Source organism: Pituophis catenifer, unplaced genomic scaffold (assembly GCF_029215685.1).
Source record: "Pituophis catenifer annectens isolate HBS135680 unplaced genomic scaffold, rPitCat1.0.hap2 SCAF_1, whole genome shotgun sequence".
Taxonomy (NCBI): domain Eukaryota; kingdom Metazoa; phylum Chordata; class Lepidosauria; order Squamata; family Colubridae; genus Pituophis; species Pituophis catenifer.
In genome coordinates, this window is record NW_027256881.1 from 346,615,593 (window position 1) to 346,759,771 (window position 144,179).

Here is a 144,179-nt window from a genome sequence, read left to right on the forward strand (position 1 = left end):
CCGTCTCCCCGCTATCAGAGATTACCTCAGCCCTCAGGAATGTAGCATAAGGAGATGTCTCTGCCTTTGCAAATACAGTCTATGTTCTGAACAAAGAGAGAACGAATAGGGCCCTTCAGAGAGTATCCATATGAACCCGCTTTTTCCACTCAGATTATTTCGGTGCCAAGCTCCATACATGTGTCCAACCAATTAAATTGGTCTACACATATACTATGGCCACCGCATTCCCACAAAATTTTCTCCAGAGAATAGTGGGAGGAACTCTGTCTTTTTTTTTTATTAAAAAGTTTTACAAAAAAAAATTTTTTTTACAAATATTCCCCCCTCCCCCCTCCCTTCCTTACCCCCCCCCCGAACTTCCCAGAACAAAATACAGGGTATAACAGTTGACAATCATATACTAAACTAATCTAACTATCTATGGATTCCTATCCCATCCTTGACACTTTAACTCCCCTTTTACTTAACTAAATATGAATACTCTTAATTTTTCTATTCATTCATAAGCTATTTGATACTTTTTAGACCGATATTTGTTTTGAATATAATCGATCCATCTTCTCCATTCCAATATATATCTTTCTTGTGAGTGATCTTTCAAATAAACTGAAATTTTTGCCATTTCTGCTAAATTCGTTACTTTTAATGTCCATTCTTCAATAGTAGGCAAATCTTCCTTCTTCCAATATTGCGCCACCAAAAGTCTAGTTGCAGTTATTAAATTTAAGATCAATTTAGTCTCTATAACCGTATAATCTGTGATTATACCCAGCAAAAACAACTGTGGAGTAAACTTTATCTTCTTTTTAAGGATATTTTGGATAATCCACCATATTTTGATCCAAAATGCTTTAACTTTTTTACAAGTCCACCATATATGATAATAAGTGGCATCATCACAATCACATCTCCAACACTTAGATTGCAAATTCGGAAACATGCAAGCTCACTTTTTAGGATCCAAATGCCATCTGTAAAACATTTTATAAAAATTTTGTTGCGTAATTTTAAGGATCAGACTCAATAATTGATTCTTGAATAAAGTATTCAAACATAACACTGTTTATTTACAGTAGGCATTCTATATTCACTGAGTAATCACAGATAGAAGCAAGGAGGAGGTGCATACAGCTCCTTTTATATTCACAAGGCGGAGTAAAGTATGGGAGTGGTTACATATGAATATATTAAGAGAGGAAGAATAAATTAACCCCTAATACCCCGAGTATATACAGTTTCCATATTGGAGAATAAGGCATTTACTTGTGACAAATCCCCCTCTAAATGCCGATTCGATATACAACAATAATTACATTCAGATTCAGAACAATACAAAACTTGCAATTTGGAAGTTAAATATTTGTGTTGTTTAGAAGGCAAAGGCTTTGTCAATATGTCAGCTATTTGCTCTGATGTTTCGCAGTGAACTGCTTTGATAAATCCATCTTGAGATAATTGTCTCACGTGCTTGAATTTTATATCTATATGTCTGGATCTCTGACCAATAGCATCAGACCTAGATATCTCAATAGCAGCTTTATTATCTTCGTGTATGATAAATGGTAATGAAGGTTTCTTCCAAGTATTTGACAAAAAATCATTAAACCATACAAGATTGTTGGAGGCTTTAGACAAACAAACATATTCTGCCTCAGTTGTTGAAGTGGCTACTAAATCCTGTTTTCCAGTGTACCACTAAACTGGACAATCATTAAGAAAAAATATATAACCTGATGTGCTTTTTTCTACATATGGTATCACCTGCCCAATCCGCATCGGCGTAACAGGTGAGGATGGGCTCTTTGACGTTATTGGGTTCCAATAATAAACAGAAGTCTAAGCTGTGCTTTAAGTACCTTAATATTCTTTTAACAGCTTCCCAATGATACATTAAGGGTTTGCTGACGTACCTGGACAACAAATTGAGGGGCAAAGCAATATCAGTTCTAGTCCAATTAGAAATATATAAAAGGGAACCAATAACTGATCTGTAGAGTGTATTATCCTTAAATTCAGGGGATGATTCATCTATGTTCCTTAAGAAATCAGTTTGCATAGGAGTATCACAAGGCTTAGCATTATTTAAATTACACTTGTTTAGGAGTTCTATAATCTTATCTTTCTGAGAAAGTTTGAATCCTTTTTTGGTTTTACTGATTTGAACTCCAAGATATTTATTTACCTTCCCTAATGATTTTAAAGAAAAATGTTCATTTAGTTTTGTTACAAATGTGTCTCTTTTTTCTTTATGTTTACCTATATACAAAATATCATAACGACTATAGTCATCTACAATAGTCAGAAAGTATCGTTTTCTATATGTGATTGATGGTGTTAATGGACCAACCAGATCCATATGTACCAAATCAAAAATTTGATTAGTTGATCTTGTTGCCTTTCTTGGTTTGGGATTAGTTCTGAGTTTTGTGGACTTACATACTGAGCATTCCAAATAATTTTTACAATTTTTTAATTTAACACCTTCAGCATGTTCAATCATTTTTTGTACTACAGGAAAACTAGCATGTCCCAATTTTCTATGTAAAATATGTGCACATTCATCGTGGATTGGCTTTCCAATTGTAGGTTTTTTGTTATTGGATGTGTCATTAATAGATGTGTTTTTGTGATTATGAATTGTTTCATGTTCCTCATTATCACTATTGCTATTGTCTTCATTTTCTATGTTATTGTCATCTTCCATGTTAGAATCAATATTGTGTAACCATTTTTCTTTTATAACCAAATATGGTAGACCTCCTTTGATAATCACACTACCCAAGCTTGTTTTGTTTTTCTCCAGTGTTGCTTTTCCTTTTGAGAATACTATATTTATGTCAGAATCTCTACTTAGTTTTATTGCACTAAGTATGTTATGAGGTATTTCTGGTATTAATAATACCCCCTCTATTTTTCCTAGACTGGGTAAGTTTACATTTCCTCTACCAATAACTTGGACTTTTTCTTGATTGGCTACCTTAATTACAAATTTATCTTCTATAAATGAAGATAATATATTTTTGTTATGTGTAGTGTGATTAGTTGCCCCAGAATCAATGAGCCAATCATTATCCCCTGAATGTTGTAAGTTAGTTGTATTATGTTTATTTAATCCATTTAGTGATCCTGATTTTCTATCTCTCGAATTATCCCTGCCCCCTCTATGTTCTCTATAATTAGGTGAGCTTCTATATCTATGTCTATCAATGGATGATTGTCTGTTATGGTATCTACTTCTATAGTCATGTTTTTGCCTTTCTCTAAGGAATTTAGGACAATCTCTTCTACAATGTTCTTTGGATCCACAATTGTGACATTCAATTGATTCTCGATATTTCTCTTGAAATACTACTCTCTTGCTTTGTCTATGTTCTATGTGATTATTACAGCTACTCCTTCTTGAATTATCTTCAGCTATTAGCTTATTTGATAAATTCTCTATGGATAAGTATCCTAAATTAATTGTGTCTAAATGTGATATATAGTTATCCCACGATGGGTCTAATGAGTTAATGATAACACTTTTCATTGTTTGATCTGAAATTATCTCTCCCCTTAAATGTAGCTCTGCTCTGATTTTGTTTAGGGATATCAAATGTTCACTTATAGTAACCCCAGGTTTTATCCTAGCTGAGAAGAAATCTTTAGACATTCTTGTAGTGGTTGCTACACTTTCACTATGAAACAATTTAAACATGCATTGAATAATTTCTGAGACAGTCAAGTTATGCTTAATACTATGGTACATAGCAGGAGATATACTAGATATTAATAAGTAGAATGCTCTGTGGTGCAGGCAGTCCAATTTTAGAGTCCAAGGTCTTTTGGGGGGGTTAGTTATAAAGAATAATAAGTTCTCTTTTAGAAAAACAACCTGAAGTTGTTGACACCATTCCTGCAAATTAACACCATCTATTCTCAGTTTTGGGAAATCATTGGGCAAGTTCCCAATATTATTTGTTCCATTACTAACAACTGGAGGTAGTCCGTGATCTTGCAAATGTTGATAGTTGCAGAATGGTGTGGGTATGCTTGCAATGAGTCTGAATGGCTCTCTCTGCTCTTCATGTCCTCCGTAGTTGTCTGCGTGTGTTTGGGCATGCGCGTTGCTCATTTCGCTTCTGAAGCTGTCGGAAGAGGTTCTCGCTGCTGCAGCTCCCTCGTAGTGTTCTTCTTCCGATGACTCGGTCTCCGGTTCAATCTTGGGTGTCCAGGTGACGATTGGCGCTTGTTTCTTTTCACTGAAATAGTTCTTGTTGAGATCTCTGGTTCCTGGAATCGTCTGTGGCGTGGGGGAGTATTTGCAGGGTTCTCTGGGTTCAGGCGTCGGTGCTCTCGTCGTTTGGATAGAAGCGGGTAGATTCTGAGATGTTTGCTTGCTTGCTTGCCTTTTCTTTATTCCTTGATTGCTAGCTTTCGTAGATTCTTTTGTAATTCTTAATTTTGGACTGAATGTTGCAAAAAGAGTTTTCATTGCTGATTCTATTTGCATTTCGATTGAAGTCTCTTCGATGTCTGTGTCAGATTCTTCTGAAGAGTAGATTTTTTCTGTTTTGCTTTTTGCATTATGTAGGGCTTTTCGCGCCAGACATTTTGAATTCTGTTTTCTGATTGGCTCTGCTTCGCTCATCTTAGTGGTCTGTTGAAACCAAGATGGCTGCAATTCAAAATTTTGTGCGGGACGGTTAGTCTTCTTTTTTGTTATATTCTTGTCTACAGGCAATTCGCTCACCATTTTTAGTTCTTTAGATTCATCTGTTACGATGTGTTTTTCTCTCGCTGCTCCGCTGTTTTTTATGATGTCTTGGAGGTTCGCGATGAGATTTTCGTCATCCTTTTGGCTTTTTAGAAGTCTCAGTATCTCTGATCTGAGTTTGTTGTTTTCTATCTCGTTCTCTTCTTGGTCATCAGTTTCATCAATTATCTCCTCATTGTCTGTAGTGCAGTCTTCAGATTCTTTTGTTATTATAGTTGTGGATTCATCGATCATTTCTTGATTCGTTTCCATCTCTTTATTGTGTGCCCTGGTGTTGGGTCTTTCTCTTTTGTTTCTGGAGTTTTCTCTCTTAGGCATATCTGATTTTTATTGAGTCAATTCAACCATCCTCTGCTACCAGATTGTTACGTAATTTTTAAGGATCAGACTCAAATGATTCAAGAGTGAAGTATTCAAACATAACACTATTTATTTACAGTAGGCATTCTATATTCTCTGAATGATTGTAGATAGAAGCAAGGAGGAGGTGCATACATCTCCTTTTATATTAACAAGGCGGAGTAAAGGATGGGAGTGGTTACATATGAATATATTAAGGGAGGAAGAATAAATTAACCCCTGATACCCCGTGTATATACAATTCCTCTATTAGAGAATAAGGCATTTACTTGTGACAATGCCAACTAGGACTTCTACTGACTTCTGGAAGCTTCTTTCTCAAATACATCCAGATTGTTCTTTTGGTCTCAGCTGACATCTACTCCCTGTCATGTTTACCTCCTGAAACTCTGGCAACGATTGAAACCTTTTAGGACTTTACGAAGGTCTTTCTTCTATGGATCTTATGGACAGCTCATTTGGTTTATTTCTCTTCTCCCCCTCTCCAAACTCTTCCAACAAAACATTATTCTTATTTCATCTCTTTCTAATATTTGTTTTTAATACATTTTCCTTTCTAAGGAAGCCACAGAAATTACCTGCCATGACTGGACATTGGAGATCCTCTTTCCATGCCTCATCATGGTTGGTTGGGCTCTGGGTCCATACATTGCATGTAAAGCATGTGCCACAGTATAAATGGCATTGTAGATATTGTAACTTTCAGCTGTCATGCTTGTTTCAAAAATGTAATTTGGCAGATTCTGCAGATTCTCCTTTTCTGTACATATTTTTGCCCCCTTTGGAGGGATCTTGCCTGGTTCATGAATCTTGCAGTGAAAGACATTTTCCCACCATGGACGGAGAAATATATCCCCTTGTGGGTTTAAGGGGTCTAAAGACAGAACAAAATGTTTGAATTCTGAGACATCCCCAGTGTGGTCCCTGAAATGCAAGACTCCATGGAAAGTCTTTAGAAATAGCAAGGTGTCTTTAAATTCCCTCGCACTAAGTTTCCAATAGGAGGTTAAGATCCAAACATTCTGCAATGCTTTCTTTAATTTTTTATGGACAAACAAAATTGCCTGTACACTGACACTACAATCGACATCTCCAAACAGAATAATCACTTCAGTTTTTGACCAACTCTTTAAATTGAGAAGTAATTTTTTCATTATAATCACAAAATAATCTAATTTCAACCTTTCAGTGAAGGCCAGGCAGATCTCCTTTTCCTGGAGCATTGGCATCAGAATTGAAATGAAATGTTCTCCCCTGTCATCTTCAGGGGCCATAAGACCAACCCAGTTCCATTGGATATACAGGAGCAGCTGCACTAAACCCACATACTGAGGAGATTCCTTGGGATTCATCCGGATGAAGAAAGGATACATTCTTCTCTCCCCCTGAGAAAACTCAAAGCCAACACCGAGCTGGACAAAAAGAGATTCTTTTTTCAAAAACAAAGTAAAGTTAGATATTTGACTTTAGGGGTCACCATTGTGTGGTTTGTGGCCCCAGCAGTCAGGTTGTCTCATTTTGAGTGGCAAGCTTAATCTCCTTCCCTTTTTAGGAAGATCTCCCAGCAACACATTTTGATGTCACATGTTCGTTATATGCCCCCTCCCAGAAAAAACTACCTCTTTCGCTTCTGAGTATGCTTCTGATGTTTGTGTCGAGCCCAGCCATGGCTTCTCACGAGAACGTTCACACACACAACGCTCCTGCAATGATTCCAGGAGGGGATGTGCAGTGGGTGGCTAGGTTTCGGTTGTGGTAGAGGCACTAGTGGACTACTGGTGATGCTAGAACGGGTGCGAGATGAGGGGATATGTGGCCGACAAATCAACATCATTGTAGCTTCAGGAGCGTCCTCATCCCATATCCTGGTTAGAGTGAGCAGGAAGTGGCTGCCAAACAGCTGAGACGCATTATGAGGGTGAGGCGCAGGTGGTGCAGCTTGTAAAATTGTGCTGAGGTGATTGCTCTCAGTGCCAACATTGTATGGAGCATTCTTGTCTTTTCCTGATTCCCGTGTATAGCGAATTAAACCAAACACTGATCATCCAAACACAGTGAACTGGCTTTGATTGTTTCAGCGTTCACATAGATGTGGTTTGGAAAGCCGAGAGTTTGTCTATTCCATACTGTATCCAAGAGAGCTCCCTTACCTGTGACACCTTAAAGATGCTGAAGATGGAGGCCATCTGCCTCGAGGATTTGGCACTGAGACCACCAATGACGGAGAACAGAGTGTCCTTCAGGTCACATTTGTACCCTGGAACCATTTGGCCTCGTGAGGAGAGCATGGAGAGGCTGTTTAAGGAAATAGACCTCTCCCTCTGGAAGTGGCATAGATGTTGAAGCCAAGGGTGATGTTGGGGAGCAGAAGAAAATCCTTATTGACCTGGGAGACAGCAAACATCAATGCAAGGAACTGCTGGTAGTTACTGGGTACGAGACTGTAGTGAGAAAAACATTACAGAACATTACAGGAAAGCTTGTGCATAGCTCTAGAATTTGCTTCACTGTTTGGGGGAAAATTTGGGAGCAGAAACTCCCAAATTTTACTGGGTTTGGGTATTTTTCAAAGGTTTCCCTTGGCTAAACTTGGATGACTTTGTGAGAAAGGAGACAAGCCTTTCCATCAATATCATGGACTCTTTTATACTCTCTATCATCCCTGCCATATTGACTTTGCTTCGGTAGCTGAAGTCCTTTACAATTGCTCCCATTTCAATGTAATTCTTTCAGGTCTCTCTTGGAGCAGCTTCTTCAGGTGGGGTAAAGATTGCTTAGCACAGGAGTACAGTGGGGGTCACCTCATAGGTTTACTGAAGGCCATTATTCATGAGTAATGCTGATTCCAACACTGAGAGGGATCTTTGTAACTCCTGAACACTTGAAGAGTGTTGACCTTTTATTTGAATTTTCTACCAGAAGTTACTAATCAGATTAATATTATAATTTGACTTCTTCATTAGGTCAGCATAGCTTCCCTCCTTATTTTTGTTGTTTTTTCATCTTCCTGATGAAGATTGAGAATTCAAGTTTATTTGAAGAGCTTGCTATTTTATCGAGAAAAGCGCAACATGTGCACTACACCAGGACAGTACAGACTCTAGAAGTATTTCTGAAAAACTTCCTGAATTTAAAGCAAAATTATCTGTATATTTCCTCTCCAGTTGAAACTTACCCACTTTTAATAGGAAAATTCATTGTATCAAAGGCTGGGCCAACAGACTTTACAATGGTTCCCAAGGGCAAATTCCCACCAATAATGAGATCACCAGGCCTATAGTAGCTTTCCTTTAAGTCGATATAACCCCTGAACACACAGATGGTTTTCAAACTCTTTGCTGTAGTTGGAGCCAGGAGCCAGAAAAGCATCAGCAACAGCAGTAGCATGACTGTCAGTCTCGTCTCCTTCCCTCCTAGAACAGAAATCAAGGTTTATGCAGAAATCTCACTGGACCTTTAGCAGATCAGACATCACCTGTGCCTCCTGGATGGCACCAGGACAAATTTATAGCAACTATGCTTCCTCTTACCTGTGTTTGGGCTGTGACCATAGAGGAAACAAAGGCATGTGAGTCTCTTCCAACCCAGGAATGAGCTCTTTGCAAGACAGGCTAAGGTGACACGATCTGCCCACCCCATCTGGGGAACTCAGAGATTTTTTTAAAGCAAATTTTATCTTGGAAGATTTTTGTGCCTAGAAATCCACAGGGGATACATGAAGCATGTATCTCTTCTTCTGATAATTGCAGGGAAGAGCCATTGTCCTATCCCCTTAGCAACAGCTTCTCTTCATGCAGGAGAATGGAAAACATGTTTGTGTCTCTTGTAATTCACAGAGCAGATGGAGTCATGGGGAAGCTGTCTAGTTGACCTATGTGAAAGTGACCCCTGCACACAAGATGGATTTTGGCTTATGCCCTAAATTTAATAACAGCAGCCAGACTCTTGGTGGCGCAGTATTGGAAGAAGGAAGACTTGCCTACTATTGAAGAATGGGCTCTAAAAGTAGTGAATTTAGCAGAGATGACCAAAATTTCAGCGTATTTAAAGGACCATTCAAATGAAAGATATATATCGGAATAGAGAAGATGGATTGACTATATTCAAAAAAAATATCGGACTAAAAAGTTTCAAATAGCTTATGAATGAAACCAATATTTTCTTCTTGAATTATGTTTTGTTAGTTGAAAGGGGAGTTAAATAGCAAGAGGGAGTTTGGAGACTACAGAAAGTTAGCTTATTTTAGCTTATGTTTATTATGCTATACCCTGTTTTTGTTCTGGGAAGTCCAGGGTGGGTGGGTGGGGGGAGGGTGTTGGAGGGAGAGGGGGGATGAGGGGTGGGTAGAGGAGGGAAGGGGGGAGGAGGGATGGGGAAAATTGTTGTAATACTTGTTAAAACTTTTTAATTAAAAAAAAAAAGATGGATTTTGGCTTATGCCCTAGTTGGGTCAGATAATATGAAGGCTACTTGGAAATAGGGGCACAAGGCAGAAATGTAATTTGAGGAAGAATCTCAGGATATTAACTTTTTGCCAATTTTATGGCAAGACTTGCAAATTTGTGTTGCTGTAGCAATTGTCATCCAGGTGTCTCTTTTGGTCTTTTTGGTGTGCTGCTCTGCAAGTTGCCATGTCTGAAATTCTTTTCTTGAAGATTCATTCACAGGACCGGTTGGGATCGTTGCCACTGTACCAACCTTCGCGCTGCATAGTAACCTCCATGTCTGAGCCTCTGGAGAACATTTCACAGTTGACTGTGGGGCTCCCCAGACTGATGGTCTTGAGAGATGTCCATTTGCTATCCCTGAGGCTGGCGATACAGGCATCTCACCATGGCCACCATCATTCCTGGCTCAAGTCAAAACAATGATGACACACCCAACATGGTTTTCTTGACAGACTACTAGAACGTGATCTGAGAAGGAGCTATCCTTGTCCTCTTTGTCCTGGCCAGATCATGGCCTGATGACTGCGAGATTCTTTTAGGCTGCCCTTCTCTGCAGGGAGACAAGATCCGAGGAACTAAGGATTATACCTGAGGCTCTGCTGAGGCCTCGGTTACTGCCTGAAATAGGAAAGCTATTGTGGCCTTGCATAGGATTGCTTGCATGCAACCTCTCCTGATCCTTTGCTCCTAACATGCCCCATGATTCAATAGATGGATCACAAAGGATCAAGAGGCATCTAGAGCTCTGCTGAAGGAATGAGGGATGAATCTGACTCAACATGAGCTAGAGCTTCTATTAAGGCCCACCTCATGGCAGTAGAAACTGCAAAATGTCTATATTTCTCCATTCTTGTTGCACTTTTTATTGCACTAAGTGCCACCCATGGCCTTTTAAAAGATTATCCAGAACCTTCTGGGTAAGGGTCACATGAAGGTTTACCTTCTGACCTCCCCGAGGAATTCTCTGTGCATCTGGTTGTTAAAATTGCTTGGATCTGTTCCCTGTTGGAGGCCAAGCATGGTATAGATCCAATGGACATGGCTGGGGAAAGAACTTACCCAATTATCTAGGAACAGTTTGATCCAGTTGAACCCAAGGAAGTCATCCTAGGGATGTGGATGTGACCACCTGTGAACTAGATCCATGCCCCTCTTGGCTGGTCAAGGCCACCTGGAAGGTCACATGTGGGTGGATCCTAATGATGGTTAATTCATCCTTGAGGAAGAGGGTCTTCCCAGCATCATTTAAAGAACTGCTGTTATGGCCTCTCTTCAAGAAACCTTTCCTGGACACACCACCATGCTGATTATTTCATTCAGTCTCCCACCTCCTCTTTTAAGAGAAGGTGATTGAGATTGAGGTGATTATCTAGACTATCTAGACTTCATCCGGTCAGATTTCAGGTCTGAAATGGGACAGCAACACCATTAGTCACCCTTTTGTATGATCTCTGGTGGAAGCAGGACAGAGGTCATGCATCCATTCTTGTTCTTGCAGTCTTAGCCATGTTTTTTGGCATGATTGACCATGTATACCTTTGGGTCAGTCAGTTTGATCCAGTTGAACCCAAGGAAGTCATCCTAGGGATGTAGATGTGACCACCTGTGAACTAGATCCATGCCCCTTTTGGCTGGTCAAAGCCACGTGGAAGGTCACATGTAGGTGGATCCTAATGATGGTTAATACATCCTTGAGGAAGATGTTGGCTAAACTCCTTGGCTCGCCCCCACAAAGGGTCCTCCCCTGCCTCTGATACAGGAGGGAGCGTGATACGTTAAACAGGGCAGCCGGGTGATTATCTGCGGGCGCGATGAGGGCATCCTCCAGGTAAGACTGTGTGAACGATCTTAGCTGGGCTCGGTCAGATTTGGAACAACTAGTCCTCCAACAGCTCTCTAGGCCTCTCCTCCTGTGCTTCATCCCCCGGAGCTCCTCAGTATACCAAGGGGCAAGCCGGGGTCTGTGCCGGGTCAGAGGCCTCAAAGGCACGACATGGTCAAGAGCCCCAGGGGCCGTCCTATCCAAGGCCTCCACCAGGGTCTCGACCGAGGAGTGGAAGAGAGAGAGAGGGATCATCCCAAGTTCCATCTGGAACCTCTCCGGGTCCATCAGGTGCCTGGGGCAGAACCAGATGGTCGGTTCTGCATCCCAGCAAGGTGGGGCGGCATTCTGGAAGTCCAACCGGAGGAGATGATGGTCGGTCCATGACAGGGGGGAAACGACAAATACCCCCCCACCGAGCATAACACGCCGCTGCTCCGATATGAAAACAAGATTGGGTGTGTGCCCTCCCTCATGCGTCGGTCCCTGAATAATCTGAGTCAGGTTCATGGCTGCCGTGGATGCCATGAACTCCCGAGCCAACACCGACCCCCTGCCCAGGGAAGGCAGGTTGAAGTTCCCCAGCACCATAAGTCTGAGGAGCTCTACCACCAACCCCAACAGGGCGTCGAGTAGGCCAGGCAGGACCGCTGCCACGCAGCTGGGAGATAGGTACATGATCAGCAGGCCCAACTGACCCTGTGGACCCCATCTCATGAGGAGGGTTTCACATCTGTCTATCTGTGGAACAGTGACCTCCTGCGGACTACGGGCTTCCCTGAAAACAACCGCCACCCCACCTACCCTTCTCTGGGCCCTTGGTTGGTGCAGCACCCAGAAACCTGGTGGGCAAAGTTCAGTCAGAGGGACACCTCCCTCTGAGCCCAACCAGGTTTCCGTAATGCAAGCCAGGTCTGCGTTTTCCTCCTCAATCAAATCCCGAATGAGGGGAGCTTTGTGAACCACAGACCTGGCATTAAAATAGACCAACCGGAGCCCAGTGTCCTCATCTCTCAAACCCCCAGGAAGTCAGATAGAACCAGGAGGGTCGGAGTACGCCACTGCTCAAAGACAGCGGGGGCGAGCTCCCAAGTTTTGATATGGCCCTTCGTTCATCCACCTGCCTCCATTCCCAATCACAACCAGAATATGAGCTCCCACCCTTTCCCTTAGGGCACCTGGGGCCCCCCATCCTGTCCCCCTCCACTGTTCTCCCCCCAAAGCCTGGACTGCCACTGGCCTGACAGAGCCCCCCCAGTCACCAACCAGCAATATCCCTCGCCCCTCCCCAGTCCCCTTAAAAATTTCGTTAAAAAACAATACAAGTTAATTTTTGATCACCCTTGGACAGAAGGCGCTGAGAGGGAAGCGGGGCAAATCACAGGGCATTCAAGAGGGCCCTTCTTTGGAAGGAGCCTCTGATCTAGGAAGCACTCTATATGAGTCTCCATCTGACTCATCTCCTGCCTTTGCTGGCCTTGCTGGTGGACTGAGCCTGTTCCTGGCTGCAGTCTGCCTGGCCCCAATTCTTCTTTGCCAAGAGCGACTATCACGTGGGAGGAGATTAAAATATGGGGAGGGGCCCTCAATTCGAGGAGGTGGTGGAAGAGGAGGAGGAGGTCAATGTGGTGGGAAGGACATTCTGGGACCAGTTTTGTTCTGGGAACAGTTGAGACACATGCAGCTAATTGTTCCATGTGGCAAATCTGCCAGGTCAAATTGTACTGTGGCAAAATGCCTGGGGCAAGGCAATAGGGGAAGGACTGATGGGGAAGGGCTGCCAGAGAAGGGTGGTTGTAGTGTGTTGGTTGGGATGGGGGTAGGGCGAAGTGGGATGACTGGGTGAGATGACTGCGGCCAATTGTCCCATTCCCATGAATGTGATGTATTGCAAAGTTACTATTTCATCCTTGTTGCTAAACAAGGTCTATCTGTCATGTTTATATGGCTATTACAAATGCTTAATCCTTAATCCTCCCAAAACCACAGTGGATTCAAATGCAGCACCAAAAACCAATAAGTCTCACAGCAGAATTACTTGTTAAGAGTGTGCCCAGGATAAATTTTCTCCAGAGAATAGTGGGAGGAACTCGCTTTTTTTTTTTATTAAAAAGTTTTATAAAAATTTTTTTTTTACAAATATTTCCCCCTCCCCCCTCCCTTCCCTAACCCCCTACACCCCCCCCGAACTTCCCAAAACAAAATACAGGGTATAACAGTTGACAATCATATACTAAACTAATATAACTATCTATGGATTCCTATCCCCCCCTTGACACTTCAATTCCCCTTTTACTTAACTAAATATGAATACTCTTAATTTTTCTATTCATTCATAAGCTATTTGATGATTTTTAGTCCGATATTTGTTTTGAATATAATCAATCCATCTTCTCCATTCCGATATATATCTTTCTTGTGAGTGATCTTTCAAATAAGCTGAAATTTTTGCCATTTCTGCTAAATTCGTTACTTTTAATGTCCATTCTTCAATAGTAGGCAAATCTTCCTTCTTCCAATATTGCCCCACCAAAAGTCTAGATGCAGTTATTAAATTTAAGATCAATTTAGTCTCTATAACCATACAATCTGTGATTATACCCAGCAAAACAACTGTGGAGTAAACTTTATCTTCTTTTTAAGGATATTTTGGATAATCCACCATATTTTGATCCAAAATGCTTTAACTTTTTTACAAGTCCACCATATATGATAATAAGTGGCATCATCACAATCACATCTCCAACACTTAGATTGCAAATTCGGATACATGCAAGCTAACTTTTTAGGATCCAAATGCCATCTATAAAACATTTTATAAAATTTTTCTCTTAAATTTTGTGCTTGCATAAATTTCACATTTCTAACCCATATTTTTTCCCCAGTTTCCATCATTATTTGTTCTTGAATATTTTGTGCCAGTGGGAGGAACTCTTGAAGACCAAAGAATACACTCATGTTCATACATTTGAGAAAGAAGGAGAAAATGATATATAGATGATGTAAGCATACCTATTCATAATTAACAAACTATCAATTATGCTGTCACTCGTCTAGTGTTACTATCTTCAACAGAGAAATATTGTCTTAATAAAAAAGTATGTCAGTTACGTTGCCATAGAAATTTTGATAAACCTTATTGAAAACCAGAGAATTTGAGTTTGCTATTTTATGGGCCAATTTGCACACATTCCTCCATTGTTTCTATTTCCCACATGAGAGGCCGTCTGATGGAAATGGAGCTGTTATCATCAACATACCAATTGTGCACTAGCCAGGATTAAATGACTACATGTCACAGGACTCTGTGATTTGTAGGTGTCTCCTGACTTTGATGACTGTCATACCTTGGCACACCTTGAATGAGGTTACTGGGAATTTGTTCTCATTAAGGAAATTTAATTGTGATGTTGGGCATGGATAGAATGATTCCAGTAGAGACCTTCTGTGCACACAGATCTCATGGAATAGCATAGTTTACCATGGAAGTCCACAAGATGAAATGTCACAAGAGATGATTAATCTACTCCATACAATTATGACATTCTTTGCTCATTCCTCTCAGGGAAATTCTGCCCAACATTGATGAGGCAGTATTGCAGATCTGGATGGGTGGGGGGATTTAAACTCTGCTATTTCAAAAATAATTGAGTAGTGGTAGGGAAGTTCTATAAAGCCTCAAACATCTAAGGAAACAGCCATATATGTTTAAAAACAACGATATTGAATCCAATCCTTTAAAACACTACCTTAAAAATACACTACATAAACTAAGGAACAAAATAAGAATATTTCCTCCTTGAAATAATAAACACATCTTTTTTCCAGTTTAACATTTTTTATTAGGGTATAAGATAAAATACAAAATACAAAAGTAAATAGGAAGACAGAGTGTATTGAGGGGGAAACTGAAAGAGAAAAGTGAGAAGAAATTGGGGAAAAGAAAAGGAGAAACATTGCCTTCCGACTCCCTCTGTTGCAGTAAAAAAAAAAGAAAAAAAGCATTAACATCAAACCACAAGGTTTTGTTTTCCCATCGTAATATAAACTATCCATTTCTATAAAAAACATATCAATCTAATTGGTAAAACCCAAAATCAAAGTTTAATTTTTTTCCCTACTTCAGGCACAAAGTTCAGAAGCAGTCTCCATGTGGAAACAAAGGTACTTATATTCTTTCCTTTAACCAAAATTGTCAATTTAGCTATTTCTGCCAATTCCATCAGCTTCTGTAGCCATTCATCCATAGTGGGAAACTAAGAGTTCTTCCACTTTTGTGTGTATAATAATCTTGCTGTGGTCAACATATATAAGATCCAAGTTCCAAGTTTTTTTCTCCAAGTCCTCTTCCATAAACCCAAAAGAAAAGTTTCTGCTTTCATTTTTATTTTCATTTTAAGAATATTCTGTATTATAATATGAATCTTACTCCAAAATTTCTTTTCTTTATCACATGTCCACCATAAATGGGAAAAATATTCCTTCTTTGCTTTTACACTTCCAACATTCATTTGAAATAGCTTTATACATTCTGGATAATTTTTCTGGTGTTAAATACCAGCGATACATCATCTTATAAAAAAATCTTTTAAATTATAGTTTATTTTAAACCTTTCATCCACATATTTTCCCTTTGTTCACGCATCACATTATATCCAAAATTCCTTGCCCATTGAATCATACAATGTTTTACATGTTCACTTTTCAAATTCAATTTCAATAATGTTTTATAAAACTTAGCAATAATATGCTCATCACTCCCACACAGTAATATTTCCAGTTCATTTTTAGCAAAATCAAACTACAATCCTTTTTATTTGATTTAAACCATTCTTTCAGTTCTCGATATGTAAACCAATGATAAACATAATTCAAGTTCTTCCCTCAACTTTAATGTAGGTTCACCAGAGTTGAAAGATAATATTTTACCACACGTCCAGCAGTCTGGCTTTGCCACAATTTTTTTTCTAAAAAAAGCTTCTTGGGGGGACACCCAAAGAGACAACTTCATATAGAACCTTGTTTTATATTTATTCCAAACTCTTAGTATGGGACGTCTAGCAAAGTGATTATTAAAATCAACATTAACTTGAACTTTATCATAAAATAAATAATGGTGCCATCCAAACCTTAATTTGTGACCCTCTAATTCAAATAGACTCTTATTATGAAAGTTCACTCAGTCTTTTAACCAGGCCAGACAACATGACTCAAAATACAGTTTCAGGTCTGGTAAACCCAAATCTTCTATTTCCTTAGCATCTTGCAATTGCTTGTATCTAATTCTTGTTTTTTTTTCCCCTTGTCATATAATATCAGAAAGAATAAACACATATTTAATAACAAGTTTTCCTTCCATACAGCGCATTGGATCTCACTAAGGACACGTTGAAAACATGAAAAAAAAGCTGACCACAGGAATATTGTAAATTGCAGAACTTCATAAGGAATTCTTTTATTGACAAATTCCTCCTTCACGTCATCATTTATTAGAAATCTTATCACATTCTAAACCTACCACCAAGACAAATAAAAATGAGGCCAATCCTTGAATTAATTAGAAATTCTTGCTTCTTACTATATTTTCTCTGCAATTCAGATCGGGCCTCAGCAGAATAATGTAGCATTTGGGAAAAAAGATACAAGCCAAGAGAGCAGCTCCAGAGGCCAAAATGGAGAAGATCTCCACAGCCACCATGGACTTCCCTTTGGTGCTCAGGTAGGTGGGGAGGAAGGAGATCCAAACACTACAAAAGACCAGCATGCTAAAAGTAATGAACTTGGCTTCATTAAAACTATCAGGCAATTTCCTAGCTAGAAATGCCACTGTGAAACTGACTAGGGCCAAAAGTCCTAGGTAAGAGAGGACACCGTAAAACATTACAGTTGAGCCTTGCTTACATTCCAAGATGGTCTCTCCAAACGAGGAGTGAAAGTCCAGGTTAAGAAACGGGGGAAAGGTTATCAGCCAAGTGGCACAAAGGACTGCTTGGATCAGGGGACAGGCTATGACAATGAAGTTGGTCAGTGGTTTTCCTAAGAGTTTCCTTGTCTTGTTCCCTGGTTTGGTGGCCATGAAGGCCAGAACCACCATGACAGTTTTTGCCAACACAGAGGAAACTGCCAGGGAAAAGAGGATGGCAAAGGCAGATTGTTGGAAGAGGCAGGTGATCTTTTCTGGTTGACCAATGAAGAGGAAGGAGCAGAGAAAGCAGAGGAGGAGGGAGACCAGGAGGATGTAGGTGAGTTCTCTGTTGTTGGCCTTAACAATTGGTGTGTCATGATGTTTATAGAAAATCACCAGGACTGCAGATGTGCTCACAGAGAGAAAAAGAGTGAGAGAAACTAAAGTGTATCCCAGGGTGTCTTGATAGGCAAGGAAGTGGATCTTCTTGGCAATGCATTGGTCCTTGTCCTTGTTGGGATATTGGTCTTCTGGGCAAGGTTCACATTGAGCTGCATCTGAAATCAAGAATTTTGTTTAAGAATTCATTCATTCAAGTAAATCATGCTGCATTTATAATTCTAGGATAGATTAGCCAGTGACGAGGATTAGTTCAGTTCTAGCTATCCATTCACTATGCACTTCCATGAATAATGTGGCTTTCAGTTTGAGATTGCTGCCTGTTTTCTCCCCTACTTTATATTGGAACCCACAGAAGATCGATAGACCTGTTATCCAGGAATGTTGCTTTTTTGTTTATGTGTACATTATCCTTGCCTTAACCTCTCTGCTTTGTGCTTCAAATGTGTTCATTCAGACTTACTTGATCGCTCCTACTCTATCAAAGAGACACTGATAGATGAATCTCCTCTTTCTCTGGCAGGTCTATTTCCTCAGAGTTTGAGAGTATAGATGGATGAAGCATGCCCTAAGTAATAAGAATTAAAGCTTGGACTGAAAACCCCACTTCCTCAGGAAAAGATTAGAATTTGGGTTTCACAATTAGATATTAGGGGAGGAGTTGAAATGCAAGTTGGAGATTCATAAATTCTGCTCTAAAACTATCCTGCATGAAACTGCTGAGGATTGGGAAAGGTGACTTCTGTGGCCAGGGCAATTTAGATCCATCAACTGAAAAGTTCTAGTGAAAAGTATGAGTGCATGCCAATCATATCAAAAATGATCACAATAAAGAAAATAGATTTAATGAATGTCTTCTTTGATCTTGGAAGATCTACTTTTGAAGTATGGTCTACCTGTCTGATTTGCATAATAGATATGGCAACCTCAAACATACCAACTACTATTAAATCAACCAAGAAAATACCCCCAACCCAAACACTATTGGTGGCTTCCCCGGTCCAGCAGAAGACAGGGGAAACAACAGATAAAGAAAAGACCAACATAGGTATTCAAAACATCCAAGCTGCCCTTGCAATGATCCAGGAGGGAATGAAAAGGATGGAAGATAAGATGACCCTGAATCATGATGAAACGAAAAAGAACCATGAACAAATGCGATTGGATGTAGGGGAAATTAAAGATGAGATTAGAAATATAGATGAAAAAATAGAGAAAATTCAACAAAATATAACCGAAAACGAACAGAGAATCCATAAAGTTGAGGAAAAGGTGGAAGCCACAGCTACCAGGTTGGAACAGATGGAGAACCAACAAGCGACAAGAAGTCGAGACACAGAAGATGCATTGACATTTCTTGAAATGGAAAAGGCATCTTTCTACTTAAGATTTCAAAATATAGAAGAACAGAGAGATGAAGACTTGGGCGAAATTATGGTTGGAATCTTGGCAGAGGTGACACATAAGGATAAAGATGAAATAAGAGGTGGTATCGACGAAATTTACAGGGCCTTCACAAACTATGCCAGAAGAAACAAACTCCCTAAAGAAGTACACATCAGATTTACAAAAAAAACAATGAAAGAAGAAATATACCGAAAGATGAGAGAGGAGACAGTTATGTACAAAGGGAGGGAAGTTCTGACGCTAAAACAAGTACTGAGAAGGGCCAGGGATAGGAGAAGAGAATATAACTTCTTAACCCGACAGTTAAATAAACTCAAGATAAAATTTAGATAGCTTAGTCCAGAAGGAGTACTCATTTCTTGGGAAGGAAGAAAATTTCGAATCGACACCATAGAAAAAGCCCAGGACTTCGCAGATCAACATTTAGGATATGAAGGAGAACAGGAGAGCAGAGGAGGCAGAGAAGATTCAAACCCCAGTGACCAAGAAGAGCAACCAACAAATAAGGAGGACAAGGAACGGAAGAAGGGAAAGCTGGGGAAGGAGGAAATGACGGGGATCACACAAAGAGTCACAAGAAACACAACAAAACTCAAAATAACAGACAAATAAACAACACCAGGAATGGAAGAAGAACTAAAACTCATTTCTATAAATATAAATGGTCTAAACTCACCAAGCAAAAGACATCAGATATTCACTAAACTGCAAAAATTAGGAGCAGATATAATCACGTTACAAGAGGTACACATAAAAAAACAACAGAAAAAATTACTCGAAAATAAAAAATTAGGAGTAATGTACACATCCTTAGGCGACTGTAAAAAAAGGGGAGTGGTAATATATGTTAGAGACCATATAAGAACAAAGCCAATATATGTGGACAAAGAGGGTCGAGTTTTAATAATAGAAGTAAAACTGGAAACAAAAATAATACTGTTAGTAGCCATTTACGCTCCAAATGGAAACCAAATAGATTTCTATAAAAAATTACACGATAAATTAAAAGAGCTGGATTACGAAAATATCTGCATCATCGGGGATTTTAATGCAATTGTCAACACACGAGAAGACTACTATAGTAACAGGAAGAATAAAATCAAAAGGAAGACACTGCCACAAACATTCAAGGATTTGGTACAAGAAATGAGTCTACATGACACTTGGAGAGAATTAAATACTAAAACCAAACAGTATACATACTTTTCTGGCCCACATCAATCATGGTCAAGATTGGATATGGCTTGGATGACACCCCAACTAAGTAAAGAAACACACGGCGTAGAAATTATGCCTAATATATGGGCCGACCACAATCCCATTAAAATAATTTGGAAAGGCTCCCGAAAACAAAAAAGATGGAAAATGGACACAAGTATTATAAAGGAAAAAGAGTATCTACAAATGATAGAAAAGGAGATCAAGATATTTTTTCAAATTAACACAAAGGACCAAACGTCGTTACAAAATTTATGGGACACGGCAAAAGTTTATATTAGGGGCTTAACCATTGCATACGTGGCAAAAAGAAAAAAAGAGAAACAAAGAATCAGGAACGACTTATTGGAAGAAATCAGGATAGAGGAAACTAAATTACAACAGCACCCCAATAACAAGATAGCACAGCAAAAACTTAATTTGGCTAAACACAAATTGAATTTGACTACAAAAGTTGATTTGGCACAAAAAATAAAAATGGCAAAACAGACCAATTTTGAACATGCAAACAAAACTGGACGCTGGTTAGCTCATAAATTAAAAAAACAAACAGACAAAAGAATTATACACCAACTCCAGGATGAATCAGGAACTTTACTCCACACACACCTAGATAAGAAAAACATAGTCAAAACATTCTTTCAAAACCTCTATTGACAGGAAGATGTCCCGGAAGACCAAATTCGAAAATATCTTAGTAAAATTAATATTACACAATTCGAAGAAGAGCATAGAGAGACCCTGAACCGCCCCATAACAATGATCGAATTGACTGAAGCTCGCAAAAAACAAAAGAACAATAAAACCCCAGGACCAGATGGAATTCCTACTGAATTTTATAAACACTCCCAACAAGAAATAGATGAAATATTGCTACAAGTCTTCAACGCAGCGTTATTGACAGCTGAAATTCCAAAATCATGGACAGAAACCATTATTACGTTAATACACAAAGAAGACTTAGATCCGACCCAAGTTAGAAACTACAGACCCATTTCATTACTCAATGTGGATTACAAACTATTTATGTCAATATTAGCGCAGAGAATTAAAACAATAATTCATAAATACATACACACAGACCAAAACGGCTTTATACCCAGGAGGCAGATTAAAAATAATTTGAGAACTATTATAGATATTCTGGAATATTACGATAAGAAGATAGACAAGGAAATAGCTTTAATATCTCTCGATACCCAGAAGGCCTTTGGCAACTTAAATTGGTCCTTTCTCACAATACAACTCGAATTGATGAATTGCGGAGAGAAATTCCTTAAATTGATAAGAAAAATCTACTCCTGTCAAACAGCCAAAATTGCAATAAATGGTGACATGACACAGACTTTTGACATTCAGAAAGGAGTACAACAAGGCTGCCCCATGTCACCTCTATTATTTATAATCGCACTGGAAGTTCTATTAACGAAAATTAGGAAGGAGGAAGACATAGAAGGCCTTAAGATCCGGGGAGAGGAGTATAAACTACTTGCCTTTGCAGACGATGTGATTTTCATACTGGAAAACCCAATACAATCTGGAACCAGGTTGATGACAATGATAGAGGAATACGGGGAAGTTGCGGGCCTCAAAATAAATAAGCAGAAGACGAAAGTATTGACGAAAAATATGACCCAAACACAGAAATCAAAATTAGAAGAAGAATTAGGACTTCAAATAGTAAAGAAAATAAAATACTTAGGTATTTGGTTGACAGCAAAAGCAACTACAATCAAAGAAGATAATTATACCAAATTGCTAAAACAAATCAAAAAAGACCTGGAAATTTGGAGTAGATTACAACTCTCATTGATGGGCAGAATTTCCTCAATAAAAATGAATATATTACCAAGAGTATTATATCTATACCAAGTGATACCAATACACCCTGGAAAAGATTTCTTTAAGAACCTCAACAAAACAACAATGAACTACATATGGCAGGGAAAGAAGGCCAGAATTAAAATCAAAGCTCTACAGGATTCACGAGACAAAGGAGGCCTAGCAATACCAGATTGGGAACTCTACTATAAGGCATCAGGACTGACCTGGATTAAAGAATGGATGAAACTGGACAACAAAAGAACTCTATATTTAGAAGGCTTTGACTTAATAAGAGGATGGCACGCTTTCCTATGGGACGGATCGGATAAACGACACATGTACTTCCAACGTCATATAATTCGAGCTTCATTATTCAAGATCTGGCAGGATATTAAGAGAACTCACTATACTAGAATACCTAAATGGTGGTCCCCGATGGAAGCATCGATATACCCGAATACCCTCGAAATAGGAAAGATGATGCGGTACCAAGATTTATTGAATCATGAAGGCGAACTCATCTCAAGACAGCAACTCCAAAACTCTGGCATAAATATCGATTGGTGGCCCTAAACACAAATACACTCAAGACACATAGCAGACAAAAAGCAATATGGAATCTCGAATAATTTGAATGAATTGGACAAGATTTTACAAGGCCCAGAACAAAAGATGATAACCAAAATATATAACTATCTTCTTAGATATAAATTATTGGAAGAAACAGTAAAAGAAAATATGATAAGGTGGGCCAGGGACATAGGGCACAACATTCAATTGGCAAACTGGGAGAAATTGTGGAAACAGAACATCAAAATGACAAGAGCCATACCCTATAAAGAAAATCTCATAAAAATGTTTTACAGATGGCATTTAGCACCAGCCAGATTAGCCAAAATATACCCGAATGCCTCCCCACACTGTTGGAAGTGCAAAACAAAAAAGGGGACATACTACCACGCCTGGTGGAAATGTATAAAGGCCCAACAATACTGGTAGTCTTGAGCAACTACCATGAATATTATCCCTCCCGTATAAATGATATGAGTGCTGCCTTTCTGCTGTTGACCTACCCACAAAGGGAAGAATGAAAGAATCCACAGGACAATTTATGGGACATCAAAAAAGAGCAAATCATCCTTCATTTATGATGATCTTGGGGGTAGATGAGCCAGAGACAAGGATCTATTCAGTTCCAGCTGTCCATTAACTGTGCACTTCCATGACTATTGAGGCTTTCAGTTTGAGATTGCTGCCTGTTTTTTTTTCCCATTTTATAATGGAACCCACAGAAGACAGACAGATCTGTTATCCAGGAATTCTGGAGTTTGGTTTGTGTCTACATCATCCTTTAATCTTATAGCCTTAAAGTCTCTGCTTTGTAGGTCAAATCTGTTCATTCCTCCCTCCTGCTCTATCAAAGAGACATAAATAGATGGATCTCCTCTTTCTCTAGTAGGTCTATTTCCTCAGGATTTCATAGAGATGCTGGAAGACACTCACTCTAAAAGATCAAATAAGAGCTTGGACCGCATACCCCACTTAGTTTAGTTTAGTTTAGTTTAGTTTATTTGATTTGTATACCGCCCTACTCCCGAAGGACTCAGGGCGGTGAACAGCCAACAATAAAATACATAAATACACAAAATTTAAAAAACCGATAAAATCAAATTAAACTTTTTGGCCCAGACAAATTAAAATACCCCAATAATTTAAAAACAGATTAAAATTTACATATTTAAAAAGGGAAGAGATCAGGCCAAGCCCGCTTGATGGAATAAAAAGGTCTTCACAGCACGGCGGAAGGAGCGCAGATCCGGGATCCTCCGTATCTCCGGGGGGAGCTCATTCCAGATGGTAGGTGCCCCCACAGAGAAGGCTCTCCCCCTAGGGGCCGCCAGTCGACACTGTTTGGCTGACGGCACCCGGAGGAGTCCCTCTCTATGAGAGCGTACTGGCCGGTGGGAGGCTATTGGTGGTAGTAGGCGGTCCCATAAATAACCAGGCCCTAAGCCATGGAGCGCTTTAAAGGTGGTAACCAAAACCTTGAAGCGCACCCGGAAGACCACCGGGAGCCAGTGCAGCTCGCACAGGAGAGGTGTTACATGGGAGCGCCATGTCGCTCCCATTACCACCCACGCGGCCGCACTCTGCGCCAGTTGGAGCCTCCGGGTGCTCCTCAAGGGGAGCCCCATGTAGAGAGCATTACAATAGTCCAGGTGGGAGGTGACGAGGGCATGAGTGACCGTGCGTAACGAGTCCCGATCCAGAAAGGGACGCAACTGGCGAATCAGGCGGACCTGATAAAATATCCTCCCGGTCACGGCCGTCAAGTGCTCTTCTAAAGACAGCCGTGAATCCAGGAGGATGCCCAAGTTGCGAGCCCTCTCCGTGGGGGCCAATGATTCGCCCCCAATAGTCAGTGATGGCGTCAACTGGCTATATCGGGACGTCGGAAACCACAGCCACTCGGTCTTGGATGGGTTGAGCCTGAGCCTGTTCCTCCCCATCCAGATCCGTACGGCCTCCAGGCACCGGGACATCACTTCAAGGGCATCGTTGGGGTGATCCGGGGTGGAGATGTACAGCTGGGTGTCATCAGCGTACTGATGGTACTCCACCCCGAAACCACGGATGATCTCGCCCAGCGGCTTCACATAAATGTTGAACAGGAGAGGTGAGAGGACCGACCCTTGCGGCACCCCACATATGAGGGGCCTCGGGGTCGACCTCAACACAGACTGCGACCGGTCAGAGAGAAAGGAGGAGAACCACCGCAACACAGTGCCTCCCACCCCTAACTCTTCCAACCGGTGCAGCATGATACCATGGTCGATGGTATCAAAAGCCGCAAGGCTTTTCCTCAGGAAAAGACTGAATGTTGGTTTCCCAATTGGAGGTGAAAGTAGAAGCAGAAATGGATGTTGGGGACTCATAAAATGTGCCCTCAAACTATTGTTGCTGAGGGTCAGGAAAGGTTTTCTCAGTGGCCAGGGTAGTTTAGATCTATGAACTGAAAGTACTCCTGAAAAGTGTGAGTGCATGTCAATCTTATCAAAAATGACACAATAATAAAAATATATTGATTTAATGAATTTCTTCCTTGATTAAGATTTAGATTTGAAGTCTGGTCTACCTGTCTGATTAGAAATTGTCCCTTCTGGACAAGCGTCACACTGGTAGCAGCAAACCTGCTCGCCCTCTGGAACTCTTCTTCTCTCTCCGGCATGGCACCTCTTCATGCCACACCTGGCAAAGGGCACCTTCTGAAAGAGAAAAGGCAAATACATGAGATGACCTAAGCAATGAACCTGCTGCATTCATTCATTTCCCTTCCTTATTCTTACTTCTATGTTCAGAATCTCTTTTAAAGAAATAGATTGCCACTGTCTATCAGAAATCAAGAACAGCCCTGAGGTAATCAGGCCAGTGGCATTTCTGACAAACTCATGGATATGGGAGATTGGATCTGGAATCTCAGCATGCAGAGGAAGTCTTGTGATGGGACAAGAGAATTTCTAAAAGAAAGAACCATGAGGATACAACTGAATGGAAATGGTCCATGGAAATCACTATTCCTGGCTGTAATTGCATCCTGTCTTTCAAGCAGACATTGTTCTCAAGCCTAACTCTTTGCAGAATGACACAAACCAGACCTCAACCAGACCTTGTTACATACAAAGCAGATTTTTCACCAAATTATTGAGTTAATTTCTGAGTTGATTTATTATTTTTCAAGTTAGGAAGGTGTTCTGCATCCCAGGAAAAGAATCAATCTTTCCCTGGACTTACAACATTTCCTTGTAGCTCACCTTTGTGGCCCAGACAATTCTGTCAGATTTAATGGTGAAATCCTGGCCTGGGGGAGCCTCAGGATTTACTTGCCCAACCTTCATGGGGACAAAAGATTGATTGGGGAGGAAAAGCCAATTGAGAAGATCATAATGAGCAGATCTCAGTCCATCTTCTGAGAAGGAGACTTCCTCTCCAGCAGTGTTGTTGAACTGCACATTCCTCAAATAGGGAAGAATCTGGAAGAAAGGAGACCTTCAGAAATCGGAGTATTTGGGCTAAAGCTACAAATGGGACATCATGGCTTCTATCATCACATAATGGCCATCTTGAGAATATGTTTTTATATTTGAGAAGCTATTTCCATCTCTTGATGGCGATCTGAGGAATCAGGTGTATTTAACTCTGAAACTAAAAGTTTCCCCTTTATCTCTGGGCATGATTCCCAACTCCAATTTGATCAAAACAGAATTTTAGTTCCACAATCTAAATTTAATTTTAGGCTTTTCCTCTTGTGATACCTGGCTACATGCACTTTCCAATAGTTTGTTTGTCCCAAGTTCTTGTTATCTGATAAATGAATGTTTGAAATGAATAAATTATTTCTATCAGAACCATGGAAAATTCTGCTGATTTTCTGGATCATTGACAAAGGCAGCAGAATGCAGGAACCAGGTTTGATCTACTGGGCCATGTGGAAGGAAGCATCTGAACTGGTTGGTCACTTCACTATTCAGAGATGTCCAACATTTTAGCCTTTGATGCAGAAAATTCTGATGAATTTCAGACCAGGAACCCATTAGGATCCCTTTGAATCTTGCTCTGTGCTGTGGTTGTCATAGAAAGAGAACCACAGTATTGGAAGGGACATTGGAAGTCTTCTAGTCCAACCCTCTGCTCAAGCAACAGACCCTCTACAGTTTTATACAAGTGGCTATCCTGTCTCTTCTTAAATGACTCCAGCTATGGGGCACCCACGACTTCTAAAGATAAACACTCCCTTAAGAAATTTCTCCTTAGTTCTAGGTTGCTTCTCTCCTTGGTTAGTTTCCATCCATTGTTAATCAGAAGCTGTTTTTACACAGCAAACTGAGAAGCCCAACAAAGGGTAAACTGAAAAAAAGGGCAGGGTCTCAGATGAGTTGGTATGGGAGTACACAGACATTGAATTAGTAATTGAAGAAATTCATACGGGGAGCTTCCAATCTAAGTGTCTGTGGACTGAGTCAAAAGACCCAGAAATTACCTGCCATGACTGGACATTTGAGATCCGCTTTCCAAGCCTCATCATGGTCAGTCCAACTCTGGATCCATGCATTGCATGTAAAGCGTGTGCCAGAGCATAAACAGCATTGTAGATATTGTAACTTTCACCTGTCATTCTTTTTTCAAAAGTGTAATTGGGCACATTCTGCAGATTCTCCTTTCCTGTACATTGTTTTTTCCCCTTTGGAGGGATCTTTCCTGATTTACGGATCTTGCAGTTAAAGACTATTTCCCACCATAGAGGGAGAAAGACATCTCCTTGGGGGTTCAAGGGGTCTAAAGACAGGAGGAAGTGGCTGAATTCAGAGACATCCCCGGAGTGGTCCCTAAAATGCAAGGCCCCATGCAAAAGATTTATATATTGCAATGTTTCTTCAAATTCTTCTATGCCAAGTTTCCAATGGGAAGTGAAGATCCAAACTTTCCTAAATGATACTTTTTCGAGTTTTTCAAAAAAACATACCACTGATATTAAACTGGCACAAACATTTGAGTCTCCAAATATAATAAACACTTCTGTTTTAGACAAGGTGCGGAAATTGAGAATTAATTTCATCACAGTGATTTGATAATTATCTGATTTCAGCATTTCAGTAAAAGCCAGGCAGATCTCCTTCTCCTGGAGCATTGGCGTCAGAGTTGAGACGAAACGTTCTCCCCTGTCATCTTCAGGGGCCAGAAGACCAACCCAGTTCCACTGGAAGTACAGGAGCAGTTGGACTAAACCCACATACTGAGGAGATTCCTTGGGATTCATCCAGAAGAAGGAAGGATAAACGCTTCTCTCTCCCTGAGAGAACTCAAAGCCAACACCGAGCTGGAGAAAAAGAGATTCTTTTTTCAAAGACAAAGTAAAAGTTTTATGTTGACTTTAGTAGTGACCATTGTGTGGATGATGGCCCCCCAGTCAGGTTGATTCACTTTGACTGGCAAACTTAACCCTCTTCCCTTCTTATTGGTTGTGGTACATCAAAAGACAAGAGAAGAAACCAACAACCTGATACAGAGAATAAATGGCACTAAAATGATGTTTACCCTTTAATAAAGAATAATCTAAGAGTCAAAACTCATTATATGCCCCCACCCCACAAAAAAACTACTTTTAGTTTCATCTTGGCTTTTGTGTGTGCTTTTGATCTTTGTCTATTCCATACTGTATCCAGGAGAGCTCTCTTACCTGTGGAATCTTAAAGATGCTGAAGATGGAGGCCATCAGCCTTGAGGACTTGGCCCTGAGACCACCAATGACGGACAGCAGAGTGTCCTGCAGGTCACATTTGTAACCTGGAACCACTTGGCCTCGTGAGGAGAGCATGGAGAGGCTGTTTAAGGAAATAAATATCTCCCTCTGGAAATGGCGGTAGATGTGGAATCCAAGGGTGATGTTGGGGAGCAGAAGAAAATCCTTATTGACCTCAGAGACAGCAAACATCAATGCAAGGAACTGCTGGTAGTTACTGGGTACGAGACTGTAGTAAGAAAAACATTGGAGAACATGACAGGAAAGCTTGTGCATGGCTGTAGAATTTGCTTCACTGTTTGGGGGAACTTTTGGGGGCAGCAATTCGCAAATTTCATTGGGTTTGATTTTTTTTCAAAGGATTCCCCTTGACTAAACTTGGATGACTTTGTGAGAAAGGAGACAAGCCTTTCCATCAATATCATGGACTGTTTTATACTCTCTATCATCCCTGCCATATTCACTCTGCTCCAGTGGCTGTAATTCTTTCCAATTGCTCCCCTTTCACCGTAATTATTTAAGGTCTCTCTTGGAGCAGCTTCTTCAGGTGTGGTAAGGATTGCTGAGCACAGGACTACAGTGGGGTCTCCTCATAGATTTACTGAAGGCCATTATTTATTTATTTTTAATTTAGTTAGTTAGTTTGTCAAACATATATAAGATAACAGATATAACTATAAACATGATTATGAATACAGAAAATGGATGCAAATAAATGGGGACAGTAGGACAGGGATAGTTGGCACATTGGTGCTCTTATGCACGCCCCTTACAGACCTCTTAGGAATGTGGTGAGGTCCACGGTAGACAGTTCAAGATTAAAGTTTTGGGGGTTTGTAACAACAGAGTCAGGTAGTGCATTCCAGGCATTGATTACTCTGCTGCTGAAGTCATATTGTCTGCAGTCGAGTTTGGAGCAGTTTCCCTTATGTTTGTATCTATTGTTTGCCCATGTGTTATTGTGGTTGAAGCTGCAGGAGTCATTGAAAAGTAAGACGTTGTAGCAGACAATTTTGCGTACTATGCTTAGGTCAGACCATAGGCGGTGTAGTTCTAGGTTGTCCAAGCCCAAAATTTCATGCCTGGTGGCATAAGGTATTCTATTGTGAGCAGAGGAGTGGAGTTCTCTTCTCGTGAAATATCTCTGGACTCACTCAATTGTATTAATGTCTGTCGCGAGAATATCCTGATAATCCTGATGGTTTCCTGATTGCTTATTTGTATCCTATGATTATCATTAAGTGTTGTACCTTAGAATTCTTGACAAACGAATCTTTTCTTTCATGTACACTGAGAGCATATGCACCAAGACAAATTCCTTGTGTGTCCAATCACACTTGGCCAATAAAAAATTCTATTCTATTCTATTCTATTCTATTCTATTCTATTCTATTCTATTCTATTCTATTCTATTCTATTCTATTCTATTCTATTCTATTCTATTCTATTCTATCCTATCCTATTCTATAAAAAACCCAAAGAGGAAACCACAAGCAATAAATCTTACTTTAAGATCAGAGGTTTATTTTCTTTTCTTTTTTTTTAAAATAATATTTATTGAATTTCCAAAAGTTAAAATACACAATAGAAAAAAAAATCACAATACACAAAAACAACAACAACAACAACAAAAATGAAAATGAAAAAATATAAAACACACAAAGACAAACACGTCAAAATTACATTACTCATAACAGCTTTTCCTACATCGGTATCTCTTATCCTATTTAACCTCTATATACAGATTCTACTTCTTTATTTATTTATTTATTTAATTTAATTTCTATACTGCCCTTCTCCTGCAGGACTCAGGGCGGTGTACAGCCAAGATAAAACATAGCATATAAAATTTAAAAAACAATTTAAAAAACAATTAAATAATTTTGGCCCAAGTTTAAAACAACCCAATTAAAACCGAATTCAATTAAAAACTAAGAGGATGGGATCAAGCCCAATACTTCTAAGTATCTCTATAAACCAACATTCTTATTTAAATTATTTTAACCTCTATTCAGAAGTCAGTCTCATGAGAAAAATTTCCCTTAAGTTTTATGCTTACTGTCCAGCCAGGAATACCATCTATTCCATGTTCGATAGTACTCAGTATCCTCCCTCTCCTTCATTTCCATCGATAATCTGTCCAATTCTGCACATTCATATATTTTTTTATTATAATTTGATCCGGTGGGATATCCGGATGTTTCCAATTCTGTGCTATCACAATTCTACATGTCATCAATATGTGCAATATGATATATTGTCTCTTTTTTTCCATTTTCCCTTCCAGAATGCCCAATAGGAATAGTTCCAGGTTTTTTTCTATTTTCTGCCCTATTATTTCATCCAGCCAGATTTTTATCTTCCCCCCCCAAATTTCTTAATCTTAGGGCAGGTCCACCACATGTGGTAGAATGTCCCTTGTTCGTGACCACATCTCCAACAATTCGGGGACCTATTTGGAAACATCCTGGCCAATCTCGCTGGTGTCAAATGCCATCTATAAAACATTTTGTTTTCTTTATAAACAGCTGACATCGTTAGTTTGTAGTTTCTCTCCCATAATCCCATAATCATACTGACCAGCAGTTTAACGCATACTCACATGTACACATGAAATCTTTTGTCATCTGTTATTCTTACTTCCTTTACTACCGAACGTTTCTTAATTTCCTTGGTTCAAAATAGCTTCTGAGACTATCTACTTAAATTTAAGATTAATTTATGCCAAACCAGCTGATTACAAATATTGCTTTCCCCTTGCAAAATCTCTCTATCTTGCACTTTTAATATATGGCTATTAAATTTGAGGCCTACCTAATTTTAATCTTGATTCTTTCCTTTCACAAGTCCAAATACAGTGCGGATTCCAGACAGATGAGCTGTATTCGAGAATTGGTCTAGCAAAGGTTTTGTGTGCCCTAAAGTTATTTATTTATTTATTTATTTATTTATTTATTTATTTATTTATTTATTTATTTATTTATTTATTTATTTATTTATTTATTTTTTATTTATTTATTCATTCATTTATTTATTTATTTATTTATTGGTTTGATTTATATGCCGCCCTACTCCAGAGACTCAGGGCAGCTTACAATGCATTAAGCAATAGCCTTCATACTTTTGTATATACCTGCTTAGTAGGGCTTCCCCCGCCCCCCAAGTGATGTTCTTTTTTATACAAAGTCAGTTTATTGCCCCCACAATCTGGGTCCTCATTTTACCTACCTCGGAAGGATGGAAGGCTGAGTCAACCTTGAGCGTGGTGAGAATTGAACTCGCAGTAATTGCAGGCAGCTGGCAGCTAAGTGCTACTTAACAGCACTTTAGTCTGCTGCACCACCAAGGCTCTTTTACAATATTACCAGAGAAGAAACTTTGCAAGATTAGGTTAACAACTCTTAATGCCTTTTTGGCAATTCTGTTACAGAGGGCTCTGGTGCTTAGATCATTTGAGATGAGTACTCCAAGGTCCTTGACAGAGTGAGGGTTGTCTACGAGGTCATATCCGCCCAGCTTATATTTAGTGTTCAGATTTTTTTTGCCAATGTGTAAGACAGAGCATTTGTTGGTTGAGATTTGGAGTTGCCAATTGTTTAATCATTCTGACGCATAGTCAAGGTCTCTTTGTAGGGCAGCAGCATTGTTGGAAGTGTTGAATAGTTTTACGTCGTTAGCGAAGTGTACGCAGTTGCTTATAATATGATTGCAAAGGTCATTTATGTAAAGTATAAAGAGTGTTGGATCTAAAATGCTGCCTTGGGAGACACCACTGTTAACAGGTGCAGGGTTTGATAGGGCGCTCTCTATTTTGACTACTTGTTGCCTGTTTGACAGGAACGCAGTTATCCATTTATGCAGGGATCTGGAAATGCCATAAGATTTTAGTTTTAACAGTTGTTTGTCGTGTACTACTGAATCCAAGGTTTTGCAGAAGTCTATGTAAATTGCGTCTATTGCTTTACCTTGGTTGAGTTGTGTAGTTCATATGTTTTTGCAGTGCAAAACAGGATGAAATTTACCTGAAATCAAACTGCTTGTTAGAGAGTAGGTTGTTTGTCTCTAAGTGGCAGGTAATTGGTTTATGATTGATTCCATGACTTTGCAGGTGATACAACACAATGAGATTGGTCTGTATTTTTCACTAGACTGGGGTTACCCTTTTTGAAAATAGGGATGACCGTGGCTAGTGACCGTAGGTTGGGCAAGGAGCTGGTTCTGAAAGATATTTCCTAGATTATGCTTAGAGGTTCTGCTATGACAGTGGAAAGCTTTTTAAAGAAGTAGGCACATAATCCATCAGGGCCAATAGATAGAGATGGTTTTAGGCTGCATGGTGCTTTTTCAATGTTATCTTCTGTAAAATCGATATGTAGTAGATAGTTGAAATTAGTTGTGTTACGACTAAGAAATGTGGGGCATGGGTCATTGCTGTTTACAGAGATTGAACTGAAGAATGTGTTGAAGAGGTTGGCCACAGCTTCATCATTACAGTCTTTCCCGTTAGGCCCTTTTAGTGGTGGGATGGATCTCGAGTCTTTAAGTTTGTTATTTACAAAACTATAGAAGGCATGGGTGGATTTTGTGCATAGAAGATTTTCCTCTTGTTTGCTGCAGTAATTGGTGCATTCTGCCTTTATCTGGTAGCATAAGGTTTTGTAGCAGCTTTTAAAGTTAGCTACTTAGCCAGGGTTTTTTTTTTCACCAAACATAATTTTTTTTTTTGGATTGAAGCTTCCTTATTGTTATGGGTAATTTGTCTAGTATAGTTTGTTACTAGTTGATCCAGTCCCAGATTAGTAATGGCATTGTACAGGTTTGTATGTATGGGTTCAGTTGTACATTCGTTTAGGGTCCAATTAATAAGAGATAGATTGAGGTCACCAAGAAAGATAAGAGGGTGTGGGCAGGAGGCTGCCCACTTTAGTAGTGAAGGTAGCTTGTTCGCATGTACAAGCTTATTATTTATGAGCAATGCTGATTCCAATGCCAAGAGGGAATTTTGTAACTCCTGAACACTTGAAGAGTATTGAGCTTTTATCTGAATTTTCTACCAGAAGTTACTGGTCAGATTAATATTATAATTTCAGTTCTTAACTAGGTCAGTATAGTTTACCTCTTCATTTTTGTTGTTGATCATATTCCTGTTGAAGAGATTGAGAATTCCAGCCTATATTAAGAGTTTGCTAATTTATTGAGAAAAGTACAAAATGTGCACTATACCAGGACAGTACAAATACTAAAAGAAGTAATTCTGAAAAAAGTCACCGAATTTAAAGCAAAGAGAATAATTATCTACATATTTCCCCTCTAGCTGAAACGTACCCATTCTGTAGACGATGATTCAGTGTATTAAATTCTGGAACAACAGACTTTAAAATGATTCCCAAGGGCAAATTCCCACCAATAATGAGATCACCAAGCCTGTAGTAGCTTTCCTTTAATGGGATATAATCCTTGAGCACACAGATGGTTTGCAGCCTCTTTGCTGTAGTTGGAGCCAGGAGCCAAAAGAGCACCAGTATCAGCAGTAGCATAACTCCTGCCCAGTCATTCTTATCACCTTCCCTCCTAGAACAGAAATCAAGGTTTATGCAGAAACTGATTTGAAGGTTGCTCCTGAAATCTCACTGGAATTTTAGCAGATCAGACACCACCTGTCCTACCTGGATAGCACCAGGACAAATTTATATCAACAATGGTTCCTCTTACCTTTGTTTGGGCTGTGACGATAGAGGAAGCAAAGGCATATGAGTCTCTTCCAAGCCAGGAGTGATCTCTTTGCAAGACATTTCTGCCCCCCAGCTGGTGAACTCAGAGATAATTTTTAAAGCCACTTTTATCCTGGAAGACCTTTGTGTCTAGAAATCCACAAGGGATACATGAAGAATGACTGTTCTTCTGATAATTGCAGGGAAAGGCCATTGTCCTCCCCACTTAGCAACAGCTTCTCTTCATGCAGCAGAATGGAAAATATGTTTGTGTCTCTTGTAATTCTCAGAGCAGATGGAGTCATGGGGAAGTTGTGTAGTTGACCTACATGAAAGTAACCCCTGCACACAAGATGGATTTTGGCTTATGCCCTAGTTTGCTCAGATAATAGGAGTGCTAGTTGGCAATAGTGGCACAAGGCAGAAATGGAATCTGAGGAAGAATCTCAGGATATTAACTGCAATTTTTTGGGGGATACTTGCAAATTTCTGTTGCTGTAACCGAAGGGTAGCAATTGTTATCTGGGTGTCTCTTTTGGTCTTTTGGGGTGCTGCTCCCCAAATTGCCAGGTCTGAAATTCTCTTCTTAAAGATTCATTCACAGGACCAGTTGGGATTGTTACTACTATACCAGTCTTCCTGCTGCACAGCAACCACCGTATCTGACTCTCTGGAGGGCATTTCACAGTTGACTGTGGAATTCCCCAGACATCTTAAGAGATGTCCATTTGCCATCCCCATGGCTGGCCTTAGAGGCATCTCACCATGGCCACCATCATTCTTGGCTCATTCTCTTCAGGGAGCCCGGATCTCTTTGACCAGTCCACTCTTAGTGATTGATAGGGTTCCAAAAGGAACTGAGGATTATACTCCAGGCTCTGCTGCATGGTCCTTCTGAGACCTTGACCACTAACTAGCCTTCCCTGGACCCGGCAGTATTGGCTAATTATCATCCAGCGAAGGTTGTTGAGAGTGTGGTTGCGCGACAGCTTCCCCAGTACCTGGATGAAACGTCGTATCTAGATCCGTTCCAGTCGGGTTTCAGGCCTGGGTACAGCACGGAAACGGCATTGGTCACGTTGGTTGAAGATCTCTGGAGGGCTCGGGACAGGGGTTGCTCCTCTGTCTTGGTCCTGTTAGATCTCTCAGCGGCTTTTGATACCATCGACCATGGTATCATGCTGCACCGGTTGGAAGAGTTGGGGGTGGGAGGCACCGTATTATGGTGGTTCTCCTCCTTTCTCTCTGACCAGTCGCAGTCTGTGTTGACAGGGGGGCAGAGGTCGACCCCGAGGCCCCTCATATGTGGGGTGCCGCAGGGATCGGTCCTCTCGCCCCTTTTGTTCAACATTTATGTAAAGCCGCTGGGCGAGATCATCCGTGGTTTCGGGGTGAAGTACCATCAGTACGCTGATGACACCCAGCTGTACATCTCCACCCCGGACCACCCCAACGATGCCCTTGAAGTGATGTCCCGGTGCCTGGAGGCCGTACGGATCTGGATGGGGAGGAACAGGCTCAGGCTCAACCCATCCAAGACTGAGTGGCTGTGGTTTCCGACGTCCCGATATAGTCAGCTGGTGCCATCGCTGACTATTGGGGGTGAATCATTGGCCCCCACGGAAAGGGCTCGCAACTTGGGCGTCCTCCTGGATTCATGGCTGTCTTTAGAAGAGCACTTGATGGCCGTGACCGGGAGGATTTTTCATCAGGTTCGCCTGATCCGCCAGTTGCGTCCCTTTCTAGATCGGGACTCCCTACATACGGTCACTCATGCCCTCGTCACCTCTCATCTGGACTATTGTAATGCTCTCTACATGGGGCTCCCCTTGAGGTGCACTCGGAGGCTCCAACTGGCGCAGAGTGCGGCCGCGCGGGTGGTTATGGGAGCAACGTGGAGCTCCCATGTAACACCTCTCCTGCGCGAGCTGCACTGGCTCCCGGTGGTCTTCCGAGTGCGCTTCAAGGTTTTGGTTACCACCTTTAAAGCACTCCATGGCTTAGGACCTGGTTATCTATGGGACCGCCTGCTACCACCAATAGCCTCCCACTGGCCAGTACGCTCCCATAGAGAGGGGCTCCTCCGGGTGCCGTCGGCCAAACAATGTCGACTGGCGGCCCCCAGGGGGAGAGCCTTCTCTGTGGGGGCACCTACGATCTGGAACGAGCTCCCCCCGGAGATACAGAGGATCCCGGATCTTCGCACCTTCCGTCGTGCGCTTAAAATGTTTTTATTTCATCAAGCTGGCCTGGCCTAAATCATCTCCTCTTTTAAATTTAAATTTTAAACATAAATTTTAATCTGTTTAATTATGGGGTATTTTAAAATTCAGCCTAAATTATTTAATTTGTTTTAATTATTTTAGATTTTGTATTTCCTGTGTTTTATCTTCTGGCTGTTCACTGCCCTGAGTCCTTTGGGAGAAGGGCGGTATAGAAATTTAATAAAATAAAATAAATAAATAAATAACTGGAATAGGAAAGCTACTGAGGCCTTGGATGGGATCACTCGCATGCAACTTCTCTTAGTCCATTGTTCCCAACATGCCCCAGGATTCAATTGAGGGAGCTGAAAAGGATCAAGAGACATCCAGGGTGGGCATGGCTGGGTTGTTGCGGCTGTCTGGATGGGTGTGGCCAGGGGGGACGTGGGCACAGTGGGCATTGCCAGCTTGATGTCCCTCACGTAAGGGGGTGGGACCAGAGTGGGTGCCAGGCCCTTATCCATTGGAGGAGCCTCTCTGACCCTCTCGGGCCACGTGGCAAGCCCTGGGCAACAGGCACCAAACCTTTGAGCTCCCAGAAGTGCACGGCCAAGCCCCACTTCCCTGAGGGGATGGCTGGGCTCACTTGCCTCCTGATCCAGGGCTGCTGCTGCTGTGCTCACTCTAATTGCCCAGGCCGGACTTCCTGGGCTGTGGGGAGATGGGGCGCTGGGGACTCATGCTGGAGGGGGCTTCTGCTTTTGGTGCCAGTGCTTGAAGTCAAGGCAGAGGGCGAGGTGGGTGTGATCTGCCTGCGGGGCCCTGATACACACAGGTGCAGAGCATGTGGGTCAGCACTGGGGCTGGCCGTGGGTTGGGCAGAATGGGGAAGGGAGTCCCAGCTGCCTCTTGGGAATGGGTCTCCCTGCCCTTCCCATAAACTGGGGCCATTGTGGGTGGGATGGTGGGGGGAGGCTCATCCCACATGTCTGGCGAAGCTGGAGTAGGAGATTTGGACGGCACGTGCTGAGCCCCATGGCGACAGCACCAGCAGCAGGTGGAAGCAGATGCATGGAGGGAGGCATGAGATTTGGCCTGCAAGGGGGCCACCTAGCCACCTGCTCCGTCCCAGCTGGGATGTCCGCGGGGAAGCAAAAACAAATGATGGGACAGAATGGGTGGGTGAGTGGGTGGCTGCCAGTCCATTCTGCATGCCAGATCACGTGCCTCCGCCCCATACCTCTGCCTCCACCTGCTCCTTGGAGGGCCGGCCTGGTGGTCCCAGTGCTCCGACCCACCTGCACAGCATGGATTGCAGAGTCCCACTGTGTGCCAGTTGGATGCGGTTACTGCCAGACACTATTGGCCCCCATGCTCTCACCATTTCCTGTGGGTGCACCAGGGTGGGATTGGCCTTGTGTTTGAAATATCTGAACTAGAGCTTCTATTAAGTCCTATCTCATGGCAGTACAAGGTGCAAAATGTCAATATTTCTCCATTCTTATTGCACTTCTTAGAGCACTGAGTGAACCCTATGGACTTTTAAAAGATTATCCGGAACCTTCTGGGTAACGGTCACATTTAGGATTTCCTTCAGGCCTCACAGAGGAATTCTCCATGCAGCTGGTTGACAAAATTCCTTGGATCTGTTCCTTGTTGGAGGCCAAGCATGGTGTAGATCCTATAGAGATGGATTGGGAAAGGATTTACCCAGTTATCTAAGAACAGTTTGGTCCTCTTGATCCCAAGGAAGTCAACAGAGTCCTTGGGATGTAGATGTGACCACCTTTGAACTAGATCCATGCCCCTCTTGGCTGGCCAAGGCCACCTAGGAGGTGACATGTGGGTGGATCCTAATGATGGTTAATTCATCCTTGAAGAAGAGGGTCTTTCCAGCATCATTTAAAGAGCTGCTGTTATGGCCTCTCCTCAAGAAACCTTTGGTAGACCCCACCATCTTTTAAGAGAAGGTGATTGAGAAAGTGGTAGGGCTGCACCTTGAGAGGATCTTGGATTAAATGGATTATCTAAACTCCATCCAGTCAGGTTTCAAGCCCGATAAGGGACAGCAACACCATTAGTCACACTTTTGTATGATCTCTGGTGGAAGCAGGACAGAGTTCATTCATCCATTCTTGTCCTTGCAGTCTCTTCTATGGCTTTTGAATTTTTCGCTGGTTGATCTCCTGTGCCAGTCCCAATGGACCTCAAGGGAGAATGAGAGGTCCACCAGGCAGCCCCTGCCTTGTGAGATGCCAGAGGACTTGGTGCTCTCTTTGTTCCCATTTAACATCTACATGTTACCATAGAATGAGATATATCTGTATGCAGATAATACCCTGTTGTACATCTGTGTCCCAGGTGAACTAACAGATACTATGGATGTTACTTCATGGTGCCTGGATGCTGTGGGGATCTGGATGGGGAACGAAGGCTTCAACTGAACCTTGGTAGGATGGAGTGGTTGTGGGTAGGTGGGAGTTCCTCTAGCTGAGTGTTTATCATCTTTGGACATTAAGGGATTGCAATGCTTCAGATTGAGCTGGTGAGAGCCCTCCTGGTCTCAGAACTCTTCCTTGAGGAACAGGTGACAGTTGTGACTAGGCGGTCCTTTGCGTAAATTCTTTTTAAAAAAATGTTTTTTATTTTAATACAAACATTCCATCTTTCATTAAACAGTGTGTCGTCTGGGTACAAATATTTTGTGCAATAAACATTAAAATTACAGCCATGTTCATTATCTTATCTATTCTTAAATTCATACTAATACATTACATACTATTGTAACAATCCCCTTAACTTATTTAACTCTATTAATACAGTTTCCCTCTTTCACTCCTCTGCTTTCATTTCTAATTTTCGTATTTATTCTCTAACCATTGATAAAATAACTCCCGTTTACTATAATAATCAGATTTTTCCTTTTCTTTAATTGCAAGTGTTAATCTATTCATTTCTGCACATTCTAAGATTTTCTTAATCATTTTCTCATCCGTAGGGACCTCTTCATTTTTCCAATTTTGTGCAAATACAACTCTAGCTGCAGTTATGACATGAATAATCAAATATACATTTTCATTACTATACATTTCTAATAAAATCCCCAACAAGAATAATTCTGGTTTAAGGTCAATATGTTGTTGTATCATCTTCTCCAACCACATATGAATTTTTGTCCAATATTTTTTAGCTTTTACACATGTCCACCACCTATGATAGTATGACCCCGGTATCTGATGACATTTCCAACATTTGACTCATTTATCTTTAAACATCTTTGCTAATCTTTCCAGTGGAAAGTGCTACCTATAAAACATCTTATGCAAATTCTCCTTCTATGCAGTTGATATCTGACCCTCCCCCTCTGCCTCTCTCTGGGCAATTCACTGTGGGATAATTGCCTAAACAGATTTACCATGTGGGAAAATTAGCCATATGCATCTCAAGTGTTCCCAGATCTAAACTGGTCCCAGAAGGTCCTTCCAATCAGTAAACACTCTGCTAGCTCCATTCAATTGCCCAGACTCCACCCCACAAAGCATTATGGGATCATTAAAAGAAGAAGAAGATGATGATGAGTATATCCTGGATAAATTCTATCCAGAGAATAGTGAGAGGAAATCTTGAAGACCAAAGGATGCACTCATATTTGTACATTTGAGAAAGGAGGAGAAAATGGTTCATGCATAAGAAATAGATGATGTAATCATATATATTCCTAATTAACAGTCTATCAGTTGTTTTCCCACTTTTCTACTGCTACTATCATCAACGAAGAAGTGTTCTCTTTAATCAAAGAACATATCAGTTACATTACCTTACATTGCCATAGATGTTTTGTTAAATCTTATGGAAAACCAGAGAATTCAAGTATGTTATTTTTTTGGGTCAATTAGCAAACACTCCTTCTAATTTTCTTTCTCTCACATGACAGACCATTTGAAGGAAAGAGAGATGTTGTCAAAAATAACTTAATACTGTTAGGGAACTCCATGAAGCCTCAGACATCTAAGGAAACATCCATATATGTTTTAAAAAACTGATACTGAACCAAAACCTTTAAAACACTCTATGAAAAAACAACTAAAAGGCAAAAGATTAAAATGAGAAAATTTCCTCTTTGAAATAATAAACACATTTTTAAAAACTATCTTTCTAACCACACAGGGCACTGGATAACACAAGGTTGCTTTGAAGACATGATAAACAAAAGGCTGGGTGATTGTTGCTGAAAGCAGGTATATTGTAACCAGTAGCAGCAATTGATAAGCAGCTATTTTAGGGACAAATTCCTCTTTCATGTCATCCTTTTTTCTGAAATTTTATCACATTCTAAAAATGCAAATATAAGGACAAATATAAACGAGCCAGCTGTTAGTTAGAAATTTTTGTTCCTTACTATGTTTTCTCTGCAATTCAAATCTGGCCTCAGCAGAATAATGTAGCATTTGGGAAAAAAGATACAAGCCAAGAGAGCAGCTCCAGAGGCCAAAATGGAGAAGATCTCCACAGCCACCATGGACTTTCCTTTAGTGCTCAGGTAGGTGGGGAGGAAGGAGATCCAAACACTGCAAAAAACCAGCATGCTAAAAGTAATGAACTTGGCTTCATTAAAACTATCAGGCAATTTCCTAGCCAGAAAGGCCACTGTGAAACTGATGAGGGCCAGAAAACCTAGATAGGCAAGGACAATGTAAAACATGAAAGCTGAACCTTCCTTACATTCCAAGATGATTTCTCCAAACAAGGAGTGGAAGTCCAGGTTAAGAAATGGAGGAGAGGTTCCCAGCCAGGTGGCACAAAGAAGTGCTTGGACCAGAGGACAGGCTATGACAATGGAGTAGGTCAGTGGTTTTCCTAAGAGTTTCCTTGTCTTGTTCCCTGGCTTGGTGGCCATGAAGGCCAGAACCACCATGACAGTTTTTGCCAACACAGAGGAAACTGCAAGGGAAAAGAGAATGGCAAAGGCAGATTGTTGGAAGAGACAGGTGATCTTCCCTGGTTGACCAATGAAGAGGAAGGAGCAGAGGAAGCAGAGCAGAAGGGAGTCCAGGAGGATGTAAGTGAGATCTCGGTTGTTGGCCTTGACAATTGGTGTGTCATGATGTTTATAGAAAATTATCAGGACTGCACATGTGCTCACAGAGAGAAAAAGAGTGTGAGAAACTAATGTGTATCCCAGGGTGTCCTGATAGGCAAGGAAGTGGATTTTCTTGGCAATGCATTGGTCCTTGTCCTTGTTGGGATATTGGTCTTCTTGGCAGGGTTCACAGTGAGCTGCATCTGAAATCAAGAATCTTTGTTTAAGAATTCATTCATTCAAGCAAATCAAGCTGCATTTATAATGATTCTAGGATAGATTAGCCAGTGACAAGGATTAGTTCAATTCCATCTATCCATTCACTATGCACTTCCATGAGTAATCTTGCTTTCAGTTTGAGATTGCTGCCTGTTTTCTCCCCTACTTTATAATGGAACACACAGAAGGTCGATAGACCTGTTATCCAGGAATGCTACTGTTTTCTTTGTGTGTACATGATCCCTGCCTTAACCTCTCTGCTTTGTGCTTCAGATGTGTTCATTCAGACTTATTTGATCGCTCCTACTCTATCAAAGAGACACTGATAGATGAATCTCCTCTTTCTCTGGCAGATCTATTTCCTCGGAGGTTGATAGTATTGATGGATGAAGCATGCACTAAGTAATAAGAATTAAAGCTTGGACTGAAAACCCCGCTTCCTCAGGAAAAGATTAGAATTTGGTTTTCACAATCAGATATTACAGGAGGAGTTGAAATGCAAGTTGGAGATTCATAAAGTCTGCCCTAAAACTATCCTGCATGGAACTGCTGAGGATTGGGAAAGGTGACTTCTGTGGCCAGGGCAATTTAGATCCATCAACTGAAAAGTTATGCTGAAAACAGAACTCAATCTTATCAAAAATGATCACAATAAAGAAAATAGATTTAATGAATGTCTTCTTTGATCTTGGAAGATCTACTTTTGAAGTTTGCTCTACCTGTCTGATTAGAAATGGTTCCTTCTGGACAAACATCACACTGGTAGCAGCAAACCTGCTCGCCCTCTGGAACTCTTCTCCTCTCTCCTGCATGGCACCTCTTTGTGCCACATCTGGCAAAGGGGATGGTCTGAAAGAGAAATATTTGAAATTACTTAAGCAATGAACTTGCTGCATTCATTCTTTTCCCCATTCCTACTTCTATGTTCAGATTCCCTTCTAAAGAGATACATTGCCACTGTCTATCAGAAATATGGAACAGCACCTAAGGGATCCAGGCCATTGGCACTCCCAACCTACCATTAAATGTTGGAGATTGGAACTGGGATCTCAGCCTGTAGAGGAAGGCTTGTGACTGAACTACAGCATTTCTAAAAAAAAAACAAAAAAAAACCACGAGGATACTACTGAGCATCAATGGTCCATGGAAATCACTGTTGCTTGCTGTAATTGCATCCTGCATTTCAAGCAGACATTGTTCCCAAGGCTAACCCTTTGTGGAATGACACAAATCAGGCATCAAATGTGTTACATGCAAACCTGATTTTACACCAAATGACTGCCAAGGTTTCTGACTCAATTGATTATTTTTCCAGTTAGAAAGATGTTGTACATCTCAAGAAGATAATGAATCTTTCCTTGAATTTACAACATTTCCTTGCAGCTCACCTTTGTGCCCCAGACGATTCCATCAGATTTAATGGTGAAATCTTGTCCTGGGGGAGCCTCAGGATTTACTTGGCCAACCTTCTTGGGGAGAAAAGATTGATTGGGGAGGAAAACCCAGTTGAGAAGGTCATAACGAGCAGATCCCAGTCCATCTTCTGAGAAGGAGACTTCCTCTCCAGCACTGTTGTTGAACTGCACATTCCTCAAATAGGGAAGAATCTGAAAGAAAGGAGACCTTCAGAAATAGGAGTATTTGGGCTAGAGCTATGGTTATGGCTTCTATCAGAACATGGTGACCATCTTGAGAAGATGAGTTCATGTCTGAAAAGCTAGAGGAGTTCCCTTGGTGGAGAACTGAGGAATCTGCAGTAACACCAAATATTTAACTCTGAAACTACAAATGGTTTTCCTTTGGTCCTTTGTATCATGGTTTCTTCAAATCCAGCTTTATCAGAATAAGTACACTGAAAGATTTTAGTGCCACATTCCAAAATTAATCATATTTTTTAAATTAATTAATTAATTAAATTTATTTATTTGTCAATCATATATAAGATAACAGGTAAAAGTATAAACATAATTTGGATACATGAAAAGATTAAATAAAAAGGAATATTAGGACAGGGACATTAGGCTTGTTGGTATGCTTATGCACGCCACTTACAGACGTCTTGGGAATGGGGTGAGGTCAACAGTAGAAAATCTAAGGTTAAAGTTTTGGGGGTTTGGGGAAGTAACCACAGAGTCAGGTATTGCATTCCAGGCATTGAGCACTCTGTTGCTGAAGTCGTATTTTCTACAATTGTGTTTGGAGCGGTTTACCTTGAGTTTGTATCTATTGTGTGCTCGTGTATTATTGTGGTTGAAGCTGAAGTAGTCATTGACAGGTAGGACATTGTAGCAGATAATTTTGTGTACTACACTTAGGTCAGACTGAAGGCGGTGTAGTTCTAAATTGTCTAATCCCAAGATTTCGAGCCTGGTAGCATAAGGTATTCTGTTGTGAGCAGAGGAGTAGAGGACTCTTCTCGTGAAATATCTCTGGACTCACTCAATTGTATTAATGTCTGAAATACAGTGCGGATTCCAGGCAGATGAGCTGTATTCAAGAATTGGTCTAGCAAAGGTTTTGTATGTCCTAGTTTGCAGTATAATATTACCAGAAATGAAGCTTTGCAAGATTAGATTAACAACTCTTAATGCTTTATTGGCAATGTTGTTACAGTGAGCTCTGGCACTTAGATCATTTGAGATGAGTACTCCAAGGTCCTTGACAGAGTGAGGGTCGTCTACGAGGTCATATATGGTTTTCCTCCTGTAATACTTGATTACATGTAGTTTTAAATATTTACTTTGTCCTGAGGTCTTGTAACTGATCAATTCACTTTAGCAACAATGAAATAATTTGTATGAGAACAGAGTACAATTCCTCTGATTTTCTCTGTCTGAGAATTGAACAGAGTACAATGCAAGAACCATGTTTGAGGAAATGGAGTCAAGGAAAAGGAAGGGCTTGCCCTGGTTTTTCTCTTCACTGTTCAGAGAAGTTCAACATCTATCCATTAATGCAGAAAAGTCTGATGGGTTTCAGACAAACAACCCATTAAGACTATTTTGAGTCCTGCTATATGTGCTCAGGTGAACCAAGATTTGCTGCATTCACACTACAACCTGACCAGTGCAATAAATATAAAACTGGACAAATTGGATGGGGTCACATAGGATGTTAAACGCTAGAAACATAAACCAAGGTTAAAAGGAATTGAGTGTCTTTCCACAAGTTGGATTTGGGTTATATGCTGAGGGAAACGGAGGTTGCTATGCAACTGTCTCAAGTAGGACTTCTACTGACTTCTGGAAGCTTCTTTCTCAAACACAGCCAGATTGTTCTTTTGGTCTCAGCTGACATCTACTCCCTGTCATGGTTACCTCCTGAAACTCTGGCAACCATTGAAGCCTTTCAGGATTTTACGAAGGTCTTTCTTCTATGGATCTTATGGACAGCTCATTTGGTTTACTTCTCTTCTCCCCCTCTCCAAACTCTTCCAACCAAACATTATTCTTATTTCATCTCTATCTAATATTTGCTTTTAATACATTCTCCTTTCTAAAGAAGCCACAATAATTACCTGCCATGATTGGACATTGGAGATGCTCTTTCCAAGTTTCATCACGGTTGGTTGGGCTTTGGATCCATAAATTGCATGTAAAGCGTGCGCCACAGCAAAAATGGCATTGTAGATATTGTAACTTTCACCTTTCATGCTTGTTTCAAAAGTGTAATTTGGCAGATTCTGCAGATTCTCCTTTCCTGTGCATTGTTTTTCCCCCTTTGGAGGGATCTTGTCTGGTTGGTGAATCTTGCAGCCAAAGACATCTTCCCACCATGGAGGGAGAAATACATCCCCTTGTGGGTTCAAGGGGTCTAAAGACAGAACAAAATGATTGAATTCTGAGACATCCCCGGTGTGGTCCCTGAAATGCAAGACTCCATGGAAAGACTTTAGAAATAGCAAGGTGTCTTCAGATTCCTCCACACTCAGTTTCCAATGGGAGGTTAAGATCCAAACATTCTGCAATGTTGTCTTGCTCAATTTTTCCTGGACAGACAAAATTGCCTGTACACTGACACTACAATCGAAGTCTCCAAACAGAATAATTACTTCAGTTTTTGACCAAGTCTTTAAATTGAGAAGTAATTTTTCCATTATAATCTGAATATCATCTAATTTCAACCTTTCAGTGAAGGCAAGGCAGATCTCCTTCTCCTGGAGCATTGGCATCAGAATTGAAATGAAATGTTCTCCCCTGTCATCTTCAGGGGCCATAAGACCAACCCAGTTCCACTGGAAATACAGGAGCAGCTGCACTAAACCCACATACTGAGGAGATTCCTTGGGATTAATCCGGATGAAGGAAGGATACATTCTTCTCTCCCCCTGAGAAAACTCAAAGCCAACACCGAGCTGGAGAAAAAGAGATTCTTTTTTCAAAAACAAAGTAAAGTTAGATATTTGACTTTAGGGGTCACCATTGTGTGATTTGTGGCCCCAGCAGTCAGGTTGACTCATTTTGAGTGGCAAGCTTAATCTCCTCCCCTTTTTAGGAAGATCTCCCAGCAACACATTTTGATGTCACATGTTCGTTATATGCCCCCTCCCAGAAAAAACTACCTCTTTCGCTTCTGACTATGCTTCTGATGTTTGTGTCGAGCCCAGCCATGGCTTCTCACGAGAACGTTCACACACACAATGCTCCTGCAATGATTCCAGGAGGGGATGTGCACCATGTGGCTAGGTTTCGGTTGTGGTGGAGGCACTAATGGACTACTGGTGATGGTAGAACGGGTGCGAGATGAGGGGATATGTGGCCGACGAATCAACATCATTGTAGCTTTGGGAGCGTCATGATCCCATATCCTGGTTAGAGTGAGCAGGAAGTGGCTGCCAAACAGCTGAGACTCATTACGAGGGTGGGGCGCAGGCAGTGCAGCTTGTTTAAATTGTGTTGAGAGGTGTTTGCTCTCAGTGCCAACATTGTATGGAGCATTCTCGTCTTTTCCTGATTCCCATGTATAGTGAATTAACCAAACACTGATCATCCAAACACAGTGAACTGGCTTTGATTGTTTCAGCGTTCACATAGATGTGGATTGGAAAGCCGAGAGTTTGTCTACTCCATGCTGTATCCAAGAGAGCTCTCTTACCTGTGGCACCTTAAAGATGCTGAAGATGGAGGCCATCTGCCTCGAGGATTTGGCACTGAGACCACCAATGACGGAGAACAGAGTGTCCTGCAGGTCACATTTGTACCCTGGAACCACTTGGCCTCGTGAGGAGAGCATGGAGAGGCTGTTTAAGGAAATAGACCTCTCCCTCTGGAAATGGCCATAGATGTGGAAGCCAAGGGTGATGTTGGGGAGCAGAAGAAAATCCTTATTGACCTGGGAGACAGCAAACATCAATGCAAGGAATTGCTGGTAGTTACCGAGGATGAGTCTGTAGTGAGAGAAACATTGGAGAACATTACAGGAAAACTTCTGCATGGCTGTAGAATTTGCTTCACTGTTTGGGGGAAAATTTGGGAGCAGAAACTCCCAAATTTACTGGGTTTGGGTTTTTTTCAAAGGATTTCTCTTGGCTAATCTTGGATGACTTTGTGAGAAAGGAGACAAGCCTTTCCATCAATATCATGGACTGTTTTACACTCTCTATCATCCCTGCCATATTCACTTTGCTTCAGTAGCTGAAGTCCTTTACAACTGCTCCCATTTCAATGTAATTCTTTCAGGTCTCTCTTGGAGCAGCTTCTTCAGGTGGGGTAAAGATTGCTGAGCACAGGACTACAGTGGGGTCTCCTCACAGGTTTACTGAAGGCTATTATTCATGAGTAATGCTGATTCCAACACTGAGAGAGATTTTTGTATCCTGGACACTTGAAGAGTGTTGACCTTTTATTTGAATTTTCTACCAGAAGTTATTGCTCAGATTAATATTACAATTCAACTTCTTCACTAGGTCAGCACAGCTTCCCTCTTCATTTTTGTTGTTTATCATCTTCTTGATGAAGAGATTGAGAATTCCAGCATATTTCAACAGCTTGCTATTTTATTGAGAAAAGCATAAAATGTGCACTGCACCAGGACAGTACAGACTCTAGAAGTATTTCTGAAAAAACTCCCTGAATTTAAAGCAAAGAAAACAATTATCTGCATATTTCCCCTCCAGTTGAAACTTACGGACTATTTATAGGAAAATTCATTGTATCAAAGGCTGGGACAACAGACTGTAAAATGGTTCCCAAGGGCAAATTCCCACCAATAATGAGATCACCAGGCCTATAGTAGCTTTCCTTTAAGTCGATATAACCCCTGAACACACAGATGGTTTTCAGACTCTTTGCTGTAGTTGGAGCCAGGAGCCAGAAAAGCATCAGCAACAGCAGTAGCATGACTGTCAGTCTCATCTCCTTCCCTCCTAGAACAGAAATCAAGGTTTATGCAGAAACTGATTTGAAGGTTTCTCCTGAAATCTCACTGGAGCTTTAGCAGATCAGACACCACCTGTGCCACCTGGATGGCACCAGGACAAATTTATGTCAACAATGCATCCTCTTACCTGTGTTTGGGCTGTGACCATAGAGGAAACAAAGGCATGTGAGTCTCTTCCAACCCAGGAGTGAGCTCTTTGCAAGGCAGGCTAACGTGACACGTTCTGCCCCCCAGCTGGTGAATTCAGAGATATTTTTAAAAGCAGGTTTTATCCTTTGTGTCTGGAAATCCACAGGGGTTACATGAAGCATGTATCTCTTCTTCTGATAATTGCAGGTAAAAGCCATTGTCCTATCCCCTTAGCAACAGCTTCTCTTCATGCAGGAGAATGGAAAACATCTTTGTGTCTCTTGTAATTCACAGAGCAAATGGAGTCATGGAAAAGTTGTGTTGTTGACCTATGTGAAAGTGACCCCTGCAGAGAAGATAATAGGAGTGCTACTTGAGAATAGTGGCACAAGGCATAAATGGAATTTGAGGAAGAATCTCAGGATATTAACTGCATTTTTGGGGGCAAGATTTGTAAATTTCTGTTGCTGTATGCTAAGGGTAGGAATTGTCATCCGGGTGTCTCTTTTGGTCTTTTGGGGTGCTGCTCTCCAAATTGCCATGTCTTTTCTGGAAGATTCTTTTCTCCATGAAATTCTTTTCTGGAAGATTCCTTCACAGGACCAGTTGGAATCAATACTACTGTACCAGCCTTCTTGCTGCACAGCAGCCTCCATGTCTGAACCTCTGTACGCCATTTCTCAGTTGACTGTGGGGTTCCCCAGACTTATGGTCTTGAGAGATGTCCATTTGCCATCCCCAGGGCAGGTCTTAGAGGCCCTTCAACATGGCCACCATCATTCATGGCTCAACTCAAAACAGACCACTTCCAATGGGATCTGAGGAGGAGCTATCCTTGTCCCCTTTGTCCTGGCCAGACAAAAATTACTGTTCAGATTAATATTATAATTTGACTACATCACTAGTCCAGCAAAGCTTCCCTCTTCATTTTTGTTGTTTATCATCTATCTGATGAAGAGATTGAGAATTCCAGCCTATTTGAAGAGCTTCCTAATTTATCGAGAAAAGCACAAAATATGCACTACACCAGAACAGTGTAGTGTTTTCAAAACACTAGAAGTATTTTTTGAAAAAAGTCCCTGAATGTAAAGCAAAGAAACAATTTATCTCCATGTTTCCCCTTCAGCTGAAACTTACCCCTTTTTAAGAACAAGCTTCACTGTATTAAACTCTAGGACAGGAGACTTGTTAATGCTTCCCAAGGGCAAATTCCCACCAATAACGAGATCACCAGGCCTGTAGTAGCTTCCATCTAATTCGATATAATCCCTGAACACACACATGGTTTGCAGCCACTTTGCTGTAGTTGGAGCCAGGAGCCAGAAGAGCATCAGCATCAGAAGTAGCATAACTCCTGCCCAGTCTTTCTTCACACACATATGGTTTGCAGCCTTTTCAGAGAAGTTGGAGTTAGGAGCAAGAAGGGCATCAGCAGTAGCATGACTCCTGCCCCATCTTTCTTGTCTTCTTCCCTCCTAGAACAGAAAAGAAACTTTGTGCAGAAACTCATTTGAAGGTTGCTCCTGAAATCTCACTGGAACATTAGTACCCCAGACACCACCTGTGTCACCTGGATGGCACGAGGATAAATTTATAGCAACAATGCTTCATCTTACCTGTGTTTGGGCCATGAACATAGAGGAAAGAAAGGCATTCAAGTCTCCTGAAACCCAGGAATTAGCTCTTTGCAAGGCAGCCTAAGGTGACATCTTCTGCCTTCATCTGAAGAACTCAGAGATATTTTTTTTAAAGCAGGGTTTATTTTGTAAGATTTTGTATTGAGAAATCCACAGGGGACACACTATGAATTACTGTACTTCTGATAATTGCAAGGAAAAGCAATTGTTTTACCTATGGAGCAATAGCTTCTCATTCACCAGAATGGAAAAACATGTTCATGTGTCTTGTAATGCACAGGATAGAGGGAGTCATGCTGAAGTTGTGAATCTGACCTCCATGAAACTGACCCCCTGGAAACAAGATGGAGTTTGGCCTGGACCATAGTTGGTCAGCTAGTGTGAGAGTCATGGGGTTTGGTGGCATACAACTATCAGTTGTCCCCTTGTAACTGTGAGCAGTCATGCCAATGCTTGGATGGAGTAACCATTTTTTTTAATAACCACATGGCAGTGGATGAAATCAGAAACTGGGATAACAAAGAATGGGTATATAGTGTTAGGTGAGTCTCTCCTTCACCTGAAGGTGGTTCCATTCAGTGTTGGTTGCAGGAGTGAGACTGAGCCAAATACATTGACTTTCAGGATCCATCTCAAAAGCCTTTTCAGTTTGAGGTCAGGTATCATTTGTATGCTGATGATATTCAGTTGTACAACCACCGATTGACCAAGCGGTGCTATGAAGGTTTTGCCCTCGTGCATGAAGGTTGGATGGGGAGGGAGAGTCTCAGTTTGAATCCTAGCAAAAACAGGCAGCTGTGCATGATTGGTTCTCCCAGAAGTGGAATTTTTCATCTTTGGTTCATCATGACATTGAACTGTAATGCTTAGGACTCATCTTCACTCTAGGATCTTCCTGGACTCATAATTTCTGCTCAAGGAGCAGAATGGTACCTATCTCAAGAAAGAAGTGTGCCTGCTTGGAGAATAAGTCTCCGCTTAGTGGGGGCCAAAAGCAGGTATACTAAGCAGGTATATACAGAAGTATGAAGGCTATTGCTTAACGCATTGTAAGCTGCCCTGAGTCTCCAAAGAAGGGCAGCATATAAATCGAACCAATAAATAAATAACAAATAAATCACAGTGCAGATCATGGCTAAATTCTGGAGGGAGTTCCTGCGGTCCATTGGGTCATCCCAAGGCCTTAGCTTGGTCTTTCATCTGAGCACCAATGGGAGGGTAGAGAGACTGAACCCCATGGTAGAACAATACCTGAGGTGTTACGTGAACTACCAGCAGTCCAATTAGGCAGACCTCTTGCCATTCGCTGAGGTCAGGTACAATAATGCTGTTCACAGTAGCATGGAACTAACCCCTTTCAAGGTAGTAAGTGGTATAGGCTTCGTCCCAATGCCAGAATACACAAGAGATCCCCTTTCTTCAATCAGCGTGACGGATTGGCTGTCAAAGTTCTGACCAATGCCTAATAAGAGCAGGAGTCTCAAGCAAAGTTTCAAGAAAAATCCAGTTGTTTATTAAATGCATCATGTCAGCACGGACCAAGTGAAGCCAATTTCACTCAATTTATGTCTTGCCTCTGACCCTGTTTCCCTCTCCCCCCCAAGGTGTGTCATCAGTCACAGTCCCCAACGAATCAATTTTGCAGGTCATAGAAGTCACTCCCTCTGGTCATTACTGTTTTCTATGGCAATGGCCTTGACTTTGGCCAGCTAGGTCTTTGTAAATGTTCTGTCAGGTGCAAAACATTTGGATCAGACATGAACTTCCAACTAGACTGATTAATTTCTCATCATACAAGCAGTAACTTTCTTAATTAATGTTTAGCACTAAGGGTTAATGGAGTTCATGAGGGATTGGACTTAGTTTATTTGTGGCTACATAGAGACTTTAGGCTGATTCCTGTTTTAACTCTGTGCCCAGGTTCTGCCACTCCTCCAATAGGTTAAGTTTGTTAAACAGAACGAAATTGAGCAGTGGAGAGTCAACTTGCATGAGAGCAACAGAGGCGATGGAGGCAAGAGGGGTGGAAGAGTGGAGGCAGAAAGTCAGGATTTTTTTTTTTTAATTTGATTTATATGCCGCCCTTCTCCGGAGACTCAGGGCGGTTTACAATGCGTTAAGCAATAGCCTTCATTCTTTTGTATATTTTATACAAAGTCAGCTTATTGCCCCCATAAACTGGGTCCTCATTTCACCTACCTTAGAAAGGATGGAAGGCTGAGTCAACCTTGAGCCTTGGAGAGATTCGAACCAGCAGAAATTGCAGGCAGCTGTGTTAATAACAGGGTGCACTAAACCCCTGTACTATCAAGGCTCTTGCCTTGTTGGGAACAAAGCTACACTTGAGAGATAGCCAGCATGAATTCATCCTTGAAAGATGGGTGTGTTCACCCACCTATGAAGGATTACTTGGTTTGGCTAATACGCAAGAAACAATTCCTGGGTCCTATCATACTGGACAATTTTAGTGGAACTTTGATAAATCCTGATTTCTGTGAAAGTTCAGGCCTTTAATGGGATGGAAATGGCATGGGTTGCACTTTTAGATGAACTTTGGAAGGAGCAGGATGAGGCCAGTGCATCCATTCTGGCTCAATATGACCTCTTGGTGGTCTATAATGTCATCAACCATCAAACACAGCTGCATGGCACAATTACAGAAGTGCTCACTATTTTCTAAGTGACCATAATTAAATGGGATCAGTGGTGGCTGCTTTGGAAATCATGTCGGAAGTGTTTGCCAAATGAAACTGTTGCAAGAATTATGACTTCAGTTTTTGTATACTTTACAAACATTCAAATGTTGTCAATGTGATAAGTTGCAATGTTACTTTTTCATCATCATTGCTCAAGAAGAACCAATTGTAATGTTTTTGTGACTATTACGACTGCTTAATCCTTCAGGCCCCCTCCATCCAAAAACCACTGTGGAATGAAATGCAGGACAGAAAACCAATAATCAAATCTCATTGGAAAACAAACCACTGCCACGATCTAAACCTGAGCTGTGAACATTCTCTACTGTTTCATGCTGCAATGTTCTTGCATTAGGTCTACTTTTGAAGACCCCTTGAAAACTGCAGCTGGTCCAAAATGAAGCCCACAATATTGGACCCTTCTAGGTTCACCCATTTCAGACTTCTGTTGCATAAGTTGCAGTGGCCCCCAGGTTCCTCCAAGGCACCATTCAAGGTGCCGGTTATCACTTTTAAATAACTGCATTTCACAGGACTGGGTGATTGACAGATGCCTCCTGATTTAAATTACAAAGTTGGGATGACTCTCATGCCCTGGATGACATTGCTAGTAACATATACTAGTTAAGGAAATTAGATTGTGATCCTGGGTCGAATTATTCCTCTGCAGACTCTCTGTGCACAAATATCTCATAGACCACCTTCGTTCACCAAGGATGTCCAAGAGATGAAATATCATGAGAGGTTATTAATATAATGCAAACAGTTATGACATACTTTGCTCATCCATCTCAGGAAAATTCTGCCTGACATTGACAAGGAAGTATAGCAGATCTGGATGTGAGAGAGATTTAAACTCCACCATTTCAAAAATAATTAAATAGTGGTAGGTAATTCTATAATGCCTCAGTTATCTAAGGAAACAACCATATTTGCTTAAAAACATGAATACTGAATGCATCCCTTTAAAATACTAACTTAAAAATGAACTAAATTAAAAGGAATAAAATGAGAAAATTCTCTCCTTGTAATAATAAACGCATCTTTATGAACAAGCTTCCCATCAAATCAGGGCTCTGGACATCACTGAGGACACTTTGAAAACATGATAAACAAAGACTGGAGGATCATTGCTGACCACAGGTAAATTGTAATGTAAGGTCCTGCCTCGCCAGTCTTCTCAAGAAAGCAGAACTCTTGAAACAATTATCATTTGAAAGGGAACTTTTATTGAAAGACAGTGATAGCAAAGGAGATATAGGCAGGAACTAAAGTTTCCCACTCAAAGCGTTAGGCTAAACTGCTACAAGCAAAGCCCCTCCCAATGTCCAGTTCAACATTGACCCAATCCCAAAGTGCGAAGATGTTTTGAGAACCTCAGGTAGAGATGGTGATAACTGTAAATTCCCAGTTGCTTCAATTTCACTTTCTCTAGTGGTGAGATAAAGCAGATGGCTCAAAGCACATTCCTTTCCCCCTCCCTATTTCCCACAAGCAAATCAAAGTAAATGAAACCCTGCACAAAGAATCTCACACAAGTCTCCCCCTCCCGCCAGAATGGTAGTTTCCCAATAGAGATCTATGAGACCTGACATTTAACCAGTTGTAGAACTTGATAAGGAATTCTTTAATGGACAAGTTCCTCCTTCTTGTCAACCTTTTTTTTTTTAAATCAGATTCTAAATATGTCTGAAAGAAAAATATAAATGAGGCCAATCTTTGCATTACTTAGAAATTTTTGTTTATTACTATATTTTCTCTACAATTCAGATCCGGCCTCAGTAGAATAATGTAGCATTTGGGGAAAAAAATACAAGCTAAGAGAGCAGCTCCAGAGGCCAAAATGGAGAAGATCTCCACGGCCACCATGGACTTCCCTTTGGTGCTCAGGTAGGTGGGGAGGAAGGTGATCCAAACACTGCAAAAGACCAGCATGCTAAAAGTAATGAACTTGGCTTCATTAAAACTATCAGGCAATTTCCTAGCTAGAAATGCCACTGTGAAACTGATGAGGGCCAAAAAACCCAGATAGGCAAGGACAATGTAAAACATGAAAGCTAAGCCCTGCTTACATTCCAAGACAGCCTCCCCAAACACAGAATGAAAGTCCAAATTAGGAAACGGAGGAGAGGTTCCCAGCCAGGTGGCACAAAGTAGGGCTTGGGCCAGGGGACAGGCTATGACAATGGAGTTGGTCAGTGGTTTTCCTAAGAGTTTCCTTGTCTTGTTCCCTGGCTTAGTGGCCATGAAGGCCAGAACCACCATGACAGTTTTTGCCAACACAGAGGAAACTGCCAGAGAAAAGAGAATGGCAAAGGCAGATTGTTGGAAGAGACAGGTGACCTTCCCAGGTCGACCAATGAAGAGGAAGGAGCAGAGGAAGCAGAGCAGGAGGGAGACTAGGAGGATGTAGGTGAGATCTCGGTTGTTGGCCTTGATGATTGGTGTGTCATGATGTTTATAGAAAACCACCAGGACTGCAGAAGTGATCATAGAGAGGAAAAGAGCAAGAAAAACCAAAATGTATCCCAGGGTGTCTTGATAGGCAAGGAAGTGGATCTTCTTGGCAATGCATTGGTCCTTGTCCTTGTTGGGAAATTGGTCTTCTGGGCAGGGTTCACAGTGAGCTGCATCTGAAATCAAGAGTCTAAATCTTTGTCTAAAGATTTGTTGAGCAACTACCACGCAAATTATTCCTCCCGCAAAGATGGTTGCCTTTCTCCTGTTGACCTACCCACAAAGAGAGTGATGAAAGTACCCTTGTGCTATTTATGGGGCATCAAAAAAAGCAAATTGTCCTTCATTTACGATGATCCTGGGGATAGATTAGCCAGAGACAAGGATTTATACAGTTCCACAGCTATCCTTTCACTGTGCACTTTCATGAGTAATATGGCTTTCAGTTTGAGATTGCTGCCTGATTTTTCTTCCATTTTATAATGGAACCCACAGAAGACAGATACATCTGTTATCCAGGAATTCTGCTGTTTTGCTGGGGTGTACATTATCCCTTATCCTGATAGCCTTAATCTCTTTCCTTTGTAGGTCAAATCTGTTCATTCAGTCTTTTTTGTCTCCCTCCTGCTCTATCAAAGAGACATAAATAGATGGATCTCCTCTTTCTCTGGCAGGTCTATTTCCTCAGAGGTTGATAGAGATGCCAGAAGAAGCTCACACTAAATGATCAAATAAAAGCTTGGACCACATGCCCCACTTCCTCAGGAAAAGACTGAAAGCTGGTTTCCCTATTGAATGGGAAAGTAGAAGTAGAAATGGATGTTGGGGGACTCATAATTTGTGCCCTTAAACTATCCTTGCTGAGGGTCGGGAAAGGTGGCCTCTGTGGCCAGGGCAGTTTAAGTGTTTAAACTGAAAGGTTCTACTGAAAAGGGTGAGTACATATCAATCTTATAAAAAATGATAATAACAAAAAAATTGAAGTAATGAATGTCTTCCTTGATCCTGGAAGATTGACATTTGTTATCTGCTCTTTATCAAGATTGAACCACTTTTCAAACATTTGAGTCTTATCACTATTCAATTTGCCAAAGAACTGGGAGGGAAGGGTGAGAAATAATGCAGACACTCCAGAGACAGACAGTGAGAGCCAAGAACCTATCAAGGCCAATGCTGAAGGTGTCCAACAAAGAAATGAACTGTTCTCAAAACAAAAGGACGATTCATAATTGGATAAAGTGAACAGCCAGGGGTAGGAAGAAGGACAAGCTATTGTTTAACCATGTAAGCCTTGGCTGGGGAAAAACCAGAGCTGGTTTTGATTCTTCAGTACCAAAATGGTGTATCCAATAAAGTTTTGCTTTGGGGATTACAAAGTTCCTGACAGTGCCTACTTTTGTTGGGTTCACTAGTTCGACCATTGACACTCTACCTGTCTGATTAGAAATGGTCCCTTCTGGACAAGGGTCACATTGGTAGCAGCAAACCTGTTCGCCCTCTGGAACTCTTTTCCTCTCTCCTGCCTGGCATCTCTTCATGCCACACCTTGCAAAGGGCAACTTCTAAAACACAAAAGAAAAATACTTGAGATGACTTAAGCAATCAACCTGCTGCATTCATTCTTTTTTCCATTCCTATTCCCCTTCATTATTCCTACTTCTATGTTCAGATTCTCTTCCAAAGAAAAACTTTTCTATTGAAATATGGAAAAGCTCCTGTGGGATTCAGGCCAGTGGCACTTCTGCAACACCCATGGATTTTGGAGATTGGAACTGGGATCTCAGGATTGTGACTGAACCATAGCATTTCTAAAAGAAAGAACCATGAGGATACAACTGAGTGGAAATGATCCATGGAAATCACTGTTGCTTTCTGTAATTGCATCCTGCGTTTCAAGCAGATGTTGCTCCCAAGCCTAACCCTTTATGGAATGACACAAACCAGACCTCAAAGGTGTTACCTGCATAGCAGATTTATCACCACATGACTGCCACGATTTCTGACTCAATTGATTATTTTTCAAGTTAGAAAGATGTTCTAACATATCAGGAAGAGAATAAATCTATCTCTCAACTTACAACATTTCCTTTCAGCTCACCTTTGTGGCCCAGATGATTCCATCAGAGTTAATGGTGAAATCTTGGCCTGGGGGAGCCTCAGAATTTACTTGCCCAACTTTTATGGGGATAAAAGATCGATTGGGGAAGAGAACCCAGTTGAGAAGATCATAACGAGCAGATCCCAGTCCATCTTCTGAGAAGGAGACCTCATCTCCAGCACTGTTGTTGAAGTGGACATTCCTCAAATAGGGAAGAATCTGAAATAAAAGAGACCTTTAGAAATAGGAGTATGTGGGCTAGAGCTACAAATGAGACATTCTGGTTTCTATCACAACATGATTGCCACCTTGAGAAGATGGGTTTATGTTTAAGAAGCTAGTTCCATCTCTTGGTGGTGATCTGAGGAATCAAGTGTTTTGAACTCTGAAACTAAGTTTTCCCTTTATCATTGGGTATGGTTTCCAATTAGTATTTCACTGAAACACAAGAATTTTAGTTCCACAGTCTAAATTTAATTTTAGGATTTTCCTTTTGTGATACTTGGCTACATGCCCTTTCAAATAGTTCCTTTGGCCCAAGGCCTTCTTAACTGTTAAATGAATGTTTATTCATTTAAATAAATGAACCCACTTTTTCCAGCAAGCCGGGCTGGCTTAGGAAGAAATTTTTTAAAATTTTTAAATGTTTAATTGGTTTGTGGTTTTTTAAATTTTGGGCCAAATTTATATAGATTTTAATTGTTTTTAATATTTGTATTTCATGTTTTTAATTCTGGCTGTGCACCGCCCTGAGTCCTCAGGGAGAAGGGCGGTATATAAATTGAAAATAATAATAATAAAAAAATGTTTGAAATGAATAAATCATTTCTCTCAGAACCATGGAAAATTCCACTGATTTGCTCTAGCTCATTCTCAAAGGCAGCAGAAGGCAGGAACCGGTTTTGATCTATTGGGCCACGTGGAAGGAAGCATCTGATATGGTTGGTCACTTCACTATTCAGAGAGGTCCAACATTTTAGCCTTTGATGCAGAAAACTCAAATGAATTTCAACCAGGAACCCATTAGGACCATTTTGAATCTTGCTCTGTGCTGTGGTTGTCATAGAAACAGAATCACAGTATTGGAAGGGGCATTGGAGGTCTTCTAGTCCAACCCCCTGATCAAGCAACAGACCCTCTACAGTTTTAGACAAGTGACTATGCTGTCTCTTCTTCAATGACTCCAGCAATGGGGCTCCCACGACTTCTAAAGATAAACCCCCCCTTAAGAAATTTCTCCTTAGTTCTAGGTTGCTTCTCTCCTTGGATAGTTTCCATCCATTCTTAGTGAGAAGCTGTTTTCACACAGAAAGCTGAGTAGCACAACAAAGGGTAAACTAAAAAAAGGGGCAGGGTCTCAGATGAATTGGTATGTGTGGAATTGGGATCGTAGAAACACCCAGGAGCATAGAAGAGTTCAGAGGCAGATGCATAAATAAATGTCTTAAACATATTTTTTCATATGATAAATCATATTAACTATGTACAACAGAGATCAAGTCTCATGAGGAACAAACCCAAGAAGTGAGAGATGGAGAGAGCGAGGTGGAAAAGATGGAGGGGTTTTATACTCAGGTTAAGCCCCTCCTTTCCACATAGGGGTGGAGACACTCTCTGCCTCCACTGGCATCTATATGACACATGTGCCAATGGCTTGCAAATACAACAAATAGTAGCACAACAAATGGTAAACTAAAAAAGGGGGCAGGGTCTCAGATGAATTGGTATGGGAGAATGCAGACATTGAATCAGTAACTGAAGAAATTTGTATGGGGAGCTTCCTATTAAAGCGTCTGTGGACTGAGTCAAAAGCCACAGAAATTACCTGCCATGACTGGACATCTGAGATCCTCTTTCCAAGCCTCATCATGGTCGGTTGAACTCTGGATCCATACATTGCATGTAAAGCATGTGCCAGAGCATAAACAGCATTGTAGATATTGTAACTTTCTCCTGTCATTCTTTTTTGAAAAGTGTAATTGGGCACATTCTGCAGATTCTCCTTTCCTGTACATTGTTTTTCCCCCTTTGGAGGGAGCTTTCCTGATTCAAGGATCTTGCAGCCAAAGACTCTTTCCCACCATGGAGGGAGAAAGACATCTCCTTGGGGGTTCAGAGGGTCTAATGATAGGAGGAAGTGGCTGAATTCAGAGACATCCCCGGAGTGGTCCCTAAAATGCAAGAACCCATGAAAAAGCTTTAGCAATTCCCATGTTTTTTCAGGTTCTCCCACACCAAGTTTCCAATGGAAAGTAAAGATACAAACTTTCCTAAATGATACTTTCCTGTAGTTTTCAAAAAAATATGCCGCCCATATTATAGTGCCCGTAACAACTATGTCTCCAAACATAATAAACACTTCTGCTTTAGACCACGTGCGGAAATTAACAACAATCTTGTTCTGAGTGATTTCAATATTATCCAATTCCACAATTAGAGTGAAGGCCAGGCAGATCTCCTTCTCCTGGAGCATTGGCATCAGAGTTGAAATGAAACTTTCTCCCCTGTCATCTTCAGGGGCCAGAAGACCAACCCAGTTCCACTGGAAATGCAGGAGCAGCTGGACTAAACCCACATACTGAGGAGATTCCTTGGGATTCATCCGGAAGAAGGAAGGATAAACTCTTCTCTCTCCCTGAGAGAACTCAAAGCCAACACCGAGCTGGAAAACAATGAGATTCATCTTTCAAAGACAAAGTAAAAGTTTTATGCTGACTTTAGTCGTGACCATTGTGTGGTTGATGGCCCTCCAGACTCACTTTGACTGGCAAACTTCATCTTTTTCCCTACTTAAGCATTTTTATTGGTTGTCAGAAGACAAGAGAAGAAACCAACAACCTGATACAGAGAATAGATGGCACTAAAATGATGGCTACTTTTTAATAAGAAATAAACTAAGAGTCACAAGCTCATGATATGCCCCCCAACAAAAAACTACGTTTAGTTTCATCTTTGGCTTCTATGTGGGTTTTTGATCCAAGAGAGCTCTCTTACCTGTGGGACCTTAAAGATGCTGAAGATGGAGGCCATCAGCCTTGAGGACTTGGCACTGAGATCACCAATGATGGACAGCAGAGTGTCCTGCAGGTCACATTTGTAACCTGGAACCACTTGGCCTCGTGAGGAGAGCATGGAGAGGCTGTTTAAGGAAATAAATATCTCCCTCTGGAAATGGCCATAGATGTGGAAGCCAAAGGTGATGTTGGGGAGCAGAAGAAAATCCTTATTGACCTCGGAGACAGCAAACATCAATGCAAGGAACTGCTGGTAGTAACTGATGATGATTCTGTAGTGAGGAAAACATTGGTGAACGTTACAGGAAAGCTTGTGTACGGCTGTAGAATTTGCTTCACTGTTTGGGGGGGACCTTTGAGGGCAGAAACTCCCAAATTTCATTGGGTTTGGGTTTTTTTCCCCAAAGGATTCCCCTTGGCTAAACTTGGATGTCTTTCTGAGAAAGGAGACAAGGCTTTCCACAAATATCATGGACCGTTTTATACTCTCTATCATCTCTGCCATATTCACTTTGCTGCAGTGGCTGTTATCCATTCCAAATGCTCCCCTTTCACCATAAGTATTTCAGGCCTCTCTTGGAGCTGTTTCTTCAGGTGTGGTAAAGATTGTTGAGCACAAGACTACAGTCAGGGTCATCTCATAGACATACTAAAGGCCATTATTCATGAGCAATGTTGATTCCAAAACTGAGAGGGATTTTTGTAACTCCTGAACACTTGAAGAGTGTTGAGGTTTTATTTGAATTTTCTACCAGACATTTCTGTTCAGATTAATATTATAATTTGACTTCTTCACTAGGTCAGCATAGCTTCCCTCTTCATTTTTGTTGTTTTATTATCTTTCTAATGAAGAGATTGAGAATTCAAGTTTATTTGAAGAGCTTGGTATTTTATCTAGAAAAGAGCAACATGTTAACTATACCAGGACAGTTCAAAGCACTAGAAGAATTATTTCTAAAAACAGTCCCCAAATTTAAAGCATAGAAAATAATTATCTGCATGTTTTCCCTCCAGTTCAGACTTACACATTCTGTAGATGACGATTCACTTTATTAAACTCCAGGACAGGAGATTTATAAATGGTTCCAAAGGGCAAATTCCCACCAATAATGAGATTACCAGGCCTATAGTAGCTTGCATCTAAATTGATATAATCCCTGAACACACATACGGTTTGCAGCCTTTTTGCTGTAATTGGAGCCAGGAAACAGAAGAGCATCAGCATCAGAAGTAGCATGACTCCTGCCCAGTCATTCTTATCACCTTCCCTCCTAGAACAGAAATCAAGGTATATGCAGAAACTGGTTTGAAGGTTGCTCCTAAAACCTCACTGGAGCTTTAGTAGATCAGTCACCACCTGTGCCACCTGGATGGCACCAAGAGAAATTTATATCAAAAATGCCTCTTTTTACCTGTGTTTGGGCTGTGACCATAGAGGAAACAAAGGCATGTGAGTCTCTTCAAACCCAGGAGTGAGCTCTTCACAAGGCAGGCTAAGGTGACAAGTTCTGCCCCCCATCTGGTGAATTCAGAGATATTTTTATCCTGGAAGATCTTTGTGTCTGGAAATCCACAGGGGATACATGAAGAATGACTGTTCTTTTCTGATAATTGCAAAGAAAGGCCAGTGTCCTATCCCCTAAGCAACAGCTTCTCTTCATGCAGCAGAATGGAAAACATGTTTGTGTCTCTTGTAATTCACAGAGGAGATGGAGTCATGGGGAAGTTGTGTTGTTGACCTACATGAAAGTGACCTCTGCACACAAGATGGATTTTGGCTTGTGCCCTAGTTGGGTCAGATAATAGGAGGGCTACTTGGGAATAGTGGCACAAGACAGAGATGTAATTTGATGAAGAATCTCAGGATATTAACTGCAATTTTTTTGGCAAGACTTGCAAATAGTCTTGCTGTAGCCTAAGGGTAGCAATTGTCATCCGGGTGTCTCTTTTGGTCTTTTGGGGTGTTGCTCCCCAAATTGCCAAGCCTGAAATTATTTTCTTGAAGATTCATTCACAGGACCAGTTGGGATCATTACTACTGTACTAGCCTTCCTGCTGCACAGCAACCTTCGTTGCTGAGCCTCTGGAGGTCATTTCACAGTTGACTGTGGGGTTCCCCAGGCTTATAGTCTTGAGAGACGTCCATTTGCCATCTCCAGGACAGGCATAAAGGCATTTCACCATCTCCAACCTCCTTTTTGGCTCAACTCAAAGCAGACCACTTCTAACCTGATCTGAGGAGGAGCTATCCTGGTCCCCTTTGTCCAGGCCAGATCATGGCCTGATGACTTTGAGATTCTTTTATGCTGCCCCTCTCTGTAGGGGGCTAAGCTTTGCACTGTGCTTAGAAGTGTTGGAAGTCAATGCCCCATTTCTTTCTTTTTTTCTCTTTCCCCTTGTATTTTACAGCCCTTTTTCCCCATTTCCTTCCCTTCCCTTAATTTCCTATTTTTTTCTTTTCTTCTTTGTATTTTAATAAAACATAAAAATTATATATTGAAAATTAACACAGAGAGAGAAAGAGAAAGATCCATATATGCTTAAAAACTGATACTGAACCAAACCCTTTTAAAGCTCCTTATTAAAAAAAAATAGCTAAATTAAAAAGGTTAAAATGAGAAAATTTTCTTCTTGAAATAATAAATACATTTTTAAAAACTAGCTTTCCATCCACACAGGGCACTGGACAACACAAGGATGCTTTGAAGACATGATAAACAAAAGGCTGAGTGATTATTGCTTAAAGTAGGTATATCATAAGCAGTTGCAGCAGTTGATAAACAATTCGTTTATGGACGAATTCCTCATTCATGCCATCTTTTCTTCCAAAATCTTGTCACATTCTAAAAACACCTCAGAGACAAATATAAACGAGGCCAGCTGTTACATTAGTTAGATATTCTTATTTCTTACTATATTTTCTCTACAATTCAGATCTGTCCTCAGTAGAATAATGTAGCATTTGGGGAAAAAGATACAAGCCAAGAGAGCAGCTCCAGAGGCCAAAATGGAGAAAATCTCCACAGCCACCATGGACTTCCCTTTATTTATTTATTATTAATTTATTATTGTGATTTATATGCCGCTTTTCTCCCAGGGGACTCAAGGCGGCTTACAAAATGACAAATTCCAATACAAATCATAATGAAATAAAGTTATAATCAGCAACCCTATTAAAACAGTTTAAAATTATGATAGTGTACCCCAAAATGGATCAGTTGAGTTGACGGAAGAGCCACGTCTTCAGCTCGCGACGGAAGGAAAGAAGGTTGGGGGCTGTCCTGAGCTCAGTGGGCAATCAATTCCAGAGGGTCGGGGCTCCCACAGAGAACGCTCTCCTCCTGGGGGCCGTCAGGCGACATTGTTTGGCCGATGGCACCCTGAGGAGGCCGACTCTGTGAGAGCGTACAGGACGATGGGAGAGCAGCTGGAGATGGTCCTGCAAGTACCCTGGGCCTAAGCCATGAAGGGCTTTATAGGTAAACACCAGCACCTTGAAATGTATTTGGAGTGCCACCGGCAGCCAGTGCAGCTCACACAGGAGAGGTGTTACATGGGAGTATCTAGATGCCCCTGTAACTACCCACACAGCTGCATTCTGGACTAGCTGGAGCCTCCGGACGCATTCCAAGGGCAGCCCCATGTAGAGGGTGTTACACTAGTCAAACCTAGAGGTAACGAGGGCATGAGTGACTGTGGCGAGGCCATCCCGGTCTAGAAAAGGGCGCAACTGGCGCACAAGATGCACCTGTGCGAAGGCCCCCCTGATTACGGCCGTCAGATGGTCATCTAAGGACAGCCGAGAATCCAGGAGGACACCCAAGTTGTGGACCCTATCAGAGGGAGCAAGAGTTTCTCCCCCGATCATTAAAGATGGAACCTCCAGATCCCAGGATGCCGGCATCCACAGCCACTCAGTCTTGGAAGGGTTGAGTCTGAGTCTCTTCCTCCCCATCCAAACCCGCACCACTTCCAGGCAGTGGGACATCACGGAAAGGGCATCCCTAGGGTGGTCAGGGGTGGAGATGTAAAACTGGGTATCATCAGCATATTGATGATACCTCACCCCAAAGCCACGAATGATCTCACCCAGCGGTTTCATGTACATGTTAAAGAGCAGAGGGGAGAGAACCGATCCCTGAGGCACCCCACAAGTGAGAGGCCTCTGGGAGGATCCCTGACCCCCCGCCCAAACAGACTGCAGGCGACCAGAGAGATAGGAGGAGAACCACTGTAAAACAGTGCCTCCTAGCCCCATCCCCCTGAGCCGCTGCAGTAGGATACCATGGTCGATGGTATTGAAAGCCGCTGACAGGTAAAGAAGGACCAGGATGGAGGAACAACTCCCATCCCTGGCCCGCCAGAGATCATTTACTAGAACGACCAATGCCGTTTCTGTCCAGCACTTCAGTTTGCTTATCAATTCCATGGCATGGGGTGTCCAGTTTGCAAAGAGGGACCCGCAAGCTGTAGCCTCCTGTCAATGCAGGGCAGGACTGTGCTCTCCATACAACTATCTGTGGGGAGAAAATTCTCAATCTCTCCTGGAGTGACGGAGCCTCTAATTTAGGAAGCATCATCTATGGGTCTCCAGCAGGGACCACCGGTTGCATAATGCTTTTGCTGGCCTTGCTGTTGGACAGAATGTCAGGCCTGTCCCAGCTTAGACATTTAGGAAAGAAAAATCCTTGACTCTCTTTGTAGAGTTGGGTATACTTTTACTAAAAGTCAAGTAGTTACAGCATAAGCAAAACCAGATCTAAAGATTCCTGCACAAATTATGTAATTTCCCCTACTCCCAGGCCCTCCCCCATATGTCATCTTGTTAGTGTCCAATGAAGTTAAAATTAGTTGTTTGAGTAATAGTTCTAAATTTTGATGCTTATTTGGTGGCCCTTTGCATTCTGTTCCCATGCCTCTGTCCTTGGATCGCTCAGTCATTGTCTCTGGTTGCCTTTTCTGCTTCCTGTCATTCCCCCCTTCCCTATTTCCTCTCTCTCATCCTTGATGGCAGATATGACCTAGAGCCTCTTACTGTCTGCAACTCACATGGCCCTGATCCCTCTTTGCTGAGAATGATTCTCATGTGGGGGGCAATGAAAAAAAATGGGGATTGTGTATTAGTGTATAGAATATATTAATAAAAATTATATATATAAGATTGAAAAAAAAAATAAAAAAAATGGGGAATGGGCCCCAATTCCAGGAGTCAATAGAGGAGGAGGAGGTTGGTGGAGTGGGAAGGACCTTCTGGGAATGGGTTTGGTTTGGGAACAGTTCAGACATGCAGGGCTAATTGTCCCGCATTGCAAATCTGCTGCAGGCAATTTGTACTGCAGTGAATCACCCAGAATGAAGCAGTGGGAGAGGATGGCTGGAAAGGAGTGCATGTGGCGAATCAGCTCGGGGGGGGGGGGGGGCTACTGTGGAGGGACTGATGGGGAGGGGTGTCCATGGTGGGTTAGCTGAAATGGGGAGGCTGGGATGAGGTGGCCGGGGCAAGATGACTGCAGACAATTGTCCCATTTCCATCAATACAATGTGTTCCAAAGTTACTATTTCATCATTGTTGCTAAACAAGCACAATCTGTCATGTTTATGTAGCTATTACAACTGCTTAAGCCTTCAGGCTTCAAATGCAGGACCAAAAATCAATAATCAATTCTCACAGCAGTATTGCTTGTTAAGAGTGTGCCCAGGATAAATTCTCCCCAGAGAATAGTGGTAGGAACCCTGGAAGACCAAAGATTGCACTCATATTATACATTTGATAAAGAAGGAGAAGATGATTTGTGCATAAGAAATAGATGGTGTAATTATATAATATTCATAATTAACAAACTATCAATTATGTTGCCACTCTTCTATTGTTATTATCTTCAACAGAGAAATATAATCTTAATTAAAAAGTATGTCAGTTATGTTGCCATAGAAATTTTGATAAAGCTTATGGGAAAACCAGAGAATTTGAGTTTGCTATTTTATGGGCCAATTTGCACACATTCCTCCATTGTTTCTATTTCCCACATGAGAGGCCTTCTGATGGAAATGGAGATGTTATCCTCAACATATCAATTGTTGATATGTTGGATATGAACCCAGGATTAAATGACTACATGTCACAGGACTCTGTGATTTCTAGGTGCCTCCTGACTTTGATGACTGTCATATCTTAGCACACCTTGAATGACGTTACTGGGAATTTGTCCCCATTAAAGAAATTGGATTGTGATGTTGGGCATGGATAGAATGATTCCTGTGGAGACCTTCTGTGCACACAGATCTCATGGAACAGCATAGTTTACCATGGCAGTCCATGAGATGAAATGTCAGAAGAGATGACTAACATACTCCATACAATTATGACATTCTTTGCTCATTCCTTTCAGGGAAATTCTGCCCAACATTGATGAGGCAGTACTGCAGATCTGGATGTGAGGAAGATTTAAACTCTGCTATTTCAAAAACAATTGAGTAGTGGTAGGGAAGTTCTATAAAGCCTCAAACATCTAAGGAAACAGCCATATATGTTTAGAAACACTGATATTGAACCCAATCTTTTAAAACACTACCTTAAAAATAGTCTACATAAACTAAGGAACAAAATAAGAAAATTTCCTCCTTGAAATAATAAACACAATTTTTTCCAGTTTAACATTTTTTATTAGATTATAAGTTAAAATACAAAAAGTAAATAGGAAGACACAGTGTGTGTGAGGGGAAAACAAGGAGAGAAAAGTGAGGAGAAATTGGGGGAAAGAAAAGAAGAAAAAATGACTTCCTGTAGCCATTCATCCATAGTTGGAATCTAAGAGTCCTTCCATTTTTGTGTGTATAATAATCTTGGTGCTGTCAACATATATAAGATCCAAGTTCCAAGTTTTTTCTCCAAGTCCTTTTCCATAAACCCAAAAGAAAAGTTTCTGGTTTCATTTTTATTTTCATTTTAAGAATATTCTGTATTATATTACAAATCTTACTCCAAAATTTCTTCGCTTTATCACATGTCCACCATAAATGGTAAAAAGTTCCTTCTTTGCTTTTCCACTTCCAACATTCATTTGAAAAACCCTTATACATTCTGGATAATTTATCTGGTGCTAAATGCCAGCAATACATCATCTTATAAAAAATTCTTTTGAATTATAGTTCATTTTAAACCTTTCATCCATATATTTTCCCATTGTTCAGGCATCACATTGTATCCAAAATTCCTTGCCCATTGAATCATACAATGTTTTACATGTTCACTTTCCAAATTTAATTTCAATAACATTTTCTAAATCTTAGCAATAATATGCTCATCACTACCACATAGTAAGATTTCCAATTTATTCTTAGCAAAATTAAACCCACAACTCTTTTTATTTGATTTAAACCATTCTTTCAGTTCTTGATATGTAAACCAATGGCAAACATAACCTTCTAATTCAAGTTCTTCCCTCAATTTTAATGTAGGTTCACCAGGGTTGAAAGATAATATTTTACCACAATGATTGCATGGGGGGAAAATTTTGATTATGGAATTGACTTAGAGAAATGGCAAAAACTGTGGCTGCAAAATTATAAAATGACAATGTCAACAGCATATAAGGAAAATTTGTATAAAATGTTTTACAGGTGGCATCTACCCTCAGCAAGAATAGCCAGAATGTTCAAGAACAAATCGGAAAAGTGCTGGAAATGTCATCAGACTCCGGGCTCATATTACTATATGTGATGGACATGTATAGAAGCTAAAAGATACTGGACTATAATCCACACATGGTTGGAAAAAATGATAAAAAAAACACATAGACTTTAAGCCAGAGATTTTTTTATTAGGATTTGTGCCAGAAATATACAGTAGAGAATTGAGATATTTGATTGTGAATGTTTTAACAGCGGCTAGAATTGTGTTTGCAAAAAACTGGAAAAATGAGAAAATACCAACGCAAGATGAAGTTATTAAGAAAATTATGGAATGTGCTGAAATGAGTAAATTGACATTTGAAATTAGAGAACAAGAAGATAAAAAATATTATAAGATATAGAATTTATTTTACCAATGGCTAGATAAGAAAGCATGGAAATGAAATATGAAACATGAAATGAATGTTATAAATATAATACTTGAAAATAATTTTTATGAAGCGGTAAAGCCATTGTTAAATAAATGACAAATGAGGATGTTTATTTGTTTGAAAATATGAGAAACTAAATAACTAGTAAATTTTGAATATGGAGATGAAGCACAAAAGATTTGTAACCGACCGACACACTGTTTGAAATTATAATGGAAGATGGATTTATGTTTTATGTTTTGTTTAAAAAAAAATTCAAAAAAAAAAAAAAGAAAGATAATATTTTACCATACATCTAGCGGTCTGCCTTTGCCACCATTTCTTTTCTTTAAAAAGCTTCTTGGGGGAACACCCAAAGAGGCAACTTCGTATAGAACCTTGTTTTATATTTATTCCAAACTCTTAGAATAGCATGTCTAGCAAAGTAATTATTAAAATCAACATGAACTTTAACTTTATCATACCATAAATAACAATGCCATCCAAACCCTTAATTCGTGGCCCTCTAATTCAAGTAGCCTCTTATTCTGGAGGTTCACCCACTCTTTTAACCAGGCCAGACAACATGCCTCAAAATACAATTTCAGGTCTGGTAAACCCAAACCCCCTTTTTCCTGAGCATCTTGCAGTAGTTTGTATCAGATTCTTGGTTTTTTCCTTTGCCATATAAACTTAGAAATATCCAAAATAATAAACACATCTTTAACAACAAGTTTTCGTTCTATACAGGGCACTGGACTTCACTAAGGACACTTTTAAAACATGAAAAACAAAAGACTGACCAGAGGAATATTGTAAGCAGTTGCAGAACTTGATAAAGAATTCTTTACAGACAAATTCCTCCTTCACATCATCATTTATTACAAATCTTATCACATTCTAAACATACCACAAAGACAATTATAATTGAGGCAACTCCTTGCATCGATTAGAAATTCTTGTTCCTTACTATATTTTCTTTACAATTGAGATCCGGCCTCAGCAGAATAATGTAGCATTTGGGGAAAAAAATACAAGCTAAGAGAGCAGCTCCAGAGGCCAAAATGGAGAAGATCTCCACAGCCACCATGGACTTCCCTTTGGTGCTCAGATAAGTAGGGAGGAAGGAGATCCAAACGCTGCAAAAGACCAGCATGCTAAAAGTAATGAACTTGGCTTCATTAAAACTATCAGGCAATTTCCTAGCCAGAAAGGCCACTGTGAAACTGATGATGGCCAAAAGTCCTAGGTAAGAGAGGACAATGTAAAACATTACAGTTGAGCCTTCCTTACATTCCAAGATGATCTCTCCAAACAAGGAGTGGAAGTCCAAGTTAAGAAATGGGGGAGAGGTTATCAGCCAGGTGGCACAAAGGACTGCTTGGATCAGGGGACAGGCTATGACAATGGAGTTGGTTAGTGGTTTTCCTAAGAGTTTCCTTGTCTTGTTCCCTGGCTTGGTGGCCATGAAGGCCAAAACCACCATGACAGTTTTTGCCAAAACAGAGGAAACCGCAAGGGAAAAGAGAATGGCAAAGGCAGATTGTTGGAAGAGACAGGTGATCTTCCCTGGTTGACCAATGAAGAGGAAGGAGCAGAGGAAGCAGAGCAGGAGGGAGGTCAAGAGAAGGTAGGTGAGGTCTCGGTTGTTGGCCTTGACTATTGGTGTATCATGGTGTTTATGGAAAATCAACAGGACTGCAGAAGTGATCACAGAGAGGAAAAGAGCAAGAAAAACTAAAGTGTATCCCAGGGTTTCTTGATAGGAAAGGAAGTGGATCTTCTTGGCAATGCACTGGTCCTTGTCCTTGTTGGGAAATTGGTCTTCTGGGCAGGGTTCACAGTGAGCTGCATCTGAAATCAAGAGTCTTTGTGAGCATTTCAGGGGCATCTACCATGCCTATTATCCCTACTTTAGAGAACATATGAGTGTTGCCTTTCTGCTGTTGGCGTGTTGTGAGAACCCATGTGTAATTTATGGGACATCAAAAAGAGCAAATCATTCTTTATTTACGATGATCCTGGGGATAGATTAGCCAGAGATGAGGATTTATCCAATTCCAGTTATCCATTCACTTTGCACTTCCATGGGTAACGTGGCTTTCAGTTTAAGATTGCTGCCTTTTTTTTTCTCCCATTTTATAATGGAGCCCATAGAAGACAGACAGATTTGTTATCCAGAAATGCTGCTGATTTGTTTGTGTGTATATTATCCCTGTCTCAGTGGTGAAATTCAAATTTTTTTACTACTGGTTCTTTGGGTGTTGCTTGGTAGGTGTGGTGTTGCTTGGTGGGTATACCAGGGGAAGGATACTGCAAAATCCCCATTCCCACCCCACTCTGGGACCAGCTAGAGCTGGTATTTGCCAGTTCTCTGAACTAATCAAAATTTCCGCTACCAGTTCTCCAGAACCTGTCAGAACCTGCTGGATTTCACCACTGCCCTGTTGTCAGATGTAAATGCCTTATTCTGTAATGTGTAAATAATATATGAACGGGGTATCAGGGGTTAACTTATTCTTCACTGCTTAATGTATTCATGATTCACCACTCCCACATCTAGCTCCACCCATTGTATATATAAGGAGCTGTTTGTCCCCACTTACTTGTTTCTACCTATGAATATTCAGTGAATATAGAATGCCTATTGTAAATAAAAGGAGATATATTTAAACCTTTAACTCTTACTAAATTTATTGAGTCTGATCCTGAAAAATATTGCAACACCTGTCTTAACCTCTCTAATTCGTATCTCAAATCTGTCCATTTAGATGTTTTTTGCTCCTTCCTGCTCTATCAAAGAGACATAAATAAATGAATGTCCTCTTTCCCTGGCAGGTCTATTTCCTCAGAGGTTGATAGTGCTGACAGAAGGAGCTTATTCTGAATAATAAAAATTAAAGCTTGGACCTCACACCCCACTTCCTCAGGTAAGATTGGAAGGCAGTTTTTGCAATTGGATGTTAGAGTAGCAATGGAAATCCCAGTTGGGCATTCATAAATTCAGCCCTAAAGATATCCTGCATGGAACTGCTGAGGATTGGGAAAGGTGGCTTCTGTGGCCAGGGCAGTTTAGATCTGGAAACTGATTTCAGCAAAGGTTTTCCTGGAAGATATGATTTCATGACAATCTCATAAAAATAACAATAACAAAAAAATGACTTAATGAATGTCTTCTTTGATCCTGGATGATTTAAATTTGAAGTATGGTCTACCTGTCTGGTTAGAAAAGGTCCCTTCTGGACAAGCCTCACACTGGTAGCAGCAAACTTGCTTGCCCTCTGGAAGTCTTCTCCTCTCTCCTGCATGGCACCTCTTCATGCCACACCTGGCAAAGGGCACCTTCTGAAAGAGGAAAGAGAAATTCTTGAGATGACCTAAGCAATGAACCTGCTGCATTCATGCTTTTCCCCACTCCTACTTCTATGTTCAGATTTTCTTCTAAAGAGATACATTGCCACCATCTATCAGAAATGTGGAACAGCTCCTGGGGGGTTCAGGCCACTGGAATTCCTGAGACATCAACAGATGGTGGAGATTTTAACTGGGGTTTCATCCTGCAGATGAAGGATTGTGACTGAACCACAGCATTTCTAAAATAAAGAACCATGAGGATACAACTGAGTGACAGTGGTCAATGGAAATCACTGTTACTAGCTGTAATTGCATCCTGCGTTTCAAGCAGATGTTGTTCCCAAGCCTAACTCTTTGTGGAATGACACAAATCAGACCACAAATGTGTTACATACAAAGCAGATTTCTCACCAAATAACTGCCATAATTTCTGACTCAATGGATTATTTTTCAATTTAGAGAGATGTTCTGCACCTCAGGAAGAGAATGAATCTTTCTGTGAATTTAGAACATTTCCTTGCAACTCACCTTTGTGGCCCAGATGATTCCATCAGAGTAAACGGTGAAATCCCGGCCTGGAGGAGCCTCAGGATTTACTTGACCAACCTTCCTGTGGACAAAAGATCGATTGGGGAAGAGAACCCAGTTGAGAAGATCATAAGAATCAGATCCCAGTCCATCTTCTGAGAAGGAGATTTCCTCTCCAGCACTGTTGTTGAACTGCACATTACTCACATAGGCAAGAATCTGAAATAAAAGAGGCATTCAGAAATTCGAGTATTTGGGCTAAAGCTACAAATGAGACATCATGGCTTCTATCATCACATAAAGGGCATCTTGAGAAGATGGGTTTATATTTGAGAAGCTAGTTCTGTCTCTTGCTGGAAATCTGAGGAATCAGGTGTATTTAACTCTGAAACTAAAAGTTTTCTCTTCATCACTGGGCATGGTTTCCAACTCCAATTTGAGCAAAACACAAGAATTTTAGTTCCACAATCTAAATTTAATTGTAGGCTTTTCCTCTTGTGATACTTGGCTATGTGCACTTTCAAATAGTTACTTTTTCCCACGGTCTTTTTAATTGATAAATGAATTTTTGGAATGAATAAACCATTTCTAAGAGAATCATGGAAAATTCCACTGATTTTCTCTGGCTCATTGTCAAAGGCAGCAGAAGGCAGGAACCAGGTTTGATCTACTGGGCCATGTGGAAGGAAGCATCTGACCTGGTTGGTCACTATTCAGAGAGGTCCAACATTTTAGCCTTTGATACAGAACATTCTGGTGAATTTCAGACCAGGAACCCATTAGGATCACTTTGAATCTTGCTCTGTGCTGTGGTTGTCATAGAAACAGAATCACAGTATTGGAAGGGACATTGGAGGTCATCTAGTCCAACCCCCTGCTCAAGCAACAGACCCTCTACAGTTTTAGACAAGTGGCCATCCTGTCTCTTCTTCAATGGCTCCAGCAATGGGGCTCCCACGACTTCTAAAGGTAAACCATTCCTTAAGAAATTTCTCCTCAGTTCTTGGTTGCTTTTCTCCTTAGTTAGTTTCCATCCATTATTAATCAGAAGCTCTTTTCACACATCAAGCTGAGTACCACAACAAATGGTAAACTAAAAAAAATGGAAGGGTCTCAGATGAATTGGTATGGGAGTATACAGACACTTAATCAGGAACTGAAGACATTCATATGGGGAGCTTCCAATCTATGTGGACTAAGTTAAAAGCCCCAGAAATTACCTGCCATGACTGGACATCTGAGATCCTCTTTCCAAGCCTCATCATGGATGGTCCAACTCTCGATCCATGCACTGCATGTAAAGCGTGTGCCAGAGCATAAACAGCATTGTAGATATTGTAACTTTCTCCTGTCATTCTTTTTTCAAAAGTGTAATTGGGCAAATTCTGCAGATTCTCCTTTCCTGTACATCGTTTTTCCCCCTTTGGAGGGATCTTTCCTGATTTATGGAACTTGCAGACAAAGACAAATTCCCACCATAGAGGGAGAAAGACATTTCCTTGGGGGTTCAAGGGGTCTAAGGACACGAGGAAGTGGGTGAATTCAGAGACATCCCCAGAGTAGTCCCTAAAATGTAAGACCCCATGAAAAAACTTTATATATCGCAATGTTTGTTCTGATTCTTTTTGACCAATTTTCCAATGGGAAGTGAGGATACAAACCTTCCTTATTGATACCTTTTTGAATTTTTCAAAATAATATATTGCCCCTGCTACATTGAGAGTAACAGCTGAGTCTGCAAACATAATAAACACTTCTGTTTTAGACAAAGTAGGGAAATTGAAAATTAACTTCTTCAGAGTGATTTGCATATCATCCAATTTCAACCTTTCAGTGAAAGCCAGGCAGATCTCCTTCTCCTGGAGGATTGGTGTCAGAGTTGAGATGAAACGTTCTCCCCTGTCATCTTCAGGGGCAAAAAGCCCAACCCAGTTCCACTGGAAATGCAGGAGCAGCTGCACTAAACCCACATACTGAGGAGATTCCTTGGGATTAATCCGGATGAAGGAAGGATAAACTCTTCTCTCTCCCTGGGAGAACTCAAAGCCAACACCCAGCTGGAGAAAAAGAGATTCTGTTTTCAAAGACAAAGTAAATGCTTTATGTTGACTTTACTAGTTACTATTGTGTGGTTGATGGCCTCCAGTCAGGCTGACTCACTTTGACTGGCAAACTTCATATTCTCCCCTTCTTGGCCATTTTTATTGGTTGGGGTATATTAGAAGACAAGAGAAAAAACAAACAATCCGATACAGAGAATAAATGGCACTAAAATGATGGCTACCCTTTAATAAAGAATAATCTAAGAGTCACAAGCTCATTATATGCCCCCCAAAAGTACTTTCATTTTTGGCTTCTCTGTGTGTATTTTGATCTTTGTCTATTTTATAGTGTATCCAATTGAGCTCTCTTACCTGTGGGACCTTAAGAATGCTGAAGATGGAGGCCATCTGCCTGGAGGTTTTGGCACTGAGACCCCCAATGACAGAGAGCAGAGTGTCTTGAAGGTGACATTTGTAACCTGGAACCACTTGGCCTCGTGAGGAGAGCATGGAGAAGCTGTTTAAGGCAATAAATATCTCCCTCTGGAAATGGCAGTAGAGGTGTAAGCCAAGGGTGATGTTGGGGAGCAGAAGAAAATCCTTATTGACTTCAGAGACAGCAAACATCAATGCAAGGAACTGCTGGTAGTTACTGGTGGTGTATCTGTAGTGAGAAAAACATTGGAGAACATTAGGATTTCCCTTGGCTAAATCTGGGTGATTTTGTGAGAAAGGAGACAAGCTTTTCCATAGATATCATGGACTATTTTATACTCTCTATCATCCCTGTCATTTTAGAATAGAATGGACTAGAATTCTTTATTGGTCAAGTGTGATTGGACACAAGGAATTTGTCTTTGGTGCATACGCTCTCAGTGTACATAAAAGAAAATATACATTCTTCAAGAATCAAAAGCTACAACACTTAATGATAGTCATAGGAAACAAATTAGCAATCAAATCATATTAGGAAACAGTCAATATGAATCATAAGGCCACAAGGTTACAGTCATACAGTCATAAGTGGGAGGAGATGGGTGGTAGGAATGATGAGAAGATTAATAGTAATGCAGACTTAGTGAATAGCTTGACAGTGTTGAGGGAATTATTTATTTAGCAGGGTGATGGCAGATTTAACAGATTAACAGAATGGGAAGGTACTTTATAGATCATCTAGTCCAACCCCCCCCCCACTCTAGCAGGAGACCCTACACCATTCCTGACAAATGGCAGTGCAATCTCTTCATGATAGTCTCAAGTGATGAAGCTCTGATAACATGGCATTCGGGGAAAAACTGTTCTTGTGTCTAGTTGTTCTGAGTGCAGTGCTCTACAGCATCATTTTGAGGGTAGGAGTTGAAACAATATGTCCAGGATGTGAGGGGTCTGTCAATATTTTCACAGCCCTCTTTTTGACTCGTGCAGTACACAGGTCCTCAATGGAAGGCAGCTTGGTAGCAATGGTTTTTCTGCAGTTCTAATTATCTTCTGAAGTCTGTGTCTGTCTTGTTGGGTTGCAGAACCGAACCAGACAGTTATAGATATATTCACTTTGCTCCAGTGTCTAGAATCCTTTCCAACTGCTCCCATTTCACCGTAGTTATTTAAGGTCTCTCTTGGAGCAGCTTCTTCAGGTGTGGTAAAGATTGCCGAGCACAGGACTAGAGTGGGGGTAACCTCATAGATTTACTGAATACATGAGCAATACTGATTCCAAAACGAAGAGGGATTTTTGTAACTCCTGAACACTGGAAGAAAAAATTCCCTGAATGTAAAGCAAAGAAACGATTTATCTGCATGTATCCCCTTCAGCTGAAACTTACTTATTTACTAAATCATGCTCCAAAGTATTGAAATCAAAGACAGGAGACGTTAGAATGGCTCCCAAGGGCAAATTCCCACCAATAATGAGATCACCAGGCTTATAGTAGTTTTCATCCAAGTTAATATAATTCCAGAGCACACATATGGTTTGCAGCCTCTGTGCTGTAGTTGGAGCCTGGAGCCAGAAGAGCATCAGCATCAGAAGTAGCATGACTCCTGCCTGGTCATAATTATCACCTTCCCTCCTAGAACAGAAATCAAGGTTTATGCAGAAACTGATTTGAAGGTTTCTCCTGAAATCTCACTGGAACTTTAGCAGATCAGACACCACCTGTGCCACCTGGATGGCACCAGGACAAATTTATATCAACAATGCTTCCTCTTACCTGTGTTTGGGCTGTGACCATTGAGGAAACAAAGGCATTTGAGTCTCTTCAAACCCAGGAGTGAGCTCTTTGCAAGGCAGGCTAAGGTGATATGTTCTGCCCCCATTTGGAGAACTCAGAGATATTTTTAAAGCAGGTTTTATCTTGGTAGCTTTTGTATCTTGGAAACCACAGGGGACACACTAAGAATTACTGTACTTCAGATAATTGCAAGGAAAAGCAATTGTTCTATCTGAGTAGCCATAATTTTTTATTCACCAGAATGGAAAAACATGTTTGTGTTTCTTGTAATGCACAGAGCAGATGGAAGTTGGTGAAGTTGTGAATTTGACCTCCATGAAACTGACCAGAGAGAGTTTGGCCTGTGCCATAATTGGTCAGCTAGTATGAGTGCTAATGTGGTTTGGTGGCACATGGGAATCAGTTGTACCCTAGTAGCTGTGAGCAGTCATGCCAATGCTTGGATGGAATAACCAGTTTTAACAAAGACTTGACAGGGCTATGAAATCAGAAACTGGGGTAAACGGCATGGGTGCATACTGTTATGTGAGTCTCTCCTTCACCTGAAGGTGGTTCCATTCGGTGTTGGTTGGAGGAGAGAGATTGAGCCAAATCCATTGACTTTTAGGGTGCATCTGGACAGCCTTCTCAGTTTGTGGTCTGCCATCATTCCTGTGTTGATGATATTCAATGATATTCAATGAACCAATGACTGACCAAGCAGTGCTATTAAGGTTTTGCATTAGTGCATGAAAGTTTACATGGGAAGGAAGTTTGAAGCAAACACTAGGAAGCAGAAGCAGCTGTGCATGATTGGTTCTCCCAGAAGTGGTATTTTTCATCTTTGGTTCTGCATGACATTGCACTGTAATGCTTAGGACTCTTCTTCAGTCTAGGGTCTTCCTGGACTATTAGTTTCTGTTCAAAGAACTGTATGGTAGCTATGTCAAGAAAGGTCTTTGTAAATGTTGTGTCACATGCAAAGCATTGAAACCACATATGACGTTCAAATTAGACGGATTAATTACTAGTCATGCAAACAGGAACCCACTCAATGAATGGTTTGCGCTATCTTGGTGTTAGATAAGGATCAATGGAATTCCTGAGGGATTGGACTTTTGTGGCTACATAGATCCTCTAGGCTAATTCCTCTTTTGACTCTATGTCCAGGTTCTGTCACTCCTCCTATATGTTAAGTTTGTTAAACAGAATGAAACTTAGCTGTGGAGAATATTATGAGGTACATCCAGAGAGGGAGGTAGCACTGGTGTTTCTGGATGCACAAAAAGCTTTTGATCAAGTGAATTGGCAATTTATGACTCAGCAAATTAAAAATGTTAAGGTTATTGTTGTTGTGTTACCAACCAGCAGAGTAGATTGCACAGAGTAACGTTGCTGAGAGCAATGAATAAGAGTTAATACAAACTGGTTTATCAAAAGCTTACTTTATAGTAGAAAAACAGTTTCATAGTCTTTAAACAAATTCCAAGTCTTTGCCAGTAAATCAGTCCAGTAGTTACAGAATCTTCTTACTCAACAAACAGTAGTTGGTTAGAATAACAAACTCACTCTGGTTCACAAACCACGATGGTTGCAGATCCATCCAATGATAATTAGCAGATAACACCTCCTCTCAATGGTAGCTTATCATCACAGCTTCATCATCAACAGCAGCATCATAGCAGCAACCTCTCAACAGCATATCATAGCAGCAACTGAACACATTGCAGAAGCTTTGCTTAAATATTCTTACAACCAGTAATTATGTAATTACAGCATGACTCAGCATTAAAGCCACATAATACATTTTCAGCTTAAAGTAACAGTACACTTATATTGCCTGTACAACATAGTTAGGCTCAAACCATATCCTAACAAAAAACATGAAATTTGGGGAGAGATTTGAAAAAATGATAGCCTCTATATATAGAAAACAAAAAGCAAGTATATTAGTAAATGGAGACTCTACTAAATTCTTTGAAATAAATAAAGGAGAACGGCAGGGATGTCCACTCTCACCTTTATTGTTTATTTTAACATTGGAAAATTTACTTATAAGAATTAGGTCAAATAAAGGAATAAAAGGACTAAATGTAAAATGAGAAGAATATAAGGTCCAAGCATTTGCTGACAACCTTGTATTCTTCATAGAAGAGCCGTTAAAAACAGGACCAATTTTAATAAAAGAGATAGAAGAATTTGGAAAAGTGGCAGATTTAAAAATTAACAAAGATAAGATTAAAATGTTAACGAAAAATATAACAGCAAAACAAATAGAAGAATTAGTTAATCAATTAGGATTACAGGTGGTAAAAAAGGTGAAATATTTAGGTATAAATTTGGCAGCCAGAAGTGCAACCAGAAAGGAGAACAATTATGGAATATTGGTTCAAAAAATAAATGAAGATTTAGAAAAATGGGGGAAATTAAAATTATCTCTATTAGGGAAGATTGCAGCGATAAAAATGAACATACTGCCAAGACTCCTTTATTTATTTCAAACAATTCTGGTAAAATTAGATAAAAAATTCTTCAATAATTTGAATAGAATAACCACAAAATTTGTGTGGGAAGGGAAAAAACCAAGAATCAAATTAAGTATATTGCAGGACGATAGAACTAGAGGTGGATTCGGTTTACCAGCATGGGAAACATACTACAAAGTAACAAGTCTAACATGGATTAGAGAATGAGTGAATTTGGAAAATCAAAGACTATTAAAACCAGAAGGACATGATTTGATGATGGGGTGGCACGCCTTCTTATGGAACACCAGGAATAAAACATATAAAAACTTCAGTAATCATATACTAAGAGATTCACTAATCTGTACATGACAAGAAATTAAAAACAAACATTATATAAAAGTTCCCGGATGGTTATCCACAATGGAGGTGCAAATACACCCCAACACATTGGCACTACAAAAAATGATAAGATATAAGGAAATATTGGATTCCCAGGGAGTATTAAAAACACAAGAAGAACTTAGAGAACAAGGAATATTGATAGACTAGTGGCCCTATTTACTGATAAAAAAAGAAGATATAAAAAGAATCAAGAGAAAGGAGGAATTGAACTAAAACCGAACCGATTAGATAAACTGTTAGAAGCCAAGGAAGAAAAATTAATATCAAAAATTTACAAATACTTTTTGGAATTCGACTTAGCAGAGGAATTAGTAAAAGGACAAATGATAGCATGGGCAAGAAACATTGGACATAACATACAATTAGAAGACTGGGAAAATGCATGGGAAACCAATGACAAAATCAGTAGTATATAGAGAGAATCAGTATAAAATGTGGTATAGATGGTATCTGGCCCCTTCGAGGTTAGCGAAGATGTATCAGAACTTAAATTCAACTAGCTGGAAATGTAAACAAGCACAGGGCACATTCTTCCATGTCTGGTGGCTTTGCCCCAAAATTAGGAAATACTGGAGAAAAATAAAAACTTGGCTAACAGAAATAACAACAGAGGAAATAGAGCTGAAACCAGAAATTTTTCTATTAGGCATGATCAAAGGAAACCATAGCAAAGAAACAAAATATTTAATATTATACATAATTACGGCAGCCAGATTGGCATTAGCACAATATTGGAAAATGGATCAATTGCCAACAGATCATCTAGTAATCCAAAAAATTTACAATTGTGCAGAAATGGCTAAATTAACATTTGAGTTAAAAGACAAGGTAGATTCAAAATATTATACTGTATGGAATAGATGGTACGATTGGACAAGACAAAAGAAAGGAGAGTATATGTAAACTTCCACAAGAAAACAAGGAAACAAAATTAATAACAAGCACCGTCAATAAGATAAATGATGTAATAAGTCACTTTCTATATATAGATATATAGATATATATATCTAGTTTGTTTCGTTTTGTATTGTTTTTCTATTTTATGGGGTGAATATAAATGTATTTTGTATGTACTTGATCTGATATTTTATCTTTTTATGTTTAATAAAGTTTGTTGTTTTTAAATAAATAAATAAATAAACAGAATGAAATTTAGCTGTGGAGAATCTCAACACCCACGTGAGCAACAGAGAGGATAGAGGCAAGAATGGTGGAAGGCTGGAGGCAGAAAGTCTTCTGTTATTGGGAAGAAGCCTATAGTTGAGACGCACCCAGCATGAATTCACCCTTGAGAGGTGGGTTTGCCTGGCTGGTTAAGCCACCTCAGCTCCATCCCAGAAGAGCCTAGCTAACCCATATTAGGTCTTACCTTGTGGCGATGGAAGTAGCGAAACGTAACTATTTCGCCACTCTCGTTGCATCTGCAGAAAATCGCCCAGCAGCCCTGTTTAGAGTGACCCGCTCCCTCCTTAATCAGGGAGCGAGGTAGGACCCCTTACAGGGCCGTGCTGAGGACTTTGCACAGTTTCTGCAAGATAAAATCACTCAGATTCGGACCGGGTTGGACTCCGACTGGACAGAGTCTGTTGAGGTGACAGGGCCTAGTCTCGGTGGAGACATCTGGGTTGAGTTTGAGCCTGTTTCATTGGATGACGTGGACAGGATTATGGGTAGGTTGGGGTCTTCCACTTGTTTACTGGACCCTTGTCCCTCCTGGCTTGTTTCGGCAGCCAGGGAGGTGACTGGAGACTGGATCCAGGCTATTGTCAACGCTTCACTAAAGGAAGGGGTCTTTCCCGCTGCACTTAAAGAGGCGGTGGTTCGACCCCTCCTTAAGAAGCCTAACCTGGATCCTGACGTACTTAACAACTACCGTCCAGTCTCCAACCTTCGCTTTTTAGCGAAGGTTGCTGAGTCCGTGGTGGCACAGCAATTCCCTCAATTCCTGGAGGAAACTGACTACCTTGATCCTTACCAATCTGGTTTCAGGCGTGGCCACAGCACGGAAACGGCATTGGTCGCCCTAGTAAATGATCTCTGGCGGGCCAGGGATAGGGGTTGCTCCTCCATCCTGGTCCTTCTTGACCTCTCAGCGGCATTTGATACCATCGACCATGGTATCCTGCTGCAGCGGCTCAGGGGGATAGGGTTAGGAGGCACTGTTTTACAGTGGTTCTCCTCCTATCTCTCGGGCCGTCTGCAGTCTGTTTGGGCGGGGGGTCAGGGATCCTCCCAGAGGCCTCTCACTTGTGGGGTGCCTCAGGGCTCGGTTCTCTCCCCTCTGCTCTTTAATATCTATATGAAACCGCTGGGTGAGATCATCCGTGGTTTTGGGGTGAGGTATCATCAATATGCTGATGATACCCAGCTTTACATCTCCACCCCTGACCACCCTAGGGATGCCCTTTCCGTGATGTCCCACTGCCTGGAAGCGGTGCGGGTTTGGATGGGGAGGAACAGGCTTAGACTCAACCCTTCCAAGACTGAGTGGCTGTGGATGCCGGCATCCCGGGATCTGGAGGTTCCATCCTTAATGATCGGAGGTGAAATCCTTGCTCCCTCCGACAGGGTCCGCAACTTGGGTGTCCTCCTGGATTCTCGGCTGTCTTTAGACGACCATCTGACGGCCGTAACCAGGGGGGCCTTCGCACAGGTCTGTCTTGTGCGCCAGTTGCGCCCGTTCCTAGACCGGGATGCCCTCGCCACGGTCACTCACGCCCTTGTTACCTCTAGGTTGGACTACTGTAACACCCTCTACATGGGGCTGCCCTTGGGATGTGTCCGGAGGCTTCAGCTAGTCCAAAATGCAGCCGCGCGGGTAGTTACGGGGGCATCTAGATACTCCCGTGTAACACCTCTCCTGCGTGAGCTGCACTGGCTACCGGTGGCACTCCGGATACGTTTCAAGGTGCTGGTGCTCACCTATAAAGCCCTTCATGGCTTAGGCCCGGGGTACTTGCAGGACCATCTCCAGCCATTCTCCCATCGTCCTGTGCGCTCTCACAGAGTCGGCCTCCTCAGGGTGCCGTCGGCCAAACAATGTCGGCTGACGACCCCCAGGGGGAGGGCGTTCTCTGTGGGAGCCCCGACCCTCTGGAATGGATTGCCCACTGAGCTCAGGACAGCCCCCGACCTTCTTTCCTTCCGTCGCGAGCTGAAGACGTGGCTCTTCCGCCAATTAAACTGATCCGTTTGGGGGTACACTGGTATAATTTTAAATTGTTTTAATTGGGTTACTGATTTTAATTTGGTATTGTATTGTGATTTGTATTGAAGTTGTCATTTTGTAAGCCGCCTTGAGTCCCTAGGGAGAAAGGCGGCATATAAATCGCAATAAATAAATAAATAAAATAAATAAACTAAGGCACCATCACCAGCCTCCAGTTTACCTTGACAAGCGACTCCCGAATCCAGAGAGGCTGGTCACCTGTGTTGCTTTGCCTGTATCCAACACAGCTGCATCCATTTCATCGGCCTGCTGAGAGCAACTGGATCTGCCTGCCTGCCTTGTTCCTTTGCCTAATTTTGGGTAAGTTGCTATTTTTTTTTATGCTTAAAAAAATAGTGAGTGTGATCATTGTTTTTTGATAGATGGTGTTGTGTAAGAAAGCTACTGAGGCCTTGGAAAGGATCAATCACATGCAACCTCTCTTGGTCCATTATTCCCAACATGTCCCATGACTCAATTGAGGGAGCTGAAAAGGATCAAGGGACATCCAGAGCTCTGCTGAAGAAACATGAGGGATGAAGCTGACTGAACATGAGCTACGGCAGGGTGTCAAACTCCATTTCATTGAGGGTCAGATCAGGTTTGTTGTTGCCCTTGGGGGGCCAGGGTGGGGGTGACTGGGTGGTTGCAGCTGCCTGGGTGGGCATGGCCAGTGTGGGCATGGGTGCTCAACATCCCTCATGTTGGGGGTGGGACCAGGGTAAGCGCCCGGCCCTGATCCATTGGCAAAGCCTCACCAATCCTCTTAGGTCACATGGCATTTCCTGGATTGCAGCAGGACATGGGCTGCCTGGGGCCCTGGGCAGCAAGTACCCGACACTTGAGTTCCCAGGGCACCGGGACTCTATACTGCCCAGCCCCACTTCCCTGAGGGGATGCCCAGGCCTGCTTGCCTCCTGATCCTGGCTGCTGCTGCTGCTGCTGCAAGGCAAGGCAGGAAGCAAAGCAGGGCTGGCCTGGCTGCAGGGACCCCAAAATACATGAGTGCATGGCATGTGGGTCAGCTCTGGAGCTGAGTTCAGGTGGGGCAGAGTGGGGAGGGGAGTCCCAGCTGCTTCCCTATTCCCTGATCGTGATTCCCTGTTCTCAGTCACTCATGCCCTGGTCCTCTTGCATTTGAATTCACACAATGGGCTCTACCTAGGGCTTCCTTTGAAGAGCATTTGGAAGCTACAGCTGGTGCTGAATGAAGCAGGGTGGACAATGTTATCTATCCCTAGAATGGCTCATGTCATAGCCCTGTTTTACAAGCTGCATTGGTCTCTGCTTTGCATCTGTGTCCAACTGAAGGTTTGGGTTATCACATTGAAAGTCCTCCATGGCATCCTCTTTGAAATTATAAACAAATATTTTTGCAGTTTAACATTTATTATTAAGTTACAAGATAAAATACATTGACTTCTGACTCCCTCTGTGGAAGTAAAAAAAAAAAAAAAAAGCATTAACATCAAACCACAACTTTTTGTTTTTCCATAATAATATAAGATAGCCATTTCTAGAAAAAAACATATCAATCGAATCGGTAAAACCCAAAATCAAAGTTTCATTTTTTTCCACCTCAACAACAAACTTCAGAAGCGGTTTCCATGTGGAAATAAAGGTACTTATATTCTTTCCTTTAACCAAAATGATCAATTTGGCCAATTCTGCCAACACCATCAGCTTCTGTAGCCATTCATCCATAGTGGGAATCTAAGTGTCCTTCCATTTTTGGGCGTATAATAGTCTTGCTGCTGTCAATATCTATAAGATCAAAATTTTTCTCCAAGTCTTTTTCCATTAAACCCAAAGGAAAAGTTTCTGGTTTCATTTTTATTTTCATTTGAAGAATATTCTGTATTATAATATGAATTTTACTCCAAATTTTCTTTGCTTTATCACATGTCCACCATAAATGGTAAAAAGTTCCTTATTTCTTTTACACTTCCAACATTGATTTGAAATACCTTTATACATTCTGGATAATTTATCCGGTGTTAAATGCCAGCAATACATCATCTTATACAAAATTCTTTTAAATTATACTTTAGTGTAAATTTTAAACCTTTCATCCACATATTTTCCCATTTTCAAGCATCACATTATATCCAAAATTCCTTGCCCACTGAATCATACAATGTTTTATATGTTCCCTTTCAATAACATTTTATATATCTTAGTAATAATATCACTACAGCACAGTAAGAGTTCCAATTCATTCTTAGCAAAATCAAACCCACAACTCTTTTTATTTGATTTAACCTTTTCTTTCAGTTGTTGATATGTAAACCGATGGCAAACATAACCTTCTAATTCAAGTTCTTCCCTCAACTTTAATATATCTTCACCAGAGTTGAAAGATAATATTTTACCATACGTCCAGCAGTCTGACTTCGCCACCATTTCTTTTCTTAAAAAAGCTTATTGGGGGGACACCCAAAGAGGCAACTTTGAATAGAACCTTGTTTTATATTTATTCCAAACTCTTAGTATGACACGTCTAGTGATCATTAAAATCAACATTAAGTTGATTATCATAAATAACTGTCAGATGTAAATGCCTTATTCTCCAATGTGTAAATAGTATATGAACGGGGTATCAGGGGTTAATTTATTCTTCACTCCTTAATGTATTCATAATTCACCACTCCCACATCTAGCTCCTCCCATTGTATATATAAGGATCTGTCTGCATCTTTTTCCTTGCTTCTATCTGTGAATATTCAGTGAATATAGAATGCCTGCTGTAAATAAAAGAAAATATATTCAAACCTCTAACTCTCACTAATCTTATTGAGTCTGATCCTGAAAATATTGCAACAAGCTGGTAGCAGAGGATGGTTAATTGACTCAATAAAAACTTAAAAATGTCTAAGAAAGATAGGCCCAACACCAGGGCATACAGCAAAGAAATGGAAACAGAACAAGAAATAATCAACGAATCCACAAACGCAATTTCGAGAGAATCCGAAGAATACACCACTGAAGACGAAGAAATTATAGATGAAAATGATGACCAGGAGGAAATCGAAATAGAGAATAACGAACTCAGGTCAGAAATATTAAAACTATTAAAGAGCCAGAAGAACGATGAAAGCCTCATCGCGAACCTCCAAGATATGCTGAAGAACAGCGGAGCAGCGAGAGAGAAAAACATCACTAATGAAAAGTCTAAAGACCCAAAAACAGTGAGTGATATGACTGCAGAAAAAAATATTGTGAAGAAGAAAAACGGTGATCCAGCGCGAAATTTTGAATGGCAGCCATCTTGGTTTCAACAGACCTCCAAGGTGAGCGAAGCAGAGCCAATCAAAAAGCTCAATTCAAAATTTCTGGCGCGAAAAACGTTATCAGACAACGAAAATGAAAAAGAAGATTCAAACTCCTCAGAAGAATCAGAATCAGAAAGTGAAGGTGATTCAACAAACTACCAAATAAAATCAGCAATGAAAACGCTTTTTGCTGCATTTGGGCCAAAACTAAAAATTACTAAAAAGCTAACGAAGAAGCGAGCGAGCAAGCCAATGCCTCAAGACCTGCCCGCTCCCATCCTGACTACGAGAGCGCCGACGCCCGAACCCAGAGAGCCCTGCCGATACCGCCCCACGCCACAGACCGAAGCAAGCACCAACGCCCTCAGAAGAAAAGGAAGAACAGCCGCCGTCGTCAGGACTCCCAAAATCGAACCAGAGACCGATTCATCTGAGGAGGAGCGGAACGAGCGAGCCGCGGTGAGGAGAACCTTTCACGACGACTCCAAGGAAGAAATGGACAACGCGCATGCGCAAGACTACGCAGACGGCCCGGGAAGACATGAACTGGCGAGGAGACCGTGCAGGCTCGTTGCGAGCATCCCCATGCCGTTTTGTAACTTTCTGCATTTACGAGACCACGGACTACCTCAGGTTGTAAGTAATGGACCTAATAATGTCGGAAATTTACCCAGTGACTTCCCAAAGCTAAGGGTAGATGGCATTAATTTGCAAGAATGGTATCAACAGCTCCAGGTTGTCTTTATGAAGGAAAACTTACTGTTTTTTATCACTAGTCCCCCAAAAAGACCTTGGACTCTAAAAATAGATTGTTTACACCATAGAGCATTTTTCTTATTAATATCTAGTGTGTCTCCTGCAATGTATCACAGCATTAAGCCAAATCTGACTGTTTCAGAAATTATTCAATGCATGTTTAATTTGTTTCACAGTGACAGTGTAGCTACCACCACAAGGATGTCTAAAGATTTCTTTTCATCTAGGATAAAACCAGGGGTTTCCATAAGTGAGCACTTAATATCTTTAAACAAAATAAGAGCTGAGCTGCATTTGAGGGGGGAGGTGATTTCAGACCAAACAATGAAAAGTGTTATTATCAACTCACTTGATCCATCATATAACACATTTAGACACAATCAATCTAGGATACTTATCCATAGAAAGTCTATCCAATAAATTAATAGCAGAAGACAATTCAAGAAGGAATCGTTCTAACAATCACATAGAACACAAACCATATAGGAAAGTAGCTTTCCAAGAAAAATATAATGAAACATTTAAATGTCATAACTGTGGATCCAGGGAACACAATAGGAGAGATTGCCCCAAGATTTCAAAAGAAAGACATAGGTCAGAATATAGAAACAAATACAATTATAGACAGTCTTCCATAGATAGACATAGATATAGAAGCCCACCAAATTACAAAGAGAATAGAGGGGGCAGAGATAATTCAAAGGATAGAAAATCTGGTTCACTAAATGGATTAAATAAACAAGACAACACTAACATACAGCAAAATGAGAACAATAATTGGCTTATTGATTCTGGAGCAACTAATCACACCACTAATAACAAAAATATATTGTCTTCATTTATAGAAGATAAATTTGTAATAAAGGTAGCTAACCAAGAAAAGGTTCAAGTATTAGGTAGAGGGAATGTAACACTGCCTGGTCTAGGAAAAATAGAGGGGGTATTGTTAATACCTGAAATACCTCATAACATACTAAGTGCCATAAAACTAAGTAGAGATTCTGACATTAACATTGTTTTTTCTAAAGGAAAAGCGACTTTGGAGAAGAATAAAATAAATATAGGCACTGTGATGATTAAAGGAGGCCTACCTTATCTGATAACAAAGGAAAAATGGTTGCATAACATTGATTCAAATATGGAAGATTGTATTGAAGTAGATAATGAAAATATTAGCAACAGTGACAATGATGAATGTAAAATATCTCATGATCACATAGATACACACAATGAAAAAAAACCAAAAATAGGTAAGCCAATTCATGATGAGTGTGCTCACATCTTACATAGGAAGTTAGGACATGCCAGTTTTCCTGTAGTACAAAAAATGACTGAACACGCAGAAGGTGTTAAAATAAAAAATTGTGAAAACTATTTGGAATGCTCAGTATGTAAATCTACAAAACTAAAAACTAGTCCCAGACCAAGAAAATCTACTAGATCAACCAACAAAATTTTTGATTTAGTACACATGGACTTAGTTGGTCCATTAACTCCATCAATCACTTATAGAAAACGTTACTTCTTGACAATAGTAGACGATTATAGCCGCTATGGATTTGTTTATACATTAAAACACAAAGATGAAACCTTTCAAAAATTTAAAGAATTTTACAAACGCATAGAAACACAACACAATATCAAAATAAAACAAATTATGACAGATAGGGGATGTGAATTCATGTCTAAAGAATTCTCCCAATGGTTAAAAGACAAAGGAATGTTACATTACACATCTAGCCCATTTTCTGCGTTCCAGAACGGGATTGCAGAGAGGAAGAACTCAACATTACAAACCATGATTAGATGCACATTGGAAGATGCTGGCTTAAGCAAACAATTCTGGTCAGAAGCCTTACATTATTCAAATTACACACAGAATAGAACCTGGTCCAGCATTGTAAATAAGACACCATATGAAGTGATGTATAATAGGAAACCAAAATTAGCACACATGCACATATTTGGAGTCACTGCAGACGTACACATACCTAAGCAATTAAGAAGAAAGGGAGAAAACGTATCCAGAAGACTCAGATTTATGGGTTACGAGACAGGCACTAAAGGATACAGATTCATTGATAATAATAACAAATTTATAGTCTCCAGAACAGCTGTGTTCCATGAACAGGCCAACTGGTCTAAAATACATCTTAATGAAATATTTCCAAATAACAACAAAGATACAAAATCTCATGAGGAAGAGACTATAGAAAAGCAAGATATCAACAAATATAAAAACAAAACCAAAACATGGACAAATAGCCAACACAAAATAAAAACAGATACACTAACAAAAAAGGAAGCAAGATATTTGCATGATAACGATAGTAAACCTAAAAAAACTATTAGAAACACCAGAAATCAAATACCAAATAAATACAAGGATTATATAATGCATATGGATGGTGAGCCAACAACACCTAATACATATGAGGAAGTGTTAAAACTCCCTAGTAAAGAAAAAGAAAAATGGGAATTAGCGATGAAAAAAGAGATGGAAAGTTTACAAGGACTAAATGTATTTACACCTGCAGTTGCACCTAAAGATAAAACAATTATTGGTACCAGGTGGATATATAAAATTAAGAACTTAGAGGGAGGCAATACCCTATACAAAGCTAGACTAGTTGCACAAGGTTATGCACAGAAATATCCGGAGGACTATACTGACACGTATTCCCCCACAGTAAGAACAGAGAGTGTCAAAACAGCTCTAGTGGTAGCATCAGCACTCAATCTTGATGTATTCCAATATGACATACAGACTGCGTATCTACACGCAAAACTAGATAAGGAAATATATGTAAGAGCACCTCACAGTCAATCCACAAACAAAAATGAGATTTGGTTGTTAAACAAGAGTTTATACGGGTTAAAACAATCTGGTAAACAATGGTATGATTGTTTAGTAAAAGTACTTAAAACCATGGACTTCAATGCCACCACTGCTGATAACTGTTTCTTTGTCAAAAAGGGTGATGATTACATAGAATTTGTATTGATTTATGTGGATGACATTTTATACATAGGAAAACATAAAGAGAGAAGAGAAACTTTTGTAACTAAGCTAAATGAACATTTCTCGTTAAAATCTCTAGGCAAAGTAAACAAATATCTTGGTGTTCAAATTAATAAGACTAAAAGAGGATTCAAACTTACTCAGAGAGATAAGATCATAGAACTTTTAAATAAATGCAATCTAAATAATGCCAAACCTTGTGATACTCCTATGCAAACTGACTTTCTAAGAAATACTGATGAATCTTCTCCCGAATTCAAAGATAACACATTTTATAGATCAATCATAGGTTCACTTCTTTATATATCTAATTGGACAAGACCAGATATCGCTTTACCACTCAATTTATTATCCAGACATGTCAGCAAGCCAACAATGTATCACTGGGAAGCTGTTAAAAGAATTTTAAGATATCTGAAAAGTACACTAGACTTTTGTTTAATGTTAGAACCTAACGATAATAAAGAACCAAAGCTTACATGTTACGCAGATGCGGACTGGGCTGGAGACACCTCATGTAGAAAAAGCACATCTGGCTATATATTCCTCTTAAATGACTGTCCAGTTTACTGGTACACTGGTAAACAAGAACTAGTGGCCACTTCAACGACAGAAGCAGAATATGTTTGTTTATCCAAAGCTGCAAATAACCTTGTATGGTTTAATGATTTAATTTCAGATGTTTGGAAAAAACCTGCTTTGCCTTTTGTTATGCATGAAGACAACAAAGCAGTCATTGAAATATCTAGATCTGACGCCATTGGACAAAGGTCCAGACACATAGATATAAAATTTAAACATGTGAGACAATTATCTCAGGATGGATTTATTAAAGCAGTGCATTGTGATACTTCAGAACAATTAGCTGACATATTGACAAAGCCTTTACCTTCTAAGCAGCACAAATATTTAACTTCTAAATTGTATGTTTTGTATTGTCCTGAATCTGAATGTAATTGGTGTTGCATAACGAATCGGCATTTAGAGGGGGATTTGTCAGATGTAAATGCCTTATTCTCCAATGTGTAAATAGTATATGAACGGGGTATCAGGGGTTAATTTATTCTTCACTCCTTAATGTATTCATAATTCACCACTCCCACATCTAGCTCCTCCCATTGTATATATAAGGAGCTGTCTGCATCTTTTTCCTTGCTTCTATCTGTGAATATTCAGTGAATATAGAATGCCTGCTGTAAATAAAAGAAAATATATTCAAACCTCTAACTCTCACTAATCTTATTGAGTCTGATCCTGAAAATATTGCAACAATAACCATGCCATCCAAATCTTAATTCATGGCCCTCTAATTCAAGTAGACTCTTATTCACCCACTCTTTTAACCAGGCCAGACAACTTGCCTCAAAATACAATTTCAGATCTGGTAACCTTTTTCCTTAGCATCTTGCAGTAATTTGTATCTAATTCTTGTTTTTTTTCCTTTGCCATATAAACTTAGAAATATCCAAAATAATAAACACATCTTTGACAACAAGTTTTCCTTCCATACAGGGCACTGGGCCTCACTAACGATACTTTGAAAACATGAAAAACAAAAAACTGACCACGGGAATATTTTAAGCAGTTGCAGAACTTGATAAGAAATTCTTTTATGGACAAATTCCACCTTCATGTCATTATTTGTTAGAAATCTTATCACATTCTAAACACACCACAAAGAGAGATAAAAATGAGGCCAATCCTTGCTTTAGTTAGAAATTCTTGTTTCTTACTATATTTTCTCTACAATTCAGATCCGGCCTCAGCAGAATAATGTAGCATTTGGGGGAAAAGATACAAGCCAAGACAGCAGCTCCAGAGGCCAAAATGGAGAATAACTCCACGGCCACCATGGACTTCCCTTTGGTGCTCAGGTAGGTAGGAAGGAAGGAGATCCAAACACTGCAAAAGACCAGCATGCTAAAAGTAATGAACTTGGCTTCATTAAAACTATCAGGCAATTTCCTAGCTAGAAATGCCACTGTGAAACTGACTAGGGCCAAAAGTCCTAGGTAAGAGAGGACAGTGTAAAACATTACAGCTGAGCCTTGCTTACATTCCAAGATGGTCTCTCCAAACAAGGAGTGGAAGTCCAAGTTTAGAAATGGGGGAGAGGTTCCCAGCCAGGTGGCACAAAGGCCTGCTTGGATCAGGGGACAGGCTAGGACAATGGAGTTGGTCAGTGGTTTTCCTAAGAGTTTCCTTGTCTTGTTCCCTGGTTTGGTAGCCATGAAGGCAAGAACCACCATAACAGTTTTTGCCAACACAGAGGAAACTGCAAGGGCAAAGAGAATGGCAAAGGCAGGTTGTTGGAAGAGACAAGTAATCTTCTCTGGCTGACCAATGAAGAGGAAGGAGCAGAGGAAGCAGAGCAGGAGGGAGACCAGGAGAATGTAACTTAGATCTCGGTTGTTGGCCTTGACAATCGGTGTGTTATGATGTTTATAGAAAATCACCAGAACTGCAGAAGTGATCACAGACAGGAAAAAAGCAAGAAAAACTAAAATGTATCCCAGGGTGTCTTGATAGGCAAGGAAGTGGATCTTCTTGGCAATGCATTGGTCCTTGTCCTTGTTGGGAAATTGGTCTTCTGGGCAGGGGTCACAGTGAGCTGCATCTGAAATCAAAAGTCTTTGTCTAAGGATTTCTTGAGTAACTACCATACACATTTTCCCTCCTGCAAAAGTGAGACGTGTGTTGCTTTTCTGCTGTTGACCCTCCTACAAAGGGAGTAATGAAACAATCCCTTGTGCTATTTATGGGGCATCAAAAAGAGCAAATCATCCTTCATTTAGGATGATCCTGGGGATAGATTAGCCAGAGACAAGGATTTATTCAGTTCCAGCTATCCATTCACTATGTACTTCCATGAGTAATGTGGCTTTCAGTCTGAGATTCCTGCCTGTTTTTTCCACCATTTTATAATTGAACACAAAGAAGAACAGCAGATCTGTTATCCAGAAATGTTGCTGCTTTGTTTTGAGTACATTATTCCTGCCTTAACATCTCTGCTTTGTACTTCAAGTCTGTTCATTCCTGACATCCGGTTGTAATTCTGGTGCCTTCAGAAACCTGATCCGTAAACTCCGTGGTCAGCTCAGACCTCTCATTATTGGAGGGTCCAAATCGGGACCATAGCCACCCTGGAGGGGTGATGAAGCAAAGGGGGACAGCCTAGCAGGTAGAGGGGAGCCGCGTCTCTCTTCCCTGACTAGGGAAGCCCACTCCACCAATGACAGGGAGCAGTGGCAGCAAACATGGCTGCCATGAAGCCGAAGATAACCTGAATACCCAGGACTGAGCAGGAGCAGAGAAAGTGAGTGGTTGGCTGGATCTTGGTCATATCATGTGGAATACAAATATAATGTCACTCGGGGGGGTTTTATATAAAGAAGTTCTTTTTGCAGATGCGGGCAGATGGCAACTGAAGACGTTAGAAACACTGTTGGATGAAGGGATTAATCTAACTTGGTTACAGTATAATCAACTTCAATTGAGATGGAAAGAGGACCAAAAAATTGGTATAATGTTGCATGAGGAAGAATTGGTTAGACATATAAAAGAGAAAGGTCCAATGCACATTAAAAGGCTTTATAATGTTTTGTTAGAAAGAGATTCAGAAACTGAATTGGTTAAAGATTGTATGATTAAGTGGGCACAAAATTTTGCAGAGCCAGTGATGTTGGAAACATGGGAAAAAATTTGGGTTCAGAATGTTAAATTTACACAGTCGCAGAATTTGAGGGAAAATTTTTATAAAATGTTTTATAGATGGCATTTAGATCCTAAGAAATTGTCGTGTATGTACCCTAATGTTCAGCCAAAATGTTGGAGATGTGACTGCTTAGATGCTACATATTATCATGTTTGGTGGACTTGTAAGAAAGTTAAGGCTTTTTGGATAAAAATTTGGTGGGTCATGCAGAATGTTTTGAAGAAAAAAAATCAATTTTCTCCACAATTGTTTTTACTGGGTATAGTCAAGGGTTTTACATTGGGTGAAACAAAGTTGATATTGTATATGATAACAGCAGCGAGATTATTGATAGGTAAATACTGGAAAAATGAAGCTTTGCCCACTATCGAGGAATGGACTTTGAAGATGGCCGGCTTTGCAGAGATGGCGAAGATTTCAGCATATCTAAAAGATTGCTCACAAGAGACTTATGAATGGGAATGGAAAAAGTGGATAGATTATGTGCAGAACAAATATCAAACTAGGAAGTATCAAATAGCTTTTCACTGAAGGTGTTATATAAAGATAGAAATATTTGAATTTTGTGAAGATGAAAAATTATATGGGGGATGGAGGGGTTCAAGTTTTATAAAAAGGGGATTTTGATGGGATTATATTCTGTGGAAGTCCGGGGGGAAGGGGGGGGTTGGGGGGGTTGGGAGGGTTAGGGAGGTCGGGGAGCTTGGGGTGGGTTGGGGGGGGAAATGGGGTGAAAATGTAATTGTAAAACTTTTGCAATAAAAAGAAAGTGAGTGGCTTGTGAACTGCGCAAAAGAATAATTTCCTTTGAAAATATCCCCAAGAAATATGAGGGGGAAGAATACTGGAACTATTTGCTAGTTGCGGAATAAGCACATTTACACACACACACACACACACACACACACACACACACACACACACACATGTCTTCTTAAGTTTTCGCGGGTGTGTATATGCAAAAAATTAAAATCTCTGGTGTTTTCCCACGTCATGTTAAATAAGTTAGTTAAAATGTTTAAAATTCTGGTTAAAATCCTAGCTTAAAATCTTCCAAAAATCCTTATAGAGCACTCTGCAAGGTCCTTTAAAACCTTAGCTAAAATCCTACCAGTACCTTACAAGTTTTTCTTTCTGGCAACGTTTTGACAGGCTCACAACCCTCTCATCTTCAGGCTCTTGTTTAGTTTAAAAGCTATGGGTGTGTTGCGAGGTCGGAGCTGTCGCTTTTCTATGTTTGCTGCTACTGACATTTTTTTTTTAATTTGATTTATATGCCGCCCTTCTCCGAAGACTCAGGGCGGCTTACAATGTGCTTAGCAATAGCCTTCATCCTTTTGTATATTTATACAAAGTCAGCTTATTGCCCCCACAACTGGGTCCTCAATTTACCTACCTTAGAAAGGATGGAAGGCTGAGTCAACCTTGAGCCTTGGCGAGATTCGAACCCTGCAGTAATTGCAGGCAGCTGGTCTTAATAACCAGCTTAATAACAGGGTGCCTTAAACCCCTGTACTACCAAGGCTCTTTCATATGCTGGTTAGCCTGTAACTCTGTATCCTGATTGGAGGACAGCAGTTTTTCTTCCTGCTTCCCCATCCTGGCTGTTTGGCTACGTGTTACAGGCCCAGCTTTCTCAGGTTCTCTGTTATTATCTGTCTGCTGTAGAGGGGAAAAGATTCTGGTAGGCATCCCAGCACCCTTGATTGTTAGTCGAGATCTCAGCCTGTCTTCTGGCTCGATCCTCTCTCTCTCCCTATTGCTAGCCACCCTCTGCAGAGCGGGAAGAATTCTGGCAGGCCTTACAACACCACTGGTTGCTTGTTGGAATCTCTGCCTCTCTTCTGATGTTAACACTCAAGTTTCTCTCAGTGCAGGTCCCCAAATACTTGATAACCTAGAGGCGTCGTCTCGTCTGTTCATATTCTGCAGCCTCTTTTCAATTTTGATGGCCTCCCTGATTATTCTTTTGTTGAAATGTTCCTCTTTCGCCACTGTTCTGGTTTTTTATTAAAATCAATATTGTGTCCCGTGGCCTTCATGTGTTGTACCAAAGAAGAAGTTTAATCTTCTTTCCTCACTGCATTTTTATGTTCTTCTAAACGTACACTTATTCGTCTATTTGTCTGTACAATATAAGATGACTGACAGGAGGTGCATGGCACTTCGTATATCCCCTGGTTTTCCAACTCAATTTTATCCTTAGGGTTTCTCACCATCATCAATATTTTTCTATCTGTACGGAAAACTTTTAAGGTACTGGTAGGATTTTAGCTAAGGTTTTAAAGGACCTTGCAGAGTGCTCTGTAAGGATTTTTGGAAGATTTTAAGCTAGGATTTTAACCAGAATTTTAAACATTTTAACTAACTTATTTAACATGATGCAGGAAAACACCCGAGATTTTAATTTTTTGCATATATATATATATATATATATATATATGCTATAATATTTAAGAAGAGAAACATTTTAAAGAAAACTAAGTTAAAAATTGAACTCTCAAAGTGAAGACGTGACATTGAAAAGGTATTTTTTTAAAGAAATATATACTGGGATTTGATCTGGAAATTGTTTATATTTTATGACCATCAAATTTTATTACTATTTCTTTGCCCACCTACTGGATTTACAATCTAAAATAATTAAAATTGGATTATCAGCACTATGCAGAGAGGCAATATGAAGCTGAATCATGAGCGCCATCTGCTGCTAAATGGAGAACTGTGCATGGGAATTTTTATCTGTTGGATTATAAGGATTTACTTTAAACTTACTTTAAACTTCAAAATACAAAACTGTTGAACAAATAAAAGTGATTGGAAGGGACATGGCTAACCCCCTGAATGTTTTTTTTTAATTGGACTGACTGTAAAATGGAAATAAGTGGAGATAGTGATATGGAGCTGACATACCAAGACATTAAGGATTCTATAAAAGAACAACGTAAGGAGATGATGGAAATATCTGGCTGTATGGATTGTATAGAGCAAAAACTGGAAAATATAATGCAAGGAGTAGCAAGTAAAGACAGGACAATGAGGAAAGAATGGAAATATCTGAAAAAGAGGAGGAGACTGCAGAATTGGGAAATCAGAAAGAAGATAATACCAAGAAGATACTAGTAAAATTGATAGTGAAAAAGGGATTAGAGCAGAAAGAAAACATTTTAGAAGATGTGAAAAGGAAATGGGAGAAACAGGAAGATAGCGGGGGAGAAGAAAAAGGGGTTAGAATAAGAAGTCATAGAACAAAAACACAGGGGAAAAGGATGTGAGGAGAGAAAGCTAGAAGTCAGAGTCAAAACACAGACATAAGCGTAGATGAAATAAATGATCTAAAAGAAGTGTGGGAGGCAACCTAAAAAAAAAAAAAGGAGATTAAAAATTTGGATGAGGGTGAAAGATGTGGGATAAAGTAGAATGAAAAGAAAAGGAGTGTGAAGTAAAATCTTTTATGAAAATACTTTAATAATGTGTATGAATACTAAAATCATATAACTTGGATAATTGTCTATATGTGGTGTAAGAGATAAAAATTATCTCTGTATAATGTAGTAACGTAATGAATATAAGAAATGAAGGATTGGAGATAATATTATGTATATTAAAAATGTGATTATTAATAAAAAGCTAGAGAAAGATCATGATTGATATATTGGAATATTGAATAATGAAAAAAGGAAAGATCTTTGATTATTAGAATGATAGGAGAAAGGGGAAAAAAGAGAGCTAAAATAGAAGTAGAAATATGAGGGGGGAAATAGTAAAAACAGATATTAAGATGATATGAAGTATGATAGAATTATGAGAAGGTTAAGAGTTGAAAGATGACAGTAGAAACTATGTTAGTAAAATTAAAAATGAAAATGGGCTTTAATTATTAAGAATAATATTGTTATGATTATTTATATTGAAATGTATGAAACCCAGGAATCAAACCATTCATGAAATGAGTTGTATAAAAATAAAAAACTTTTAAAACATCTGTCCATTCCTTCCTCCTGCTCTATCGAAGAGACATAAATAGATGGAAGTCCGCTTTCTCTAGCAGGTCTATTTCCTCAGAGTTTGGGGGAGATGATGGAAGAAGCACCGTCTAAATGACCAAATAAAAGCTTGGACCACATGCCCCACTTCCTCAGGAAAAGACTGGAAGTTGGTTTCCCAATTGGATGTATAAGTAGAAGCAGAAATGGAAGTTGGGGATTGATAAATTGTGCTCCCAAACTATTCTTGCTGAGGATCGAGAAAGGTGCCTCTGTGGCCAGGGAAGTTTAGATCAATAGAAAGGTTCTATTGGAAAGTGTAGGTGCATGTCAATTGTATGAAATATGATACAATAACAAAAATATATTGATTTAATGAATGTCTTCCTTGATTCTGGAAGATTTAAATTTGAAGTATGGTCTACCTGTCTGATTAGAAATGGTCCCTTCTGGACAAGGGTCACATTGGTAGCAGCAAACCTGCTCGCCCTCTGGAACTCTTCTCCTCTCTCCTGCATGGCACCTCTTCCTTCCACACCTGGCAATGGGGATGGTCTGAAAGATCAGTATTTGAAATTACTTAAGCAATGAACCTGCTGCATTCATTCTTTTCCCCATTCCTACTTCTATGTTCAGATACTCTTCTAAAGAGATACACTGCCACCGTCTATCAGAAATATGGAACAGCTCCTGAGGGATTCAGGCCACTGGCACCACTGACACACCCATGGATGGGGGAGATTAGAACTGGGGTTTCATCCTGCAGAGGAAGGCTTGTGACTGAACCACAGCATTTCTAAAAGAAAGAACCAGGAGGATTCAACTGAGTGACAATGGTCCATGGAAATCACTGTTGCTTGCTGTAATTGCATCCTGTATTTCAAGTAGATGTTGTTCCCAAGCCTAACCCTTCATGGAATGACACAAATCAGACCTCAAAGGTGTTACATGCAAAGCAGATTTTCCACCAAATGACTGCCATGATTTCTAACTCAATTGATTATTTTTCCAGTTGGAAAGTTGTCCTGCATCTCAGGAAGAGAATGAATTTACAACATTTCCTTCCAGCTTACCTTTGTGGCCCAGATGATTCCATCAGAATTAATGGTGAAATCCTGGCCTGGGGGAGCTTCAGGATTAACTTGCCCAACTTTCATGGGGACAAAAGATTGATTGGGGAGGAAAAGCCAATTGAGAAGATCAAAACGAGCAGATCCCAGTCCATCTTCTGAGAATAAGATTTCATCTCCAGCACTGTTGTTGAACTGCATGTTGGTCAAATAGGGAAGAATCTGAAATAAAAGAGACCTTTAGAAATAGGAGTATGTGGGCTAGAGCTACAAATGAGACATTGTGGTTTCTATCACAACATGATTGCCATTTTGAGAAAACGGGTTTATATTTGAGAAGTTAGGTCCATCTCTAGTGATCTGAGGAGTCTGGGTGTTGAACTATAAAAGTAGGTTTTCCCTTTGTCACTGGGCACAGTATCCAACTAGTATTTCACCAAACCAGAAGAATTTTAGTTCCACAATCTAACTTTAATCTTAGGCTTTTCCTCTTGTGATACTTGGCTATATGCAATTTCCAATAGTTCCTTTGGCCCGAGGCCTTCTTAACTGAAAAATGAATGTTTGAAATGAATAAATTATTTCTATCAGAACCATGGAAAATTCCACTGATTTTCTCTAGCTCATTGTCAAAGGCAGCAGAATGCAGGAACCAGGTTTGATCTACTGGGTCATGTGGAAGGAAGAATCTGACCTGGTTGGTCTCTTCACTGAGAGGTCCAACATTTCAGCCTTTGATGCAGAAGATTCTGATGAATTTCAGACCAGGAGTCCATTAGGACCACTTTGAATCTTGCTCTGTGCTGTGGTTGTCATAGAGAGAATCACAGTATTGGAAGGGACATTGGAGGTCATCTAGTCCAACCCCCTGCTCAAGCAACAGACCCTCTACAATTTTAGACAAGTGGCTGTCCTGTCTCTTCTTAAATGAGTCCAGCAATGGGGCACCCAGGGTTTCTAAAGGTAAACTGTTCCTTAAGAAATTTCTCCTTAGTTCTAGGTTGCTTCTCTCCTTGGTTAGTTTCCATCCATTGTTAATCAGAAGCTCTTTTCTCACAGCAAGCTGAGTGGCACAACAAATCGTAAACTAAAAAAAGAGCCGGGTGTCAGATGAATTGGAATGGAAGTACACAGACATTTTATCAGTAACTGAAGAAATTCATATGGGGAGCTTCCAATCTAAGCATCTCTGGACTGAGTCAAAAGCTCTAGAAATTACCTGCCATGACTGGACATCTGAGATCCTCTTTCCAAGCCTCATCATGGTTGGTCGAACTCTGGATCCATGCATTGCATGTAAAGCGTGTGCCAGAGCATAAACAGCATTGTAGATATTGTAACTTTCTCCTGTCATTCTTTTTTCAAAAGTGTAATTGGGCAGATTCTGCAGATTCTCCTTTCCTGTACATTGTTTTTCCCCCTTTGATGGGATCTTTCCTGATTTATGGATCTTGCAGCCAAAGACTCTTTCCCACCATGGAGGGAGAAAGACATCTCCTTGGGGGCTCAAGGGGTCTAAAGTCAGGAGGAAGTGGCTGAATTCAGACACATCTCTGGAGTGGTCCCTAAAATGCAAGACCCCATGCAAACGCTTTATAAATTGCAATGAGTATTCAGATTCTTCCACACCAAGTTTCCAATGGGAAGTGAAGATACAAACTTTTCTAAATGATATTTTCAAGGTATCTTCAAATAACTGTACCACCCCTATTACAGTGAGAGTAACAGCTAAGTCGGCATACAGAATAAAGACTTCTGCTTTAGACCAGGTGCGGAAATAGAGAACAAAATTTTTCTGAGTGAGTTTAACATTATCCAATTTCAGCATTAGAGTGAAGGCCAGGCAGATCTCCTTCTCCTGGAGCATTGGTGTCAGAGTTGAGATGAAATGTTCTCCTCTGTCATCTTCAGGGGCCAGAAGACCAACCCAGTTCCACTGGAAATACAGGAGCAGTTGGACTAAACCCACATACTGAGGAGATTCCTTGGGATTAATCCGGAAGAAGGAAGGATAAACTCTTCTCTCTCCCTGAGAGAACTCAAAGCCAACACCGAGCTGGAGAAAAAGATAAAGTAAAAGTTTTATGTTGATTTTAGTAGTGACCATTGTGTGGTTGATAGCCCTCCAGTCAGGCTGACTCACTTTGACTGGCAAACTTTATCTTCTTCCCTTCTTAGCCATTTTTATTGGTTGTCAGAAGACAAGAGAAGAAACCAACAACCTGATACAGAGAATAGATGGCACTAAAATGATGGCTACCCTTTAATAAAGAATAATCTAAGAGTCACAAACTCATTATATGCCCTCCCTAATTTTAGTTTCCTCTTTGGCTTCTCTGTGTGTATTTTAATCTTTGTCTATTCCATAGTGTATCCAATGGAGCTCACTTACCTGTGGAACCTTAAAGATGCTGAAGATGGAGGCCATCAGCCTTGAGGACCTGGCACTGAGACCACCAATGACAGACAGCAGAGTGCCCTGCAGGTGACATTTGTACCCTGGAACTACTAGGCCTTGTGAGGAGAGCATGGAGAAGCTATTTAAGGAAATATCCATCTCCCTCTGGGAATGGCGGTAGATGTGGAAGCCAAGGGTGATGTTGGGGAGCAGAAGAAAATCTTTATTGATCTCAGAGACAGCAAACATCAATGCAAGGAACTGCTGGTAGTTACCAGGTATGAATCTGTAGTGAGAAAAACATTGGAGAACATTACAGGAAAGCTTCTGCATTGCTGTAGAATTCGCTTCACATTTTTGGGGGGACTTTTAAGGGCAGAAACTCCCAAATTTCTTTGGGTTTGGGTTTTTTTCAAAGGATTTCCCTTGGCTGAACTTGGATGACTTTGTGAGAAAGGAGACAAGCCTTTCCATAGATATCATGGACTGGTTTATGCTCTCTATCATCCCTGCCATATTGACTTTGCTCCAGTGGCTGAAATCCTTTCCAACTGCTCCCCTTTCCCCATAATTATTTAAGGTCTCTCTTGGAGCAGCTTCTACAGGTGTGGTAAAGATTGCTGAGCACAGGACTACAGTGGGGTCACCTCATAGATTTACTAAAGGCCATTATTCATCAGCAATGCTGATTCCAACACTGAGGGGCATTTTCTGTAACTCCTGAACACTGGAAGAGGATTGAGCTTCTTTTTGAGTTCTCGACAACAAGTTACTTTACAGATTAATATTATAATTCAACTTCTTCACTAGGCCAGGACAGCTTCCCTCTTCATTTTTGTTGTATTATCATCTTCCTGATGAAGAGATTGAGAATTCCAGCTTATTTGAAGAGCTTGTTATTTTATTGAGAAAAGTGCATGTGCACTACATCAGGACAGTACAAATACTAGAAGTATTTCTAAAAACAGTCCCCAAATTTAAAGCAAAGGAAATAATTATCTGCATGTTTCCTTTCCAGTTGAGACTTACACATTCTGTAGATGACGATTCACTTTATTAAATTCTTGGACAGGAGACTTATAAATGGTTCCGAAGGGCAAATTCCCACCAATAATGAGATCACCAGGCCTACAGTAGTTTTTCTCTAAATCGATATAATCTCTGAGCTCACATACGGTTTGCAGCCTCTTCGCTGTAGTTGGAGCCAGGAGCCAGAAGAGCAGCAGAAGCATTAGCATCAGCAGTAGCATGACTCCTGCCCAGTCATTCTTATCACCTCCCCTTCTAGAACAGAAACCAAGGTTTATGCAGAAACTGATTTGAAGGTTGCTCCTGAGATCTCACTGGAACTTTAGCAGATCAGACACCACCTGTGCCACCTGGATGGCACCAGGACAAATTTATAACAACCATGCTTCCTCTTACCTGTGTTTAGGCTGTGACCATAGAGGAAACAAAGGCACGGCAGTCTCTTCAAACCCAGGAGTGAGCTCTTTGCAAGGCAGTCTAAGGTGACACAATCTGCCCCCCATCTGGTGAACTCAGAGATAATTTTTAAAGCAAATTTTATCTTGGAAGATTTTTGTGCCTAGAAATCCACAGGGGATACATGAAGAATGGCTGTTCTTCTGATAATTGCAGGGAAGAGCCATTGTCCTATCCCCTTAGCAATAGCTTCTCTTCATGCAGCAGAATGGAAAACATGTTTGTGTCTCTTCTCGTAATTCACAGAGCAGATGGAGTCATGGGGAAGTTTTGTATTTGACTCATATGAAAATGACCCTTTGGCTTGCGTCCTAGTTTGCTCAGATCATAGGAGGGCTACTTGGGAACAATGACACAAGGCAGAAATGTAATTTGAGGAAGTATCTCAGCATATTAACTGCAATTTTTTTGGCAAGACTTGAAAATTTCTGTTGTTGTAGCCTAAGGGTACGAATTGTCATCAAGGTGTCTCTTATGGTGTTTTGGGGTGCTGCTCCCCAATTTCCCAGGTCTGAAATTCTTTTCTTGAGGATTCATTCGCAGGACCAAATGGGATCACTACTACTGTACCAGCCTTCCTGCTGCCCAGCAACCTCAGTGTCTGAGCCTCTTGAGGGCATTTCACAGTTGACTGTGGGGTTTCACAGAGTTATGGTCTTGAGAGAGGTCAATTTGCCATCTCTGGGGCTGGCCTTAGAGGCATTTCAACATGGCCACCATCCTTCTTGGTTCAACTCAAAACAGATCACTTCCAACGTGATCTGAGGAGGAGCTATCCTTGTCCCCTTTGTCCTGGCCAGATCATGGCCTGATGACTTTGAGATTCTTTTATGCTGCCCCTCTCTGCAGGGAGGCTGGATCTCTTTGACCAGTCCACTCTTAGTGGGGTTCCAAAGGGAACTGAGGATTATACCCCAGGCTCTGCTGCATGGTCCTTCTGAGGCCTTGGCCACTACCTGGAATAGGAAAGCTACTGAGTCCTTGGATAGGATCACTCGCATGAAACCTCTCTTGGTCCATTGTTCCATGATTCAACTGAGGGAGCTGAAAAGAATCAAGACCCATTCAGAGCTCTGTTTTGGAAACATGAGGGATGAAGCTGACTGAACATGAGCTAGATCAGGGGTGTCAAAGTTCATTTCATTGAGGGTCACATCAGGATTGTTGTTGCCCTCGGAGGGCTGGGGTGGGAGTTACTGGGTGGTTGCAGCTGCCTGGGTGGGCATGGCCAGTGTGGGCATGGCCAGCTCAATGTGTTTCATGTTGGGGGTGGGATTAGAGTGGGCGCTAGGCCCTGATCCACTGGAGGAGCCTCACCGATCCTCTCAGGCCACGTGGGCAGGTCCTGGACAGTAGCATGAGCTGCCTGGAGCCCTGGGCAGCAGGTACCCAACCCTTGAGTTCCCAGGGCACCGGGACTCTACTGCCCAGCCCCACTTCCCTGAGGGGATGTCCAGGCCTGCTTGCCTCCTGATCCTGGCTGCTGCTGGTGGTGGTGCCAATGCTGCAAGGCAAGGCAGGAAGGAAACCGGGGTGGCCTGGCTGTGGGGCCCCAAGATACAAGCAGTGTGTGTGTGTCAGCTCTGGAGCTTTGCTCGTGTGCGGAAGAGTGGGGAGGGGAGTCCCAGCTGCTTCTTGGGGATCGTGATTCCCCATTCTCAGTCACTCATGCCCTGGTCATCTTGCATTTGAATTCACACAATGGGCTCTACATAGGGCTACCTTTGAAGAGGATTTGGAAGCTACAGCTGGTGCTGAATGAAGCAGGGTGGAAAATGTTATCTACCCCTAGTATGGAACATGTAATATCCCAGTTTTACAAGCTGCATTGGTTTCCGCTTTGCATCCATGCCCAACTCAAGGTTTGGGTTATCACATTAAAAGTCCTCCATGGCATCCTCTTTGAAATAATAAACACATCTTTCTGCAGTTTAACATTTTTTATTAGGTTATAAGATAAAATACAAAAGTAAATAGGAAGACACAGTGGGGGAGGGGGAGGGGGAGTGAAAGGTGAGGAGAAATTGGGGAAAAGAAAAGAAGAAACATGGACTTCCGACTCCCTCTGGTGCAGTAAAAAAGAAGCATTAACATCAAACCACAACTCTTTGTTTTTCCATAATAATATTATTTATTTATTTATTTATTTATTTATTTATTTATTTATTTATTTAAATTTTTATACCGCCCCCTCTCCTGAAGGACTCGGGGCGGTGAACAGCCAAGATTAAGAAACATCCAATACAAACATTAAAATGCATTTATAAATATAAACTAGCCTTTGCTAGAAAAACATATCAATCTACTCGGTAAAACCCAAAATCAAAGTTTCATTTTTTACCACTTCAAGCACAAAGTTCATAAGCAGTCTCCATGTGGAAACAAAGTAGATAAAACGTTCATTTGAAATACCTTTATACATTCTAGATAACTTATCCGGTGTTAAATGCCAGCAATACATCATCTTATAAAACTCTTCTTTTAAATTATAGCTTAGTGTAAATTTTAAAGCTTTCATCCACATATTTTCCCATTGTTCAAACATTACATTATATCCAATATTCCTTGCCCATTGAATCATACAATGTTTTACATGTTCACTTTCCAAATTCAATTTCAATAACATTTTATAAAACTTAGCAATAATATGCTTATCTCTCCCACATAGTAATATTTCCAATTCATTTTTAGGAAAATCAAACCCACAACTCTTTTTATTAGATTTAAATCATTCTTTCAGTTCTTGATATGCAAACCAATGATGAACATAATTCAAAATCTTCCCTCAACTTTAATGTAGTTTCACCAGAGTCGAAAGATAATATTTTACCTCACGTCCAGCAGTCTGGCTTTGCCGCCATTTTTTTTTCTAAAAAAGCTTCTTGGGGGGACACCCAAAGAGACAACTTCATATAGAACCTTGTTTTATATTTATTCCAAACTCTTAGTATGGCACGTCTAGCAAAGTGATTCAAGTAGCCTCCTATTCTGGAGGTTCACCCATCCTTTTAACCAGACCAGACAACATGACTCAAAATACAATTTCAGGTCTGATAAACCCAAACCTCCTATTTCCTTAGCATCTTGCAGTTGCTTGTATCTAATTCTTGTTTTTCCCCTTGCCATATAAACTTAGAAATATCCAAAATAATAAACACATATTTAATAACAAGTTTTCCTTCCATACAGGGCATTGAACCTCACTAAGGACACTTTGAAAACATGAAAAACAAAAGACTGACCAGAGGAATATTGTAAGCAGTTGCAGAACTTGATAAGGAATGCTTTTATGGACAAATTCCTCCTTCATGTCATCATTTATTAGAAATCTTATCACATTCTAAACCTGCCACAAAGACAAATAAAAATGAGGCCAATCCTTGAATTAGTTAGAAATTCTTGTTTCTTACTATATTTTCTCTACAATTCAGATCGGGCCTCAGCAGAATAATGTAGCATTTGGGGAAAAAAATACAGGCCAAGAGAGCAGCTCCAGAGGCCAAAATGGAGAAAATCTCCACAGCCACCATGGACTTCCCTTTGGTGCTCAGAGGGTTCGCAACTTGGGTGTCCTCCTGGACTCACGGCTGTCTTTAGAAGAGCACATGATGGCCGTGGCCAGGGGGACTTTTTATCAGGTCCGCCTGATTCGCCAGTTGCGTCCCTTTCTGGATCGGGACTCGTTAAATACGGTCACTCATGCTCTTGTTACTTCCCGCTTGGACTACTGCAATGCTCTCTACATGGGGCTCCCCTTGAGGAGCATCCGGAGGCTCCAGCTGGTCCAGAATGCGGCCGCGCGGGTGGTTATGGGAGCGACGTGGCGCTCCCATGTGACCCCCCTCCTGCGTGAGCTGCACTGGCTCCCGGTGGTCTTCCGGGTGCGCTTCAAGGTTTTGGTTACCATCTTTAGAGCGCTCCATGGCATCGGACCGGGGTATCTACGAGACCGCCTTCTGCTACCAATAGCCTCTCACCGACCAGTACGCTCCCATAGAGAGGGGCTCCTCAGGGTGCCGTCGGCCAAACAGTGTCGACTGGCGGCCCCCAGGGGGAGAGCCTTCTCTGTGGGGGCACCTACCATCTGGAACGAGCTCCCCCCAGAGATACGGAAGATCCCGGACCTGCGCACGTTTCGCCGTGCTCTCAAAACTTTTCTATTTCAGCAAGCTGGCCTGGCCTAACTCCCCTCTTTTAAATTCTTAAATTTTAAATTTTTTAATTCGTGATTTATAAATTGGGTGTTTTAATCTGTGTTTCGGCCGAAATATTTAATAATTTTAAGGGATTTTTAATATTTGTATTGTCTGTATTTTATCTTGGCTGTTCACCGCCCTGAGTCCTTCGGGAGTAGGGCGGTATAGAAATTTGATTAATAATAATAATAATAATAATAATAATAATAATAATAATAATAATAATAATAATAATAATAATAATAAGTAGGGAGGAAGGAAATCCAAACACTGCAAAAGACCAGCATGCTAAAAGTAATGAACTTGGCTTCGTTAAAACTGTCAGGCAATTTCCTAGCTAGAAATTCCACTGTGAAACTTACAAGGGCCAAAAAAGCTAGAGAGATGAGGACAATGTAAAACATTAAAGCTGAACCTTCCTTACATTCCAAGATGGTCTCTCCAAACAAGGAGTGGAAATCCAAGTTAGGAAATGGGGGAGAAGTTGTCAGCCAGGTGGCACAAAGGACTGCTTGGACCAGAGGACAGGCTAAGACAATGGAGTTGGTCAGTGGTTTTCCTAAGAGTTTCCTTGACCTGTTCCCTGGCTTGGTGGCCATGAAGGCCAGAACCACCATGACAGTTTTTGCCAACACAGAGGAAACTGCAAGGGAAAAGAGGATGGCAAAGGCAGCTTGTCCTTTAAGACAGGTGACCTTCCCTGGTTGACCAATGAAGAGGAAGGAGCAGAGGAAGCAGAGCAGGAGGGAGACCAGGAGGATGTAGGTGAGTTCTCTGTTGTTGGCCTTAACAATTGGTGTGTCATGATATTTATAGAAAATCACCAGGACTGCAGATGTGCTCACAGAGAGAAAAAGAGTGAGAGAAACTAAAGTGTATCCAAGGGTGTCTTGATAGGCAAGGAAGTAGATCTTCTTGGCAATGCATTGGATGTTGTCCTTGTTGGGATATTGGTCCTCTGGGCAGGGTTCACAGTGAGGTGCGTCTGAAATCAAGAATCTTTGTTTAAGAATTCATTCATTCAAGTAAATCATGCTGCATTTATAATTCTAGGATAGATTAGCCAGTGACGAGGATTAGTTCAATTCTAGCTATCCATTCCCAATGCACTTCCATGAGTAATGTGGCTTTCAGTTTGAGATTGCTGCCTGTTTTCTCCCCTACTTTATAATGGAACCCACAGAAGATCGATAGACCTGTTATCCAGGAATGTTGCTGTTTTGTTTATGTGTACATGATCCCTGCCTTAACCTGTCTGCTTTGTGCTTCAGATGTGTTCATTCAGACTTATTTGATTGCTCCTACTCTATCAAAGAGGCACAGATAGATGAATCTCCTCTTTCTCTGACAGGTCTATTTCCTCAGAGGTTGATAATATAGATGGATGAAGCATGCCCTAAGTAATAAGAATTAAAGCTTGGACTGAAAGCCCCACTTCCTCAGGAAAAGATTAGAATTTGGTTTTCACAATCAGATATTAGAGGAGGAGTTGAAATGCAAGTTGGAGATTCATAAATTCTGCTATCCTGCATGGAACTGCTAAGGATTAGGAAAGGTGACTTCTGTGGCCAGGGCAATTTAGATCCATCAACTGGAAGGTTTTGCTGAAAAGTACGAGTGCATGTCAGCCATATCAAAAATGATCACAATAAACAAAATAGATTTAATGAATGTCTTCTTTGATCCTGGAAGATCTACTTTTGAAGTCTGCTCTACCTGTCTGATTAGAAATGGTCCCTTCTGGACAAGGGTCACACTGGTAGCAGCAAACTGGCTTGCCCTCTGGAACTCTTTTCCTCTCTCCTGCATGGCACCTCTTCATGCCACATCTGGCAAAGGGGATGGTCTGAAAGAGAAATATTTGAAATTACTTAAGCAATGAAGTTGCTGCATTCATTCTTTCCCTCATTCCTATTTCCCTTTTTTATTCCTACTCCTATTTTCAGATTCTCTTCTTAGGAAATAGATTGCCACCATCTATCAAAAACTAGGAACAGGTGCTGGGGGATTCAGGCCATTGGCACTCCCAACCTACCATCAGATGTTGGAGATTGGAACTGGGATCTCAGCCTGTAGAGGAAGGCTTGTGACTGAACTACAGCATTTCTAAAAAAAAGAACCATGAGGATACACTGAGCATCAATGGTCCATGGAAATCACTGTTGCTTGCTGTAATTGCATCCTGCATTTCAAGCAGACATTGTTCCCAAGGCTAACCCTTTGTGGAATGACACAAATCAGGCATCAAATGTGTTACATGCAAAGCTGATTTTACACCAAATGACTGCCATGAATTCTGACTCAATTGATTATTTTTCAAGTTAGGAAGATACTCTGCATCTCAGGAAGATAATGAATCTTTCCCTACACTTACAATTTTATCTTACAGCTCACCTCTGTGCCCCAGACAATTCCATCAGATTTAATGGTGAAATCTTTGCTTGGGGGAGCCTCAGGATTTACTTGCCCAACCTTCATGGGGAGAAAAGATTGATTGGGGAGGAAAACCCAGTTGAGAAGATCATAACGAGCAGATCCCAGTCCATCTTCTGAGAAGGAGATTTCATCTCCAGCACTGTTGTTGAACTGCACATTGCCCAAATAGGGAAGAATCTGAAATAAAAGAGACCTTCAGTTAGAGCTACAGTTATGGCTTCTATCAGAATATGGTGACCAACTTGAGAAGATGAGTTTATTTCTGAAAAGGTAGAGGAGTTGGTGGAGAACTGAGGAATCTGCAGTAACACCAAATATTTAACTCTGAAACTACAAATGGGTTTTCTTTGGTCCTTTGTATCATGTTTTCCTCAAATCAAGCTTCATCAGAATAAGTACATTGAAAGATTTTAGTGCCACATTCCAAAATTAATAATATTTTATTTATTTATTTATTATTTATTTATTTATTTCTCAAATACGTATAAGATAACACATATAAGTATAAACATGATTATGAATACATGAAATGGATATGAATAAAAAGGGACATTAGGACAGGGATGGTAGGCACATTGGTGCGCTTATGTACGCCCCTTATAGACCTCTTAGGAATGGGGTGAGGTCAACAGTAGACAGTCTAAGGTTAAAGTTTTGGGGGTTTGGGGAAGTAACCACAGAGTCAGGTAGTGCATTCCAGGCATTGACTACTTTGTTGCTGAAGTCGCATTTTCTGCAATCGAGTTTGCAGCTGTTTACTTTGAGTTTGTATCTATTGTGTGCTCGTGTATTATTGTGGTTGAAGCTGAAGTAGTCATTGACAGGTAAGACATTGTAGCAGATAATTTTGTATACTACACTTAGGTCAGACCGAAGGTGATGTAGTTCTAAATTGTCTAATCCCAAGATTTTAAGCCTGGTGGCATAAGGTATTCTGTTGTGAGCAGAGAAATGGAGTACTCTTCTCGTGAAATATCTCTGGACTTGTTCAATTGTATTAATGTCTGATATACAGTGTGGGGTCCAGGCAGATGAGCTGTATTCGAGAACTGGTCTAGCAAAGGTTTTGTATGTCCTAGTTTGCAGTATAATATTACCAGAAATGAAGCTTTGCAAGATTAGATTAACAACTCTTAATGCCTTTTTGGCAATCTTGTTACAGTGAGCTCTGGCACTTAGATCATTTGAGATGGGTACCCCAAGATCTGTGACAGAGTGAGGGTCGTCTACGAGGTCGTATATGCTTTTCCTCCTGTAATACTTGGTTACATGCAGTTTTAAATATTTACTTTGTCCTGAGGTCTTGTAACTGATAAATTCACTTTAGCAACGATTAAATAATTTGTATGAGAACAGAGTACAATTCCTCTGATTTTCTCTGCCTGAGAATTGAACAGAGCAAGAACAATGTCTGATGAAATGGGCATCAAGGAAAAGGAAAGGCTTGCCCTGGTTTTTCTCTTCACTGTTCAGAGAAGTTCAACGTCTATCCATTAATGCAGAAAAGTCTGATGTGTTTGAGACAAACAACCCATTAAGACTATTTTGAGACCTGCTTTATGTGCTCAGGTGATCCAAGATTTGCTGCATTCACACTACAACCTGAGCAGTGCAATAAATGTAAAACTGGACAAATTGGGTGGGGTCAAACAGGATGTTAACTGATAGAAACATAAACCAAGGGTAAAAGGAATTGAGTGTCTTTCTACAAGTTGGATTTGGGTTATATGCTGAGGGAAACGGAGGGTGTTCTGCAAATATGCCAGCTAGGACTTCTACTGACTTCTGGAAGTTTCTTTCTCAAATACATCCAGATTGTTCTTTTGCTCTCAGCTGACATCTACTCCCTGTCATGGTTACCCCCAGAAACTCTGCAAACATTGAAGCCTTTCAGGACTTTATGAAGGTCTTTCTTCTTCTTTTTTTTTTTTTTATTATTATTATTTTTAACATTTTATATTTTAAATTACTAACATTACAAACAACATATACAATATTTCACCCTGTGCTATACATAAGAAAGGAAGATTTGGTTCTTTGGATATATCCTCATGATCGCCAAAATCCACGTTCTCGGGGTACAGGTACCGAAGCATCCAATTTTCCCAGCGCATAGTCCACAAATGGTTTCCAAATTTTCCAGAAAATGTCTTCTTTATAGTCACCATTTCTAATTTTAATATCACATGTCATTTTATCATTTAAAGCTAATTTCCACATTTCACAATACCATTCTTCTATTCTAAAATTCACATCTAATTTCCAATATCTGGCTATTATAATTCTACCCATTATAATCATAATTCTAATCAATTCTTTCTCATATTTTGTTGGTTCTATTTCCTTAATTATCAACAGTAATATAGTTTCTGGTCTCAATATTATTGCTTTCCCCATCATTTCAAATATCATTTCCTCCAATTGTTGCCAAAACTTTTTAACTTTATCACATTTGTACCATATATGTTCATAAGTCCCTAATTCCATATCACATCTCCAACATTGTTTACTATTTTTTTTATCCATCAATGACAATCTTAATGGAGTCAAATACCATTTCCAAACAACCTTATAATTATGCTCTTTAATCCTTACAGATAAAGTCTTCATAATTCTACTCTTCCAATTCACGTTCCAATCTAAATCTGATATTTTAATATTAAGTTCTTTTTCCCAATTCATCTTCATCACCCTTTGTGGTTTTCCATCAAAATTTATAATCTTATATATCTTACTAACGAGTCCCTTTAGCCCAATTTCATCTTTCATAATTTGGAATACTAAATATTCAAATTCAGTTTTACTTCTACTTATCGAACAATTGTCCCTTACCTTCTTAGTCCATTTTTCTATCTGTATTTTTTCAAACCAGCCTAAACCCAATTTTTCAATGATTTCTTTTTTCCTCCTTTCATTTTCTGAAGTTTTTAACCAATCTATTATAGTTTGTATATTTTCATTTTCCATTACCCTATCACGACTTATATTAGTTTTAATCGGCCAATTTTCAATTGTCTTCCCTAAGAAAATTATATCTGGAATTAAAATTTTAACAAATTTGTTCCAAATTTTACTCAGTCCCTTTAACCAATAGCTATTAATTACACATTTTGATTTTGCTTTATCTAAAAACCATGTTGAGCCAAATCTCTTGATGTCCTTTAATTCTAAATCTCTCCAATGACTATCTTTACCTTTAAATATTTTTACCACAGTCCGAATAGCATAGGCCCAATAATAATTGAGTAGTTTGGGGATTCCTAATCCACCTTCCTTTTGATTTTGATACCACATTTTCTTCACTAATCTAGGTCTTTTCCCACCATTACAAAATTTATCCAATTTCTTCTGATATCCTTCAATATCTTTCTCTGTCAAGTTTAACGGTAACATCTCAAATAAAAAATTAAACTTTGGCAACAACATCATCTTACACATTGCAATTCTACCAAACCAAGACAACTTTATCATTTTATATTTATCTATCTTTTTCTCAATTTCATTCATCACCACATCATAATTTAATTTTTTCATTTCTTTAACTTTGAGTGAAAGTGTTATACCCAAATATTTCAATGTTTTTTTAATCCTTATCCCAAGTTGTTCTTGCATATTCTCCCACTCCTTACCATAATTATTCATTGATAATTCAGATTTTGACCAATTTATTTTCAAACCTGTCATTTCCTCAAATTCTTCTAAATGCTTATGTATCCTTTTCAAATCTTTCTCTATATCTTTCAAAATAATCAAAGTATCATCTGCATACAGATTTATCTTATATCCCTTATACCCTTCCAATTCTTCATCTTTTTCTATCATTTTAGTCAAAATTTCCATAACTAATAAAAATAATGTTGGAGACAGGGGACATCCTTGTCTTGTACCCGCTTCCAATCTTATCTCTTCTGTCAGCCTTCCATTCACCTTCACTCTTGCACTACTTTTTTGATACAGTTTTGAAATAACATGTATAAACTTATTACCAAAACCTAGTACCTCAACAATTGTTTTAATAGTTTCCCATTGTACAGAGTCAAAAGCTTTGAAAATATCTAATGATATTATACCTATTTTATCAGCATTATATTCAGCAACATCTATAATATTTAATACTCTTCTGACAATATCACTCATGTATCTACCCTTCACAAAACCTACTTGGTTATAACTTATATATCTATCTATAAATCTACTTAATCTATTATTTATAATGGCAGTAAATATCTTTGCATCTTGATTAATTAAAGAGATGGGCCGATAGGACTCAATCCTTTCTAAGTCTTTATCTGGTTTAGGGATTATAGATATCACCGTTCTGTTCCATGACAACGGAACTTCTCCACCATGTAAAATTCCGTTAAATAGTTTTTGCAATTTTGGTATTATTATTTCCTTAAATTCTTTATAAAACTCAGCAGGTAATCCATCTTCACCTGGAGCTTTCCCTAATTTTATTTTTTGTATTACTCCATTAATCTCGTCTTGTGTTATATCTTCTTCCATTAAATCTTTATATGTTTGGTCAATTTTCACAACATGTTTTTCTAAATAGCTTCTCAGTTTTCCCCGATCAATTAATTTTTTCGAATATAAATTTTGAAAAAAGTTCCTGACCACTTCACATTTTTCTAATTTTTTATAGCGTCTTATACCCTTATCATCTATCAAGGCTCCAATTTCTCTCTTCTCTCTTTTATTTTTCGCCATCCTTGCCAATAACTTAGAGTTTTTATTGCTAAATTCAAAAAAATTCCTATTTAAATATCTCATATTCTTTTTTACCAATTCTATATCTTCTTCTATCAATTTATTTTTTAGCAAATTTAATTCCTCCAAAAAAAATTTTTCTTTAGTAAGCAAAAATTGATTTTCCAATTCTTTAATCTGGCTTTTATCTTTTTCAATTTTATTTTTATAATTTTTATATTTTCTGCTTGATAAGGTCTTTCTTCTATGGATCTTATGGATAGCTCGTTTGGTTTACTTCTCTTCCCCCCCCCCAAACTCTTCCAACAAAACATTATTCTTATTTCATATATTTCTAATAATTGCTTTTAATATGTTTTCCTTTCAAATGAAGCCACAGAAATTACCTGCCATGACTGGACATTGAAGATCCTCTTTCCAAACCTCATCATGGTCAGTCGGGCTCTGGATCCATACATTGCATGTAAAGCGTGTGCCACAGCAAAAATGGCATTGTAGATATTGTAACTTTCACCTGTCATGCTTGTTTCAAAAGTGTAATTGGGCAGATTCTGCACATTCTCCTTTCCTGTACATTGTTTTTCCCCCTTTGGGAGGATCTTGCCTGGTTGGTGAATCTTGCAGCGAAAGGCATGTTCCCACCATGGAGGGAGAAATACATCCCCTTGTAGGTTCAAGGGGTCTAAAGACAGAACAAAATGATTGAATTCTGAGACATCCCTGGTGTGGTCCCTGAAATGCAGGACTCCATGGAAAGACTTTAGAAATAGCAAGGTGTTTTGAGATTTCTCCACACTCAGTTTCCAATGGGAGGTTAAGATCCAAACATTATAAAATGTGTTGGTCAATTTTTCACGGACAGACAAAATTGTCTGTACACTGAAACTACAATCGAAGTCTCCAAACAGAATAATCACTTCACTTTTTGACCAAGTCTGTAAACTAAGAAGTAATTTTTTCATTATAATCTGAAGATCATCTAATTTCAACCTTTCAGTGAAGGCCAGGCAGATCTCCTTCTCCTGGAGCATTGGCATCAGAATTGAAATGAAACGTTCTCCCCTGTCATCTTGAGGGGCCAGAAGACCAACCCAGTTCCACTGGAAATACAGGAGCAGCTGGACTAAACCCACATACTGAGGAGATTCCTTGGGATTGATCCGGAAGAAGGAAGGATAAACTCTTTTCTCTCCCTGAGATAATTCAAAGCCAACACCGAGCTGGAAAAAAAAGAGATTCATCTTTCAAAGACAAAGTAAAGTCTTATGGCAACATTAGGAGCCATGGTGGGTTCCTCCCAGTTTGGACCAGTTCTATAGAAACAGTAGTAAAACCGGCAGGGGGCTCTGCCCACCAACCCCGACATCATTAGGAAGCTTCTGCACATTGCAGAAGAGCACGGCCGCACTTGGGCCAATTGCAAACTGGTAGTAAAGGTAAGTAGAACCCACCCATGATTAGGAGTCACCATTGTTTGGCTTTTGCTCCACCAGTCAGGCTCTCACTCTGAGTGGCAAGCTTCATCTCCTTCCCTTCTTAGAGAGAGCCACCACTTACACATCTTGAATGATTGTGATATGTCAGAAGACAAGAGAAGAAACCAACAACCTGATGCAAGAAATAAATGTCACTAAAATGATGGCTACTCTTTTATGAAAAATACATTAAGAGTCATACACTCATGATGTGCCTCCCCCAAACTACCTTTTGGCTTATGTGTGTGATTTTGATCTTTGTCTGCTCCATATTGTCTCCAGGCTCTCTTACCTGTGGGACCTTAAAGATGCTGAAGATGGAGGCCATCTGCCTTGAGAATTTGGAGATGAGATCACCAATGATGGACAGCAGAGTGTCCTGAAGGTCACATTTGTAACCTGGAACCACTTGGCCTTGTGAGGAGAGCATGGAGAGGCTGTTTAAGGAAATAATTTCCTCCCTCTGGAAATGGCGGTAGATGTGGAAGCCAAGGGTGATGTTGGGGAGCAGAAGAAAATCCTTATTGACCTCAGAGACAGCAAACATCAATGCAAGGAACTGCTGGTAGTTACTGATGATGAGTCTGTAGTGAGCAAAACATTGGCGAACATTACAGGAAATATTTAGCATGGCTGTATAATTTGCCTCATGGTTTGGAGGGACTTTTGGGGGCAGAAACTCCCAAATTTCATTAGGTTTTTTTTTTTTCAAAGGATTTCCCTTGGTTAAACTTGAATGTCTTTGTGAGAAAGGAGACAAACCTTTCCATGTATATTATGGACTGTTTGATACTCTCTATCATCCCTGCCATATTCACTTTGTTCCTATGGCTGTAATCCTTTCCAAATGCTCCCCTTTCACTGTAATTATTTCAGGACTCTCTTGGAGCAGCTTCTTCAGGTGTTGTAAACATTGCTGAGCAGAGGACTACAGTGGAGGTCACCTCATTGATTGACTGAAGGCCATTATACATGAGCAATGTTGATTCCTAAACTGAGAGGGATTCTTGTAATACCTGGAAAAGTGTTGAAGTTTAATTTGAATTTTCTACCACAAGTTACTGTTCAGATTAATATTATAACTGGAACAATTAGACACAAGAACACTTTTTCCCCGAACGCCATCACTCTGCTAAACAAATAATTCCCTCAAAACTGTCAAACTAGTTACTAAGTCTTCATTACTATTAATCTTCTCATCATTCCTATCACCTATCTCCTCCCACTTATGACTGTATGACCGTAACCTTGTTGCTGGCATCCTTAAGATTTATATTGACTGTTTCCTAATATGATTTGATTGTTTATTTGTTCCCTATGACTGTCATTAAGTGTTGTGCCTTATAATTCTTGACGAATGTATCTTTTCTTTTATGTACACCGAGAGCGTATGCACCAAGACAAATTCCTTGTGTGTCCAATCACACTTGACCAATAAAGAATTCTATTCTATTCTATTCTATTCTATTCTATTCTATTCTATTCTATTCTATTCTATTCTATTCTATTCTAGTCTAGTCTAGTCTAGTCTAGTCTAGACTAGACTAGACTAGACTAGACTAGACTAGACTAGACTAGTCTATAATTTGACTTTTTCACTAGGCCAGCACAGCTTCCCTCTTAATTTTTGTTGTTATCATGTTCCTGATGAATGGATTGAGAATTCCAGCCTATTTTAAGAGCATGCTAATTTATGGAGAAAAGCACAAAATGTGCATTGCACCAGGACAATACAAATACTAGAAGAAGTAATTCTTTAAAAAGTCCCAAAATTTAAAGCAAAGATAATAATTGTCTGCATGTTTCCCCTCTAGCTTAAACTTACACACTATGGGAAAGAAGATTCAGTGTTTTAAAGTCAACGACAGGAGACTTTCCAATGGTTCTCAAGGGCAAATTCCCACCAATAATGAGATCACCAGGCCTATAGTAGTGTTTCCTTAAATTGCTATCATCCCTGAACACACAGATGGTTTGCAGCCTCTTTGCTGTCGTTGGAGCCAGGAGCCAGAAGAGCATCAGAATCAACAGTAGCATGACTCCTGCCTGGTCATTCTTATCACCTTCCCTCCTAGGACAGAAATCAAGGTTTATGCAGAAACTGAATTGCTCCTGAAATCTCACTGGAACTTTAGAAGATCAGATACCACCTGTACCACCTGGATGGCACCAGGACAAATTTATATCAACAATAGTTCCTCTTACCTGTGTTTGGGCTGTGACCATGGAGGAAACAAAGGTATGTGAGTCTCTTCAAGCCCAGGAGAGAGCTCTTTGCAAGCCCAGATAAAGTGACATGTTCTGCCCCCATTTGGAAAACTCAGAAATATTTTTCTAAAGCAGGTTTTATCTTGGAAGGTGTTGTATCTAGAAAGCCACAGGGGACACTAAGAATTACTGTACTTCTGATAATTGCAAGGAAAGCAACCCTTTAGCAATAGTTTCTCATACACCAGAATGGAAAAAAACATGTTTGTGTTTCTTGTAATGCACAGAGCAAATGGAGTCATGCTGAAGTTGTGTATTTGATCTCCATGAAACTGACCCCCAGCAAAAAGATGGAGTTTGGCCTGGGCCATAGTCGGTCAGCTAGTATGAGTGCTAATGGAATTTGGTGGCACATGAGAATTAGTTGTGTCCTTGTAGCTGTGAGCAGTCATGGCAATGCTGGGAAAGAAGAACCAGTTTTTTAATAACCACTTGACAGGGGGATGAAATTAGAAACCTGGGTAACAGGCATGAGTGCATACTGCTATATGATTCTCTCCTTCATCTGAAGAGGATTCCATTCAGTGTTGGTTGCAGGAGAATGATTGAGCCAAATCCATTGACTTTCAGGATGCATCTGGACAGCCTTCTCAGTTTGAGGTCTGGTATCATTCGTATGCTGATGATATTCAGTTGTTCAACCACTGATTGACCAAGCAGTGCTATCAAAGTTTTGCATTAGTGCAAGAGTGTCAAGCTCACATCATCACATGAGTTAGATGGAAAGGAAGAGTCTTAGTTTGGGAAAAAAGACCCAGCAAACAGAAGCAGCTGTGCATGACTGGTTCTCCAAGAAATGTTATTTTTCATCTTTGGTTCTGCATGGCATCGCACTGTATTGATTAGGACTCTTATTCAGTCTAGGGTCTTCCTGGACTATTAGTTTCTGCTCAAAAAACAGTATGGTAGCTATATCAAGAAAGGTCTTTGTAAATGTTGCATGCAAAGCATTGAAAACACACATGATGTTCGAATTATACTGATTAATTCCTAGTCATGCAAATGGGAAACTACTCAATGAATGGTTAGCACTATCTTGGGGTTAGATAAGGGTCAATGGAATTCATGAAGGATTGAACTTAGTTTATTTGTGGCTACATAGACACTCTAGGCTGATTCCTCTTTTGACTCCATGCCCCAGTTCTGTCACTCCTCCAATAGGTTGTTTGTTAAACAGAACGAAATTGAACTGTGGAGAATCTCAGCACCACATGTGAGCAACAGAGAGGATAGAGGAATGAGTGGTGGAAGAGTGGAGGCAGAAAGTCTTCTGTTATTGGGAAAAAACCTATAGTTGACAGGCACCCAGCCTGAATTCATCCTTGAGAGATGGGGTTGTTAGCCCAGTTATGAAGGATTACTTGGTTTGGCTCATACTCAAGAAACAATTGCTACGTCACACTATAGAGAACAATTTCAATGGACTTTGGATAAATCCTCATTTCTGTGAAGGTTCAGGCCTGGTATGGGATGGAAATGTGTCAAGTATTTGCAAGCCATTGGCACATATATCATACAGACACTAGTGGAGGCAGGAAGTGCCCCCACCCCTATGTGGAGAGGAGGGGCTTACACTGAGTATAAAACCCCCTCTAACCTTTCCACTATGCTCTCTTTTACGTTTGTTCTCCATGAGACATGATCTTTGATAGGGGTAGTCACACACGCTGTGTGCCCCCTATCCTAATGGATATTAAGACAGCCTTTGTATATAGTTAATATGTTTTGTTATATGAATAAATACATTTATCACATTTATTCTTGCATCTGCCTTTGGACTCTTCTATGCTCCTGGGTGTTTTCTACGATCCCAATTTCCACAGAATGGTAGCAGAGGGAATGGTAGCAGAACTCCACTCCAGGAGCTGTTGAAAAGGCGAGATGCCCTCCAAAATAACCTGTGAGAGAAGCTCCCCTGTTGTGACCAGAGGCCTTCAACGGAGGAGAACTTCACAGCAGCCCCAGACTGAATCAACGATGGAAAACATTGAAGGGGGTTTCCATCCTGCTACACCCTGGCAGCCAGAGGCCACCCAGATGCAGCAAGAGATCCCAGGGGCCGAGCCAAGCGATGCTGGAGAAGGCTTCTTCAGCACTGACGAAGAGGGGGCAGAAGGACCAGATGAAAGCCTGGACAGGCAAGTGGCTGAGATGTCAGAAGAGGAGTGCAGAGCAGCGCTCGCCTGCCTCCTGAAGACAAGGGCAGCAGCCAGAGAGAGGCCTGAGGAGGCAGCACCAGAGATGCCTGCCATCCCGGTAAGGACTCCCCTGCCTGATCTCTCCAAGATGGCGCCTGCCGCCAGAGAGACTGCCCCCCCACCCAGTTTCCCGCCAAACAAAATGGCCGCCAGGCCACTTCCGGAGGCAACTTCCTCCAAGATGGCTGCTCCCCTGGGCACTTTGCCAGAACCACGAGCCAGGCCCTCCCCAGCTCCACAGCCCAGGCCTACAACGCCAGCCAGTCAGTTCAGCCTTCCAGCGGCCCAGAGGACCACTCTGAGCCCACAAGGCCCTTGCCAGGCCCCGCCTGCCAAGGCAAACATCAAAGAGGCCATAGAGGCCCTGGTCGCTGCCCTGCAACTTATGCAGCAACCACCCACTGGCCCCCCCGAGGCCCCAGACCCAGCTGCCCACTCAAGGAGGGCCCCAAATCCAACCTCCCACCCCCGGAGGAACCCAGATGGACCTGCAGCCTCCCACCCCCCACTGCAGAGGCGCTCACCATTCACTGAATGCTCCAGGGAGGCCCAGGCTGAGGCCTCCGCACCTTTCCGGCCCTGCTGGGATGATCCGGAGCTGCAATCCTGCTCCTCTGATGGAGAAGAGGAGATCCAGAGACATTTCCAGGCCTACCCAGCCCATGGACCTCATCTGATGGGCCTCCAGTCTCCAGAAAGATCTCCAGGCCTTCTTCCCACTCCTCCAAGGCTTCCCCGCCACATCGCTGATGTCCGGGCCTATTCTGAGGCTCCAGCCAGACCTGACTTCAGAGCTCAGAGAGGGAGATCGGAGCTCCAACAAGAAAAGGCTTTGGAGCATGCTCCATTTCCTGCACGTGCCCAGTTGCTTCAAACTACAGAAGGACTACAAAAAGGAGCCAGACCTAAGCAATCGATCCCAGGCTTAGGGATCCCAATGCCATTCACATCAGGATCTTTTCAGCCATTTGAACAACTCCCCATGCAGTTTAATGGCAATAATTTTGTAACTTTGCCAAATAATTTTGAAAAATTACATTTAAGTGGTCAGAATTTTAAAAAATGGTGTAAAGAGATTCAGATAATTCTCTTAAGAGAAAATACTCTGGACATGATCAAAAGACCACCCCCTTTACCTTGGAGCCCTGAAATTGAGTTCCTGCATAAAAGAGCTTACACAACTCTGTTAAGTTCTATAGACACAGCTCTGTATGCCAGTCTTTCAGACGGCCTCACAGCTCAGGAAGTTTGGACTGCCCTATATAATTTGTTCCATAGTGACAATATGGCTGCAACCAGCAGATTGTCAAGAATTTTCCACAACTATAAACTCAAACCTGGTGTCAAAATGGGGGAACATTTGGCAACGCTTAAAGCCATGAGGGATGAGCTTATACAGAGGGGGGAGCCTGTTTCTGAATCCACTTTAATTAGTGTGATGTTGAACTCCCTAGACAAATCCTGGAGTCCCTTTATTATTTCTCTAGAAGGGGTTTCTAGGGAACAAAGAAATATAGAATACTTTTCTGGCCGCTTTATTGAGGAAGATTTAAGACGCATAGATGAGGAACAACAAGAAATGAAGGAGGCATATCACAGGCCTAGGCCTCAGAGGAGGCGCCAGGACACAAGTGAAAGGATTAATACCCTTCCCACCTGCTTTGACTGTGGCATACAAGGTCACTTTAAAAGGGAGTGCCCTCGCTCTAGGGCCAGCACGGCTGGACTTAAGCCCAATAAAAATAAAAGAGGCCGTGGAAGAGGGGGAGGTGGTCATAAAGGATACCAATACTGTAGTGTCACTAGTGACAATCACACCTCCCAGGTAAAGGATGCTGAGGGGCTGTGGCTTCTTGATTCAGATGCATCAACGCATATAGCCAACACGAAGCAACGATTTAAGGTTTTACACCCACTCAAGTCCTCAGTAAAAGTTGCCACTGGGGACAAGGCAGAGGTAACTGGGGAAGGCGTGATCAATGTGCCTGGTATAGGAGATGTCACAGGGGCACTGTATGTTCCCTCAATCAAGAACAACCTTTTAAGCATCTTAAAATTGACTGAGGATAAAAATGTAAAACTGGTTTTTGAGAAGGGTGGAGGTTATGTTTTCAAAAATGGGGGTGTTGTTGGCGATATTGTAAAAATCAACAATTTGCCTTATTTTTCCCCAAAAGCACAGGTCAAAAGGCACAAGAAACCTAACAAGAGGGCTCAGGGAGCTAACGCCCAGATAGAGCAGAAAGCTTCTGTGCCAGCCCCCAGGTTGTCCAAACTCAAGGACCCTGGACCTAAAACCAATGAAGCTTTTAAACCAGCTCCTAGGACATCCAAAGCCATTAAGGCTGAGCCCATTAAGGTCACAACTCCTCAGCCAATCCTGAGGAACTCTAAGGTGACCATTAATCCAGTGCCTACTCTCATTACTGAACAGACCAAAGCTTGTAATGGTAAGATACATAAGGTTGACAAAGTATGCATGGGTAAACCTTTACATTTGGATTGTGCTCATATATTACACCGCAGGCTTGGCCATGCCAGCTTTCCGGTTATTAAGAAAATGCAAGATTTTTCTGATGGGCTTAAGATAAAGAATTGTAATACCTATTTGGAATGTGCCATCTGTAAGGCAGCAAAATCTAAAACTGCTGCTATACCTAAGGTCTCTTCCCGTCGTGCAAGGTACCCTTATCAGCTGGTACACATGGATTTGGTTGGTCCTTTTAGACCCTCCCTTGGTAGGGGGCGTTATTTTTTAACGGTAGTAGATGATTACTCTCGTTATGGCCATGTATTTATTTTAAAGGACAAAACTGAAGTCTTTACCAACTTCAAATATCTTTACAACCAGATCCAAACGCAACACAAGGTGTGCATCGCTCAGGTGCAGAGTGATAGGGGGACTGAGTTTACATCCAAGATTTTTGAAAAGTGGATGAAGGAGAGAGGTATCCTCCATTTTAAATCATCCCCTCGAACTCCGTCCGAGAATGGTATTTCAGAAAGGAGAAATGGAGTGCTGCAGAATGTCATGAACTGCCTACTTGCAGATGCTGACATGAGCCAAGTTTTTTGGGCAGAAGCGGTCAAAATGGCTAATTATCTAGTCAACAGGACGTGGAGTAGTGCCATTAACCAAACCCCATACTTCCTGGTCCATGGAAGGAAACCTAGCCTCTCACACCTGAGAATTTTTGGTTCCTATGCCTGGGTCCATATTCCCAAGCACCTCAGAAGAAAGGGGGGCAAGGCATCAAGGAGGCTCAGATTTATAGGTTATGCAACCGGCAGCAAGGCCTCTAGGTTTGTAGACAAAAATAACTTTGTCATTGTCTCTAGATCAGCTTCCTTTGAGGAGGGGTCAAATTGGTCAAAAATCCATTCCAATGAACCCGGTTATTCCCCTATTAGAAGCGACACTGAACAAGCAGCACCATCTGAAGAGGATGAACCAACAAACTCCAAGCAACTGACCAGCGAAGATCCAGATGGTGATGAATCCCTACCTGACTCTGACGATTCAGACAAGGAATCCCTGGGTGACTTCACACCTCCTGCCTCACCTAAACGACCATATCTTCGCAGCGCCTGGGACAGAGGCCCGCCCCATTTTGATTGGAAAGATACTTCCAGCAGCTCCAATTCTGACACCGATGCTCCGGATGACAATGATGATGGTGAGTGGCAATTTCCCAGACGGTCAAAACGCTCCAATAAAGGGGTGCCACCCAAAAGGTTGGACATTGGCTGTGTTGCCTCGGTCAACAGCGTTACCATGGCCCCTAAAACGTACTCAGATGTCCTTCAGCTTCCCGAGGAAGAACAGCGCAGGTGGAGGGTGGCAATGGAGCGGGAAATGGACAGTCTCAAAAAATTGAAAGTCTTCATCCCCATGGAAGTCCCCAAAAAGAGGAAAGCAATTGGCACCCGTTGGGTCTACAAGGTCAAGCCAATGCCCAACAACAAACTCCTCTATAAGGCCCGGCTGGTAGCACAAGGCTACGCACAGCGCTACTTGCAGGACTTTGATGAAACATACTCCCCCACCGTGAGAGCGGAAAGTGTGAGGGCTGCTTTGGTCACCGCAGCAGCACATGGGGAACACATTTTTCAATTTGATGTGCAAACTGCTTATTTACACGCACATCTAAAACAAGAAATTTACGTCAGAGGTGCCCCCGGATTTCAACGGCAGGAAGGCCACACCTGGCTTCTGAAGAAAAGTTTGTATGGCCTCAAACAATCAGGCAGACTGTGGTACAAATGCCTGACTAAAACTCTCAAATCACTGGGTTTCCATCCATCTCCAGCTGATAAATGTACCTTCACAAGGGATACCAAAGGGGGGCTGGAGAAAGTCCTAGTGTATGTCGATGATCTTTTATATATAGGGCCTGACAAGGGGGGAAGTATTATATTTGCCAGGACCCTACAAAAAAAGTTCACTCTAAAGTCTTTAGGATATGTGGACAAGTACCTAGGCGTACAAATCATCACTACACCAAAAGGTTTTGCTCTCTCACAAAAGGAAAAGATAGAGGAACTCTTGGTGAAATGTAAAATGGAAGATAGCAAGCCAACGGCTATCCCAATGCAGACCGACTATTATGGATTGGCACACAAGGATAGCCCAGAGTTCCAAAATAATACTCTATTTAGGTCAGTGATTGGCTCATTACTATATATAAGTAACTGGAGCCGTCCAGATATTGCCCTGGCCGTAAACCTGCTATCTAGACAAGTGGAACATCCTACCCAGTTCCACTGGTTGGCCATTAAAAAGCTATTAAGGTATCTCAAGACCACAGCAGATTACGTGCTTCGCTTGGAACCTGAGAATAGAGACAAGGCCCAATTAAAATGCTTCGCAGATGCGGACTGGGCCGGAGATACCAAGACACGTAGGAGTACTTCGGGCTTCTTGGTACTATTAAATGAGGCACCCATCCATTGGCATGTGGGGCAACAGAAATTTGTTTCGTGCTCCACCGCTGAGGCCGAATATGCATGCTTATCAGAGGCAGGGAACGATCTGATATGGTTTGATGCCTTAATTTCTAGCATCTGGACACCACCGACTTTGCCCATCCAAATTATAGAAGACAACACCGGGGCCATAGGCATTGCCAAAGCCTATGCGGTGGGAAAAAGGTCCAGACATATTGATATCCGCTATCAAAATGTTAGGCAACTAGTAGAGATGGGGTTTATATCTTTATCACATTGTCAGACCAAATATCAAACAGCTGATATTTTCACAAAACCTCTACCAGCAGATAGGCACAAAGATCTGTGTAAAAAGTTATGTCTCACAGGGTAAAATTTGTTGTGCATTGCATTTGTATGTTTGCATGCCATTGGCTCGCAAGGAGGGGAACTGTCAAGTATTTGCAAGCCATTGGCACATATATCATACAGACACTAGTGGAGGCAGGAAGTGCCCCCACCCCTATGTGGAGAGGAGGGGCTTACACTGAGTATAAAACCCCCTCTAACCTTTCCACTATGCTCTCTTTTACGTTTGTTCTCCATGAGACATGATCTTTGATAGGGGTAGTCACACACGCTGTGTGCCCCCTATCCTAATGGATATTAAGACAGCCTTTGTATATAGTTAATATGTTTTGTTATATGAATAAATACATTTATCACATTTATTCTTGCATCTGCCTTTGGACTCTTCTATGCTCCTGGGTGTTTTCTACGATCCCAATTTCCACAAAATGGCATTGGTTGCACTTTTAGATGAACTTTGGAAGGAGCAGCATGATGGCAATACATTCATTCTGGCTCAACCTGACCTCTTGGTGGTCTTTAATGTCAACCATCAAGCCTAGGAAGTTAGGATTCATACAAATGAAAATAGGCTTACTGTGTGCTGAGGCTGTCTAGAAGAATCTGAACTATTAACATCACCATTGTCATTGGATTATAGTGTGCTGATGGTCTCTACAAGAATCTGATCTACTAACATCACCATTGTCCTCTTCAGCCATTCTGTTGTGACCAATCCTTGACCATTCATACCAAAAGAATGATGGAAGTGTTTGCTAAGTGAAACTATTGTGGAATGACTTCAGTTTTTGTATGCTTTGCAAACCTGTGAATGTTGTCAGCATGTATAGGTTGCAAGGTTACTTTTTCATCATCATTGCTCAACAAGGACCAATTGCAATGTTTCTGTGGCTATTACAGCTGCTTAATCCTTCAGGCTCCCTCCCTCCCAAAACCACTGTGGAATGAAATGAAGGACTGAAAAACAATAATCAAATCTCATGACAGTTTTTATTGTTAAGGGTACAACCTGGATAAATCCTGTCTGGAAATTAGTGAGAGGAACTCTTGAAGACCAAAGGATGCACTCATATTTATCCATATTTCAGAAAAGAGGAGAAAATCATATATGCATCAGTAATAGATGAAGTAAGCACACCTATTCATAATTATCAAATATCTAGTTATTTCCCCACCTTTCTAATGTTATTATCTTCAACAAAGAAGATTTCTCTTAATAAAAGAATGCATCAGTTACATTGCCATAGACACTTTGTTAAAGTTTATTGAAAACTAGAGAATTCGTGTTTGCTACTCTATGAGCCAATTCATACACATTCCTCCTATGTTTCTATTTCTCACATGAGAGGCCATCTAGTGGAAATGGGGATAATATCATCAACAATACCAATTTTTGCACTACCCAGGACTGGTGGTTCTGCTCAAAGTCAGTCATGCCTTGGTCACTTCCCATTTGGACTCCTGCAATGTGGTGTTTTTTTCTTTTTGGCAGTGGTTTGTTCTCTGAGCTTGCTCTCAGAAGTAGCTGCCAGGCTACTGCAACCCCTGGGAACAACGCTAGCTCACAAATCCACATTTACTCAGATAAGAACTAACAAATATGAAAGACAAAACACAGAATGAAGACAGTGCCAACATAATAAATAATTATGTTCCAAGATGGCGCCGCCGAAGGCTGCCTAGGTGAAATGCTCTCTAATTGTTTCTTTATTTTTAATTATTCTCTGCGACTCACTACAGATTTCTTACTGACGAGACCATCTGCTAAAAATTAAGCAACATTTCTTTAAGGAGCAGCTTTCTGTGATTTCACCCTCCCCCCAGCCCCGTCTTTACAAATGCGGAGGAGATTCTAACACAGGAAGAAGCAATTTCCCCAGAGCCATGGATTACCCAAAAAACCAAATGGAAGAAGTGAAGAAAGAGAGGTAAAAGGGCAGGAATTTTAAACAGATTAAGGAATAGGAGAAATAAAACTCCTCTGCCTTCATTTTTCCTAACCAATGTACATTCACTTGCTAATAAGATGGATGAAATACTCCTTTTAAACAGATACAATTCTGTCTTTTACAATTTAGCAGCCCTATGCTTCTCTGAAACCTGGTTAAATGAATCAACTGAAGATACCAGGCTGCATATCTGATCAACAATCAGACAGAATTGCAGAAACATCTGGTAAAAAGAAGGGAGGAGGCTTATATATCAACAATAGCTGGTCTCAGGATATAACTATAATATATAAATTCTGTGATGAAAATCTAGAGACATTAATTATCAATTGCAAACCATACTATTCACCTCATGAATTTTCCTCATTTGTTCTAATTGCTGTTTATGTCCCACCACAAGCCTATGTAAACAAGGCATTACGAACTCTAGCTGACCAAATTATGAAGGCTGAAGCCAAATACCCCGATTCACTGGCCATTATTTTGGGAGATCTAAACAAGGCAAATTTAAGGAAAGAGCTACCAAAATACTTTCAGCATGACAATTGTCCCACTAGAAGCAAGAATACTTTAGACAATTGCTACACAACACTAAAAGATGCTTATCGGTCCTTACCAGGAGCAGCTGTGGGACACTCTGCTCATTGCATGATTCACCTTATACCTGCTTACAGGCAAACACTTAAAACCACAAAACCAACAATTAAATCAGTGAAGACCTGGACGGAGGAGGCAAAGTTAAGCTACAGGCCTGCCTTGACTGCACTGATTGGAATGTTTTTGAAAGTACCTCTGCAGACTTAGATGAACTTACAGAGACTGTAACATCATATGTCAGCTTCTGTGAAGACTTATGTGTACCCACCAGGAACTTGCGAATATACAGTAACAACAAACCTTGGTTCACAGCTAAACTTAAGCAGCTACGTCATTCCAAAGAGGAAGCCTACAGAAAAGGTGATAAAATGCTGTACAATCAGGCCAGAAATGTATTAACAAGGGAGATCAAAGCAGCAAAAAGAAGCTACTCTGGAAAGCTAAAGAATCAGTTCTCAAAAAATTAACCAGCAAACATGTGGAAAACTCTTAAAAATATCACCGGCTATGGCAAACCTCCTTCCCAGACCCACATCTCAGACACACCAACAACAGCCAAGCCTCCTACAACTGACCCCATCCCATTGGGTTCACAACCCCTAGTGATCACAGAAAAGGAAGTGCAAGACCTATTTCATAGACAAAAGCTAGGAAAAGCTCCAGGCCCAGAAAAGATAACTCCTTTTTGCTTAAAAGTCTGTGCTGATCTATTGGCCCCCATCTTCACCCGTATCTTCAATAAATCACTACAGATGTACTATGTTCCTTCTTGCTTCAAATGCTCTACTATCTTCCCAGTGCCGAAGAAGCCCACCATCAAGGAACTGAATGACTACAGACCAGTTGCTCTAACATCTTTAGTCATGAAAAACCTTTGAAAGGCTAGTGCTGTCCCATTTGAAAACCATCACGGATCCGCTGTTAGACCCCTTGCAATTTGCATACCGAGCAAATAGATCAACAGATGATGCTGTTAATATGGCTCTGCACTACATCCTACAACATTTTCAATCTCCAAAGACCTACGCAAGGATCCTCTTTGTAGACTTTAGTTCAGCATTCAATACTATCATTCCAGACATTCTTCTAACTAAGCTAAACCAGCTACAGGTACCTGAACACACTTGTAAGTGGATCATAAGCTTCCTAACAAATAGGAAGCAGCAGGTGAAGCTAAGCAGAATCACATCAGATACCTGTACAATTAGCACAGCCACCCCCCACCCCAAGGCTTTGTGCTCTCCCAACATCTCTTCTCTCTGTATACCAATGACTGCATCTCTAATGATCCATCTATTAAACTACTGAAGTTTACAGATGACACAACAGTAATCGGTCTCATTCAAGACAATGATGAATCTGCATACAGATGGGAGGTTGAACAACTAGCCTCGTGGTGTGACCAGAACAATCTGGAACTGAACACACTCAAAACCGTAGAAATGGTGGTAGACTTTAGGAGAAACCCTTCCATACTTCCACCTCTCACAATACTAGACAACACAGTATCAACAGTAGAGATCTTCAAATTTCTAGGTTCTACCATATTGCAAGATCGAAAATGGACAGCTAACATCAAAAAAGCACAACAAAGAATGTTCTTTCTGCGCCAACTCAGAAAGCTCAAACTGCCCAAGGAGCTGCTGATACAGTTCTACAGAGGAATTATTGAGTCTGTCATCTGCACCTCTATAACTGTCTGGTTTGGTACTGCAACCCAACAAGACAGACACAAACTTCAGAGATAATTAGAATTGCAGAAAAAACAATGGCTACCAACCTGCCTTCCATTGAGGACCTGTATACTGCATGAGTCAAAAAGAGGGCTGTGAAAATATTAACAGACCCCTCATATCCTGGACATAAACTGTTTCAACTCCTACCCTCAAAATGACTCTATAGAGCACTGCACACCAGAACAACTAGACACAAGAACAGTTTTTTCCCGAACGCCATCACTCTGCTAAACAACTAATTCCCTCAACACTGCCAAACTATTTACTAAGTCTGCACTACTATTAATCTTCTCATTGTTCCCACCATCCACCTTCCACTTATGACTGTATGACTGTATGACTGTAATTTTGTTGCTTGTATCCTTATGATTTATATTGATATTGTTTCCTGATTACTTATTTGTACCCTATGACTATCATTAAGTGTTGTACCTTATGATTCTTGATGAACATATCTTTTCCTTTTATATACACCGAGAGCGTATGCACCAAGACAAATTCCTTGCGTGTCCAATCACACTTGGCCAATAAAAAATTCTATTCTATTCTATTCTATTCTATTCTATTCTATTCTATTCTATTCTATTCTATAAATTGCAACAACGGTAACAAGTTCTATGTCAGATGAACAGGACAACGCTTGGAAACTAGAATTTGTGAACACTAGTTGGCAGTCACAGTGGTATAACCAGACCTCCCTGGTCTTGAGCCATGTTGAAAATGAACAATATTGGTTTGACTCAGCCAAAGGCAAAATTATTGGCCATGCCAAAACCCATCAAGTATGCAAATTCATATTGTTCAAAACAGTAATTAGTATTATGGCTGATGTTTGACAGCAAGGTTTATCAGGTTCGCCTGATTCGCCAGTTGCATCCCTTTCTGGATCGGGACTCGTTACGCACGGTCACTCACGCCCTTGTCACCTCACGCCTGGATTATTGTAATGCTCTCTACATGGGGCTCCCCTTGAGAAGCACCCGAAGGCTCCAACTGGTCCAGAATGCAGCCGCGCGGGTGGTAATGGGAGCAATGTGGCGCTCTCATGTAACCCCCCTCCTGCGCGAGCTGCAGTGGTCCCAGTGGTCTTCCGGGTGCGCTTCAAGGTTTTGGTTACTATCTTTAGAGCGCTCCATGGCTCAGGACCAGGGTACTTACGAGACCGCCTCCTGCCACCAATAGCCTCTCACCGACCAGTTCGCTCCCATAGAGAGGGACTCCTCAGGGTGCCGTCGGCCAAACAATGTCGACTGACGGCCCCCAGGGGGAGAGCCTTTTCTGTGGGGGCACCTACCATCTGGAACGGGCTTCCCCCGGAGTTACGAAACATCCAAGACTTACACATTTTCCGCCGAGCCCTGAAAACATTTCTATTCCAACAAGGTGGTCTGGCCTAACTCTCCCTTTTTAATTGGCTTTTAAACTGTCTTTTAAATTGGGTTTTAAACCTCTTTAGATAAATTTGGATGTTTTTTAATCTTTGAGCCTAAATTACTTAATCTGTTTCTTAATAGTTTTTAACTTCTATGTATTTGTATTTATTATGGCTGTTCACCGCCCTGAGTCCTTCGGGAGTAGGGCGGTATACAAATATGAAAAATAAATAAATAAATAAATAAGCGTAAAAGTCAAAGATCACAAGAGTGCTTCTTTCTCTGTATGTATACAAAACATCACATACCAGGAATAGCATATCAAGATGGACTTACGCAACCTGATGTACAAAATAAACACACACATATTTATGCTCTGGACTATAGACATTGAATGCATGTAAATCCCTGAAAAATATGTGGTAGCCCTGGGCAAAAGAAAGGCAGTAAAATCATTCTAGGTGTAGGGACAGTGTAAAATATTAACACGTGATAAATAATGGAACAATTAAAAATAATAGCACAGAGTTCCCCCCCCTCCCTTCCTTCCTCTTTCTCTCTCTCTTTCTCTGTCTTTTTGGGGGGAGGGTGTTTGTGGCTACGACAACTACTTTCAAAATTGTTACTGGATATTTCCTGTTACATTTATTTATTTATTTATTTATTTATTTAATTAAATTTTTATACCGCCCTTCTCCAAAATAGGACTCAGGGCGGTGCACAGCCAAGGTAAAAACAAGACATATATACAAACATGGTGAATCTAAAAAACTATTTAAAATAATTAAATGTTTTGGCCAAATTAAAACCATTTCCAATTTAAAATCAATTTAAAAATTAAAAAATTTGGTCAAGCCAGCCCAGCTTGTTGGAATAAATAGGTTTTTAGGGCCCGACGAAAAATCCGGAGGTCTGTTATTATGCGTAATTCTGGGGGGAGGGTGTTCCAGAGGGTAGGCGCCACCACAGAGAAGGCTCTCCCCCTGGGGGTCGCCAGCCGACATTGCCTGGCGGACGGCACCCTGAGGAGGCCCACTCTGTGTGAGCGTACTGGCCGGTGGGAGGCTATTGGTGGCAGAAGGCGGTCTCGTAAGTACCCCGGCCCTAAGCCATGGAGCGCTTTAAAGGTGGTCACCAACACCTTGAAGCGCACCCGGAAGACCACCGGGAGCCAGTGCAGCTCGCGCAGGAGAGGTGTCACGTGGGAGCGCCTCGTCGCCCCCATGATCCCCCGCGCGGCCGCGTTCTGGACCAGCTGGAGCCTCCGGGTGCACCCCAGGGGGAGCCCCATGTAGAGAGCGTTGCAGTAGTCCAGGCGGGAGGTGACGAGTGCCTGAGTGACTGTGCGTAGGGAGTCCCGATCTAGAAAGGGACGCAACTGGCGTATCAGGCGAACCTGATAAAAAGCCCCCCTGGCCACGGCCGTCAAATGATCTTCCAAGGACAGCCGTGCGTCCAGGAGGACGCCCAAGTTGCGAGCCCTCTCCCTCTTAACATGAAACTGCTAAAAGGCTTTACAGTCATATAATGCAACAAAACATTTTTTTAATGGTAAAAGTAAACTGACATATGAAGCTAAATAACTATGTAGGAGAGGAATAAATCTTTTTCTGAAAATTACTGGTGCACATACACAAAATTAGAACTGTAATGTGTGGTAATATTATTTATAATAGAATTTTGGTGGAGGAAATAGGGTAGCAAGGAGATTGACACATTGAGAACTACATGAAAGGAACATGAAAGTGATAAAGTCACTATATATGAGTTGGGTAGCTATATAAATTTGTTTAATAAATACAATGGGAAAGATCTTTGGGGATTCCAGAATTTACATGGCACTAATTGGATTTTTGATCTCCCTTTTATTTTGAGACATAATAGACTAGTTTTACACTATAACTAAATTACACAAGAAAATGTAGTATATATACCAAAAATAATTCAATAACAATTTAATCTGATACATTGGGTTGAGTGATGAAGGGCTTGATCTAATTTCAGGCAAGTTCAAGCCTCTGTTAAGAGATACCTGCATTCTCTCTCTCCCTTCCTTTTTCTTTTTCTTTCTCTTTCTTTCTTTGTGTCTTTCTTTCTTCTCTCTCTCCCTCTCCCTCTCCCTCCCTCTCTCTCTCTCTCTCTCTCTCTCTCTCTCTCTCTCTCTCTCTCTCTCTCTCTCTCTCTTTCTCCCTCCCTTTCTCCTTTCTCCCTTTCTGTGAAGAACCCCAGAAGGTCTTTGGTAGGAGGAAGAAAAGCCAGGCATTTTGAAACTCAGAACATGCCCATTGATAATCTGGCATTTTTAGAGCTCCACTATTGATTAGCTTAGCCTGAGCAAGGATAGCTAGCAGCCACTTAACAATAAGCTCTCAACTCAAGCTCAGTGCATGTGGGGATCCCCAAACAGTGAGGAAAAACGTTTTGTAGCTTAGCCTGAGCAAAGATAGCTAGTGCAGGACTTACAATAAACTCTCAACTCAAGCTCAGTGCACCTGGGGATCTCCCTAAACAGTGAGGATTTCTTTGTTTCTTTCTCCCTTGAGGCCTCCCCCCCACCTGGCAGCCCATTTTTGCTTCCAGGGGACTGCAGGGAGTCTTGCTAGGCACCCCCCTCATGCCCCATTTTGGCCTTAGCAAGCCTCCCTGCAGCCCCTGGGAGCAAAAACAGGGCGCGGGGGGGGTACTCCTGTAAGGGGCAGGGAAGGTAAGGTCATGAGCCCAGTGGGGGTGGCACAGCATGCTCTGGGGGGGTTAGCGCGACTTACCTATAGGCAGGAGGCGTCAGCTCAGTTGGGGCGCAGGGCAGGCACCACGTGGGAAGGCAGTTTAGGCAGGCAAGCCGCCCGGGTGGTAAGGAGGAAAAGGAAGTGACTGGGTCACTCCCCAGTTTGGGGGCATGGCCAGCCAGCAATTAATACCAGTTCTGCGACTCTCGCCAATTTATGGCTACCGGTCCTCCCAAAGCAGTGCGAACCGGTAGAAACCCACCACTGGAAACAACCATATTTGCTTAAAGACACTAATACTGAATCTATCCATGAAAAAATATTAACTTAATGAATGAACTAAATTAAAAGGAATAAAATGAGAAAACTTGCAATAATAAACATAAATATAAGAACAAGCTTCCATCAAACCAGAGCACTGGACATCACTGAGGACACTTTGAAAACATGATCAGCAAAGACTGGATGAAAGTTGCCGACCAAAGCTAAATTATAAGCAGCTGCAGGACTTGGTAAGGAGTTCTTCACTGGATACATTCTGCCTTCTTGTCAACATTTTGTTGAAAAAAACTATCACATTCTAAACATGCCTCAAAGAGAAATATAAATGAGGCCAATCCATGAATTACTTAGAAATTCTTGTTCCTTACTATATTTTCTCTACAATTCAGATCTGGCCTCAGTAGAATAATGTAGCATTTGGGGAAAAAGATACAGGCCAAGAGAGCAGTTCCAGAGGCCAAAATGGAGAAGATCTCCACGGCCACCATGGACTTCCCTTTGGTGCTCAGGTAGGTAGGGAGGAAGGAGATCCAAACACTGCAAAAGACCAGCATACTAAAAGTAATGAACTTGGCTTCGTTGAAACTATCCGGCAATTTCCTAGCTAGAAATGCCACTGTGAAACTGATGAAGGCCAAAAAACCCAGGTAAGTAAGGACAATGTAAAACATTAAAGCTGAGCCTTCCTTGCATTCCAAGATGATTTCTCCAAACAAGGAGTGAAAGTCACAGCTGGGAAATGGAGGAGAGGTTCCCAGCCAGGTGGCGCAAAGAAGTGCTTGGATCAGGGGACACGCTAAGACAATAGAGTTGGTCAGTGGTTTTCCTAAGAGTTTCCTTGTCCTGTTCCCTGGCTTGGTGGCCACGAAGGCCAGAACTACCATGACAGTTTTTGCCAATACAGAGGAAACTGCAAGAGAGAAGAGAATGGCAAAGGCAGATTGTCGGAAGAGACAGGTGATCTTCCCTGGTTGACCAATGAATAGGAAGAAGGAGAGGAAGCAGAGCAGGAGGGAGACCAGCAGGATGTAGGTGAGGTCTTGGTTGTTGGCCTTGACAATCGGGGTGTCATGATGTTTATAGAAAATCACCAGGACTACAGAAGTGATCACAGAGAGGAAAAGAGCAAGAAAAACTAAAGTGTATCCCAGGGTGTCTTGATAGGAAAGGAAGTGGATCTTTTTGGCAATGCATTGGTCCTTGTCCTTGTTGGGAAATTGGTCTTCTGGGCAGGGTTCACAGTGAGCTGCATCTGAAATCAAAAGTCTTTGTCTAAGCATTTCTTGAGCAATTATCATGCACATTTTCCCTCCTGCATAAATCATAGGAGTGTTGTCTTTCTGCTGCTGACCTACCTACAAAGGGAGTAATAAAATAACCTCCCTGTGCTATTTATGGGGCATCAAAAAGAGCAAATCATCCTTCATTTATGATGATCCTGGGGGCAGATTAGCCAGAGACAAGGTTTTGTTCAGTTCCAGATATCCATTCACTGTGCCTATGAGTAATCTGGCTTCCAGTCTGAGATTACTGCCTGTTTTTTTCTCCCATTTTATAATGGAACCGACACGAGACTGATAGATCTGATATCCAGGAATGTTCCTGTTTTGCTTGTGTGTATATTATCCCTGCCTTAACCTTTCTGCTTTGTATCTCAATCTGTTCATTTAGACATTTTTTCCCTCCCACCTGCTCTATCCAAGAGACATAGATAGATGAATGTCCTCTTTCCCTGGCAGGCTGATACAGCTGAAAGAATGAGCATATTCTGAATGATACAAATTGAAGCTTTGACCGCACAGCCCACTTCCTTAGGACAGATTGGAAGGCAGTTTTTGCAATTGGAGGTTAGAGTAGGAGTGGAAATCCTAGTTGGACATTCATAAATTCTGCCCTAAAGCTATCCTGCATGGAACTGCTGAATATTGGGAAAAGTGGCCTCTGTGGCCAGGGCAGTTTAGATGTGTGAACTGAAAGGTTTTGCTGAGAGATATGATTTTATCTCAATCTCATAAAAAATGATAAGAAGAACAAAAGAAATGACTTAATGAATGTCTTCTTTGCTACTGGAAGATTTACATTTGAAGTCTAGTCTACCTGTCTGATTAGAAATTGTCCCTTCTGGACAAGCATCACACTGGTAGCAGCAAACCTGCTTTCCCTCTGGAACGCTTCTCCTCTCTCCTGCATGGCACCTCTTCATGCCACACCTGGCAAAGGGCACCTTCTGAAAGAGAAAAGAGAAATACTTGAGATGAGCTAAGCAATAAACTGCATTCATTCTTTCCCCATTCCTATTTCCCTTCCTTATTCCCACTTCTATGTTCAGATTCTCTTCTAATGAAATAGATTGCCACTATCTATCAGAAATCAAGAACAGCCCTGAGGTAATCAGGCCAGTGGCATTCTTCACACACCCATGGATGTGGGAGATTGGATCTGGAATCTCAGCCTGCAGAGGAAGACTTGTGATGGGACGAGAGCATTTTTAATGAGGATACAACTGAATGGAAATGGTCCATAGAAATCACTGTTGGTTGCCGTAATTGCATCCTGCGTTTCAAGCAGATGTTGTTCCCAAGCCTAACCCTTTGTGGAATCAGACACAAATCAGACCTTAAACATGTTACACGCAAAGCAGATTTTTCACCAAATGATTGCCATGATTTCTGACTCAGTTGATTATTTTTCAAGATAGGATGATGTTCTGCATCTCAGGAAGAGAAGAGAAGAGATTGCAGAAAATACAACTTCAGTAACAGAGTTGTCAACTCCTGGAATGCACTACCTGACTCTGTGGTTTCTTCCCCAAATCCCCAAAACTTTAACCTTAGATTGTCTACTGTAGACCTCACCCCATTCCTAAAAGGGATATGGGGCATGCATAAGTGCACCAGCATGCCTACCGTCCTAATGTTTTCTTATATTTGTATCCTTTTCATGTATTTATAATTATGTTTACACTTCTATCTGTCATAAAATACATGCTTGACGAAATAAATAAATAAATAAAATAGAATGAATCTTTCTCTGAACTTACAACATTTCCTTGCGGCTCACCTTTGTGGCCCAGACAATTCCATCAGAGTTAATGGTGAAATCCTGGCCTGGGGGAGCCTCAGGATTTACTTGCCCAACTTTCATGGGGACAAAAGATTGATTGGGGAGGAAAACCCAGTTGAGAAGATCATAACGAGCAGATCCCAGTCCATCTTCTGAGAAGGAGACTTCCTCTCCAGCACTGTTGTTGAACTGCACCTTCCTCAAATAGGCAAGAATCTGAAAGAAAGGAGAGCTTCAGAAATTGGAGTATTTGGGCTAGAGCTACAAATGGAACATCATGGCTTCTATATCACATAATGGCCATCTTGAGAAGATGAATTTATATTTGAGAAGCTATTTCCATCTTTTGGTGGTGATCTGAGGAATCAGGTATATTTAACTCTGAAACTAAAAGTTTCCCCTTTATCATTGGGCATGATTTCCAACTCCAATTTGATCAAAACAGAATTTTAGTTCCACAATTTAAATTTAATTTTAGGCTTTTCCTCTTGTGAGACTTGGCTCCATACACTTTCCAATAGTTTGTTTTGCCCAAGTTCTTGTTATCTGATAAATGAATGTTTGAAATGAATAAATTATTTCTATCAGAAGCATGGAAAATTCCACTGATTTTCTCTGGCTCATTGTCAAAGGCAGCAGAATGCAGGAACCAGGTTTGATCTACTGGGCCATGTGGAAGGAAGCATCTGACCTGGTTGGTCACATCACTATTCAGAAAGGTCCAACATTTTAGGCTTTGATGCAGAAAATTCTGATGAATTTCAAACAGTATTGGAAGGGACATTGGAGGTCGTCTAGTCCAACCCCCTGCTCAAGCAACAGACCCTCTACAGTTTCAGACAAGAGACTATCCTGTCTCTTTTTCAATGGGGCACCCATGACCTCTAAAGGTAAACCCTTCCTTAAGAAATTTCTCCTAAATTCTAGGTTGCTTCTCTCCTTGGTTAGTTTCCATCCATTCTTAATCAGAAGCTCTTTTCACACAGCAAGCTGAGTAGCACAAAAAATGGTAAACTAAAAAAAGGGGCAGGGTCTCAGATAAATTGGAATGGAAGTACACAGACATTTAATCAGGAACTGAAGAAATTCATATGGAGAGCATCTGATCTAAGTGTCTGTAGACTTGAGTCAAAAACCACTGGTATTACCTGCCATGACTGGACATCTGAGATCCTCTTTCCAAGCGTCATCATGGTCGGTCGAACTCTGGATCCATCCATTGCATGCAAAGCGTGTGCCAGAGCATAAACAGCATTGTAGATATTGTAACTTTCTCCTGTCATTCTTTTTTCAAAAGTGTAATTGGGCAGATTCTGCAGATTCTCCTTTTCTGTACATTGTTTTTCTCCCTTTGGAGGGATCTTTCCTGATTTATGGATCTTGCAGCGAAAGACAAATTCCCACCATACAGGGAGAAAGACATCTCCTTGGGGGTTCAAGGGGTCTAAAGACAGGAGGAAGTGGCTGAATTCTGAGACATCCCTGGAGTGGTCCCTAAAATGCAAGACCCCATGCAAATGCTTTATAAATTGCAATGAGTATTCAGATTCTTCCATGCCAACTTTCCAATGGGAAGTAAAGATACAAACTTTCCTAAATGATACTTTCAATATATCTTCAAATAACTGTATCACCCCTATTACAGTGAGAGTAACAGCTAAGTCTGCATACAGAATAAAGACTTCTGCTTTAGACCAGGTGCGGAAATAGAGAACAAATTTTTTCTCAGTGAGTTTAACATTATCCAATTTTATCATTTCAGTGAAGGCCAGGCAGATCTCCTTCTCCTGGAGCATTGGTGTCAGAGTTGAGATGAAATGTTCTCCTCTGTCATCTTCAGGGGCCAGAAGACCAACCCAGTTCCACTGGAAATGCAGGAGCAGCTGGACTAAACCCACATACTGAGAAGATTCCTTGGGATTCATCCGGATGAAGGAAGGATAAAGTCTTCTCTCTCCCTGAGAGAACTCAAAGCCAACACCGAGCTGGAGAAAAAGAGATTCTTTTTTCAAAGACAAAGTAAAAGTTTTTTTTTAAATAAAAAGTAGTTTTTATTGAATATAAATATTAAAAAAGACATACGTAACATATACACAACAAACATTTATACAACATATACACAAAAAGAGTATAATTTCTTCTTAAGCATTTTTTCAGAGTGACATTCTACCATTCTACTTATGATATATTCCTTCACCTCTCCTTAATCTAATAACATTTTTTATTAATAATAATAAATAATAATAATTTTATTTCTATACCGCCCTTCTCCCGAAGGACTCAGGGCGGTGTACAGCCAATTTAAAAACACAAGACACAACAATAATTAAAAATTAAAATAATTAAATAAATTTGGCCGATTTAAAACCCCAAAAATTTAAAATACCCCAATTTAAAATTATTAAGTTGATAGCCCGGCCTGGCGGAACAACAGGGTCTTCAATATATATATATATATTTTAATATATATATATTATATATATATATATTTTAAATATATATATATATATATATATATATTTTAAATATATATATATATATATATATATATATATATATATATATATATATATATATATATATATATATATATATATTTAAATCGGTAATATTTCCCCCTATATTTTTTGTATATTTCTGATTTTTAACCAGAAAAGTAAAAGTTTTATGCTGACTTTAGTAGTGACCATTGTGTGGTTGATAGCTCTCCAATCAGGCTGACTCACTTTGACTGGCAAACTTCATCTTCTTCCCTATTTAGGCATTTTTATTGGTTGTCAGAAGACAAGAGAAGAAACCAACAACCTGATACAGAGAATAAATGGCACTAAAATGATGGTTACCCTTTAATAAAGAATAATCTAAGAGTCAAAAGCTTATTATATGTCCCTCCAAAAAAACCTACTTTTAGTTCCATCTTTGGCTTCTCTGTGTGATTTTGATCTCTCTCTACTCCATATTGTATCCAGTGGAGCTCTCTTACCTGTGGGACCTTAAGAATGCTGAAAATGGAGGCCATCAACCTTGAGGACTTGGCACTGAGACCACCAATGACGGACAGCAGAGTGTCCTGCAGGTCCCATTTGTACCCTAGAACCACTTGGCCTCGTGAGGAGAGCATGGAGAAGCTGTTTAAGGAAATCTCAATCTCCCTCTGGGAATGGCGGTAGATGTGGAAGCCAAGGGTGATGTTGGGGAGCAAAAGAAAATTATTATTGACCTCGGAGACAGCAAACATCAATGCAAGGAACTGCTGGTAGTAACTGGTGAGGAATCTGTAGTAAGAAAAACATTGGAGAACATTACAGGAAAGCTTGTGCATGGTTGTAGAATTTGCTTCACTTTTTGGCAGGACCTTTGAGGGCAGAAACCCCCAAATTTCATTGGGTTGGGGTTTTTTTTCAAAGGATTACCCTTGGCTAAACTTGGATGATTTTGTGAGAAAGAAGACAAGCCTTTCCATAGATATTATGGACTGTTTTATTCTCTCTATCATCCCTGCCATATTGACTTTGCTCCAGTGGCTGAAATCCTTTCCAACAGCTTCCCTTTCGCCGTAAGTATTTAACGTCTCTCCTGGAGCAGCTTCTACAGGTGTGGTAAAGATTGCTGAGCACAGGACTACAGTGGGGTCTCCTCATAGATTTACTGAAGGATTCATCAGCAATGCTGATTCCTAAACTGAGAGGGATTTTTGTAACTCCTGAACACTGGAAGAGGATTGAGCTTCTTTTTGAGTTATTATCCACAAGTTACTTTTCAGATTATTATTATAATTCGACTTCTTCACTAGGCCAGGACAGCTTCCATTTTTATTTTTCTTGTTTATCATCTATCTGATGAAGAGATTGAGAATTCCAGCCTATTTGAAAAGCTTGCTATTTTATCGAGAAAAGTGCAACATGTGCACTACACCAGGACAGTTCAAAGCACTAGAAGTAGTATTTCTGAATTTAAAGCAAAGAAAATAATTATCTGCATGTTTCACCTCCAGTTGAGACTTACACATTCTGTAGATGATGATTCACTGTATTAAACTCTAGGATAGGAGACTCTAAAATGGTTCCCAAGGGCAAATTCCCACCAATAATGAGATCACCAGGCCTATAGTAGCTCTCCTTTAAATCGATATAATCCTTGAACACACACATGGTTTGCAGCCTCTTTGCTGTAGTTGGAGCCAGGAGCCAGACGAGCATCAGGATCAACAGTTGCATGACTCCTGCCCTTTCATTCTTATCACCTTCCCTCCTAGAACAGAAATCAAGGTTTATGCAGAAACTGATTTAAAAGTTGCTCCTGAAATCTCACTGGAACTTTAGCAGATCAGACACCACCTGTGCTACCTGGATGGGCTCAGGATAACTTTATATCAAAAATTATTCCTTTTACCTGTGTTTGGGCTGTGACCATAGAGAGAACAAAGGCATGTGAGTCTCTTCAAACCCAGGAGTGAGCTCTTTGCAAGACAGGCTCACGTGACATGTTTTGCCCTCCATCTGGTGAACTCAGAGATGTTTTTTAAAGCAGGTTTTATCCTGGAAGATCTTTGTGTCTAGAAATCCACAGGGGACACATGAAGAATGACTGTTCTTCTGATAATTGCAGGGAAAGGCCATTGTCTTATCCCAGTTGAAGTCCACAGGGTGTGAAAGAGCCAAGTTTGCCTACCACTGTCCTCTCCCCTTAGCAACAGCTTCTCTTCATGCAGCAGAATGGAAAACATGTTGGTGTCTCTTCTTGTAATTCACAGAGCAGATGGAGTCATGGGGAAGCTGTGTAGTTGACCTACATGAAAGTGACCCCTGCACACAAGGTGGATTCTGGCTTATGCCCTAGTTGGGTCAGATAATAGGAGTGCTACTTGGGTATAATGGCACAAACCAGAAATGTAATTTGATGAAGTTTCTCAGGATATTTGCACAAACTAGGGCATTGTGTGTGGGATGGTGGGCAGGTTGCTTGTCCCACGTTTCTGGCGGAGCTGGAGTAGGAGATTTGGATGGCATGGGCTGAGCCCTGTGGTGGCAGCACCAACAGTAGGTGGAAGCAGATGCATGGAGGGTGGAATGAGATTTGGCCTGCAAGGTGGCCATGTGGCTGGCTGCTATGTCTCAGCCAGGATGGCCATGGGCAAGCAAAAACAAATGGTAGGACAAGAATGGGTGGGTCAATGGGCAGCCGCCAGTGCATTCAGCAGGCCAGATCACTTGCCTCCTCTATGCCTCTGCCACCACCTGCTGCTTGGATGGCCAACCTGGCATTCCCAGTGTTTGGACTCAACTGCACAGCATGGGATGTGGAGCCCAGTGGGCTCCAGGAGGCTGCGGCTACTGCCAGACCATTGACCCCTGTGCACTCCTCACCTCCTATGCATGCACGGGCCTTGTGTTTGACCTATCTGAGCTAGAGCTTCTATTAAGGCCCACCTCATGGCAGTATAAGCCACAAAATGTCCCAGTGGTCTTCCGGGTGCGCTTCAAGGTGTTGGTTATCACCTTTAAAGCGCTCCATGGCATAGGGCCTAGCTATCTTCGAGACCGCCTGCTGCCACCGACGATCTCCCATCGACCCGTGCGCTCCCACAGAGAGGGCCTCCTCGGGGTGCCATCAGCCAAGCAATGCAGGCTGGTGACCCCCAGGGGGAGGGCCTTCTCTGTGGGGGCACCTACCCTCTGGAATCAATTGCCTCCAGAGATAAGGAGAATCCAAGACCTCGGTGCCTTCCGCCGTGCCCTTAAAACCTTCCTTTTCCAGCAGGCCGGGCTGGCCTAATTTTTTAAGTGTTTTTAAGTGTTTTGTTTATTGTTTTTAATTAATGGGGCCAAATTTATATATGTATATTTTAATTGTATTTTAATATTTGTACTTGATGTTTTTACTTGGCTGTTCACCGCCCTGAGTCCTCAGGGAGAAGGGCGGTATACAAATTCAAAATAAAATAAAATAAAATAAAATAAAATAAATATTTATCCATTCGTATTGCACTTCTTATTGCACTGAGTGATACCCTATCGTCTTTTTAAAGATTATCCAGAACCTTCTGAGTAAGCCTCACATGTAGGTTTTCCTTCAGGCCTCACAGAGGAATTATGAGCACCAGCTTCTCCCTCCCCCCTCCCACTTCCAAGAAAGTACAAACTCTTGAGAACTTTGTATTTCAAAAGGAACCTTTTATTGAAAGGGATGAAAGCTAGTCAAAACTCAAAGCAGGCTCTGGGGTCCCTCAGGGCATGCAGTTCAGGATAAAGGAAATTAGGAACCCCCTCCCTACCTTCTGATATGGATTATGACCAATCTGCTGGTGTGAATATGAATTGCACCAGCCTCTCTGACAAACAGATATGAAGAGCTTTGTTCTGTCCCCCTTCTCCACACAGGCAAACACACCACCAGGCACGCCTGCCAAGATTTTATTAAGCAATCAGACTAGAAACTCTTGCAGATAAGAGTTTTGGCAGTAAACTGCGAAATGCCTGCCAAGTCAGTTTCCATTCACAGTTAGCAAGAAAGAGTTTATCCTCAGTCCGGTTCAGTAGCAAAAAATAATCCACGAAGCAAGAATTAGCCAAGGTCCAGCCCAAATATGCACAAGCCAGATTTCAGGTAACACGATGTGACTCTCAGGTTTTTAACTTTGACCATCACAAAGGCTGAAGAGCAATCACACCCACTTTTATTCCTTGTGGGGTGTGGCTCAGTGACTCAGCTCAATCTCTGGCCCTCCCACGCCTCTTTCGTTGCTGTGCACACTTCTCCCTCCAACACTGCCTGGGATCAGGATTCATCATCCTCCCTCCCTATCTGTTGTTGTTCTGATATGCTTTCTTCCTGGCATATCCCAGGCTGTTCCTCTTGGCCTTCAGATGGAACCTGAGGCATTGCCAGAGAGGAGGGTCCTGGAGAGGGAGGCCTTGTCAGTTCCTCCCCATCACCTTCTGAGTCCTCTTCCTCTTTTAGGACAGGCTCGGGAGTCGGGGTCACAACAAGCTTCTCACGGTCATTTTACAATCCACTGCCCCCCCATCTTCCCTTTCATTTCTAGAGGTGTGAGAATTCTCCAGGCATTCCTGGGACCAGGCAATGGTTATAAATCAGGGTAAAGTTTATACAAAGAGGATCAGGCAAGAAATTGGATACTTATGATACATAGGAAAAGAACTAAATGTGACAACTCCAAATCCCCCCCTTGTTCCATGAAGAATGGCAGATACATAGATCTGACAGGAATTCTCTATGCATCTGGTTGATAAAACTGGATCTGTTCCCAGTTGGAGGCCAAGCATGGTGTAGATCCTCTGGAGATGGTGGGGAAAGGATTTACCCAATTATCTAGGAACAGTTTGACATTGTTGAGCCCAAGGAAGTCAACAGAGTCCTTGGGATGTAGATGTGACCACTTGTGAACTAGATCCATGTCCCTCTTGGCTGGTCAAGGTTACCTGGAAGATGGATCCAAATGATGGTTAATTCATCCTTGAGAAAGAGGTTTTCTCATCATCCTTTAAAGAGATGCTGTTATGGCGTCTGCTCAATAAATCTTTACTAGACCCCACCATGCTGATTATTTCATCGATTCTCCTACCTCCTCTTTTAAGGGAAGGTGATTGAGAAAGTGGTAGGGCTGCACCTTGAGAGGATCCTGGATTAAGTGGATTATCTAGATTTCATATGGTCAGGTTTCAGAGCCAATATGGGATAACAACATCTTAGTCATGGTTTTGTATGATCTCTGGTGGAAGTAGGATGAAGGTCATGAATCCATTCTTGTTCTTGTGGACCTTTAGGTTTCTTTTGATATGATTGATCATGTATACTTTTGAATTGGTTCCAGGATTTAAGGAAGTGAAGTAG

The 144,179-nt window shown here is 40.9% G+C and overlaps 2 protein-coding genes across 2 annotated transcripts; both read right to left on the minus strand.

Moving 5' to 3' along the window:
• Positions 1-16,946: 16,946 nt before the first annotated feature.
• LOC139312247 (vomeronasal type-2 receptor 26-like) lies at positions 16,947-117,417 on the minus strand. Its single transcript, XM_070936869.1, has 12 exons — positions 117,384-117,417; positions 115,131-115,252; positions 114,501-114,583; positions 100,531-100,822; positions 98,142-98,360; positions 83,152-83,298; positions 75,853-76,028; positions 74,402-74,693; positions 71,988-72,206; positions 57,050-57,268; positions 56,384-56,513; positions 16,947-17,851 (listed from the first exon to the last, which is right to left on the minus strand). The coding sequence occupies exons 1-12, from the start codon at positions 117,415-117,417 to the stop codon at positions 16,947-16,949; spliced, it is 2,838 nt and encodes a 945-aa protein (XP_070792970.1).
• A 16,192-nt stretch (positions 117,418-133,609) lies between these two features.
• Positions 133,610-140,542, minus strand: LOC139312256 (vomeronasal type-2 receptor 26-like). The gene is made up of 3 exons (XM_070936881.1): positions 140,331-140,542; positions 139,309-139,600; positions 133,610-134,449 (listed from the first exon to the last, which is right to left on the minus strand). Exons 1-3 carry the CDS (start codon positions 140,540-140,542, stop codon positions 133,610-133,612), a joined length of 1,344 nt encoding a protein of 447 aa, XP_070792982.1.
• Positions 140,543-144,179: the final 3,637 nt, after the last annotated feature.

Bases quoted from the DNA above. Each gene is read 5' to 3' on its own strand.
- LOC139312247 (XM_070936869.1), bottom strand. From the start codon at position 117,417: ATGGCCCAGGCCAAACTCCATCTTTTTGCTGGGG. The intron at 83,299-98,141 runs GTAAGCTGGAAG...GGGTCCCTGCAG, and splicing joins GAATCATCTGGGCCACAAAG to CCAGGCCAGCCCTGCTTTGC. The intron at 57,269-71,987 runs GTGAGTTGCAAG...CTTTTATTTCAG, and splicing joins GAATCATCTGGGCCACAAAG to ATTCTTCCCTATTTGAGGAA.
- LOC139312256 (XM_070936881.1), bottom strand. From the start codon at position 140,542: ATGCAACTGTTGATCCTGATGCTCGTCTGGCTCCTGGCTCCAACTACA. The intron at 139,601-140,330 runs GTAAGTCTCAAC...TTCTTACTACAG, and splicing joins AATCATCATCTACAGAATGT to ATTCCTCACCAGTTACTACC. The intron at 134,450-139,308 runs GTAAGAGAGCTC...GACCAATGCATT, and splicing joins GCATTCTTAAGGTCCCACAG to GCCAAAAAGATCCACTTCCT.